The 121,954-nt window shown below is 39.8% G+C and overlaps 1 protein-coding gene across 5 annotated transcripts; it reads right to left on the minus strand.

Annotated features, from left to right (window-relative positions):
- Window positions 1-16,479: 16,479 nt before the first annotated feature.
- Window positions 16,480-116,661, minus strand: TBC1D1 (TBC1 domain family member 1). 5 transcript variants are annotated; one of them, XM_082281358.1, is made up of 22 exons: window positions 116,544-116,661; window positions 108,138-108,652; window positions 68,414-68,947; window positions 65,266-65,355; window positions 64,184-64,288; window positions 63,420-63,552; window positions 61,918-62,009; window positions 60,197-60,307; window positions 57,095-57,223; window positions 54,922-55,008; window positions 53,548-53,837; window positions 51,730-51,858; window positions 49,271-49,390; window positions 47,976-48,115; window positions 37,326-37,511; window positions 33,071-33,232; window positions 31,069-31,227; window positions 25,774-26,018; window positions 25,173-25,332; window positions 20,792-20,961; window positions 17,933-18,103; window positions 16,480-17,483 (listed from the first exon to the last, which is right to left on the minus strand). In XM_082281358.1, exons 2-22 carry the CDS (start codon window positions 108,552-108,554, stop codon window positions 17,283-17,285), a joined length of 3,831 nt encoding a protein of 1,276 aa, XP_082137484.1. In that variant the 5' UTR covers window positions 108,555-108,652; window positions 116,544-116,661; the 3' UTR covers window positions 16,480-17,282. The 5 variants fall into 5 exon arrangements, with proteins under 5 accessions (XP_082137484.1, XP_082137487.1, XP_082137483.1 ...); XM_082281361.1 differs by lacking the exon at window positions 116,544-116,661 and adding an exon at window positions 116,151-116,371 and having other exon boundaries at window positions 53,587-53,837; XM_082281357.1 differs by lacking the exon at window positions 116,544-116,661 and adding an exon at window positions 116,151-116,371.
- Between the last annotated feature and the right edge of the window lie 5,293 nt (window positions 116,662-121,954).

The following is a 121,954-nucleotide window of genomic DNA, read 5'->3' on the forward strand; positions in this document are numbered from 1 at the left end:
AAAATACTTCACAAAGTTCTTAACATACACTGTTAAGAACACAAGGTCCGCAATGTCATTTCCATCTACTTATCCTAATATCCACTCATCTTTAGTTGCCAGTGACTTCACTCATGGCTTATTAGCAGTTCCTGCTTCTAGAAGCTTTGCCAGTAAATTGGCAAAGAGTGGCAGTGGCACAAATATTTGTTCATGCAAACCTTTTTTCCTTTAAACACACTGTTACTAGAATGAGGTTCTATAAGGTGTACAGTTTTCTTACCTCAGAGCTGCTTACAGAGAGTTAAGCTCTCTTATCTCCTTGTCTGCTAAAATCATAGTCCAACCCAGTCCCAACCCAGTCTCAAAGAGAAATATCCTTCAGCTCAATTTTTGGAATCATGGCTTTTGGCTGAAAATGCTTTAGGGAGCTCTCACACTATTACAAACTCACACAGTGATGCAGGCAAAACATTAAAAGCCCTGAGGTGAAGTAGGCCCAACCATTCTTTGACCCCACTGAAAGTAAGCTTGCCACATGAGGACTTAGCTGTTCTGTCAGTTTCCTTGGCTTATTCCTAACATATTTTCTGAGGAATAGCATCTGATGGAAAATAGTTTCTTCCTCCCACAAAACTACAAGACTTTGAAATCTTTCCTATCCCGAGTTGGCCCAAACCCAAGACTTTCTGAAGCAGTTTGCAGAAACCAAGAGATGCCTCACCTGCCAGAAGCCTGGTCTGAGGTGTTCAGCACTGATTGTCCTTCTCCCTGGGCTAACAAGCCATTCGTTCCACCAGCCCCAAGGTGAAAGGAACCATTAATAAAGAAAAGAAACCATTATGTCTGCAAAATGAGCAATTTTCTATAACAAGCATAGGAGCTTTCACAGAAACCACCCAAAACACATTCCTAATCACTCCCCAACAGAGAAAACACTTGGGAAGGAAAACAGTGAATGCTGTTCCTTGGCCTGGAGCTGGCAGGGTATGTATCCAGCCTTGGGCTTTTTTCTCATCCCAGAGGAGGGCTCTAATCCCAACCAAACGGGATGTTATGACCAGATAGCCTGTTTTGTCTCTACAAACACGTCTCTTTCTCTCCCTTAAAATAAAAGTGAAGAAAAAGAAAGGGAGAAGAGAAGAGAAGAGAAGAGAAGAGAAGAGAAGAGAAGAGAAGAGAAGAGAAGAGAAGAGAGAAGAGAAGAGAAGAGAAGAGAAGAGAAGAGAAGAGAAGAGAAGAGAAGAAAAAAAAAGAAAAGAAAAGAAAAGAAAAGAAAAGAAAAGAAAAGAAAAGAAAAGAGAAAAGAAGAAAAGATTAAAAGGATTTGTTCGATACATACACGTCCTAGTGAAAGATTCTCAAGCCTGACCAGAGCAGGCAATATCTGATGAAAAGCATTTGGCTGCAGAATTCATGACCAACTCTGTTTGAAAACTGCTATTCAGAGGTAGCTTTAACCACTGCCACCGCTCTCTCTGGACTCCTCAGTGTTTGCTTTTCCATTGCCCCTGGTAAATTTGCACAAGGGTTCAAGGTCTGCAGCCGTGCGTGCACCCTTTGCCAGCCTTATTTCTGTGACGTGTGCAGGAAGCTCCAGGGTGACCTTTGCAGTCGATTTCGGTCCCCGCCGCCGCCCCTGCCCTCGGAGCGGCCTCCCTGCCGCAGCCCCGGCCGGAGGAGCGGAGCCGGGACGCGCCGCCGGGAGCGGGATGCGGGATGGTGCCAAGTGACTGCCAATCTCATGAAGCAATGCGGAGCTGCTGGGGCTGCCTGACCCTCCGGGACAGTTTCTGTCACTTGGCTCGCAGCACGCAGCTCTGGGCGGATATGATTTCTTGGCTTTGCCCCCAGCACAGCCTTCCTGCCAGTTTCTGTGCATTTGCATTCTGCCGGTGCTCCCAACAGAAAAGGCACTGCTCCCACCAACGCCAGCCACATCTGCTGGTGGGTCACAGTGGCCCAATTCACAGCACAAACCTTCCGAAACTTCAGCCTCCCCTACCGCACCTTCTGCATCTGCCTTGAGGCATCCCGTGTGGTGATCTCTCCCAGGATAAGCCCCTGTTCCCTTTGCCCCTCTCCCAATGGCACATTGCCCAAGCCATCATGTCTATAAAAACTTCAGAAAAATAATTTTATAGTCTGTGTTATTTGCTGTTCTAAAGGTAAGGGGAACAGCAAAGGAAAAAAAATTCTACTTGATTTTCAGATCCTTGATAACAAAAACTTTGTTGAGTCTACAACTAAAATATTAGGGAAAGACCATCAACAAAAGAGGTTTCTTTGGATGAACAGGAAAATCTGCAGGAAAAAAAAAAAGGAGAAAATTAGAGTGGGGTAAAATCAGACAACTAGAGCGAGATGAAATCCACAGTGGGATCAAGTGGTTGACAGTGGTTAAATTAAGAAGACATAGCTGAAGAAACACAGTGTTTTAGGCTTGATTTTAGTTAGTAGATGAAAGCAAGTATGCATGGAAAGTAATCCAAACTCATTGTGCACCAGCTGCTCTGAGCGAGTGCAGCAAGGACAGCCCAGGCACTGGTACAAGTTGTACACAGCCCTAGGGCACAGTCTATCCACGAGTCACTTCTGGCTGCACTTCTTCACACCACAAAGACAAGCAATTACATGTGCTCTTGCTGTTGCTCATATCTTTTTCGGTTTTCTGTCTCTTCTTTCTTTTCCTTAAATTCTCAGTCTGTAACTTAAAAAAAGGATGACATCACTTAGTAGAATGTAATTAGCCTAAACAAGGGAAATTGAATTTACCAGGAAATCCTGGTTTTGCTCTAATGCTTCCTGCCTGTTCTGGATATTAGGCTCAAAAAGATCAGAGGGAGAGTACCTGTTCCATCATCAGTATGTTTCTCCTAAAAATCACTGGACATAAAATGTATGCATTTATTTTCCTATCCAGCACAGGTATTAACTCATATTCTTACTGACTGGCATCTAATGGCATCAAAAAGTCAACTTATAAGCACATGACATACATGGTTTAGTCCCTTCCAGTTCTTCTGCAGGTGGTTTGCCCCAATGGCCTATACCAGTTTCAGTAGTACTGTCCTGCTTCCTTAGCCCACCCTTTTCCAGTCCTGCTCACATTTCAAAGCACACAGATGCTACAGGTGAGGCATTCAGCTCAGCTTCATCTCCTTTACCTACTGCATGGGGTTCACCTTGCTGAAGAGGCTTAAAATAGGTGAAGCAGGGATGCACTGGGGATAGGAAGTGAGGGAGTAGTTTCTTGGCATCTTTTGTAGAAAAGTGTTGCATTGGGGTGCAGCTTGCAGCTGGCCAGCTGTGCTGCTTCAGTGACCCATGGAGACTTGGAATGTACCTACCTATCTCACACACCAGCGATGGGAGTACAAGCAGGTTCCCCTGTGCTGGTTTATGTATGGGCAGCAATGCAGAGCAGGAGCAGAGAGCTCCACTCCAGCTGCAGAGTTGTCCAGAAACAGGTGTTTAGCCTGTAGAAAGCCAAGACATGAGGTTATGTTAGGCCATGTTTCCTTTTCCAATTCCATGAACAGCCCAAGAAATTTTGTTCATGTCACCCTCTCCCTGCACTCAGCATGGTTGCCTGTAGAGAGGCAGCACAGGATCTCATCACACTTGTTCTCAGGCAAAGTGATCTCAGCTCTATCAGTTTGCCTTTTCCAGAGGTGTTTCCTGCTTCACCTCACCATGTGTTTTGCTCTGCACAGACTATGGCAAGATGCATCCTCTCACCCACTCAGTCTGTCATGCTGTGCTCCAAGGTGGTGTCCCTCCAGGAAGAACAGGCAGTGACATGGGAGAGTAATCCAGGAGACCAGCCTGTTTCAATCAGTCTCAGTCATGCCCCAGTGGCTCTCACATGCTGATGCTTTTCTCAAGGTGCCCTCTGTTCTTAAGAGTTATTCTCCTCTGGATCTGCCACCCCTGCTCACACCAAAGACAAAGCTAGGGAATTTTGGAGGGCACTGCTCAACAAAGCTGGGCTCCTGCCATGCTGTGTTCCAGCCCTGCCCTGCTCACACATCCCTGGCCAGTCACGGTGTGCTCGCACCAGGCAAGGGGTGTTTGCTGTCCAGGGATGCCCTGCCCAGCCTCTCACTGCTCGCTGGTGCTGCATATATTTCTCTTGTTGCATGGGAAAAAGCATTAGTGTCCTTGGGTGTTTTTTTAATAGAAATACATTAATTTGGACAAAGGAAGTTAATCACCTTTCATTAAAAATAGGGATGACTGCTCTGCAGATCTAGCAGCAATATATATCTGTGGTGATTTAATGTTAGGGCCCACTCTTGGAAGAACAGCTCAATATTCCAGCTTTGTAAAGGTTAAGATACATGTCTGATCATGATCCATTTAGAGAATATAGTTCAGATGTCTAATACATAGCCAAAAGTGAAAGGTACTTCTTAAAGTCTTGGGTGGCAAGCACTGCTGCCTATCCCTGTATCCTAGCACTACCCACATTCCCCCCTGCCCAGCAAGAACTTTCAACATTTTCTGCTACTACAGGTCAGCTTCTTTGTCCTGGCTCTGCCACCACACTCTGCACTTTGACTAGTTTTCAGGGCTATTTCATGGTTGGAGTGTCTGAGTAGGGCTAAGAACTCTCCAGCACCTGTCTCCCTTCTGCCTCTGCTTTTGCAGAGCATGGTGAGCCCAAACAGAATCATTTAATCTCGTTATGTTTCCACTACTATGCTTATAAAGACAGAAAAAATGGGACATCCTCTTCAAAGCACTTGAAAAATCTGCAGATGGAAAGTTCTATAGAAGAACAGAGAAATGGAATAATGCTTTCTAACTAGCTCTTTCCTAACAGAGAGATGTAAAATTGCTGAATTCTAATTTGAAATGGTAAGTTGAAAACATGAATTTTTTTCTAGGTAAGATTTTTTTAGATTGTCAAATTGCAACACCCAGTATTAAATTTCAAAACATTGAAAGATTATGAGCATAACAAAATGCAATATGACACAAACACTCATGTCAAACAAAAAATTTGCATTTTCGATCTTTTTCTCTGCATGTGTCTACAAACTGAGCAGTGACCCAGCAGCTGTGCCATGTGTCAGTGATGTGAAATGGGTTCTGCCCCTCACACCTGCCTCAGAAGAAAATTGTGAGGTCAAGTATTGCCTCACCTCTGGGAGTCTGACATCCAAGACTTTCTGATGCCCCAGAATTAAATAGGACAGCAGATTCAAATTAGGAAAAAAGCCAGAAAAAAAAGATTTTCCAGCTCTTTTGTGTGTTTTCTCTGGAAAAAGCACATTTAGGTTGCTCTGCTAATGCTCAGGCATGTGCATTGTGTAAGGTTGAGTGGGCCTCGTGGGTTACTGAGCTGTCACCAAGTATGAACAGAAATTTGTATTGTGTATAGAAGATGGGCTGCCCAGAGATTTTCTTAAGGGCTTGTTCTGCAAAGTATGTCAGAAAGGCTGCTCTCTCTCAGTGTCCACATGATTGCAGCTTGAAGAAACTACTGCTCAGCACAGCTAGAGGCTCAAGAGGGTTGTAAAGGTCATAACAATATAATGTGAATCTTAAATTATCTTGTTAAGTTTCCTAGTAGCTGTTTGTGACAGAATATTGTGATAAAGTCAGCATATGTGCTGTGGTGTGGTGCAGACTGGGTAAGCAGGATGTACTCATCCTTCTTCTTGGTCTTTAGCCTTCAGCGGCAGTTTTGGCAGAGACCACACCATTTAGCATCTTTAGAAATAACACCATGTCTGCCTTTTCAAACTAAGGTCTTTGTGACTTGTATGATTGCCACTCGTTTGGGGACTGAAATAGACACAGCCACAAGAAGGTGTCTTTGGTAGGTAGGTCAGCAAAAGCAACCAGGGTAACCAGTGTGGAATGCATGGGATGCCTGGCCTTCCTTCAGTTCCAATTTTGCAGCTTCCTGCCTGCACAAATGAATATAATCTGAGCCCAGAAGGATATCAGATGTGTTAGTGTGAGCTCTGATTAAAACTATTACCTCTCATTATAAATGTTGCCTCTCTAGATAAGGCAGGGGCACAGAAACTGGCAATGGGACTGCCCTTAGAAGTGCCTGCAAAGGCTTCCCTGAGTGTGAGATTCATCTCATGTCTCTTCAGAGTGGGATAAACCTGTTTCTCTGATTTAAAGTAAAACTGACAGTTATCCATTATTCCATCCAGCAAAGAATAAGGAATATGAACCAAACTTGAAGCAGAGGCATTACATTTTTCTCTTCCAAACCAAATGGTGCCTTTCCATAACTGTATCAACAGCCATAACAATCTCTGTAGCCAAGGCTGGATTAATTCGTTAGCATCAATTAATGGAATCACAATGCAGAACTACCAAAATCAGGCATTACTACTTTAAATTGAACCACTGTTGAATTTTCCTGGGTGGTACATTTCTTAATCTCTTCTTACAAGTGAAAGGTGAAAAGTCTTTTTTTAAACTTCGCTTTATTACTAAAAATAAAACTAGCGTGGATGAACTTTGAAGTATATGTAGTAAGTCTCATGTGATCAGAGGATCCAGTGTTGACAGGGACTCTCTTACTTTATGTAAGTTAAATGATGATGTTCTCAGGCAGTGCTAGTGGAGAGCATGTTATTGTTTGCAAACAGCATAAATCTGCTTTTGGTTTGTAACATTGGTGGATCACCTCTAAGAAACAGACTGAGCTAATTTTAGGTTAGTATTTGTAATACATCAGTTCACATCTGTCAGCACATTAGTAAAATCTAATGTTAAGGATTCCACTGAATTTCATGACAAATCCTAATACAGAATCTGGAAACCTTGGGTTTCTAAGGTGGAAACTGTGTTTAGCTTTAACACTACATGCTATTTAAAGACTTATTAAAACATTTTCCAGAGCTGCACTGGCCTGAGATATTGCCTGGGAGTGAGCTTGCAGCTGTTTGCTTGCAGCACACACAGGAACTGTGTTTCTTCTTGTGGGGCAAGTTGGCGCCTTTTTGTTTCATAGTGGTTGTGTTTCGCTGAATGCAAAAGAATAAATCACGTTTGTGTGACAAGGGCGGCCCTTCGGTCCCGAGTGCAGCCCACGTTCTCTGTGAGCAGTCAGGAACTGTCTCCTGCTTTGTTGTTTACTGCAGTGGAGCAGCACTGCTGGAAGGTGCCTGGCAGTGCTGGCCTGCGCTCTCCTGTCACAGCAGCAGCACCTCGGTGCTGCAGGGAGCGGGGCTGTGCCGAGCTGCAGGGCCTGCCCACAGCCTCCACTGCAGGTACACCGCGGTTCCTTGGCTGGATGTGGCAGCCTGGCCAAACCCAGCCCCAGGGAGAAGGTGAAGAGCGGCACAGCTGCTGTTTCGCCCTACATCCCGATGGAGCCAGGGAGGTTTTCTAGTAGCATTGCAGAAGGGGTTTTTTACTCTTCTGTCTCCATTGCCATAAAAGGAGAAGAGCACTTATCTACTCCTCAGAAAAACTGTGGCTAAAAACAAATGAAGGATTTTGAGTCACTCAGTAACAACGATGGGTATCAGATAGCATAAAGAGAAGATCACTCCGCTTGTCTTGTGCATTCTCTGTCAATTGATTCATTGCTTTCAGACTTTTTCAAACTTGTTTCATGAACTAAGACTTCCATGATCCTAGTAATTACAGTACACACAAAGTTTTCATCAAAACATTTTCAAACCAAAAATTATTTATAATAAACAGAGACTTTTTTCTTCTCCAAATCATCCAAAGATAATTTCTTGGACAAATCTCATGGCTTCCGCTTTCTTTTGGAGTTGTTGGTAAGGAAGCGCCTTTAAACACAAACTGTTTGAAACAACATTACCATCTAGTGGAGAATATGATCCAGCACTGATGTGAATTCCTTAATGCAGAGATATATACACTGTGTGACTGTTTCACAAATGCTGAATAAGGAGGTCAATTAGATATTAATTTTGAAAATCAATGCTTGAAGTTACGTGACTGGTTTAACAGAGGAATAAAAGAGTCTTTGAGTCATACTGCAGGTCAGTAATACTAAAAATGCAGGAAATCAGTATAAGGATCTCTGGATTAGTTTTAGTTCCATAAGATTTTCAGAAGGACACTTTGATATTCATTCTGACAAAGCAGCTAAATCTATATCTGGAAAAGAGATAACAAAATGCAATTACTCTCTCTCTATAAATTATGTAAAATTAGAGCCTGAATTTAATCAATATAAATCAAACCCGAACTCTCATCTTTCAGGTTGGGGCAAACAGAAATCCTGAGACAGACTCAGCCACAAGGCTTGTTCTGGAAACTTCATTAGGCCTCACCAGCTGTCTTTTCCTGCATAGATGATGTTTCAGAAGACACAAGCTTAGGAAGGTTTCTGACTGATCTTGATTCTTATAATGGTGTTGTGTCCTGTGGAAACAAAAATGCCTTAATGCAGTGGAAGTTACGTAATTGGGAATGAATAATCTATGCCATAGGTACAGAATAAATCTTGGGATGATGAAAAATGACTGAGAAGGCCTTAGGAGCCATGGCCATTGCCAGCAAATTTAACATGAGTTCTCAGTGGGTGCTGGAACAAAAATGTTATCTACAAACATGGAAATGAAGGACTAACCATGGGCATGCAGAAGACCACCAATGGACCATCACATACAATTTCTGTGCCTGTCTTCCAATAATTATGAAAAATGGAAGGTGGTACAGAAACCTACAACATAAATTGTCAGGGACTGATAAAATGCTTCATATTGCCTGCATACTTGTACTTTAGTGAGGAGAAGTCTTGAAGTTGACCTGAAAACACTCAAAATATGTCAACATGGAATGGTGTAGGCTGACATGAGTGAGCTCTTTCTATACTCCAAGCTTGCTGTGCACAGGCTAACTCCCAACTGGGAATCATGTGACTGCCTGAGTTTGGGCCTGCACTGAGCTCAAACTAACACACTTGGCCAGGAAGCAGAGCAATAAGGTGTGGGTTCTGGGTAAAATGACCTACCTCTTTTGGAAGGCTTAGTATATCTCAGATCACAGCCAGCTTTTTGTAAATCTGCTTCTTGGGAGTTGTGGAGACATGCCTTGAAAAATAGCCAAGAATCAGGAATGGAAGGGAGGAGCTGAATTTGGAACTATTAATCGGAAATGGTACATGGCCTAACTTACATCCTTCTTTCCTGACTGAAAAAACAAGATCTTAATATGCATAAAAGCTTCCAGAGTGCCCATGCCCTTAATTTCCTTAGTGAAGAGTGTTGGCAGTGCCAACAACTTCTCGGCAGAAACTATGCTTGGTAATGAAGGAAATCTGGGAGAAAAAAAATCTTTTTTGGCTCTGAAGGGTCTTCAATGTTTTGTTCTTGTTTGGCCTCTTCTAGATCCAACTGTCATGGAAAGTGGAAGAGTCATCATCTCTTGACACTTGATGGCTCATATGCTGCTGGTTTTCCAGAAGAGATGCTTCACCAAAATGCACAGGATTGGAGTCAGTACAGAGCAGGTGACTCTCGTGGACCTCACAGCTTCCAGAAGAAAGTACCTTAGTCCCCAGTGATGTTTTTCCTCTTGACTGTTTGGCTTATCAGGACAGGGCATTCAAGTGACAGACAACAGAGCTTGCAGATGTTTGGCTTTTGTCTGTGTTGTGTGCATGTCCCACCTTTATGTTGCAAGATAGAGTAGCTGGTGGGAGGGGAATACAGAAGAGGGAAAGTATACCATAACCTTCTCTCTGAGAGAATTTTTAGTCACTGCAGTAACTAAAAATTCCTGAAATTTATAGCCCACAGCAGTGAGCTGTTGCATGTTTTTTGCTGGGATCTCTCTGGAGGTCATACAAAGGGTTTGGGTAAATCTCTGCTGTCAGCTCTTTACTTCTGACACTCTCATTTCCTCCTTCTCTCACATACACTTCTGTTCCTTTAATGATAGAACTTCCTACTTCTTTTTTAAGCAAAAGCTGACAATGGAAGTTTTTATCTTTTGTTAAGGCATGAAGTTTTTTAAAAGGGGAAACAAGAATTTACTGTACTTGCAACACAAACTCAGCACATAATAATTAGCACATATCCACTCAAATGTCCAAATATATATTCCTTAATTTGTCCACAATTTTAAGCAATTGTTGCCTTAATTTGTACCTATTTAGTCATATCTTTTAAACATTGGCCCCAGTTAAAATGGTATTGCTTTCTGGAATTGAGATGCCGGAACAGATTATGAGAGAATCTGAAATGTTGGCTTTCTTTTTTTTTCTTGTAGACAAATGCTAATAATTTTGGATGCCTTAAGATATTCTAAGGATAGAAGATATTGTTTATGCCTGCTTGATTTAGGCTAAAACTAACTTATTTTTCCTACCCTATATGGAACTTGGCAGCTACCAGAGTATGGGTAATGGCTTGCTCTGGCACCTTTCATGCCAGCCAGCATATCTAAACCAGCATGCAGTAACACTGAAGTCAGCAGTTATGTATGACTCCATCGCTCTGTCCCGTGAAATCCTGCAGCAGTTTACTGAGCCACTTGGAGTTTCTGCAGCTACAATTTCTGTTCAAGCACAGTAAAACACCTACATATGTTCTGTCTCACCATCCTTTTTCTTGTTTTTCTGCAAAGTCAGTGCATTAAAGAAATCTTTCTACTCCGTTGATGTAGTTTAGCAGTTTAATGCCAAACAATGAAGTTAAGGTCAGAAACACAACAGTCAAAAAATAAACCCCAAATTTGTCAGCAGTACCTTTCTCGTTAAACATAAGGTAAGGTGGCAGGTATCACCAAAAAAACAGTTCCAGCAGGGGCCGTATGATAATAGACCAGCATCATGGACTGCCTTCGTGTAAGCTCCAGCAAAGTGACATATTCTAAGTGTCTGTGGCTGAACTTGCTACTTAAACTGTTATTTGATTGATATTTCTAGGTACTATGGAAGCTTGTTCTCAGCATGATGAAGATGTCAGTGCATCCCAGAGATATGCCAGAAACTCTTGGAAGATATGGAAGATATTTTTGTGTTAACAAGTTTTCCTTTCTTTTCCATTCTAGCAGGAACTTTTCTGACCAGGTGACTGTGTTATGTAATCAGGTGTTACTTGACTTTCTCCACTGCTTGAAAAGAACAGCACATTTTCTTCATCAGAGAAACCCTGCTGACACTGAAGCCTGCCTTTATGAGCTCTATCAGGAACTTCTAAAAACCTGAAGGTTTTCTGAGGCTTACCCCAACTATTTCACTGTGCTCAGATTTGTACTGCCTCTCAGTTCAATGGATATTTGCACTCACACCTCCTTATGGTATGTCAGACATCCTACTGGAGGTCTTGAAAATGTCATGGCTGTATCCTATCTGGCCCTACATGCCATTCTTAACAGTCCATCTCTTTCCATTTTTAGTAAACATCTTGGTTTTTTCTTCTCTCAAAATGAGCATAATGTATATTAACAACGGGACAGGTTTACCATACAGAATGTGCTTCAAAGGCTGTAGAATTATTCCATATTTACATACTAATTACACTGCTATTTTGCCATTTGTGAGATTTACTGCTCCTCTGTATCTGACTGTTACCTCAGTCTCTAACCACTGAAACCACCACTTAAGATCCCTTACCAAAAAATACCAGAGACAATTGGTGTAACAGGCCATTAAACACTAAACAACAACCGCATTTCAGGTTTTGTTTGTTTTGCTATCAGATTTTTTTGTGATATGCCCTAAGAGAAAACTGCAAATAATGAGCTGTGAAGACATACATGTACCACTATTCCCCACCAAGAATCCATGGCTTAATGAGCTTAAAGTCCCAGCCAGCAGCTGACTCTTGAAGCTACTCAGCTCATCTTAACTAGTACATGGAACAAATGTTCGTTAAGTCATCCATTGCCTTGGCAATATCAAATCTTCAACATTACAAGAAATGTCATATCTACAGAGCCAACTATATCCTATGCATTAAATTCTGGAAAGATGGAAAAAAGAGACTGTATATAGCAGTGTTATTAGTATTCACTCATCCTGTAGAAGCTTATGAAAAAAAAACCTAGGAAAACTGAACTTGAAACTTCTTAATGCTGCTTAAACAGTCAACCCTTGCCCTCCTTCTCCCTCCCCCGCTTCCAAAAGAAATAGGACAATAGGATGGACCAAACTGTAGGAAGACTTTTCTTCCTGAGGACCATCTTGATTAGAATGACTTGCAAATAACTACTGAGAAATGGAAGCTCGCTGCCTCACTAGTAACAGAGGAGCGGACCCATACAAAAGATAACGATCATATTCTGCTTTTAGCTAGAAAATGAAAAATGTATTTCTACCTCCTTTGCAGACAAATAGTGTGAAAAGTTAACAAAAGGAAAGGTACTACAGAAAAGTGCTAGAGACCAACAGAAAGAAATAGGCATCTGGTTGAACCTAGGATCAATGGCTGTTGTCAGAACATTTTTGTCAGTTTTTCCTAATAAAAAAAGAAATGTAATGAAATTTTCCTAAAATCTCTTTGGTTCTGAAATGATGCATGAGAAAAGTCAGGGATGGGGAGCTAGTACAAGCTTCTCCAGAGCCCGTTTCAATCAATTCTGTTCTCTCTGCAAGAGGAGTTTCATCATCTTTCAGCATCTATAGCTCCAATGCTTTTCCAGCACCATGCAAATAAATATATGATACAATTAGACAGAAGGAAAATGGCATTTATACAAAAGAATAACTGGAGTCTTGTACATAATGAAGTCCTTATTGATTTGCTTTGGGTTATGCTGAAAAGGTCTACTTTGAGGCACGGAATTCTTGCAGCCTCAGGTTTGTCTAGATGAAAGGAACATTTCTGGAAGCTGCATGAGCAAATGAGTACCTAGTGATCCACCTGAATTTAGGTCACGTAAAACTTAGTGGGTGTAAGCCACACATGTGCCTTCTGAAGGCAATGCCTGGATTGCACTCCCAATGATGGTCTGGCGGCCAGCGCTCTTCTCCCGCCCACGCACCTGTTCTAGTAAAGTTCTGTTGAAGAAAAATTACTTCACATCACGGGGCGTGACACCATATAAACGCTGTGCAATGATCTAAGGTGCCTCAAGCAGCCCTGGCATTCATCCAGCTGTAGTCAAAATGTATTCTTTTCATTTCAGGCACTTTTTCTGGTGTCATCAAATTGTGTTTGCAAATATGGTGCACTGTTTGATGTGGAAAAGAATGTGAACGTAGAATTTTGAAACACATGGAAAACCAGTAAGGACCGCGTTACACAGAGCAACCATTGTGCTGGAGGTGCCTAAGCAGGCTCTAAGAGAACAGGCTGGCTTGTTCAGGGAAGAGCAGTGGCATGCACAGACACCTAAACAAGCCCTGACCAGCTCCTCCCCGGAACCAGCAGCAGTGTAGACATGAAACCTGATCTGTGTGTAGGGGAGCAGCCAGGGCAGGGCTGCTCTAAAGGGGACAGTGAGCCAGGAGCTGAGGGTGACAGGCAGGCAAAGGGGACAACTTACTGACAAGAGGCATGTCCCACAATACCCCCAAAACACAAGCAAGGCAGGTCAACAGTTCAGGTGACCAGACAAGGCTTAGCTCAAGCAGGAAAGCCAAGCCCATAGGTCAGGATCAACAAGGGTACGTAGCCAGATGCAGGTATAGCTGCAACATAGCTCAGGTGAGGACCAAGCACAAGAGACTCAGTTTAAATGCATCTCCTAAAAGATGGTGGCAGGGTGGGAAGCACCTGGCTTCTTCCAGCTTTCTGTTGAAGGGTTGCAAGGCCAGCAGGCATTGAGGCCCAGAGCTGCTGGAGGCCTGAAGTACCTCTAAGCCAGATGTCTGCATTATCTTATTAAGCAGCCACAGCTTCAGGAGAGAGGGGAATGTATTGAGGGCACTGGCAGTATCCCATCTGACTTGGCTAAGAAGTGGTATGCTCTGCTCTCTTGACATACCAGGCTGTTTTATTACAGTGGAATTGCAGCACCTATTGTAGTGGGCTTGAAGTAAAAAAAATTGATTCATCTCCTTGCTCCACTGAATGGTGGAGTAAGATCCCAAAGGAGAAAAAGCACCGGCTATGTTGTCTTTGCCATCCGTAAACTATTGTCCTTCATTCAGAGTCCTATTAGCTGCAGTTTTGTAACTTAGTCCTAAATAATGCAATTCTTATCAGATTATTATGTTTGAAAAAATCCCAAGAATAGTGATTGACTGCTATACTACAGTCCTTGCTGCTGAGGATTGCTGGCAGTGCTTCCATTCCAGCATGTGTCAAGCAAGAGCTGGCGGGTGCTGGGTACCTGCAGAGGAGGTACCTGGTAAGGACACAACATGTTTTGGTGGGACTGAGAGAGTTACTGTTGGGAGGGAGGAATAGCTTCCAGTAAAGGACAAGGTTCCAGTGGCTGTGTTTCCCATTTCACATTGTTTTTGCAGAGCATTGCCTGACATACCAAGTACACATTACAGACCTTTTGGAACAGTCTTTCAGAAAACCTGTAAGACAGTTTGGCACGACTTAGAACATCTGGATTGCACTGGATGTCAGCAACCAGTGAGAAACTGAAATATCTGGTGCAAATCATTGCACTTTTTTGTGACTCAATTCTCACTCTGAATAAGGGAATTTGTGCCTTTATGAAAGTGCTTTGATCTTCCCACGATAGGCACTGTATCATTTCTCAGATTCTGTATTAAATAATGATTTCTGGAAATAGACAACAGGGCAAAATATAGAAGTACATCAAACAGCCAGAAGCTCAGGGAGTCCCAGGTACCTACCACAAACTATCACTTGCACTAGTTGGAGGAATACCAGACCAGAAATGGGTGACCACAACACACCACAGCTGGTCCTCCACCCATGCAGCACTGTTCAGTGCAAAGTTTCAGAGAGCCTGCCTTTTTCTTGCTGCACATGCCAACATTCGTTTTTCCACATTTCAGGCTAACCTCTCTCTGGACTACTGCATCCATGGTAATTCACTAGCATGCTTACACTGTACCCCTTGCTGTCTTTGTCATGCACCTTTGGAAACCTAAGTTGCACATACTGATGAACTCCTTCCTTCCTTCCTTCACTGTTTTTTCTTTTCTTCAAAGATTAAGCATCACTGCTGGGGATTTTTATCTGTAGAAGTGATATGGAGAAAATGTTGATTGTTTCAACTTCGATTTTACGGGAGTGGTTCATTTGCTATTTCTGCTGAGGGATTCAATGTATGGATTTGCAGGTGGCTTTTTAAAAAAATATTCTCTGAATCAGAAATTACTATTCATATGGAAGACAGTATATGATGACAATTTCTGGTACTCAGAAAACAGGAGATCTAATTTTACACATTCTTAAGGATGCTCAGCTACAGCATACTCTGGGCTCTATTACTTCTTTCTCATACTTCTGGAAGGAAAAGCCCTGAGCTTTTACGAACTTGGGAACTTGTTAAGTGGTATTACTTCCCTCCAGCTTCTAGTCCAAAGCCTTTTACTGAGAATTTGTGTAAGTCCATTACTAAGTGCACTCAGATGAGAACTAGAGTCACTGTTCTCAGAAAGCATGACTGGTAAATAGATAACAAGCATCTTTACGCTTTTCTAACTATATAGAAGCAACTGTTTTATTGTACCAGGGAGCTGGATGGAAATTAACAAGCACTGTAGGTGGTACTGTACTTTTAGGGGAAGTCTCACACAGTCCTGAAATGGCACCCCACCAACTGTGGTTTTGTTTTTCAATGTCAAAAAATGTAACAACATAGATGTAGGCATAGATTATTATTATTTTTTTTATTGCTCCTGTTAAAAAGTCAGTGTTTGAACTATGACACTATGATGTAAAAATGCAACATTACTGAGTGCTCTAACAGTATGAGGTCCATTATGACAAGATTTTAAACATGAAGCGTAAGCTCCACTATGGATTTCCAAATTAAAAACAACAAGCTTAAGAGGTAAATGGATTAATAATAACTGATGTATGTGGAATTTCAATACTAAATGAATACAAAGTGGACTTGCAAGAACGAAAGATATAAAAATCACATCCTGGATGACTCTCCACTATAACAAAACACCAGTGCCTACTAACTCTGTGCTTGGGAACTGAACAAAAATATGGCAATATTCCTAATTCTGAAGCAAACCCGAACAACAGCTTATCCATGAGTATTATTGCACAGTGTTGCTTTGACTGGCTTGCAAACTACTTTTGCATTAAGGAAAGTGAAACTTACTTTTTTATTTACATAATCTTATTTGAAATATGCATTGCAAAAAGAATGGTGTCCTAATTAGAAATTCCATACCCTTTATGAAACAGTTTAAGCATATCTGGCACACCATGAAGCTCTTGAAATGACTCTACTTCTTCAGAAAAAGTCTCAACATTTCTCAGAGGATGGGTGGGCACAGAGTAGCAAATAAAGGGAAAAAAAATGATGGTAGACATTAGTTTCTCAGCAAGAAGATGTTTTACATCACACAGCAGATCAGAAATAAATAAGATGAAATTTGAGGAGTCTGAATATAAATCCTTGAATGATGCTGCAAGAGTCACAGGCTTCACCAAATTAATGTCAGTATATTTTGTTAAGAATAATGTAGTTACTATATACAGTATGTTTATCAGATAATGCCAACTAACAATACACTAGATTAATGGTTGTCAAACAAGAAATATACTAAACCAACATATTTAAAAAAAAGGAAGGCAATCCCCCAGTTATGCATAGCTCCATATGATAATGTCCGGCTCCCTGGAGTCCAATGAATTGACAGCTTCAAGCATCAGGAAGCAGTTTTCTGAAGCGTCAACAACATAATTAACAGAACCCAGCCAAGTTGTAGGGGAAATACACTGTCAAAAATCTCAAGTCCAATCACAAATCACCCTGTAAGTTACCACTGCATAGCTGCAATGGGGCAGTCATCCATTCAAAGGTTTTACACTGATGTATTTCTTCAAAAGACCTTCTAAAGGATGTGCTACTTAACATGGTGGTGATCCAGACAAAAAAAAAAATATGACAAACCCAAAGCACTTAGGTTTAGAAGCACTTATTGAGGAATCCATACCGTATTTACAGTGTATTGTGTATGACTGCACGCACTAGTAAGTTTCTCCTGTTTACTATTTCTTATGTGGCATCTTACTCTTCATAGTATTTCTACACACTAAGAAGTCTTTTCCCCAAGGAACCAGCTTCTCTGATATGGAAAGCCGCCATGCCCGTATCTTGCTTTGCTACAGTAAGGCATGTACAATGAACATAACAATGTCAAATCCCCATGGATCATGACAAAATGACTCAGTTCTTCCCTTTGTTTCTTGCTCAGCTTCTCTGCTCTGTTACAGCTGTACACGTCAGTCACCATCCATGTGTTCTTGTCTAGAAAGTAGAGGCTTCCCATCTGTATCACCCAGCTTTTTTTGCATCTCTTCCACAGCTTTCAGCAGAGTTGCTCGCTCCCGCTCGAGAGTGAGAATGGACTGCTTCAGTTTGCCTTCATTAGTCAATAAAAGCTCTACTGTAGCTTCAAGGTTTTGGATTTTTCCATTAGCCACCTATCAAAGTAAAAAGGATGGGAGAAAGGATGGGAAGGGAAAAAAAGGTAAATTCATTAATGACTGAAACCACCTTTAAATTATTTTTTGAGATACATGAATACATATAAAATACTTTAGAAATTATGGAAAATTAAACTCAGAATATAATGCAAGTAATGAAATTAGAAGGTTACCAAATCTGCAAATTTTATACCAAAGAACTGCAGGTTAATACAAGCTTCTGTATGGGTCAGTTGGGAGATATTTTTGCTCTAACCATTCCACTCTCAGAATTTCTTCTGCATATAAACTTTGAGGGCTAAACTAAATAAAACTTTTAAGTGGCTACATTTTAAATTCACTAGACCAAGCACCAATCCCTCCTGTGATGTGGTGTAGGACTCTTCTGAAAAGGTGTATAAATTAGAAAATTAGAATGTTAATCATATATGAAATATAAATTGTACCTGCAATTCTTCCAGGAGATCAAAGTTTTGTTTGCGCAAGCTACTGTTTGCCTTTTCTAATTTATCCAGTCTCTGATTGTCATTTAAAGATGAATCTATAAGCTCATCCTGAAGCACATGATATTCAACTTCATAAGCTTGCAACTGTTTGGCAATATCCATTTCAAACACCTGTTGTATATAAAAAATATTATTAGGTGCTGTGCAGATCAAAAACATTGCTCTTTCAATGATTTAAAACCTATTGATCTAGATCTAGACTTAGATATTTAATCAATGCATACAAAAAAAGGACTTAGTTTTTGGCATTTGCATTTCCTATTGTGGAAATGGCAAGATTGAGGCAGTAAAGTGCAATACATTGGCATTGGATCTACTTTGCTACTGATTTGCTGCCTGACTTCAGCAAAAACTACTTATACTAAAGGTTCCAAGGGTATGGACTTCATAGGGTATTCCCCTTTTCAAACTGAATACATCTCAGTTTAACATAAACCCTTCTAGACATACCCGGAATTAGCTGTCACTTCAGAAAAAGTGTGGTCCAAACCCACCTGCCACATGTACAAGTGGAAGGCTAAGTAAAATAAAAGCTTTAAATGAAAAACAGTAGACTTTGCTATCTTTATTTATGATTCTATAGTATTTTTACAGGCTGAAAGAAAATGAAATTATCTATACTTACACTAACACGCTTAACAAAAACATTACGTAACATCAGACTAGATTTCTATTATAGTTAACCACAAATCACTGAAATGAACGCTCAGTCTTACACATGAACATTACAAAAACCTTTTATTTTAAAAGCAGAGAAATAAACTGATGTGCAGAGTGACCCAAAGGAAAAAAACTACTATTTTCTTTTCTTTTTTCTAGGTTCTGGCAAGCATCTCCCTTCAAATTATTCTTAATTATGACTCCAATCTCCTCTAAAAGCATTGAAGAAGGCAGTATATAAAAGGACAAGTGTGCCAATCACAGAACATAGAAGAAATAAAAGTTGATTTTTAAATGTATTTGAAAAATAGCCCAACAAGAAAGTTCCAGTGTTATTCTTAATTTTTAAACCTCTTGTACTTTATTAATTTTGAAAATGAGTAAAATACCAAATCCCACCTTAAATACCTGTTAAAAGTAACAGGAACGATTGCCTGTTTTATTTATCTGCTCTGTCTACAAAACTTTAACTGTTGGTTAAAGAAAACATCAGTTTATGAAATGTTTCTGTCACATGTCACAATAAAAAATTATCTCATAAATAGCAGCAGAAACATATATACTGAGCATCTAAGCACAGACAGCCAAAATACAATTTTAATTTGAGTTTGATTACACATAGGGAATTTAAATTTTCTGTGAATCTGAGCATCTCTGGAAGAGACACCCTGTTGAAATTTCAATAAGACAAGCAGTGCAATTCAGCAGGGCAGAATGTTAGTTCCTCTCATGACTTCTACCACTTCTAGGCTCTGTACTCCTGAGGAGGGAGGGAAATCCCTGCTGTCATAACCAGACTATCAAAACTGAAAGGAGGGAAACATGAGGGAAATAAAATTTTGACTAGAAACCTAGAGAACTGAAGGCATGTTAAGGCAACCAAAGGCCATGCTGCAGAAGGACGAGGAGCATGGGGACTAACCCAGGACCTCTGTATGGACTGTGGGCTGGTCAAACAGCTGCTCTCTTCAAAGTCAGCCCTGATCAAAGTGGGGGAACTGCTCTTCCTTCAACTCACTTCTACCTACCCACTTTAAATTTAGAGCATTCAGAGCTGCCTAAACAGAGCATCCCTCCCTCCCTCCACTCAAAGCACATGGTTTTCTGCAGGTCACCTAAGCACTGCAAGTCTTTCAGCCTGGCAGGTAACATACAACCCACTTCACCCCCTGGAAATTCCTTGCTTTCCTTCCCCTTGCACAGACTTTCAGGTTCTCATCCCCTTCCTTTGACAGTAAGCACTAGGAGCAATTTTTCTGGCCCTAATGTGAGTGTGTGTCCCTGAAAGCTTTGCTGCCAGGGCTCGGAGGGAGCCCCTCGCCGGCCCTCTGCAGAGCATGTGCTGCTGCTTTCTTCATCAAGCCATGGGCTTGGATCTCCAGCAGCCCTTGGGGGGCTGTCAGCATCTGCAGTTCTGCACAGTACAGCCCCTATGTTCTGGACCACAAAGGGCCTTCAGAAAAACTGGCTAAAGCCCATCTTCTATTTGCCTGCTGCTGTTTAGATGTCAAGTGTAACAACATCTAGGGTTTTTAAACAGGCAAGCCTTAATTGAAATAATTTGTGATTTTTTTCAAATTCCATAGGTATCATCTGGACTATTCTGCTAACTTAGCAACATCGCACCATTTTCCTTGTCTGCTGTTTAAAAAAATTGTATCAAGGGTTCCAGGTTTTGCTGTCTAGACTCACCACTCACTGCAAGAGTCTACACTGCCCCATGTACTCCTGACAGAATGTAAGGTGCTGTTACATACTGGGCCAGCACCATAAAAGCCAGTAGAGACAGAGTCAATGTAGGCAGGCTTCTAATTTCATTAAGTAAGGTTAACATCTGTGAGGCTCTTGTAAGTCAATTCTTGCTTCTGAAATGAGACTTGGAGGGCAAGATTCTTTGGTGAAAAAAAAAATTAAAGTAATTTTCACTAAAGGCTTCATAAAGTGACAGTAACCAATGGTTACAATACCATACAAAGCTACTAAATCAGCTTACAAGTCATCTGCTTCCAAAAGTTTTCAACATCTTCCAAACTACAAGAGAGTTCTCAGCTTGAAGTAGCTGTTCTGGTTTTTCTGTCGAGAACTTGTTAATAAGAGCATTCCTTTGCACACCTCTCATGTGTTTGGTTTATTTCATACCTGACTAATGGTCTTTTCCATCTGTACCAAACCCAAGTTGGGGAGGGTGCTTTTAATAAAATCAACAATAGTTTCTAGATTCTCATGCTGCAGAATCAAGGGCTTGTGGCTTCCCAAAAGGCTTAAAGCCACTTTAAATATAGCTTCTGATCCTTGAAGAAAGAGCATATCTGTGAAAACAAGGAACAAACAGATTATATCAGGCAAACACATCTTTTGACAAGAATATTAAAACAATAAATTGTCCAAGGACAACAACTTCTCATAGGAGTGACCCAGAGGCTAGATACACTGTGCCGGACATGTGCTTTTGGCTATGGCTTTAAAAGTTTTATAGGATCAAGATTATTACTCTGAATAGCACACTTGACTAACACAATCACTTACCAATTTGTTTACTGAGTTTTCACAAAAAAAAAAAGCAATCCAAGTTTAAGCTAAGTCTCCAATGAACTAGGTGGTCAAGTTTATAAGTGTTGCCACTTTTTGAGCATGTAATAGTTTAGTGGGCTGTCTTGATGTTCATAGGAATATAAATTTGAATAGAAATCTAACCCCAATGCCCTATAAAAATCATAATACTACAGGGAGAAAAACCTACACCTGAAGACACAACTGAAGATCTGAAATTCTGTTCTTCTCTCATCTGGTGGAGAAAGCCACAAAACCACAATACAACACTGAGCACATGAGGCTAAATGCACACTTTCCAGTAGCCTCAAGTTTCAGGTGCATGTGTTTATTTTTAGTATGTGTCTCAACCACTTCTGTTAGTATGCTAATAACTATATTAATAAGTACCCTGAAATCTTAGTCACACGGCTTAAGTGTAAATATTGCAGGTGGCCCTGCAATGACAGCACCTGGCATGCCAAGCACACTGAAACCACAATATATAGTGACCTTTCAATGTAATGCCCTTTCTTTCTTTTCCTTTACAAAGTGCCTATGTATTTATAGAGTAAAGAAATATAAATCTGCAATAATCTGTATAAACAGCATTGCCCTGCATTTGACTTTTCTTCTACTAAAACTCAGAATCTGCTCCTGGTTTCACTGAGGGACTCGCGGTGCTACAGACAGAAACACCTAACAAATGAAACAATACTGATGGAGGTGAAAAAGGAACAGAAGATACTGCGGGGTTTTATCATATTTCCTAAATATAAATTTATTTTGAAAGGACTTCTCTCTTGTTCTTTCCCTGCTTTGGATTGTGAATGCAGCCACAAAAACAATCAATCACATATAAAGTAGCACAGTGACACCAAAAAAAAAAAAGTATGTCTTGATATTAAAAAAAAAAAAAGAAAAAACAAAAAAGAAAAAAAAAAAAGAAGAGTGAAGAAAAGAGATAGAAAAAACCAAACATGCTGTATGAGAAACAACTGCTAGCAAAACTGCAGGTAACTCTGATATAGTGAAGAACCTATGAAAACAGTTGTTAACAGCCTTTCTTAGTAAAACCAAACTCTTATTTCCAAATTTGTATCATAATGAAATTCCACTCTTGAACACTCTAGCTTGCAATGTTGAAGCCATAACTCATTTCACTCTCTCCAAGAAAGAAAAGTACAAGTAAAAACTAACCATAAACCTCACACTTTGTCACTGTTTGTCCCAAAAGAGTGTAACATTTTTCAGCTCTGTGTTGAGCTGAATGTGAACTCCAACGGCAGAAATGATTAAAAAGTGGTAACAGAGCAGGCATCTGCCTCAATTCTCTATTGAAACTCAAAACTATGGGAAAATGATTCATAGGGAAAGCTCTATATTAGGACAGGAAATACTGAAGATCAGCTAGGAAACAAAGTGAAAAAAGCAGAGCTAAAAAGAAAGAGTTTTTATGATTCAGCACCTGCCCCTTAATGACATGCAGATTAACTCAAGGTGACCTAAAAGTTGTGAATGAATGTCTGTATGACTGAGCTACTAAAACATGGCTGAAACCCCTCTCTCATGTAAAACAGCAAGTACTTAACAAAGACCTGTTTGTTATCCACTCCCCATGCTTCATGTTAAGTGGGATCCCAGCCAACAACAATACAGTGAAGGTACCCAAATTAATGTCAGCATGACTGGCAGCCTATAGGATTAAAAAAAATTAAGCTTTATCTACAATCTTGAAACAAAATAAACACTATTCTATCAATTCTCCTCTATTAATAAGTAAGCAGGGGTACTAAAGAACACATCTTTCTTAACCCCGTACTTTCATCAGTTCCTGCTCAGGAGAAGTGTTGAAAGTTTGGACAGATAAATAAAAACTTAAAAAGGAGTTTTGTTACTTGATTCATAAAACAGTCTAACCCACTTCTTCTACACATTGCCTGTCAGATGCCTGCAAAAAGCACACTCTATGGAAATCCAAAGGAATGGTCTGTAACAATTGTATCATTAAATAGGAGTGGGCTAGTTTCAAACACCAAGGGTTGAGAGATAATGTTAGAAAATGGCAGTGCAATCTCAGACTGTTAGTAACCTATACATCACCTACTTCAGCATCAACATTCTTTCCTCCCAAGGGTTCTTATAAGTGAGCAACGAAAATCTATATACGTATATTCTGCAAAAGTGTGTGAAGACATAGGTCAAAAATGACTGGATCCTAACTTGCCATGCTGCTAATGACAGCTGATGGCAGAGTAACAACTCAAGTATTTTTTGTTCAAAGTTGTGTTTCAGAGTCTTTAGTATGGGTGAGGATGAGATTTTACTTTCTAATTTAAAAAAATGTCCAGTGTTCTCATCCTACATAGCTCCAGTAAATTCTGTTTTAAGGAAATTACTAAATACTTTGAAAACATTAAAAACTGCAAGTGTTGGTCATGTTGAACTTTCTCTCTAAAAAACATCAGAGGTTTTTAAGAGGCAACAGTTTCTTTCACACGTGCTTTTCTCTTCTTGATGTAAAATCAGACGTGTGAAGACCACGTATCTATACCTTCTGTTCTAACGCAAAGCCTTTGTTTTCTAAAGCCCTACAATCCTCCAATGACAGATAAAGTACTAATCTGTCTATTAAGGCAGAAATCCAAACATACTGAATACACAAGGCACTTTTATAACCTCACTGCAGTCAATTGTCCCATTCAAAGACCCTTCTTACCATGTACAATACTATGAAAGATTAACAAAAAGATGAACTGATTATAAACTCAGAATATGACACTTGTATACAGCACTTCATTTGATTCCTACAGATTATTACTGTCAGCTACATACTTGTTGATGTACATTAACCTTCCAGGAAAAAAGCATGCTGTTTTTCCTAGAGTTTGGATGTTAATCATGGGACATATAGCTCCTACACACCATCCTTTTCACTGGAAATTCTTCTAGCTTTACTTTTAGCATGCCCTTAAACAGAAACCAGCCAGGATTCTTGTTGGTTCTTCTTGAGCTCTATATTCCTCTTTGTGGTAGACAGGACCATATTGTTTTTAAGTCAGGAAAGTGTCAATATTAATGCGCTAATAAATAATTTCTTCATTGCATCTCTTAAATGAGACTGACTAAAGAAAATGAAACTGGCTTCTCATTAGAAGAGAAGAACTGGGGAGAAAGCTCCAATCCACCCCGCTCATTATGGACAATCCAGTACCACATAATGAAGTTGAAAAACAAACAACTGAAAAGGAAACAAAGCATCTTCTCAAACACCAAACAATCTATGAAATATACATCCAGAAGATAGCATCAAGGTAAATTCTTAACTGGAATTTAATTTAAAAAGAGAGCTTCTGTAGATTCTAAAAATAGGCAACAGAAGTGACTTTAGAAACGAAATCCCCAATGATTCCAAACATTTTGGAACTAAAATTGTCAGGATAAGAAACACTAGTTTAAACATCTTATATTTCTGCAATTTGCATTTACACTGCAAAGGCCATCTCTGTGTGTGCTTTAAAACATACCCCTCAAGCTAATTTTCTGCTGACACTGCTAGAAATGATGATAATGACTGCTGGAAATTATGACAGTGGAGTAAATGGATATATTTCTCAGATGACGCCTTTGTTACATCTCTTTTCAGCTTGAAAGTAACTCATTGTTGGTGTTGGAGTGTCATTGTTATAACACAATGCCTGCCTTCATGGCATCAAATTTTACATCCTCTCTAAAAGTGGTTACAAGGTGGGGTAACAATAAGGATGAAAAGACATTAGGGACTGCTGTTTACTTTTCTCCTCTCTCTTCCAGTTTTCCTGAAATACTGCACACTCCATAGGATGATCTCTGTTGTTTTTCTTCTGCTCACAGTAAGCAAAATACTTCTCCTGGGTGTCTGAAACAGATTGGATAGTAATGCTGTTCCTAATAACAAGATTCCAAATATAAGACTTCAGAAAGAACAGAGACAAGTTTTATGAATAATTACCAAACACTCTGGATACAAATCCAAGGGGAAACTGGGAGGCAAACATGGTGAGAAACCAGGGAGCAGCATAGAGGCTGGGGCCAATTTCATGTTCCTCTAGGTGGTTATAGAGATCTCTATGGTAGTCATGAAGAAGTCGAGACAATTGGTACATCTGGATCTGCATGGAATAAGAGCAAGAGACTAAAGATCAACATGTTTTGACATTCATAATAGCAAAGTCCATGCTTCATACTTATCAGAAACAGAGAAAGATATTTGTCAATTGATGTTTGGATAAAATTGTGTGAAAACAAGAAATACTCGGAAGCCACCTAAAAGACACAGGATGGGTCACCTGTGAGCCTACAACAGGCTCATTTGCAGGATCATTTGAACCTCATTTGAACACAATAGAAGTCTTCTTATTTATGGTTTCTGTAGTTTCCCCAGAAGTATTTTGATTTGAAAATAGTGCATTTAAGATGATGTATTCTTTTCCTAGATTATCCTTCCCTATTTTTGAGAACTCAATTTAAGTTTAGGTTTTGACAATGCTAGCTGTATTGCATTATTATTATTTAGCAGCAGCATCCTTTACTTAAAAAAAATGAAATCATACCTGTAAAATTGTCATGTCAGGACGATATTGTTTTCTCAGGCCCATGTCAAACATGAGAAACTTCAGCATTTTAAAAGCATCTTCTTCACTCATGTGAAGTAGTAGAACTCCTGCTACAAAACTAAGGCCCTGGCAATATCCTACTTCCTGGTCCAGAAGTGAATAGGCTTTCAAAATATTGTAGAGTGACAGCTGCCCAGCTCCCAGCTGTGCTGAGAAGTATGGATGTGTCGGAAATGTACGCCCTGTGAAAATAGCTGAAGTTAGTGACCTAAACTAAAAAATAAACAACAAAACTCTCCAACCCTTGTCACACTGTCAAATTAAAGAGTCTTTCAAGAATGTGGATTCTTTTGAGAAGTAGATTTTGAGCCAACCCACAGGAAGACCATAAGAAAGTTAACAGTACAAAGCAATTGACTCTTCCACTCTACCACTGTGTTGTTACAGTCATTGTGAAGTTAATTTAGAAACTGTCAGGGGGTGGGGAAGACCTGTTGTTTGGAACAGTGAATACCTGGTTCTTAAGACTGGTCCCTGACCAGTTTATTAAAGCGCTTGTAGCACCTGGTCGTCTGTAATAGTGACAGACTTGATTCAGTGGCTTGAAGAGTCACCCAGTTCTTTCTTGATTAAAAAGTGTTAGCTTTTAAACAACTATTAGGATCCAGGCACAGACTTAGAACATCTGATCTACTTGGGTTGAGCCCCCTTCCCTTTACTTTTTCTTTTTGTCTTTTTCATGTAAATGTGTCTCTTGTCACATCTCTCCTTGCCTTGGTCCCTAGAAGTCTTACGGGTCCTTCCTCCTTTCCTGCACCATGAAGCTCAGACTTCTGCATGTGCTGATCCATTTCACCAACATGATAGAAAAATCCCCTTTTACATGGGGTTGGTTGTTCTGCCCATGAACACCAACACAAATGACAAGTGCTTGGAGAGTGGGACTCAGATGTCAGAGCAAAATTTTCTCTTGCTAGCAATGGGCTTTGTCTCTATTCTTCATGTCTCTATAAATCCCAGCCTAAGGTAAACTATACTAATTGTAGAGCTGTAAGAGCACAACAGAGCCATTTCTAGTCCTCCAGTTCTAGAACAAGATGATGGCTTTCACCCCAGACTGGCTTATCTGTAAACTTTCATACAGCATTTGGTGTCCTAAAAACAAACCAAACCAACCAGGTAACTTACACAATCAGTTTGACCCACAACATTTACTCAGTGAGTAAAAACTCAGTTTGCCTTTTTCTTTTTTTTCTGCAGCCTGTACCATACCAGGAATTGTGTAGCTATATATAAGCTACGATATATGCTATATACATATTATGTGAGAGCACAGCTAATGGAGGCAGCCAACAGACACAGCCCTTTGTACAGCCATTTCTGGGCTTTGTTTCCTTGAGCTATGAGCATATGGAGACTTTGTCCAGGATCAGCAGGGGACTCCTGCAAATGTGAGGGTACTGCTGCTGGCTGGTAAGGCTGATGCTAACCAACCTTTGTCAGTTGCCCTTGATGACAGGGTGCCTGGAGCCTTTGTTCCAGGTGATCCCTTATTAGGGAGGGTCACTAATGACCTGGGCAATGGGGCAGAGCACACCCTCAGCAAGTTTGAAGATGATAGAAAACTGGGAGTAGTGAGAGATACACTTGCTACCATTCAGAGGGACTTCAACAGGCTGGTGAAATAAGCTGCCAGGAACTTCATAAAGTTCAACAAAGTTAAGTGCAAAAATCCTGCACCTGGAGGGAACAAATGCATGCACCAGCATTTGCCACCCATCCAGAAAGCAGCTTTGCAGAAAAGGACCCGAGGGTCCTGGTGGTCAGCAGGTTGAACATGGGCCAGCAATTTGCCCTTGCAGAAAAGAAGGCTGATGGTATCCTGGGCTGCATTGGGAGTGCTGCCAGCATTTGGAGGCAGGTGATCCTTCCCCTCTACTCGGCACTGGTGAGGCCACATCTGGACTGCTGTGTCCAGTTCTCTGTTCCCACTACAAAAGTGATATGCCCATACTGGAGAGAGTCCAGCAAAGGGCCACTAGGATAATGGAGGGACTGGAGCATCCCTTCTATGAAGAGAGGTTGAGAGAACTGGGACTGTTCAGCCTGGAGAAGGAAAGGCTCAGGGGGATGCACAAATACCCAGTGGAAGGGAATGAAGAAGAAGGAACTAGGCTCTTCCCAGTAGTGCTCACTGACAACAAGAGGCAGTGGGCACAAATTGAAAAACAGTAAATTCCACCTTTTTTTTTTTTTTTTTTTTTTTTTTTTTTTTTTAATTGTAAAGGTGGATAGACATTGGCACAGGCTGCCCAAAGAGGTTGTGAAGTCTCCATCTATGGACATACTCAAAATCTGAGCAAACATGATCCTAGGCAGCCTGGGCAGATCTTGCTTTGAGCAAGGGGTATTTGGACTAGATGATCTCAAGAGCTCCTCTCCAATCTCAACCACTCTAATTCTGTGAACAAAGACATTAAAGACTTAACCTTTAACCTTTACAGATTTTTTAAAAAAATCTTCCAAAGGCAAATTTTTCACTTTTAGGAAAAAACCCTCCCCCTATCAAACTTCCTCTGAAATACCTCAACAGAGGTATTTTGAAATTTGAATACCTCTTTTGTTCTAGTATTAAGTAGAACTTGTTTTCTGGTTGCCCACTTGTTAAATACCACCCCACCCTTTAGCTTCTGGAATGCTGCTGTGCTGCCAGATAATATCAGAACTCCTGTTTCAAGACAAAGCCCGGGGTAGAGTCCTTCCGCCATCTGGTAGCTGCTGTAGCCTGTCACATGGGACATGGCATTCAGTCCTGAGTAGGTCTCCCTGGCCAGGGTGTCAGAGTTGAATGTTACAGAAGAAGTATTTCTAGCTTTCAAATGAGAAGCAGCTTGCATTCCTTTGCTTGAAGGACAAGTTTCTACAGCACAGTCTAAAGGCAGACCTGCACTGCCTCACTCAGCCAGCAAAGCTCATTTCACGTAAGTCATGAAAAAGAGTTACAAACTCAGCAAGAATAAAAATGCGAAGAAGTTCTAAAAAGCAGTAAATGGAGGAGGAGAAGAACTGCTAAACTCACAAGCTGATGTGTTTCTGGGTGCTCTGAGTTAACTAAGAATTTTAGCCTTTATTTTGGAGCAAAGGTCTCTGGCCCTGCTGAAACGAGACTCTAAATGAACTGTGATACCTCTAGAGGCCCAGAATGTGAGAGTAAGTACCTACTACTTTATTTTTTTTAGATGCAATAAAACAAAACATAATTTTATACCATGTTCAGCAAACACCCAGTGATGGATGGTTTCCTACACTGATAGCACTGTGACATGTAAACTGGGCCAGTAAAGCAGCTGCTATACCTTAGCCCTGCATCCACATGCACACTGCTGGCGTCAATCTCAGGAAGCACTATTTACATCTCAGGATGCATCAATTCAACGAAGTGCAAGCAATGCTATTACAGCTTTGGCTCATACTGTATCAACAAGACCTATTTAGCCTAATTTGGGAAAGGTTTTTAGGTATTACAACCACATGTTGCAAGAACATAGTTTTTTTCTTTCAAGGTATAAGTGCATGCTTTCAGAAGGATTCTTAAAGATTTTTAAGAAAATGCTTCTGATAGCCTGAAGGAATGCAAGGCAGAACATGCAAATTCCTTCTAGCTGCCTATCCAGTTATGCTGTCAGTTACCGTGCAGCACAGCTCTATTTCAATGTGAATCACTAGGAAGTCTTCAGCTTCCTAATTCATCTTATGGTTATGACAGGACCCAATCCCTCCCTCAGCTAATGGGCTGGCAAAGAGCACCCTGGCAAAAACAACACCTTGCATGAAAACCACCACGAAGTTACCAATTTGCCAACACATGCAGTCATTTGTTTCTACGAGAAGAGCACATGGCTAAGATGAGAAAGTATTTGTACGCAGAACCAGGCAGAAAACATAAACAGCTTGCCAAGCCAGTAAGCCCCAGTCTGCTATGTGAGACAACCAAGCTCAGACTGATAGTGCTCCCTACTGTCCAGGAGTCATCCCAGCACCATCCCTCTGCTGAAGGTGTTCAATTAATTGACCCAGCACAAAACTGTTTGCCTCTTACTGAACCACTTCAGTGTCCCACCCTTTACTGCCAGGGCTACCAATACCAGCTGTGGTGGACCAATAGGTATTTGCTAGCAAATGATCTCTGGCTGCATATAAATGTCTCTCTCAAACACAAAAGATTGTTGTCTGGCACTGCTCAGTCATGGGGAGTTCCTAGATCTGGTGTGAAAAGTGTGAAGGGAAACAATTTGCACACATCCACTGCCTATTCCCAGCTGGCATTAAGGCTCCTTGGCCTGTTACTTTCCCAGTGCCAAGCTGAAAGCAGGCAGGTCTGCCAAGTAGGGGAAAGTGAAGGTGACATCCACCACCACCCTTTCCCACCTCCGGTCACGCCACTTTCTGCAGGAACACACCTGTTCCTTCTCATTCCTATGTATTTTCTATGCACTGCTCTGGTATTTTGACTCACTTTACTAAGTGTTGCAGAAACAGAGAAAATACCCTCTTTGTCATCTAAAGCTTAAGTCACCATCTAAACTCGGCAAATCTCCTCACAGTTTAGTACCCACTGAAGACAGTCAGCACGTTGAGTCTTTAATAAATAATAAATGTGTGCTCCCAGACAGCCCTGGGTATAGGTAATCCTTCCTCATCAGGTAAGAAAGGGGGTACATTCATTAGCAGTGAAAAATGCTTAAATACTGTTTGAGTAGTTATAAAGAGCAGAATTATGATGGGATAATTCTGTACTACTGCTTTACAGAAAAGATGTAAGAGAAAATAATGCAAAGGGTAATAATCATTCAGATCAGACCAAGTACAACTTTTTCCATAAATTTTTAGCATTCCTTCATATGACATTTGGTTACTTGCAGTGCATAATTTCCTTTGATGGAGTTTTTCATTGCATTTTAATCAAATGTAGTGATAATGCACTTCTTAAATTGCCCCACACAGCTCCTCAGAACCAAACTGCCAGTGCTGTGCTCTGGAAGACATTGATTCTTTGCCTTTATTAGGAAAGAGCATAATGAATACTGAGTTCAGTGTGGGATTATCCCACACACAAGAGCTGTGATCCTCTTGGAAAAGCATCAGCTCCTGGTTTCTCACACCAGATTAAAAGCAGTTCTTACCAACAACCTATTATTAAACAGTGAAAGGCTTTTTGTGTGTTACCTTCTTTAGGTATCTTACAGAGATCATAAACCCCTTGTTTTAATTTCAGACCACTACTGTACTTACCTAGGTCAATAAGAATTGCATGCTGTTGGGAAGTTAGTTGTTTTAGGAGTTCTTTATAAGGTGTGTCCTTTGGTTGTTGTTTACTTGGAAACTGATGTTTCAGATGGTATTGCTCTGCTAGAAACTTCCATATCTCCCCACGGTGGTGACGTGGTACTCCTGAGTAGAGAAAGCAATTAAAACAGTAGTTTGTACTCCTACTGAGGATTCTGCTATAGTTGAGCTAACAGGACTAAGGAACTGAAGATCCCTATCTGCTACACAGGCAGGCAGATCCCTATTGGTTACCTCCAGTGGACTACAGAAGTAGATAAACTACAAGGCTTTTACTTCCTCAACCAATAAAAGACATCAGCACCATAACAGGAGAGATTTAAGGCAGAAAGAAACACCATGAGCTGCCTAAGATTAATGCTTACATCTAGTCTGAGAAGCACTAGAACAGGCATCAAGAATTGCAATACTTGTCTCTGAAAAGTTGTATGTTTATCTCCCATTTTTCCATGCAAAGTACACAATAAAGCACTGCAATAGAACTAATTGACAGTTTTCACTGTCAACATAGCATGGATTCTGTTGTTACGAGTATGTTTTAGGAAGGCGGGATGCACACGTACCAAAAATATAAATAGGTACAAATGAGATGTGATATAGAGACTACAACACGAAGCAGATAATCAGCGGGCAAGTATTGTATTTCTAGTTTTGCTATCAGCTTGCTTAATGACTGGTACACATAAAAATGTTTTAAAACTTGAATTTATTTCTCTGTAAAGAGGGAGGATGCTACTTAACTATTTCACATAAGTAATGATAGCTTTCATTTTTAAACTGTATGTAAAGCTCTGAGAGTATAATTAATTCAGCACAAGGCTCTCACTCACTTTTAAATCCTCTCCACAAGAAATCAATGCACTTTCACTTGGGAAAGTATTCTGTCTAATCCATAGTGCACTGGAACCAGATATTACAGTTTGAAGTAACTCACAGCTTGACGTTTTTAGGACTGTTTTTTTTCTTTTGGTATACATGTAACATACGGAGGACAATAACCACAGGAGAAATCAAGACTTGCTCAAGCATACAACTTACAAGGAAAGATAACAAAACATATTAGGATTTGATATTGTTAGAAATCTAGACTTATCCAGTCATTTAAAATGGGCACTTTGGTTTAACTTGCTGGTATAATTGCACATAGTCTGGTGCAATATTTAAAATATTGAACTTCTGACAGTGGTTAAATCTTGACAGTTTCTTTACATGTTGGAAAGCTTTGTATAAAACTATAAAAAGCTCCTTGGAGTAGCCATCTTCACCATCGGCTCTATACAGCACTCAGCCTAAGGCCTTTGGGTCCAATCATGGCAAATGTAATATTGAGTAATAGCCCCATTTCTTAGAACATTTAATAAACATCCTTAGGTTATATTACTTTTGGTGCAGTGGAGATAGGGATGGTAGCTCAGCCCTGCAGTTGCGAGGAAGACTGTAAGTGGTGTTTGCAGCGATAAAGTGTTCTTGAACTCAGAGAAAAGGCAGTTCTGCAGAGATACCCATGCCTACTGTTTGTGCACAGACACAGTACACAGGCTGGAACAGAGAATTTCCAGAAAACAATGCAGGGCTTCTTCAGTTATTCACACAGTCATTTATTGGCATTATCCAAGCTTTTTTTCTTTAATTGTAACTTTTAATTTATAAAATCAGATTGCAACAATTGTAATACACTGAGGTAGCGTACAACTCTCCTGTAAGGGCAGATGTTACTCAAAAATGTATGCTATAGCTCCAGTATACAACTGCAGCTACCACTGAAAGGGACTGGTACTTGCATTTGCATGACCATGATGGTACCAAAAGTTGTTACTTGTTTGGTCAGCAGCCTGAGAACAGCACTAGAGAGAATCTGGTTATAAGGAGTGATCAAGTGGCCACACTATTCCTTTTCTGATACTATTTACATGCATTTCGACAACTCAAAAAACCAAACTGTGTTTACCTTGCCCAACAGCAGAGTGTATTTTTTCCACATCAAATTTAATCTTTGACCTTCCAGGTGTACTCAACATTTTTTCCCAAATCAAAGTTACATCTTTTAAGCATGGTGTGATTTCTTCGTAGTCAAGTTTCAGACGTCTGTTCTGCAAATTGTTTTCAGATGCTAAAAAGTGATATGAATGTAGCAGTTAATATTGTTTACTATTTGTAAAATGGATTAATTTAACTTACAACCTCATCATGCAACCAACCTGAAACATTACATATTTAAACATTAGTGATTGTGGGGTTGGATTGGTTTGTTTGGTTTTTAAAGATATTACATGCAATATTAATTATGTTTGGCCAGGTAAATTAAATTCCCTACTGCTAGTCAACTCCTAAATATGAAGAAACATGAGAGATGATGACTAATGAAATAAACATAAGATTTTCATAACAGGAATTTTCATTTTCCCAGCCCTTCAGTGCAGAAGACCTTCAGCAAATAAAAACACAAACCCAATTTAGTCATCTAGTTGTTATGCATACATTTCCATAACAGTAATGACAAAGTAAAAAAATTACTTTAAAGGTGATCATTCACAGATTTACAGATTACATAAAAAGGAAAGTTCAAGTATAGAAAATTCCAGAGCCCTGGATGCAAATAGGGCTATAAGCACTACATATATGTGCGACTCTCCTGAAGTCCTCAATGAATAAATAGGAACAAAGGTCAATGCATAACTCAGTCTTAAATATGACAGTTTAGATCATCACAGCTCCTGGAGCAGAGATTCACTGTTGTACTGGTGGTTTTCCCACATTACAATTTATGAGAATATTGCACTGTATCTTCATGTGTTATCTATAAGGGATTAAAAAAAAAATTAAACAATAGCTGGGAAAGCATCAAAAAACCATGGCAGAAATGAAAACAATTCTGCAGCTGAGTGTAATTCCAAAGTTTAGAAGTGGAGTGACAACTTCAAAGGGAGTCTTGGTAAAGCTTTTAAGTTTTTTTTTCTGTGGGGGCATTTTAGTACTATAATGTGCCTGGAAAACAGGATTTATTAATGGTAATCATGTAAACTAAATAATAAAGCATGTTTTGTGCCAGTGGATGGATTTGTGCAGGTAACAAGACTGAAAAAATAGAAGAGGAGAAAAAGAGGTGTAGTTCAGATGAGACACAAATATGTCAGTCATTTAGTCCTAAAAGGATGAAATGATGAAAGAAAATGCTATAAGGAATCCAAGACTAAGCTAAAAAGAGAGCACTAAGGAGAGACATAAACAGTGGGAAATTTATGGAGAAATTAACAAAATAGGTTTCAATTTTTTAACTAGGCTGTAATGTGGCTGAGTACTCAATGCACCTAGTTCCAGGACAAGAGCAGCTCTCTACTTGCAAAAAATGAGCAGAGCAAAAGTTCAAAATATGTAGAAGTCTGGAAAGGTTCTACAGTATTAAACAAAAATTAAAAAATAATTCTCCTACAAATAACACAATTTTTGAAATAGTGTATCATAAAGTGATCATGTTTATTAATTAATTTGCCATTATGTCAGTACTTCTTTGTTGTGATGATGCATTACTGTAATGGTAACAAGATATTCATATTTTGAGGACATTCTGCCATATATCATAAGCCTGCTGCTACTTTGGAGGATTTCACTTATGAATTCACAGAATCATTCCTATCCATTTCAGTCTTGAGACAATCTATGTTAAAATGTTGTTATATTATCTTTTGATAATTTAACTCTCTATTATTTGTATTTTCAACTCCTTTATATAAATTTACTAAACAGTTAAAGATTGCCTGGAATTTACATTGCATAATGACACTATCAAGACACTAAACTCAACTTGTTCTGAGAGCTGTATCTGCAATTAAGGTTTTTTAGATTATTGAATTCTGGGAGTCACAAGGGGTTATCTTGTCCTGTACTCCCACTGACTACACAAGCTTCTAGATTTTAGAAACTGAGAAAGAAAAGAACTGTTTATATCTGGGAAGTATACCTCCTCATCCTGTAGTTGCTTTCATATGTGAATGACTTTATTCAATGAGGTTATTCATGTGAGTTATGAGATTACCTAAGTGTTTGCAAGATTCGGATCTCAGAGTACTTAATTTTTAATTCAGTGATTAACTACAGATCCATGAAATACAATTATAGCTGCCTATCCACACTGAAAGTGATTCAGTCTATCTAAACTATTTTTCAACTTCTCACATTTTTGTCAGGTCAAAACCAACATATTTATAAATCAGAATATTAAAAACCCACAAAACACAGATGGTATTGTATGAATATAACTTAAAAAAAGGGCATTTAAATTTCAGCCTAATTGAAAACGAACTCAGAAAAATCTTTTAATGTTTCATCTTCCACAAACAAATGTTTTCTGGTGCTTGGCAACTTCTCAGACTTTTCTGCTTTATATTCAGTCTTCGTATGCTATGTGCAAAAATGTGGTGTGTGAGGACTGAGGTGAGAATATACCTTTATCAACAAGCTTATTTAGATACTGACACTACCCAGTGTCAGTATCTACATAATTCTAAATAATTCCCAATATCACACATAAGCGCAACTAGTAAAGATGCTGTGCTCGCTGCAGCACAGTCATCTGTTGTTTTCAAGTATTGTCTCACCATCTGAGCTCTTCATGCAGCAGCTACCTAGGACAACTTCCTCACCCTTCACGGCGTACAGCACAGCTGGGCCTTCAGTTCTGCCAACACCCACCTCATTCATTCACTAACTGGCTTTTTAGATATGCTCATCTTAATGTATCTGTGATGGTTTTACAATTTTTTCTTTTGGGGAGACAAAATTGGAGCACCTAGGTAAACTTACTAAAATGTGTATGGATATTAATGACCTGCACTTGCCAAAAATTTGACTGCAGGCTGTAGATTCAGATAATTTGAATACAAGAGAAATTTTAAAAATATCAGGAGTGTAAATACACAACACAGAAAATTTATTTCTAAATGCCATTAAAATGTTACAGAAGCTCATTTATAACAGCACTGTTCTAAGCTTGAGGAGATTGTATAAATAATTTCTCTCAGTACCTCTTCTCCAGATGGTCTCAGCCTCTGGCCAAGGACTCTGTATATTTGGTATCCATAGCCATATTTTATTTTACTGGATTAGCTAGTACATTGCTGGGAACATGCTTGTCACCTGTGGGGTTCTTAGGACACTCGGGTGTCAGGTGTTCTTCAGATAGGGTTGAAACAGAAGAGCTATACTGCCAGGTGCAAACAGCCTACAGGTGGGCCAAGTGCTTTTGCAGGCCATATCCAATATTCAAGAGGTGTTTTGTCTTTCCAGCCGCATGTCTTAGCCTGAGTTTAAAGAAGGATTTCAAGTTTGGTGTACTGACCTTTTCACACAGCTGGGCCCTCTCTCTACACACTTCTTGGAAGTCAATCCTTCATCAAGTTTACACAAGAAAATGAAGAATTGCCATTTTCATGCCAGGTACCTCCCCTTTTGAGGGTTCAGGTGCCTACTCCCTTCCTGAACACCTAGAATCACCCAGATAAACATTTCTGTCCTCATCATTCATATCTTCAAAGGAGCAGCTCTCAAAGGCAATCACTTGTGATTCTGGGTAACAGCTGTTCTTTATATGTAAAAATTGCCACCAAAATGGATTTGTCACAGCTCAGTCATTCACAGAAAAATTGTGGTTAAGAATAATTGCAAATTACAATTTCTCGAGTTCCTTCTCATCACCCTTTGGACTGATCTAAGTCATTACTTCTCTATAGAAACCTTGCCTGCACAGTGTGGGTACTACTGCAGGCACCCATAGTTCCAAGTCCACAACCACCTCTTTCAGAACTTCCTTTAAGCCTCAAGACTGGCTAAACACAATGTTGTAATGACCAACACTTAGACAAGGACCTGCGGATGTGAATGTAGAAAAGAATTCAGTTTACGATACTGATCATGATGAATTCCTTGCAAGAGCTTCTTGGCACGAGCCTAATAAACCTCAGCCATGGTAAACCTAAGAGTGTCACTTCAGATCAAGTAAACAAATAATAAGGCGAAGTAATGAAAAAACTATCATCCATTGTCACCTACACTAATGAGTGCTGAGGGAGATGTTGCTAATTTGATTTACCTGTACGTTCCTAAAACATTTCATTACAGCTTGGTGCAGTCCACTGCCAAAGCCACAGAGAAAACCAAAAGGTGAACTTGTATTGCAGTAGGGTGTAGTACCCAAGAACTTCACCAACCTTGTAACTTCTGGTTTTCTTTCTCCATTCTGAGGAGCAGTATCTGCTGAATAATGGCTTTCTTCCACAGCTCACGAAGCTCATGGGGTGACCGTTTCCTTTCTTCTTTCACTGGCCCAAAGGGGCCATCTTCACACACTGGTTCCAATGGGGATCTGGGTGGAAGATCTCCCAGTTCACAGTAATCTTTAAAAAAGAGAGACTGCTGTTAACTACTTGGATATCATGAACAGGTGAATGAAGGGACACAATCTGAAAGACTGCACATATATACAAACACACACACATCTGCATATATACACTAACTCATATATCTATCTGTATCTAGATACACAGATAGATAGATAGATAGATAGATAGATAAGAAGTAGCAATACCAAGCAAGGTTTCCTAAGTGACAGTTTCAAGCAGACTTACAAGCTGCTTCACAATAAGAATCATACATGCTAAAGCCTAGAATAATTTTTTCTATAACCTGGTAAAAACATTGTACCACACACCAACACCACATCTTGCTAATTACAACTTGACATGTAGAGAGTTGAAAGGAAAAGGCAAGTCTGAGAAATTACAAAAACATAACCTACAGCTGAAATGTGGCATGACTCAAATAGCAGATAAAATCAAATATAGCACCCACATAATTTGAAGAGTAATCTCTAAAGTGTGTTTAACAAAGAGAATACACGCCCTTAGCTGCACAAACACACCACCACCTAAGGCCATACAATGGGATGATTACCATTTCTTAAAGTAAATAGGCGGAAAGAGAGAGAGGCACTTAAGACATGTTTGTTTTCACTTCTCATTTTTAACCATATCATAACCTTCTGAACTTTTTCTTTTGGCTTCAGCTGGCCTACCACAAAATATATCATTTTGTCAAGCATGCAAGGTAATTCTAAGACTGAAAACATTACAAAAGAAAGTGAACATTAAATAAATCTCAGGCAAATTGAAAAATCATTTATTTTTAGGGAAGGGTGTATAACATCACTTTAAATCAAACAATCAATGTAAGAAGCACAAGCTCTTATACTTTGTTTTCTTAGTACCTGCTGTAGTATCACTTAATTTTATTGTTTTATACAGCTTCTCTGGAGGCTCAGTAGTCTTTGACATAACCTGTATCTAGAAGAAAAGTTACTCAATTCACCAACTTTAAAAAATGGTCAAAACAACCAATCTCTTCCTACCAAATCCCACACAGAAGGCCATCGCAACAGCACTTCTTCACCCAACTGGAATGGCTATGAAATGGCTCCCTGACCTATACATGCAAGACAACGCTCTAAAGTTAGTGCAATGAAATCCATTCGCAGCCTCGCCAGCCAAGGACAAGTACATCTGTGTGTGCTATTTCAAACAGCTCCTGCAGAAGGAGCATTCCTGAAGCAATTATTCTGATGGCAGCTCAGGGGTCCCCTTCTTTATCATTGCCTAGCATGGTGGTGAAGATTTTTAATTAAATACACACAAATCATGTCATCTCGTCAAAACTAACAAAATAGGAAGGTTTTCACCCCTTCAAGTTCTGCTCAGACTGTCACTATACTTTGACTCACGCAGTTCGTATGCAGCTATTCTTTTCTTGTTTGTTCGAAGGCACTCGCACAACTGAGCTCAGATGACTAAGAATGGAAATGTTCACAGCTGTTCACTTCTGCTTTTCTAAGTCTTGCCACTGTCAATCTTCTCCTCTCAAAGAGTCAGAGAGAAGTAGAGTGGGTCCAAATACCACCCGCTTCCTTATACATTTATTTGCTTGCCACCACAGTTAAAGTCTAGGGCTAAAATATACATATAAAAATAAGTGTAACATATTCAGCTAGCAGAACAATTTAAACCTTTACAACCTTGCTCTCTGGATATAGGTGTGGATACCCATACTTCTGGTATCTGCAGCATTTGAAAAAACAATGAACATCATGGGAATGAGAATTAAGCAATGGTCAAATATTTGACACTTTAATGGCAACCACCATTTGTTGTAAAGAAAGTAAAAAAACCAACAGATGCACTCAGAAATACAGCTGGTTATGAAAAGTATCAATACAATGCAGAGACTGTATTGTATTCATTAAAAGAAACTGGGAAACATTAATTTTTTTTCTTTACAGGTAAACTGAAAGACTTCAATGGGCTAAGATCTGCAATTATAAAAGAGATACAGGCAAATGTCAGCAGGCAGAGAAGGCACACCCAGTCAATAATTCTCAACTTGTACTGACCATGAAAGGAAAATTATTTTTATTTGATTGCTGGTTTTGATGCAGTTGTTGGTTTGGATGCACATGCTATACTATCAACAATGTTCTGTACATTTTTGTGTAGAATTTCTAAATATAGTAGCTTTTATCACAATTTTCCTTAGTGCATATTAAGAAATATTTAAAGGGAAATGCTGTTAAGGATAATGCTGGTAGAATTCACTTCATTTGACTGAATAAAATAATAAAGAAATAAAAAGACAATATTCAAGGGAAGTTGTTAATTTCCTCTAAGGCTGCACACAATACTGACACCATAAGAAAGAGGAATCAACAGAAATGGTCACCATACACCAGTGCAAAAAAGTAAAAGTGATCCAGATAGGAAACCCCTTATCTACTGTATGCTGTCTGTGGTCTATTCACATCTTACATTCACGTTCCATTCTCACAGCATCCACTACAGAATGCAGGCACATCTTGGGGCAAACAAGTCTCTTCTCTACATCCTCCCAGTGGTTTATGTATCTCTTTTAGAGTCAGATGTGTATTCTGATTTTATGTATGTATATGTGCACTAGTGTGTTAGAAAATAATAGACTATGTCCAGATACAGTTTATGGCTACCTACTTGCAAAAAAAGCCCTAAAGCCAAAAAAACCCCAGGCTGGCAAAACACATGCACGAAAATGGATTAAACACGTTGCATTCCTAAAGCAAGAATGAACACATTCAGCATCTAGAATCTTCCTGTCTTTAGTGTACACATCCTGCTTCCTCAGGACAAATTTTAGGGATTGGTCTTCAAGTACCAAATTCACAAGTTTATCAGAGACATTACTCACTTGTCGTCCTCCAGTGATCAAACTGTGGCAACACCTGAACTGCTGCAAAGCATTAACTACTGAAGACCATGGTCCTGCTTCCATTTAGGCTGAAAATTTCCCATCTGTGGCTGATTAATCTGATAAAATCAGTATTCATTAAAAGAAATCATGCTTAAGGCTATAAAAGAGAACTGAAAGGTTACAAAATTATATAAGCTGAACAATTACGATTATCAACCCTACCTCTAATGCTTCTGTGAAGAGTCCTAGGATTGATTTTGCCTTCCAAATGGCAGCTCCTTTTCTATTTTTTCTTCTGCTTCTTATCATTTGTGGACATTTAACAGAAAGTCTAAAGTCCACTCTGATAAAGTGCAACACATTGACAAGCTGCCTTCCTTCCTGTCTGCACACTGGCATGAGGCAGGATTTGCAGAATGCAAAATGAACCTGTTTAACTGCTCAGGTGGCCTGTCGGAAGTCTGCAGAGTTGCATCAGCTGTTTGGCTGGTAAGGGAGGGAGGAAGGTGGAATGTGAAGGCAATCCCTCAAAGCAAAATAAAAAACTCAGACATTTGGTAAGTCAGCACTAACCCCTGTCCATGAACATACAAGGTGATGGAGAGACATGCCATCCAGCTTCCAGATCCAGAACAGACAAGAGCAAAAATACTGTAACAAGGAACTGAGTATTCCATTGTTATGCACCAGGGATCTGGAGGATAGCAGAGAAAGAGCAATTCAACTGCATGTAACTGGGAGCTCCCATTCCACTGAACCAAACTGCCATGTGTTAAAGTACGAACAATGTGCAGCCTTCAGAACTTTTATGAGATTAGTAAGTGCACTTAAACAGGATCTGAATGCTTCAGCACACACTGAAATACTGCTTCCCTGTTCACCTGCCAACTTAGTCAGCTTTTGTTGACTCCTATTCCAGGTTTGACCTGACCCCAACTCCTTTCAGATATATTGCTTCCTTTCCGGCAGCTTCCATATAGAATTCTACCTCCATACATGCTACTCATACAAGCCTACCGCACTTCTGTTCTCTAAGGTTCAGGATTTGGCAAGCTGACTCGATAAATATTAATATATTTGATCAATGGTAATTTTATGGTAGTTTTCCATTTGAGGTTCATTCTTGGACTACACTTCAGAACTATTCTTCTGCACAATGAAATTTTACAAGTCTGTGAGTCAAATCCAAGCATTCTCTGAGAAACTGCACTTCACTGGGAAAACCACCATCTTTCCTGGGCTTGTGAGAACTTTTGCAAAGTACTGAACTGTAGATGACACTGCTCATGAACCAGACAGAAATGTTGCTCAAATATTTTAGTGCATCCATATGTACCTCAAAAGCACTCCTCTTATGCTTCCACCACTTATAATACCCAACAAAGGACAAGGCCAGTAGGAACAATGGGCTGAGATGGAATTTGTACAGCTGATTTGTTCTTTTATACTCACTGTTGGCTTTACATGGCAGTGCTTCAACCTTAAGGTGCAGAGTATCCCTACACTCCAAAAGGATCAACAAATGAATTACACAAAACTCTTATGTGGAAAGATGACACAAAAAACAAAGTACAAAAGATTAGGAAGGATGTATCATGATATATTACTACCAGGGACCACACTAAGGAAAGTTTGTACATGGAAAGCTGGTGAATGACCGCAGTAGTAATTAAAACAGACAATATCTGACCAGAAGTGATATGAACAGGAATATTTCATTTGTAAATGAATAAGAAAAAATTAGTTTATCAAATCTTTTCCTAATCAATCCACCTCAGTATTAAACAAGGTTTAAATGATGAACCAACCTAAAAGCATAAATTTAAAAAACATTCTTTCAGAAGCACTTAGTCTAACCAACCTCAACTATCAAAACCAAGACAACAAGATTCATCTTTGACTAGAAACTCCAACACTTCAAGTAGAAAGGAAGGGCTGGTAGGGAGGAGGCTCAATAATAATGCATTAACACCATCCGCACTAAGGAATTGTTTACACATGGCTCTCTACATGCAGTGTTTACCAGTCACATCCATGCTCTGGGGTTAAAAAGTCAGACAAGATATGGTAAGAATGTGGACAGAAAATCCATTAAGCCTTTTATTTACTGCATTATGTTATTTTTCTTTGTTGCAATTTAAACTTTACAAAATTCAGCTCAGTAAACAAACAAGAGAATTTCGCAGTCACTTAAGATTCAATTGCCAAAAGAAAAGACATCAACAACATCCTTAGTTCTCTTCAGATTTTCCATTCAGGTAGTGCAACACCTTCTTTCACACAGAAATAAAGACGAATGCAAACTTCTATAACCAAAGATATAATATTCCTATTATTTTACATAGCTGCCTGGAATATTTAACTTCAAAACCAGATGTGGTAAAATGACCAGAAGCCTTCTGTAATCAGAAAGCTTTAGATACAGAATCACAAGAAGGAACAAGTTCTAATCTGACATACAACTTAAAGCAATGGCTGAACAAGGAATTCTTGAAAAATTGTGTATTTCAACACTGTTGATTACAATCAGCTCTGAAAGATGCTCTGGACTTTGCTTTTCTTGTAAAGCCAAGAACTTCTTAAAAAGCACTTACTACCACCAAATTAACCTCATTTGCTAATATTATCAATCCCCGAGAAAGGAATGCCCTGATATTTCAATGGGCACAGAAGCCATCAAACATTAATCGTGTACTTACTGGTTACTTACTAGCCAAACTCCTGTGCCAGAAATCAAGACCGAGAGCACATATTTGCTCTGAAAGGGGCAGAACTGAGTAATCAATTATAACCAACTGGCTTTAATTAATAATAATTTTGTCGCTAACCCAGTATTGGCAAACACATTACAAATAATTTACCCCATAAACATTCTAAGGACAGAATGCTAAAGCAACAGTTTATAGTATTTGCAATGCTACTACAAAATGATTTTTTTAAAAAATTGCTTAAATAATCAAGAGATATAGTCTACACCACAAAACATAAAGAGATGGGTAGGTGTTAACTACAGCTGATTTTAAGCAGAACAGCTCTTCAAATTCAAACTTTTCTTTAGCACTTAGGATTGAACAGTTTGCCCCAGACAGAGACCCAAATAATTTCAATTTATGAATCAAGTTCATTTTCCTGTACAGATACTTGCACTTTCTAAACCATTTTTTTTTCTGCAAGTCAAACTATAAAATAAAATGCAGTTGATTTTTAAATTTGGATTTATTTTCTGAGTACTTCTAAGTGATACCAAGCATTTCACTCCTCTGAATTTCAATTTCTTTCACTGCTCAACAGGTTACTTCATCACACACTGCCCACCTTAAAACAAATCACCCATTCTCCAATCTAAAACTGACACAGCTTTCACAAAAATCTTGTTGTCTACTTCCAACACACCTCCCTCACCAAGAAAGCTCCAACAAGCACCACTATTTTCCCATTACTTCCTTCAAAAACTATCCACATCCCCCTTAAATGCAGCATTTGACTTGACTGTGCTGGGAGTTTCTGACAATCTGCAAAACAGCTCTCCTACTATGACCAATTCTGAACAGTCAATATGTGAAAACTGTATGAAAATTGTCCACTGCATAGAGATTTATAGATGCTGAATACATGTACGTGAATATCTTGCTGCACTGCAGTGCAAGGTGAACTTTCATGATCAGTCTACACTGAGTCAAGGACGTTCTGCTTCTGAGCAGGTTAAGGGCACCCACCCTCACCTTCCAGACACTCTCCTCTGCCTGCTCTACTGCTTGTGTAATACTGTGAGTGGGACTAGAAAACTGATCCAACTGAAATTTAAGGCCTTTGAGTGTGTTCATACTTCACTGGTTTAAAATTATCACTGAGTTGATGTTCTCTTCACCTTTTTACCAGTGAAGAGAGAACTAAAGAGTCCTAGATCATTTACACAGCAAAAAAAAAGTGGCTCTTGAGTGATGCTACAGAAGTAGGAACATCTGCCTGCAAGTAGGATGGGGAGTTATAAAGGTAAAAATCAAATCACTGAGGAAACACATTTATTACTTAGAATGTTTAAGACAGTGAGTAGGAGAGAGAGCTTTAGAAAAAGAATAATGAAAACTATCTTTCAAAAAAATATTGTATTGTAACAGATCAAAGTGTGATCCATTTTGTTAGGAGATTCTGCTTCCCTTTTTCCATCTCTCCACTTTGCAGGATTCAACACTTATTACACTCCCACAAATAAACAGAAAAAATATCCGAGGATGAGACACTGTGTCTGAAGGTGCCAGTGAGAGAAACGCTGCCCCCTGGTGCTCCACACCACTTGCAGCATCACAACCATTCCAGGGGAAGCTGCTGACAGCAGGAGTTGGGGCTGGATAATTTGAACCGCAGCTTGCTACAGTGGAACTAGCATAATTCAACACTCCATCCTCCAGCTACCAGCTGTAAAGTATTAAAAGTCCCTACAGATCATTTCTGCATGGGTATGCAGAAAATCCTTTCTAGAACTACAAACTGGAGATCAGCCTCATCTTCAGGCTCACCAGGGATCACCTGGCTCTCCTGCCGGGCAGCAAACTGCGTAATAGTTCTCTGATGTGCTTCATGGTAAAGTTATGTACAGAAGCAGGGGAAAACAGTGTGGGAAAGGGAAAGTGGCAGGACCAACAAGCAGGAGGAGGTGGCTGGAAAAGGGCGTGTATGTGGGACATTGCTTCCACAACAACCAAAAGTAATGGTTTCTCTACAAGGCTTCGTGTTGTCTCAGCATGCTTGCCCTGCTGAGCATGGCTACATTAGTCCAATCATCAGGCAAGACAAGAATCTCAACTGGCAAGAAAAAATGTCTTTCCAGCATATCTATTTGCAGTATTTTTCTTCTACTGATTTAGGACTGAACACCCTCCTTCATGTATAATAAATCATTGCTTTTAAATAATAGTGTCTGCAAAACAAACTGCTCTCTGCCTGGTAATTCATGATGCAACTCCCAAGGCAGAGCCAGCACGCATTTTGCTCCACTTGAGTTACAGAAAATGAAGTTTAACTCAAACTATTTATGAGCACTTCCTAAAGAATTAAAGGATTCAGAAGTGCAAGACAGTGGGACTTCAGTGCTGTTCAAGCTGCTCAGGCTTCATGTGGAAGCTCAGGATAATAGACTTTTATGAAGTTCATTACCTCAAAAGAGTAAGATCAAAATTTCTGCAAAAGCTATGTACCAGTTGTCTGGAGTTTCTTTATTTTTTTAAAACTTTCAGTAAATGTGCCTTCATATCCTGCTGTGTTAACCACACAGAGAAGCAATGAACATGACTGATCTTGAGATTCAGCTCACCACCTGCCTATACAAATGTAATCACAAATGTCAGAGCCTAGGTTTTTCTGTGAATATAAAGCTTACAGTTGTCTCTGGTTCTTGTGATAGCTTGTACATTCTTCTGTGCAATTTACTCATTACAACACAAGAGAAATTACAGCCACAGAGCAGTTTCATTTTGTTGACAATGCCTGCCCACATGTGGTCAAAACAATGCACAGTTCAGGCACCCTGATGGATTTTACCTTTAATACAAAGTTTAGTAAAGCAGTCTAGGCTAAACTTAAAAAACTGTATCATCTCTAAGTCACAGAGATCTGGGTCTCTTGGCTGACTGACTTACTAGCTTTTAAACACACCTCTTCCCCAGCTTTTTCCTTACTCCTCCCCTGCAGAGTACCCTGGAGTAGGGCGCTGGCCACAACACCTGAAGGGAGAAATTGGTCAATGGAGTCTGAGTCTATAAAGGGAATCCAATAAATCACAGAAGTTCCCTTATTTCCCTCCCTTCATGCTTACTTTTGCAGAACATGACAAACCATGTTATCTTTAAAACCTTCCTTGCCCTCTGTCCAATTTGGCTGAAATTGATCTTTTGGTGATACATCAGCTGTTTGTACAAATTAGAGGAAATCAGTCTAAAAAGAGTGAAAAAGACTTAAAAAAAGACAGATCATGAAAGAAAAACAAGATGATGAATGATAGGTATTTACTTCTTTCACAATTAATTTGGAACTAGAGGGGTTACTTAGTTAACTGTGGCGGTGAGTCCAGTGTAAGACCAGCTGTACAGTAGCTCTCTTTAAGGCTACAGAGACTGGTAACAAGTGAGTATCCTTCACTGCCAGAGATGTTCCAGGAGATGCATAAAAGTCCAAACAGAAGAACCCAGTATTTGCTTTAAGTATTTAAAAAAACCACGCTGACTCTGAGTTTTCTTCTGTTCATAAATTATGTACAGTGAAACAAATACAAAAAAAGAAAATTAATGAAGAAAAAAGGCCAAATATTTTAAATTGCTGCTCCTATTAATAGCACATCCTGTTTTCCATTTTGGCTACTCTTGTTTCTCCGACTATTCTGCTTACCCAGCTGTAGGTTGTTAAGATTGTATCTTGCAGCTATTATGTCTCAGAGGAAATGCTTGGGTAGGCAATTTAGGTGGATTTCATTTAGGTGGATTTTAGTATGGGAAGGTTTTGTGGCTTTCAAAAACAAGTAAGACCATTTCCAGTCACAGAGAGATGCATCAAACCTGTAAAAACAGTAGTTTCTTAGAACAGCCCTTCACATGCCTTTAAGTACAACAGAGCATTTCACATGTATGTTTACACAACATGCTCCTGAGATCACTTCACTTTGAAGTACACTAAATTTGAGAGGCATCTGTGCCCATATGCAGCTTACCTCACTGTCAGTCAAATTGCATTGCAAGCAGTACATTAATGACACAAACACTTCTGTTTACGTGCCTACTCCAGTTAACCAAGGTCTCACTTCAAGATGCAAGAAAAGTATCTCTGACACTAGGATGGTTACTTTTTACTACATTTACTATAAGGTACTGTTCCTTTCTGTTTCCTTACACTTTCTCTTATTTCTGATACAATGGCCTTAGAGGTAAGTCAGAAGTTATAGCTTACAAAGCTCATGCTGTGAAATTCAAACTTTAGTGAGCCAGAGGATTTTCTCAGGCATTCTTGGCCCCAGCATGTTCTGTACAATCTGGCTTACATAAAGTGAATGCACAAAATGATGCACCTGCATGCTTATGTGCAGTGATTTTCTTCTAGTCTGTGGTTCTTCAGCTCTACAGAATTTCACAAAATAAGTGGCAAATGTTACACACTGGAGCAGCATACATGAGGACAAAGTATGCACTACAGAATTCAACTGAGATCATAAAAGAAACGTAATTCCTGCTGGTACACCTGGAGTTTTCTAGTCTGTAGTTCTATACTCCAACAAGGAAAGATGAAATAGAAGTGTCACCTTTTCTTCAATGCAATACGTGGTGATGCATTTTTTTTCCCCAGGACTCATTAAAATAGTACACATAAAAATAATTTCTTCTCTGGCTAGTTAACATGAGACAGCAGGAACAATGTTACATATGAAGCTGAAAAGTAAAAACTCAACAGCTAATGAGCTGGGTGTTACCAAAAAGTAGGTGGTAAACTGCAATGACAACACAAACAGAACACCAGGCAAATACGTCCCCTAGGCAGACACAATGATTCACACTTCACACACAACATGCACGAGTAAGCTCATGGAAGCAAACAAACCCAGGCTTTACCATCGTATCGGCTGGGAGAATCACACGCTTTCTGAGGGGTGGCCACTCGCAGGAATATCTGCTGCCTCCATGAATGCCTTCGAGTCCGTACAGGGCTGTCCGCATCAAGGGCCTGCTGGCCGTGCTTGGATTCGTAGTCGCTAAAAGGGCAGAACACAGAACAGTTTGCGAGTAGGTCACCTGGATCTGCCAGGAACAGTGACACAGCCTTCAGTGAACACATGAGCCACTGTCTTGGGAGTGCAGTGTGCTGTGCACATGCTGGGGCAAGCTCTCAGTGTTAAGAAGGTGAAACCTGCTTTGTGGCAGAGGCTTATACATGGCTACAAACAGCACTGAGGTTCACAAACAGGGCCTGGCAGCTCTGTACAGTCTACTCTTTCCAGTTTTAATTAATTTTCAGTTCTCTTTGCAGCAGTATATTAATCAGAACACATTAAAGATACATACACAATAATGTAGTTTTACCATTACACTATTTACACGCCATCCACAAAATCTAGCAATTATTCATAGAGACACAAAGACTTGCTGATGCCTCTTATCAGTACACATCAAGGAGCTTTGTAAACACCAACTAAACTTTCAACCTTCTGTGCACTGAGTATGCAATATATTCACTCCCAACACAGACTGGGAGAAAAACTTTTAACTTTTGTGTTAGCAAGTCTGCCTCTGAAATATGCAAGGAACGGCAAGAACCTTGGATATTACTCCTTTGATGTCATCCACACATACCATACAGAGGTTTTTATTCAGAATACAAAACGAAATAGTGAGGAACAATGCTGTTTTCGCATTAAAAATCCCACTAATAACTTTCATCTGTTAGAACTCTAAACTATTCATTGCTTTATTCTAGCCATTAGCTAAATGGTTACATGAGTGTTTGTAGAAGCTGAAAGGGATAAACGAAATCCAGATAGCTCTGGCAGCAACAGGGGGGAGCATATTACAGGTCATCCTTTCCTTCCAATTTGAGGACACTGACATTGCTTAGGATGAATCATATATTCTCTTAACTGAAAACTCCCCTTTGTCAGGAATAATCACAGAAGTACATAGACAGAAGCTGCATGAACATTGCAACATCAAAAATGCCTAAGATCTGCAATCTTAATGGGAGAGTAGTCTGGGATAGCTTCATCCTTTTGACAGCAATTACATGCAGAATACACACAAGTGAACCATTGCACAAATCAGGTTTTGCAAGTGCAAGAAGCATTTGAAGTACTTCAGACAAAGAAATCTTTGAAAACACAGTTTTACCTCCAGGCTTTAAGAGAGAACCCTACCTTGTTGTGCTCCTAAAGTCAGAGGTGTTATTTTCATCTACAGGAGCCAGAAATTTTAAGAAATTTGGCACAGAGGAGGAAGAATGAAGCTTTTTCCTTAAGGCAGTACGGTAGGAGATGCTGAGAGTGCAGTTGGGAAAAGTATAGTTTAGAACAAAGAAGTATAAATCCACAGAATAAAAATAATACACATTCCTAAGCTTCAAACAAAAGGCAGCTAAATCCTGAAGGTCTGAATATCAAGGAAATCAAAGTCAAAACTAAAACTGCTAACAAAGTCCTACTGTGAGATACGTATTTGTTTGGGCAAAGTAAAATGTTCCAATGTATATAAATGTACTTCCAGTAAAGTTATTATTCTTTGCTATATCCCAAGATTTTCAGTGCGTATTTCAAATAAATTCCTTTAATCTAGTAAGAACCAATTCCAACTTTATCACATTTTCTTAAATAGCAGTTTCAATGACTGACTAAGTCTGGGGGAAAAGATCAGGAACAGCTGACACTGATAATCATAGTGCTGGCAAATGAAAAATAAGACTTTGGCAAAAACCATTTTGTAAAGCATTAACAGGGTTTTATTCAGACAAACTTGGAACTTTTAACTTAAAAGCTAAGCCTTCTGACTGATCACCCAGGATTGTGGCTCTATTTATGCAACAGACAGGAGCACTAATGAAATTTCATCAACATTCTTCTGGCCAACATAATTCTGCTTGTCTTTTAAAATAACAAGTCTGAAACATACTCAGAGGAAGGTTAATAGAAGGAAGTAAGAACAACTCAGATAATGAAAAGGTTTTGCATGGAATGAAAATACAGAAAACTACTTGGCTGATGATACTAGAATACCTTCTCTCAGATGAGTACACAAAACCTCATGAGTAAGAGAATTAACTCCTGAAAAAGTAAGTTTAAGAAACAATTGTTTCTGATAAACCATAATGATATATCTGGATGGCATTTAGCACAGTTTCCTGAAAATGTGAATGGAATGGGGGGGGGGGGGGGGGGCAGAATACTCTGGGATGATCACTAGCATGGAGTGAAGCAGGTTCTTCAGTTGCTGGTACTGAGATAAAGAAGATAAGGCTGTAGCATGGTGTGCCCTGCAAACAGGGTTCACTTACAATCACATTATAAATCCATTACAATTACATGGTAATTCCACTTACAGAATTGGGAAGCTTGACTGTATTGATTTAAACTCATTAACCCATTTGACATCCCTATCAATTTCCATTTTCGGTCTTGTTGCTTAGATGTTCAATATGGTATATCCTTAAGAGACAGGGAAAGGAAGGGAGAAGTTGCAACTGTGTGTACAGAATCATTACCAAATCTACTTGGAAAAATCTGCTTTGAGAATTTAACCTTCAGAATTCAAGTAAGTCTTATTAAATTGAAGAGTGAAGAGGATACTGCAGACTCACATTTCCTGCCCTGAGCTATATCATACTTCTGAGGTAAAGCTGAATTAAGAGATGCTAGATGGTACTCAGCAAATACAACTGAAGAAACTGGTGAAACAGCATCCTTAGTTGAGTATTTTCTTAGGTTTAGAAAAATCAGCACCTTGGGGAAACAGGAAATGTCCACATGAGAGAACAAAAATGAACAATAAACAGCAACAGCAATAAAAATGGCCAGTGACTGTTGACAGTGCTTCCGAGGACATTTGGTCTCATTAGCCTTTTGAGCTAAAATAAGCAGTTTTAGTGCAAGGGGTTAAAAAAGGCTTTCACAGTTCATGATTTTTAGGGAGCTACTTAGTTTCAGGTTCTCAGGGAAACAAAGTGTTAATGTCCTTTTCTCAATGCTCTCTCTCTGTATTTTAATTCTAAGAAAGCAGGCATGGAAAAGTATAATCTGATACTGCTGCAAGCCACCAAGACAAATGATGGGTTGATGGGTTGGGGTCTTTGTTTATTTGTTCTTGGGTTTTTGTTTTATGAGAAGTGGGGATGGTGGTGGGGTTGTACGTGGTGGGTTTTTTTCCTATCGTATCTCCGTCCTCCTGCTACCTTCTTGCCCCATTTAGTTAACTGAGTCTTTAATGTCAGGCACAAAAGAATAGTAATATGCTTTTGTGTTACCATCAACAAAGGACAGAACCAAATGCTTCAGGAAGGACAGAGTGAGCTCACATGTTCTTGGCAACTCATCCCTCACACAATTTAAGGAGTGCTGCTGTCTGCTGCATAACAACAAATTGCTTTGGAACAACTGGCTCTAAAGAAAGAGCCAGTGTCTGAAAGAATTTTATTGATTAAAACAATAAATTATGTAAGTACTAGCTCTACATTCAGTAGTGGAGCAATTAAAGAGCTCCCTCTCCCATAAAAATTTACCACCTTTGGTCTGTATTAAATTATTTTAATTATTTACACTATAGAGATTCATATTAATGACATAGGAGAACAAACCCTACCCCAAACTATTTGCAGGTGCCAGCTCACCTTTTTTGTGCAAAATGCCCACTTTGTTCTCCACTTGAATTATGCCTTAGATATTTAAAAAAGTTGGGTGAAGAAGCCGAGGGATTAAGACGAGCAAGAGTAGGAGAACGAGCGAGTTGACCAGAAGAACTTTTAGATTCGCCGACAGATTCGTTCAAACCATATAGTGGGGATTCCAACCAGAGCGATGGAGTTGAGGTAGCACAGAGAACAAAACAGTAAGAAAGGAAAGGAGGAAAAAAAAAAATGAAATCCCTTCTCTTTGAAAGGGAGCTGGCATATGTAAATGAGACATTTCCTATGTTTTTCACAGTTAATGCCGTAACTGTAAGAATGCGCACATTTTTTTAACCCAATCAGCAGAGTCCCAAATACACATTTACAGGCTTCAGCAAGACATTTCAGACTAAATTAAAACTTACCAAAAAATGGCACTAACACCCCAATTTCTTTTTCCTTACGTGTGTTTCCCCTTGATTTCTATGATAAAGTCAGGCATATGATCAAGAGTTCCAATGAATGAAAAGTGAAATGCTACAGGATGAACTGAATTTAGTTCTACTTTGAAAACAATTTTTGAATTGAGGTAAACTACTCAAAAATACCCATAAAACAGGAATTGTTAAAAGTCTATAATTCCTGTGATTTTTGGGAATTTAAGTATACTTGTCTCGTAAGTTTTCAATTTCCTCTGTTTCTGTACATTTGCTATGAAATGGAAGCAATAGGGATTTCTTTTGGGTTTGAGTTATGTGAGGGAACAGGCACATTCAGGCCTTACTAAAAATTACATAACTAAACCCAAACAGATACAACCAAGGAAATAAAAAATATACTTAATTTCTAGCTGCATACCTATAGTAAGATAACAACTGATTGAACAAGAAGCTACAAGCTCCAGGTCAGCTCTTGTGACGATAACAGACCATCAACAAGTCCTAAATTGCACTACAAAAACATTCTAACATTTTAGAATTAAAAAGGTCTAAAAAGGGACAAAAAGGCAATCCAGGTTATGTTTCCTTTTGAATATTACAATTCTCTTTCTATTCACTGTCACCATCCATTTCAGGCATGTTCGTTTACTGCCTTGCCTCCTGCAGGAAAAAGTGACCTGGAACACATAGAGATTTCCTAATAATTTGTGTAAACGAGCAGTTTGGGCAGTAAAACAGAAGCCTATGGACAGAAGTGTTTCAACAGTAATTGGAAAAAGCCAGATAGAAGGACGGGAGAAAACTGCCATAAAGTTAAGAGGGGACTAGAGATGCAGAGGCAGGCCTTTGAAGCAGGACAGCTTGAAGAATATTCATATTAAGGCAAGTAGTAGTTTGTTTTTGTGAGTAAAATCTAGATAGGCTCATTGAGAAGCTAGAAAGGAGCCCCACATCTACCAATAACTAGGCACTTTATGTCACTTTTGTGGGCTATTTCAAAGTTACATATGAATTCACCAACTAGTAAGGTTTTCAGATCACAGAAGCTATTGGATTTTTCTCTGTAAATAGAAAACAAGAAGTAGCATTTACTTATACTGCTCACAGATCAAAATAACAAAAATGATTGCTTGGACAAATACAACCGAATCAAGTAGTTTTGTGCCGTGCACTGTGGAACTACACATTTCACGTCTTCTCTCCCCTCTGAAGCACACAGAGCTAAAGGTGTTTTTAAAGAGAATACCTACAAACCTCCAAGGAGTGACACGCTGCTGAGACACATCTCTTATCTGTTAAGAGGACATACCTGGTATGTAATTATCATCCCCAAATATGCCCTCAACAAACAAAATCATAGCCTGCTTTTAATAAGGCTTACTTTCTTTTGTGAGGAGTCTCTGTGCTCACTGAGTGATACCTCATAAGTTTCCTCTGAGAAACAGATGGTGATGTTTCAGCAGGTCCCAGAGATTCCTGGCTCTCTGTCGGTAAATGACTGAGTGTGTTTGCTCGCCTCCGAAAGCTCTGCTGAGGCAATGTAACAGACTGCTCAAGAGAGGAATCCTCTGAGTCACTGCAGAGATCACCCACTGATCCACTGGTCTTGACAGCGTTTTCTGCAGGAAGCGTAGGAAGTCTGTCTTTCTCCTTTTCACACAGTGGTGGTTCCTAGCAGTGCAAGAAATAAGGTTTTATCAATCTGTGGGCTTAGAATCCATCTTTGAGATTGTAGTACCATGTCATTGCTCACATCCCACAGAGACCCGTTCAAACATGCACATTTTTATCAAGCTAGCTCAAAGAAAGATGTTTGATGTTCTATGTCTTTGTTACTCATCACTTAGGCCAACAAAGCAGAGCCTTTATTTTGCAGAGAAAATTGTGAGTAATTTTGAGAGTAATTGTATTTGATAGCATGTTGAAAACAACACAGAAGAAATAGGGTCAGAACAAAAGGGTGAGTTTGGCTAACAGTGAAAAGGGTGGCATTGCTGAGTACTGTATCTTTAGCACCCCATCTAGCCACATAATATTCCTCTTGTCTACCTTCAGATTCACAAAAAGAACTTCAGCCTATGACTAGATGCCTGTTTCAATCCCAAGCCATGCATTTTTTTATTCCTCACCTTGTGTGTTTCCTGAAGGATCAGTCATTCTTTCAAAAACATAAGCAGAAAGAGCAGACCCTTGTTTACATGAAGTCAGGAGTCTGCAGGTGAGCAGGCATTGCAGCAGAATCAATAGCTGTATATCCAAGCCTGCAGAGTGTTATGCTGCCTCCAGGGAAGAAGACTGGCTTCCTCTATGCTGTCCATTTGTAGTGTTTTATACAGACTAAAAGCTTTCTAACCACACAAACAGGAAAGTTACTCTACTTCTTGTTTTAGTTTTATGTTTCTTATGAATACAGTCATGGTATGAACTTTCAGGGCTAAGACCAGTTGGATTAGGATCAGCAGCAGGGTCATTATAGCATTTGTTTTGCTGCACACTGTTGTAAAATTCAGATGATGTTATATAATATTTTATTTCGCATATACTCGCATATTCATACAAAATATATGTTATATACAGTACAAGGCATTTCTAATTCAATAGCACTTCTCTGGTTTACAACACAGGGAACAGAATGAAAAGCTTGAAAGTAACTTGAAACATTTCACATCTGACCATATTTCATACTTGATTAGTTGTTTCAGGGAATATTTTTTGAAGTGCCTAAATATGTACAATTATCCCAGGCTTTACTTACTTTATTTGTGCTGCTTAAGGTACTGGACACAGAGCTGTCCAAATCCACAGAACCAGAACTGTCCAGTGGACTTCTGGCTTTACTGCCCTGTAGAGATAAAGCACACCAGCAGTTAAGATGATGATATATGGGGCACACCCAAGAGATTTGGGTAGCACAGTTGGGATCTGTGATTTTCACAGACAGCATCAAATTTAATTTCCTGAAATGACTAAAAATGCCCTTTTCCTCAAAGGGAAACAGGAGCTTAATTCACATAGTCTCTGACAACTTGAAGGATCCTGTAGAATTAAGGAATTCTCATGGGCAATGATGTGCTTTCCATGATAGGTACATAATTACATATTTCACATGTACTGTAACTACTGTTAAAGTACCTTCTGTATTAGGTACTTACAAAGATACAGAGAAATGAAAAGGATGTCTATTACAAAAGACAAAACCCGTATAAATTTAATACACAGCAAACCATAATTTCTTGTATTATTATTTTAGTGCCTACAAATCAGAAAGCATAAATATTTCTGTATAATCTGTCAACAATATTTTTGTATCATTTGTTTGAGTAATGCTGCTGTGTAAACAAGAAAAATATCACAAAACCTAATGATGAATTCTTATGTGCTAACACAATTATGGAACTTGTATCTTCCTAACCTTAAATGGTATCATTTCTTAATGTTCTGAAGTTAAAGCTCATGTTCTCTTTGAAGTTTTATTCCAGGTAAAATATAAAATGTTGTCATTATTCACAACAGTGACTATCTCTCTTTGAAGTTCAGCCAAAACTTCTGGCTTCAGATCTGATCGAAATTAAGAATTTCCATCAAAACAGCAATGACAGTGAAAATGCAACCAATATACAGCTGGGCTTATGTGATGGCATCTTATACCAGTCAGGACAAACTGGAACAAATCAGAACAGTCCTACATTTAATGTAACAACACTGACATCATGTTTCATATCCTGAGCACAGCCACAGCAGGATTTTATAGGGGTGAATTCTAGAAATGCTGTCTGGCAAGTAACGAGGGGAGATATGAAACTAAAAATTATCTCTATATGTACAATTGTAACAGGAAAACCATGTTTTTGCTATTATTTGTCTTAAGAAAATGGGTTAGATATGATGTCTGAAACAAGCTTTGAAAACCTAGTTTTGTCACTACAAGTTGCTTCTCCATGAACTGATAAATTGTCCTAGGTATTGCTTCAATGTAACTTTTTGCTGACTACAAATGAGAATGTCCAATTTCTGTTCCTAAATATTTTTCATTTGGCATTCTGTCACAACCCTTTTGTTTTAAGGGAGAAGGTCTGATTTTTTAATCCTTTGTCAAGCAGAAGTCTTTCCAAGCCTTCTACTACTTTCCTCAAGACTTTTCTCATGAGGTGCAAAATGAAGTATATTTGAGTGAGAAGACACTCCGTAGGTTTAAACTGTGATTAAACTTGACATCTGATTTAATTACGAACTGCTGCTGTTTACTTTAAACAGCTAATTTCAGCAATCTGTTCATGATAAACATTTTCACAGAATCACAGAATTAACTAGGTTGGAAAAGAACCACTATCCCATAGAAGCTCAAGTTTTTTCCACTAATCAGTATTTCCAGACACTGTCTACAGAGAATTTTACCAGATGTAATATTGCATAAATGCCTTCATGTTCTTAGTGCCATTTTTTACATTCCTCACCTTCAAATAATCTACAGCATTTAAAAGTTCAAATATCTCACTATTCATCAGTTCTATGCCACTAATAAACACATCTCATTAGAAATGCTTAGTCAGTTCCTCAATACTTTCCTCCTACGTAAAGAGGAGTGAACAATTTTAATTACTGTTTTAGTTTTCTAAATCCAAAGAGAAATCAAACAATTGTTGCTTTTCGTAAGTCCTCATGTTCAATTTCATATTAATTTTTTGAAATGCCTACATACACACTTTTTTCATCTAGGAATCAGTTCACTTCATCCAGGACTTGGTATTCTCTCTACCAAAGCCCTGCTTTTTTTGTTTTCTAAAATGTACACTCAAATGTTTTTGTCACTGTGACTTTAATAACCTTTGGGCTACAGCCTGGAATGATAACAATTAAGACTTTTCTATCACTCAAATAAACAAAGCAATGACATTATGTTCAAAGACAATAAACATGAAGATACTTACACGTGATAAAATACTCTCAAAAGATTCCGTAAGAGATCTTTTTGCTTTGTTCTTTAACATATCTAATCTGAATCTCGGAGCACTGCTGGACACTTCATTTACAGCATTCTCAGCCAGAGGTTGTGAAGCCTGCAAGTTTTTAAAAACAGAAATGCAAAATACTCAACAGCATGGAGAAATCTCAGTGAACAGTCTGAAGACTTCTGTAACCTGAATCAGTACTTTTCCTGGTGTCCTCTGCTATTCATGCCTTTTTCTCTAGTGATACTGGTACTGAAGTTTAACAAACTATCCTAAAATAAGAACAGGAAATCTCTTAAAGGAAATGTGTTGAGTGAACTAGCATTCTTCAGAAGAACTGCCATTTTGATAGGGATTTATGGCTCTGTTGACAAATTTTCTTTAATGCCAATGTAGAATTGTACAAATTCTGAATGTTTAAGTGTAGCAGATTAGAGATTTCTGACGGATTCCCTTCTCTTCAACCAAGAAATTAATCAAAATCTCATCATTAACAGGAACTCTCAACTTTCTCCATTATGGTAAAATGGGTCATTCTAAGGGCCAGGAAAATGTGTAACAATCTAACTCTTCTATATATTTCACCAGTAGAAACATTTCCACCTTAAAGCTAACAGTTAATTGAGAATTTTGCTTCTTAAATAAATATTTCAGTCCATTTTTAGTGCTGGTGAAGACTAATGTAGCAAACAGGAAAATTATATTATGATGCAAACATTACCATCCAAGCCCAACACCTGCAGTAGAAACCAGAGCTCAGTTTTCAGTGCTATTTTGGGGGTTTCATCTTGAAGCTGACAGGCACCGTAGCCCTCTCTACTTGTCCCTAAATTCAGAGATCTGAATGATTGATCTGTGCAATTATTAGCACATGGGCAGCTGAATGACATATTATAACCACCACCAAATTGTCCTGTCTAGGTATAATTTTAAAGCATCCTATTTCCAGTATGCCAAGTTACAGGCTCATGTTCTTGCTTTTTGCCTTCTGTCATGGTTATGCCAGGACAAGGTTAATTTTTGCAGTAGCTGGGAGGGGGCATGGCCAGGACCTGAAGGGTATTTTATACCATCTGTCATTGCTGGAGGTAGGGGGAAAAGGTCCCTCTTCCAGGGAGAATGGGCCCCTTCCAGTTGGAAAAATGTTTCAGGAGGGAGCCTTCCAGTACTGTCTGTTATTGGGGGGGTGGATTCTGTGTGAATAATTTCTTTGCTTGTGCCCTCTGTGACTAGTATTGTTGCTGTTACTGGTCATTTTCTTACCTCACTGCTATTTCCAGTAAATTGTTCTTATCTCAACACGTGATCTTTGCCTTTTGTGCCTCCAATTGCCCTCTCCATCCCACCGCAGCAGGTGTCTGGATTGGAGAGTCTTGGTGGGGACACTGCATGGGGACTACTATTCCTAAACCCCGACACCCTCCCTCATTCTCCAAGTGTAAATCAGATACTGTTTGCTATTACATTCTTATGAAAAGACACTTATTTTGAAGTGTTTTTGTTAAACAAGATCCATGTACTAGTATCACATTTCATCTTTTTTTCTCCCCTGATTTAAATATATTAAAAAAAAAGGGTTCGAAAAGCATGAAAGTGAATATGCGGAACAGAAGGGAACATCAGGGTGCCACTGCTTAATGACTGCTGAGACAAATAACAGAGTATGTGTTCAAAGGTATCTGCTATTACACAGGTCTGGAGATAAATTATCAGAGTAAATACAAAATGTTATGCTGAGACAAATGATAGACTGAGGGGAAGTCAGCTCTCTTCTTAGAACACTGGCATCTTTGCAAGTGTCAGATTAACCAATTTGGTTTCAGGAACTGAGCAAACAGATTGCAGCAGGCCTTACAAATTTTCAAATCACTGAAGACATACTAAGATCTTATCTTGCTTTGTATATCCCTATTTCCAAGCTATTTGTGACTGACAACTATTTGATCATCAGCTAGCATTACACCAAATAAAAATATTTCAGGTATAATTATAGATGACCTCAAGCAATGTTTCTTCCTCTTATGCCAGAACAGAAATGCTTTTTTCTTAAAAGCATATTTCTGATGGGATGCCCAAGACAATAAATCAGAGAATGAAATATGCAATTTTCTTTCTGTTTACTCAGGGAAGTCAATAATTAGCTACTAAGCCATAAAAGGAGAAGAGATTAACAAAATGAAAATACAGTAAATGAAGATTTGCTGCTACTTTCCTTATTTCTTCATGGGTCTAATTACCCTCCATATATTCATTTGCTAGTTTATATCACAAACAGCTGACAGCAGTCATCACAACGGAATTACCAACCAAGAGTAGAGGGACAGTCAAGACTTTTAAAAGGGTCTAAATAATTGGAACTGAAAGTTTCCAGAGAATGGATGGACTCCTTTTTTAAATACTAACCTCCTTGACTTGTCTCAAGGTAGCTACTCACAAACGAAGGCATCCAAAATCACTAATCCCTTTGGAAAAACCTTAACTGTGTGGTATAGCCAGTTAAACAGCACTTATGGAATCTGATGGAGAATAAAAGGTAGCTCATCTCTTTGGACATGGATGAGAGTCTCTGCTGCTGTTTCTGCAGCAATCTTCCTCATCTTAAGGCCACTTCAAATGGTCGTTTGCACGTAAGAAGTAACTTTCAGTCTTGAGTAAATGGAACAGGCTTTATCAATGATCAAATCCAAAGTGTTGTCATTACACTGACTCAACACTGACAGTGGGATGGCGAATGCCACAGATCAGCTGAGAGCAATCACAAATTCATTATACATTCTCTCACAGGTATTGAATTTTCATTGCAGTGAGAACAAATAAACAAATTAGTAGTCTGCCTTGTTTGCACCTCTGTCTCCTAGGCCTGAAATCAGACTGTACCAGGGACCTCAAAATCTGAGATATCTGTTTTGGCGCATGACAATAGTCTACGAATCATAAAAAACCACAGTATTTACTATTGCTTACACACTGAAGTTTCAAATTGCCAGTGATGGAAATTTGCATTTGGAAAGATAAAAAAATCAAAAGGAAAATTTTTTCCTGGCTTCTCCTTACATGAACTAAAACTGAATGATTACTTACCTGTTTTGCTTCTCCAACATGAACATGGTCCTTCTGTTTTTCTTCATACATGTTTCTCAAAAGAGAGATAACCAGCTCATTCTCCTTTTGTTCATTTCTTGGTCTTAATTTCTGTCATTGAAAACACCACAAGCACAATAATTAGACATTTGAGTAACAGTTAGCAAATATTTACTCCTTTCATTTGTCACTGTAATAAATCATCAATGTAGGAACAAGTTTAGTTTGTTAATGCTACTACTCCGGTCCACCAGAGGACACCACTGTCCCAGGCAAAGCACCAATACAGCCAGAGAAACACTCGACCTCACTTCATACATGACGGAATTTACAAGAAAGACGAAGGACAACAGTACAGCTGTCAAACTGCCACAAGCAAATAAAAGCTTTAAAAATATTTTTGCCAATTTTCTTTTGATATAAAGAAAACTGAACCACTGTAGTTCTGAGTTTGTTGCACACACGGAGTACTGTCCTAGAGATAGGATTCACAACACTTCTAGAAATCCTTCATACTGGACATCTAGTTTTTAGGAATTGACATAGGTCTTTTATAAATTAGTGCAAAAGGTGAACATATGTGTCTGTGCTGCATTTTATTTAAATGTGAATTATTATGAGAGAAGATTTCAAAACAATTTATTAAAGAATTTAATCCCAGAAACCTAACTTTTGAAAAACATACACTGTTTTAAGCCTATTGATATAATGCAGAGGATACAGTATGAATTAGTTAATGTCAAGGTAGCACATTAGATTACTAAAAGTACCACAGGCTGATAGTTACCTAAAAATGCAAATCATGGTAACAATACATGGATCTGCAAGAATGCAACATTCCAGGCTGTCCAACTGAGAAAGTTTGCTGAGAAAGATGGGCAGGAGATCTGTACTTTACCCTTGGTTTTAGCTAGTTAATCGTTTGCAGACCCTCACCAGAAGCAATTAACAGTTTCCTGTGACTACTAGAAGCTTTAGATTGTGTGCAGAACACTAAAAGGCACCAGTGCTGCTAGCTGCTGTATGCTAAGAAATCACTTAGCTCATGGAATTGGTCCCACACAGTAACTTCCAAATTTGGTATTGTGTGATAAACTGCCACGTGGAAACACACAAAGAGACTGAAATGACTCAAGAGAGGAAGGAAACATTACTTTTTAAAAAGTCTGAAATTTCTTAGTCTTCAACAATGTGTCAATCCCAGTGACATTTCCTACAATGCACATCATCTGTTTTAAATCCAGCTAGGCTTTCCTCTGTTCTAAAATAGATTTAATCAAGAAGATAGAAAGTTTAACTTCTTTAGTTAGTTTGACAAGAATTAAAATCTAGGATAAATTTTAGGCAAGAAATTTTCTGATCTGGGAATGTTACAGTAATTTGTTTTAGTCAAAGTAACAGTCTGAATGCCCTCATAGTACAAGTTACTGCCTTCACCCACAAAAGATGTGTTCAGTTTTACTCAGTCAGAAGGCAACATCTTCATGGAAAGCAAGGAGTATCAGGGGAAGAAAAATGAGTAAAAGTCATTTTCATCAAAAGATAAGTTTTTAACAGCTCTAGAAAAACAATACTATTGAAATTAAAGCACAAGCTGGTTAACAGTCTACTAAACAAAAATAATGAATGATTCACAAAAAATGAAAATAACTTCTGTGCTTCGCAGAGATGTTAGCAAAAACCACCAATTGCTTTAAAATCTTGTAGGAAACAAAGCTTACCTGAACCTCTTCAAAAACAGAGGCCTGCTCCTGGTTATTTAGTGTGGTTAGATGCTTTTGTAGTTCTAGTTTAGTCTTAGAAGGGTGCAACCCTACCAAGAGGAACAAAAAAGAACAAATTACAGGGTCAAATTTTTCAGAATTAATCAATCACGTATATATGCTCACAATTTAAGCCAAAGCTTGTCAATTATTTGAGCTGACCCATTCCATGATTTCATAACAGGGCATTAGAGAGTACTCTACGTTAATTTAAAGCTACTACTAAACTCATGTCTTTAAAACATAGGGACATGAACTCTGCAATGAGGAGATTTACTGAGCACAGACCAGGATTATACTCTTAGCTGAAGATTCCATTATCACACAAGATAAAATAAACCCACAATCTACTGCATTTTAGCAGACTGTTTCAATGATGCTTTATGCAGTGCAGCTTGGATTTTGTTTATGGTATAAATATAATTCCCTTTCACTTTCTCCAGTTTCTATGCTGTGGTCCCTTCTGCAAATGAGTAAATTTATTGCATGTTAATGAAGTTCTTGCTTTGCCTCTTGGTGAAAACATTTTTTAACAGTCTAAAGCAGACTACCCTTTCATTCAGGTTATTTTTTCTGTTCTCATCCTGGATTAAATTCCTTTCCTCTATTTTCTGCAGAAAACCAGCCAACCATCAACAGTATTGTGCACTTCAGTTTCTGATCATGGAATATCTCCCTCAGAAGCAGACGACACGATTAATCACATGGCATGACTGAAGGCATTAAGGATCATTTGCCTTTAAGAAACTTCCCAAAAATCACAGCTAGATGAATACCAAAATAGAGTGAAAGTAGTTTTGGAAGTTCTCCAGTTTCATCAAATTAATACTAGACAGGTTTTAGTCCAACAAGCCACTGTCATGTGATCTGACAAGCTGCTGTTGCCCTTTATTCACCCCAAACATCACTTAAACGAACAAAATCTAACTGCAAAATTTGCTGAATGTAAAGAGGTTTTTTATGTCTTGAACTTCTGTTCTGGGTGACAACTACAATTCTAATTTCTGCATTTTCATGAAGGAGCATAGATCAACACCACAAACTGGCATACTGTTTAGTTCCTGCTTAGTGATAGCATAATGCCAGTTTCTGAGTGGATTCAATAGGACACAGCTATTGCAGCATCTATCCTTCAGAGGTTCCTCATCTACGATGTTCTGCATTCTATACAGCTAATAGAGCCAAACAAGCTGCAACCCACTAATGTTTATTCTTGCAAATAGTTACCAAAAGTTCAACTAAAACACAACAAAGGAGCTTCACTCTTCTTAGGAAATTCTTATTACTTTACGGAAAACCTGACACTACAGTCCTCTAAATAAAAGTACTGGCTTTCAACTTTCCACCCCAAGTCCCAAGCTCTTTTTAAGCATTAATTTCCTTAGGACTTTACATACAAGACTGTCCTCCAATGAAACTGTTGGAAAAAATATTCAACCAGAAAGTTCTTTAAATCTCACCTTCTATCTTTTCACAGAGTTTATGCAAACTTTGCATAGGACACCCTTCACAGAGCTGGGGCTGTGCCTTGGAAGTTTGTTGCACAGCAGCCACAGTGAAAGCCTGTTTCAATGTCATCATGATTTCATCAACCTGAAGAGAATGGCATGCAAAAGAACAGAATTTCACTCTTCCACTGAGCTTCTGTTTTCCTTAACACAAACACAACAGTCTTTTAGAATGATACTGCCCCTTGCCTGGCAATGTGCTTATGATTAAAAGGACAAGCTGTTCTCATGTCATTTCTGTGCACAAACACACAAGCAAGATAAAACTCATCATGAACTCATGTCTCTTCCAGGCCACCCAATTTTATTACTGTGGTCTAATAAAAGATCCTACCCTCTATCAAACCCTTTTTTGTCTATGATATAAAAGCTTACTGCAGTTGCGATGCACTGGTCTTACCTAGAGCACGGGACCATAGTCCTGATTTTCAGAACAGGTGCCCTATGAGAAAACACTCCCCAAAAAAGAGGCATAAGGTCTAACGTAGTTTGTGAAATGAAAGGAAGATGTATTTGATTTTAAAGAGGATTTTAACTTATAACCTCAAAACAAATGAAAAGGTCTTTTGCAGACTGCTATGTTAACTACATTTTTGAAATACTTGTATTTCCGAGTGGAATAGGATTTGAAGACATTCAGCAAAATACAGAGCATGGAGCAATAGAAGACTTTTAGTGCCTAATACTCTATTTGGCTATTCTTTTCTTTCACTTACCAGTGCTTCATCTGTACACTGAAACACATAGCAAACAAAGTGGAAGCCTCCATTTTCTGAAGACTCTCTGCAGATGAACCCAAAGTGATCCACATGTCTAATTCCCTAACAAAGAAAAAACAGCAATGAAGCAGTCATATCTACTTTCAGTGTTTTGTACCTGTATTTCTTTCAGGAAGAAAAGAACAAAACACCATTACATATAGGTCACTTATCTCTGTTACAGCTACATTAAAGACATCTGGCCATTAAAATTCCATCCTGTTATAGAACCTATTACCTCTGATCATGGAATATTATGAATCTTCTGAATTTCAATTAAGTCAGACATTGTTTGGTTTTTTGTTTTGTTTTTAATGGATGAAGTATAAAAGATCCATATATCAGACCCAGAGACTAATAAATTCTATTCAAAATGTATTTTACTCTGACATTTTCAGAATATGTGCCTGTATGTTTAGTGATGAAAGCTACTGTCATCAAAACCAAAGTAATTTATGCAAAACAAAACCCACAAAACAATCCAAAAAAAGCCAGAGGCAGAAGGACAGAGAAGCAAACTCTGGGGCACAAGGAACAAGGATTAATAGTGAATGAGGAGTCTCTGAAACATGCTTGGCCTTAGTGCATCACATATACCACCTCTACATGGCAGAAGACTGTACTGGTTTAAACGCATTCAACTTATATACTTCAAAATAACGTGTTTTTAAAGTATTTTTCAGATTACTCTTACACACAATTCTTCTCCTTTCATTCTCACTTCTTGAAAAATATGGCTCAGAGATCCCAAGATTTGAGTAATCGTGAATCATGCTCACTGCAATCTCAAACAAGAGTGTATTCCTGACCAGTGTGCTCCTTCTAGCTAATATTATTCATCCACTGCATAGAGAAATGAGTCTTTATCTCAGAAATCACAATGCAAAGCATGAAAGAAGAATGATGGTTTTATAAAATTACTGATTAATTAGCAACTTTTCAATAGCAATCACTGAAACTGCTGTTGAGAGCATGACCATTCACAAGTAGAGAATATTTAAACAATAAAAGAAGAGAAAAAGAATACACTACAATCTTACCTGAGAACAAAAGGATATTTCTTTAAAGCTTTTCTCAATTGCGACTTTTTTTGTGTCAGGACTGATTAGGTAAACTTCAGACTGGCCAATCTAAAAAGAGCAAAATAAATTGCAAGGTCTAACAAGTAACATTACACTTCCTTTTATCCCACTATAAAAATGTTTCCTGAATACAGACCTCAAATTTCTTTTCTACCTGTATATTTATACCAATTGGCATATTACTACCAGAAAGAATACTGAAGCAACACTGATTTGGCATTGAGAGCTCTGCACATTATGGCACTGAGGTTTAACGAGACAAGAGACTGAAAATAATGTTTCAATAGATGAGAGCAATGTTGTATCACAAATAACCTATTTTGCACTGAGAGAAATAAACTCACACTCCCTTTTCTTATTTTCTGCAGTCTTGGAATGTACCACACTCACAGAAGCTACTTAATGAGATTGTTCTAAAATTTAAATCCAAGTGTGTGCCTCTTCCCGTACTCCACCTAATCATTTTTTAGAGTTTTATTTATTTATTTAAGGCATATATAACATTTAATTTAAAGCCTGTAACTCAAAAACGACACAAATGAATTTACTGGAGTATATTTTCTAATGTAATTTAATCTGTAGGCCATTTGTACAGTCAAAAGATGATGCTAAGTATTGATGGGCAAACGGCATTTTTAAGGTGAAACTCTTGTTTTCATTTTTTCAGCTTCTGGCAACATCTTTGTAAGATAGTAACAGAAAAATTTAAATTCCTCATATTTTCTAGCATATCAGAGACTGCTAAAAACAAGTATCATATCAGATTTTAGGAAGGCAGGTGGAATTTGTATCCACTCATGAGCATGACTGAGAGAAACCTGCTTCAATCACTACCAACTCCCAAAAGATGCATATAAAAACATGAGCAGCACCCATGTAAGTGTACTTTCTTAAGAAAGGGGTAAGGGACAAATCTTGTGTGTGAACAGATCAAGTCAGATGTGCCACCTCTCTATGTCTAAAAATGGTCCTGTGCATTCACCTTCCACCTCTTCTTTCACTTCAACCAGTCACAATGGTTTTCCCCAGGTGCCTGCTGGTTTCCTTGTATTGTCCCTGGGGCTGTCTTTGCCTGTGTTCATGGGGCTATACTCAGCTGCCTCCTGATTGCTGCTGCCTTCCCCTCCCTGCAGCAAGAGGCTCCTTTTTATAGCTCAGTCCCACATAATTCTTTCACACTTGGTCCCTGGGCAGTAGCAATCATTCAAAGTCAACTGAACAAGGGGAAAAAATCCAAACCAATGAACCTCTTCCCCCTCCACCCCGACATACAGCTAGAAGAAAAACCTAAAAATATCTCCTCCTTCCTGCCAGATCCTAAGAAACTGGCTAGGAAAGCAGTTTTTCAGGAAAATGCATGAAAATCAGGACTGTTTGAATCAGGTGAGGAGAGCTGGCAGATAACTAATCTGAATATTTTTCACACCTCATCAACCAATCTTTGCTTCAGCCCTAGGGGAAATCCAAGTAGCTAAGAACATACCAACCATTTTTTTTCCCCTCTGGATATTAAGTTACTTGTAAGCGTTTCATATGTAGCCAGACACAAACTGATGAGACCTGAGCACGCTGCCCGCATTCCCTTACTCAGAACCTGCTGAACACCGGGGACAGGAAACCAACAAACTCAGCTCTGCCATGAGCTGCTGCTTGTGGACACCGAAGGCACAAACTAGAGTTACTTCACTTCCTTATATTCAGCTGAATTTAGGTTGGCTGAATAGGAAAAGAATACAGCTGTACATACTAAACTAAACAATATTTTTCCCAGGCAAAAAGCAACCCAAAACACAAAGCCAGATCAGCAAAGCCGCACAATTTGGAAATGTGCCTGCCAGGAGGTGACTGATGTTATATTCAGGCTGAAGCTGCAGGTGTCTTTGAGAACTGATACATCTATTTAATACAAATTAAAAATGCACTCACTGGAGTAAGAGGATCTGGACGTACCTAGCCCAACTATAATTTCTCCATTTCTAAAATATGTGCCATGAATTAATAATGGAGTCATGATTTATTTAAAATTAGGCATTATTATTACAAAGGGTACCTATATTTTCTATGTGAAATGCATGCTCAGGGGAAGAAGGTGGCTTTCTTTTTACTAGGGAAGAAACATCTCTCCATCTTCTTCCACTCTCTGTCTGATGTCAGTCTGCCACAACCAAACAGAAGCTTTAATTCAGGTATAGCTAACTACAACATTTACTGCATGCAATTTTTTACAAACATAACACAGTGGCAATCCTTCTTAAGGATTCTCTTTCCCCGCTTCAAAAAGCCTGCTGTAATTGCACACACTGCACTCCATTACTGGCCTAAGAATGTCCAACCCCAAGAGCAGCTGACATATCCAAGATGACCTTAGGAGAGTCAGCCTTTGCAGTATCAGCTCCAGGTTTGCATTATGCTCAGAAGACACAAGCTATGTAAAAGCTGTTACATAGCTTATCTATTATGAGGATTGCAAGAGGAACAAATACCACATTCCTTACTTGCTTCTCAGTTCTTGGAAAGTAGTTTTGCTGCTCACCTATTAAGACAAAGGCATTGCCAGCCACACCAAAGCAGGGCAGGAGTGGAGGCACGTGTGGAGTAGCGTAGGAAGCTATTATGCTACTACTCCATCATTACACAGACATGTTGGCAGCAGCAGCAGCACCTTCATCAATTACACTGCTAATCATGGGGCAAAGTCTACTAGCTCTCTGTCATGGTTTGGTCCTTCTGCTCTAGTTACAGGTAATTCATTCACCTGGAAATTTTTTTCTGCTGTTACTAGTTAGTGTAAGTATACATAACATTCTGCAATTGCACAATTACCCACTGACTTGCAGTAACTTTCTAAAAGCTTTCTTTAGAAGCCCAGTGTTTCAGGTAGTACTGTTTTAAACTATTTAATATAAACTTATTTTGAATATGGAAACCAATTTGCACTAACAAGTAATGCTCTCCAGAGAAATAGGTGAGTTTCAGTTAAGCTTTGGTAATTGCAATTAAGTTATCAAAGAAGTAACTGCCATCTGTCAGAACATCTGCTTTGGTGTTTTCCACTCCAAACTCCAAGATGTGAAAACGCCACCAGAAGCTGCAAATCTTGCTTTACCGTAAACAACATAGTCCGGTTTTCTGCAATGTCAGTTGGCTGCACAACACTGTGTCCATAGATGAGTTGACTTTTTAGGTTCAGTGAAATTGCATCTTCTTCAAAAGACCTGACAAAGCTGTTACTCCTAAGGCTTCCCTCTTGGAAATCCTTCTTAAAAGCAAAGGAACGAAGTCCAGGCTGAGAAAAAGATTTCCTAATTGGCCTTTTTTCCTCCTCTTCACTGACCAAGGGCTGGAATACAGACCGAAATTTGCTGCTGAAAGAGAAGCCTCCAAAGTTATTGGCAGTTTCATGTTGCTGGGATGATGAGTTGAAATCTGAATTTTTTGTACAACTTGCACGATTAAATTTCTCAATGCATTCATCTATGAGTGCTGGAGGTGCATTTTTATGTGCTACTGTTACCCGTCCACAGAACAGCACCTCAAACTTTTTGGCAAAAGGGTCTTCAACATCTGAGAGATTACTCTGAAACTCTTCTTGACGGGCAATTTTTCCAGCTTGTCGAATAGAGCTTATAATCTCAGGCACCTATAGGTGGGGAAAAAAATACACATTAGCATCCGGTGCTTTATGACAAACAAATAGCAAAATTAAGAGGCTCCCTTGTTGTGATTTTCCTGGAATGGACACTTTGATTCAGCTTCAAAAATAAAAGACCAGTTGAAGTGATCTTGTATTTATTCAAGAGACACATTATAGCAGTTAAATACTAAGAGGAATTTCTGATTTATCTCCTTGCCAGGAGTTCACCATCACCAACATTTTGTCAAAAGAGCTTTGTCCCTTGATACGCTCATCATCTTCAGTAAAACATTTGCCCCTGAAGCAACCAGTATAACATGACAAATTCCATCTCAAAATGAAAGACAGAAGTACTTCAGAAAGCATATGAGAAGCCATGGACTAATTAACTGGTAAAGTTATTTTTTAATCTCTGTTATTTTTCACTTCCTTCTCTTACTCAAACACTCACGTCATATAGGTTAACAAGTCTCTTTCAAATTTGCTTTCCACTTCATAATAGCATATTACATTGTTATGGCAGTTTGGTGGGTTTTTAAAAAAAATGTAAATAGCTGTATTTTTTAATAACTATATTCATTATTTTAAATGTTCATTTTTATTCTAAACGAGTGTCCTAAGTGACGCTCTTAAGTAATACTACCTCACATACAGTATGACTTGCAGGGCATCTCCATGAGACAGCAACCTGCTACAGGTCACAGATGTTGTAATTAGAACCCAAACTGCCATGTGACACAATTGTAGTGACAGTAAACAGCCTTAGTTGCTGATATGGTTAGAAGGTAGTGATATGCATATGCTGCCTGCTAAGCTGCTGCGAGGCCAAGGCCTGGTTACATCACACTGCTTTGCTAGAGCCAGGAGATTAAGGTTCTTCTGCAGTCTGTGCTGCTCCTGCTGTAACGAAGTATGTGAGGCCATCATCTATATCTATGATCACAACTGCTAATTCTGCCAGCTGTTTTATTTACCCAGGTTACTTTGAGAAAAATCCATTCAAAGTTTGCTAATTCCCTGACAAAACAAATTTCCCCTGTCAAGCATCAACTGGAACTTTCTTTACTTACAAGTATTTGATTGCAGATAGTACAGGATGAAGTCCAGGAGCAGCAGACTAAAATAGCAGCCCAGATGAACCATCTCCCTGATGAGAAAAGGCATCCCTAAACCTAGACAATATTTTGGAGACCTGGACTCTGGTTTTTCTCAGACATTTTTATGGTCATCTATTGCTTAATCATAATGCAGTAATGTCATAAACCAACTGACAAAACAACAAAGGACTTCAAGGGAAAAAAATTTGACCACTGAAAACTGAATTAATATTCTGGGTGCTCATAAAGACCTCAGGAGGATTCCTTTTATAGACAAGGAAACAAAGATAAAGATATGGATAGGTAGGTAGATAAGTAGATAGATAGATAGATAGATAGATAGGCACACACATATAACTAGTGGATTTAAAGCAGTAAGGTACATATTACAAAACAAACAAGGAACTCGGGAAGCATTACTTCACCCTTCAGTGCAAGGCATGAGTCATCAGCTAATCATTCAGCAAAGACAATAGGGAAGAATGGGCAAGACAAGCAGGGTCAGGAATTCATAAGTCCATTCTCTGATATGTCACAAACCAGTTGGGAAGCCTTGGGCTCAGGCAGCTTTGTGCCTAACTTCTTAATCGTATACAAGAAGAACATTAAGGATCTAACAAATCTTTAGTACCTCAAACAATATGCATTTGCTCTACAGTGAGCTTAAGGTCTACCTCAGTTTTATTTACCCAATAATCCTTCAAAGAAACAATTTTTAGTGGCATAACATATCAGAATGACAGTAAAACATAAAACTTAATTCTACCCATGTTTGAAGCTGCAACTGCTTTAGCAATTTTTAATAAACATGTTTTACTCTTGTGAGAGTGTCTGCACTCACCAGCCACAGGCAATTTTACTACTGAGTTGCCCAGGATACACGCAGAGACCAGCAATCCCAACTCAGCTTTTGCTGAGGCTGCAGAGGCAACAGCAAAGGACTGAGACATTTTCTGAACTCTGCTTACTTTGGTAAAGCTAGGAACATCAGCTCTCACCCAGGCAAAGAGGGCCACTGTCTCAACACAGTTAAGCTCCCCCAGCAACACACATGTCAATGCCTATAAGGACAGTTTCCAGTAGTGCAGGTGCTGCAAGGGTTGCATCTGAGCTAAAGCCCTGACAAGGCATTAGGGATCCAGCACATACATGCAGTTACTGAATTTAACTTCTTCAATGTTTTCTGTTATCAAACACCTTGGACATTGACAAAATAGCTATTCAACAGTGGCTATACTTTATATACAGGCAGTGGTTAGGGAAAGACACTACATCACACAGAAGGACTCTGCAGTAGTTAATAAACTTGTGTCTGAGGAGACCCAGCAGGCCTGTTGATGAAAAATCAAGAGGAGTATTTATTTATTTATTTTCACACATGCTAGGGTTTGAATCATGTCATTGATAAGTAACAGCTGGCTTCCGTGCTACACTTACTGAAAAACACTGACTCTTCTGTTCTCACTTACAGACCTAAAAAAATTTGCAGCCTGCTAATAAAATTTTATTACTTCTGATTAGGCAAATGATGCAGCACCAGAAGCAGCAAATCACCACCTCGCTTTCCTGTGATGCTTATGTATGTTAAACATTTATCTATTTTCATTAGTAAAGACAAGATCCATATTGAATGAAAAAAAACCCCAAAATACTTATTTCCCTGGAACTGCTCTTTGCCTGATCAAGATGTGTGCTCTTTTTATCTACCTGTACCACTCCAGACTTTTTATGCAAGTATTGAAAATGAACAATCCACTTGCCCTCTGTATCCGCTGACACTGGCTCTCCAAGTAAACAGACCTGGATGCTGAGTATATAAAAATGAAGTAAACAGTAGTTATAAATAAATATATTATAATTATTTCAGGTTATTAGAATGAAGATGAAGCCAGAAGTTTATTAACCACAGCTGGAACATTTCCAGATTAAGCAGCATGCCACTGGCTGATCAGTAACCACATCTCTTGCAAACTTCCCAAAATTAATTAAGATGTAAACAGAATCAGGTTTTATAGCTCTTCAATTTGTATCAAAAAGCAGCAAGGATGAAGTTGCTCCTGAATTAAGTTAATGTTGCTTGGAGTCTTTTAAAGCTTGTGGGCTCTTTCTGAACATAAGAAAGAAATCTTTTTTTTGTTACAAAGGTGGCCACAAGCTGCCATGGATTGCCCAGAGAGGTTGCAGAGTCTCCATCCTTGTAGATATGAAACTCCGACTGGACATGGGCTGAGCAGCCTGCTCTAGGTGATCCTGCTTTGAGCAGCAGGCTGAACAAGACAACCTCCTGAGGTGCCACCTTATGTCACCTTGGTGATACAGGTACCAACTGCTTTTATACATACCTATTGGTAATTGTGCCTACTGATCTGAACTTGCTAAGACAGTGGGGGAAGACTGTTGCACACAGGTATGATTTCTTCCTGCCATGCAAATTCTCTTTTCTAGCATACTTCTATTCTTAAGTGTTTTCTGACTTGTTTCTTAATATTAATATGTAATTAGTGGATAAAGATTGTTTCTGTAATCAGAAAAACCACTACTGCTGACCTAAAATTATTTCCCTAAACCCACAAAACTAAGTATAGAACATCAGTGTAAGCAACAACAAAACTTTACCAAACACAGAGCATTACCTTCTTATTACTTGAAGCCAAACAAGCCTGCTGAACAGAAGACACAACTGAAATGTACTAGGGAAAAGGTTTGTGTTTGGAGTGTCTGAATTAGATACAGAGAAAAGATCATGTATCTATAACCATTAAAAATAACACTGGACTTTTGGGTTTTTTTGAAGCATACCACATTATTTCTGCTATCATGAGAATGTTTACTTTGCAGAGACAAAGCAGGGAACTGAAATGTTGAGTATTCTTGTGGCCTGACTCATGGGTATTCAAGCAAAATACAAACCAACACCTAGGACTTCCTAGTGCATGTTACTCATTTACAAGACAAATAACTACAGCTTCTATGCCATGCACCAAATCATGACAAAAGGCAGTAATTTTTAAGCATGCATGGGTTTGCTGCATCTGAAGGGCAAAGAACAGCTCTTTCCCCTCACATAATTTGCAGTTGCATTTTTACCCCTTGCAACTAGCAGTCACCCTGTAAGTTTACATACAAGCATGTAAGAGGTCAAGGTCTTTATCCTGTCAGTAGATTTAAGAAAGAGTTAGAAATTATTTTAATGAAAAGAGCCCAGTAACAGCTGAATGCAACAGCTGACTTTTGGTAAGTAAGACCAGACTAAAAAAATATTCCTCTTTTCTTTTATACATAGTAGATAAGAAAACAAAATGTGCCACATAAAAAGAACTGCTAACACATCAGCTGGGAGGACTAGGTGAAAAAAGTGGAATGATTTATTATTCTAGATGTTACGCAGTGTTTATACCTGCAGTATAAATCTACCAGTTTACATCTACTGGTCTCTGCATTAAGGCTTCAGGTCAGTGAAGGGCTCAAGCACTGGCTTAACGATTTCAAGGACACAGGTAGTTTTGTTTAACCCAAGACAGACCTGTGCTAACAGGAATTGGTCTTATGCAACAGAGTCCAGAAATTTCTGGAGACTGAAAAACATTAGGGTCAGATTCTTAGGCTGAACCTCAGAAGGCCTCACATCACCCCAGTTAGAACAAAGCCTCAAAAATCTTTCACAAAGCTCTTGAAACAAGTAGATGTTTTGATTGAATTTTGCTAGCTTACTCAAGTGTGAGAGGACATTTGAATTATTTTAAAGTGCTTTTACTTGCTTTTTTTTTTCTGATCAATAGAGCAAGCTCAATAAAATATGTCAAGAAGTCTAATACTGTTTGCTGTTAGTATCTTTCCTTCTTTATTTTAGTAGAGAGTACTGCTACAGAAAAGACAGGGTACCCAGCTTTTTAATCATGGGAGAAGCTATACAGTTGTATCAGGACACATAGCAATATTTTTGTCACACAGAAGGTATTACAATCATGGAATATTTTGTAAGAGTAGTAGAATGAAGACATTAAAATAATTTTTTAAACATACACAACACTTATAAAGGTAATACAGCACAGTATTTACTTGCATTTTTAAAAAAGACTGCATAAAAGTTTTTAGTTCAGTAGTTTGATATGTAATAAAAAGCAGTTGGTCTGTTTCCAGCATGCTGGTAGCAAAATAGCGGCACAGAAATCAATGCAGATCAGCATTTCCTGTCCTTACCACTCCTTAACCCACAGTAGCGGTCAACTGACTTCTTGAACACTTTTTTCCACCCATAGGATTTAAAGTTTGGCATTTTTAAACCTAAAGCATTTTAATTAATATCTTTCACAGGTACTCTTTTTTCTTTTAAATTGCGGTACTGCACAATTTCTCCTTTCAAAATCACAGAATAATTTAATTTGGAAGTGATCTCTGACAGTGCAGTCTCCCACACAAAGCAAGGCAAAAACTTCAAACTTTGATGAGATGCTGGGGGTCACATCCAGCTAAGTTCCAAGTAGGAATACCAAGACAGAATTTCCTTACTTTCTGGCATTAGCAGAAATTCAAGGTAGACAAGAGTTATACACTTTTGCAGTTGATTTCTATTTCAGTGAAAGGCCTTTTGTATTCAGGTCTTATATCAAGTGTCTTCACAGGGCTTTTTTTCTTCCGTTGTCTTGCTTAGAGACTAGTCTGCAGTCTCTTACACCTCCCTGACTTTTTCCAGTCATTAACTTCAATTCTTGTTTTAAAACCTTTTACCCATTGACCCTTAATAAACGGTTCTATGGAATACTTTAATTATTACCTTTCTTCATTTGCTATTTGTTGATTTTTATTCCTCCCACAAAGCCACTTTCAAAACCAGATTTAATTCAGAGAACAATAAAGTTACAGCTCTTTCAGTCCTGTCAGTTTTTCTGTGCATAGTGAATGCACCAGGGGTAGAACCAAAGGGACATTCTTACCAACAGCTCCCTAAGTACAGTCTGGCAGGTGCACAGAGACAATTTACTTTTACTCCATGACTTCACTCCTCAACGTGTATGATCCAAAATTTTCCTGCTGTATCCTCACTGCTCATGAAACACCTATAAACTGTGCCACTCTCAGCAGCTTCACCAGCCACACATGCTGGTCTAGCACTTCTCTCTATAGCACATAAGATACACTGGGTGTCTCACTTAACCAGAGAACTCGTGAATGTCTTTTGAAAAGGAGAACAAGTTGGAGCACAACCAGAGGGCTGGGAGAGGTAGCCAGAGTAGCAGCCAGCAGGACTAACCACAGTGCACGTGTGCTGCTTAGGAAGGGCTGTGAAACCTGCAAAAGCAAGACAGAGGTGGTGTTTCAGCCTTAATAAGGAAGAGATCAACAGCTGAATATCACCACGGGCCCATGAAAGGAAGAACAATCATACACATGCCTACTTGTGGGCATGGTTTGCTCAGTAAGGCTCGAATTGGCATTACACAGAGAAAGCGGTAAGTGAGGGTGAGGAGACTAAGACTCAAATTTTGAAGGCATGCATGTAAGAAGCTGATGAATCTGCACTAAAATTCAAAGGATATTGTGTGGGGGGCAGAAGAGAGTAATCAGTTTAAATCTAGTTCTGTTTGACCTGGATGAGTGGACGAATGCCACTAGCATCATCTGAGATGACTCTGACACAGCACCAAGAGTGGAGCTCCATGTAGCCAACACATACTGTTACAGTTTATACATTATCATAGAAAGCTGTAAAGGGGACTAGACTTCCCACACACATCAAGTGCTACCTCCAGAAGACTGTTGAAGTACTGCAGACTGATGTTATGAGTACTGTATGCCACTTTCACAGTATCACATTCCTTTTAATATTACAGACAAATCTCAGCTCGAGAACATTCCCCATGATTCCTCAGCCAGACAGAGTACACTTGCAAAATCATGCGAGTTTAGGAGCACTTAATGTAATTTAAAGAGACACAAAAAGGTTTTCTTTCCTTTCAGAAAAAAAAAAACCCAAACCAATATTTGCAGAATCTGTTCACAGAGTACTGTAATCAAGCTCAGAAATAGAATTTAATTGTACTCAGTGTTCTAGTGAATTTGGGCTGTTCTGTTTTGTGGTGGTGCTTCCTCCCGAAGAGAGATGCATCATGTTGCTGACACACTTTAAGGATTTTTCTTACACATGTGTTCAAGACATACCTTATTTGAAACCTGAAATACAACAAAAGCTGGCTACTCTCCATAAATAAACTGCCATGTCCTAGATTGCTTCTTACTTTTGGACCCTTCCCCATGAAAATGCATGACCCAAAAGCAAACTGCAGTTGGGAAAGTCTCCATGTGCTTTTAGACTATCTCCAAATACAACAGCACCTGACTGGCTCTGAAGGGGGCATTCCTACAAAATCTGCTTCTGGAAGAATAGAAGTATACTCTGCCATATACCTGGTGGGCTTAGTGAATGGTGTTCACTAATTCATATTTGCCCAGCCTTTTCTGTCCTTAAAATTAAAACCACTTCTTTTCATTCTGTACTGCTTTATCAGCTCTTCCATTCAGTACCATAAACTTGCAAGGAACAACATCAAAAGATATTTCAAATAAGGCATTAACATCTTCACAGGGTTATCTTCTCCATATTTTGTTTCAAAGGTTTCTTTTCACACAACTTCACAAAAGAAAACAGCATTTTAAGACATAAAAGTAGTTGCTGGTCATACCTACAGGGTTCCTGGCTCACATTTTACAAGGTGAGTACTGAACAACGAGGCAATACCTGTTGTAAGCAATAACTAGAAATATCTGTGCTCATTCATTATCAACAGAGATTAAATCCTTTTTTTTTGGGAGAGGTGCAAGATGGAATTGCAAGCAGCTTCCTTCACAGGGTTGAGACAGGCCTGGGACTTTACTGGAGGCTATGGGGTGGGAAACAGAAGGAAGCCTATTCTTAGATAGCTATAAATGGAAAAAGAGCGCAACGGCATTTTAAAGCTTTCAGGACAAGAGTTCTTTTCTGTTTTGATTTTTTTTGAGGCGAGGGAGAGAATTTGTCTTTTATAACTGAAAGGCAATAACACGATTAAACAGGAAATGAGGTACTAAATTTTTTTTTGAAAAATTATTAATCAGATTAAATTTCATTTGTACAATAGGATACAGGCTCTCTCCCGGTCTCCTTTGCTCTTGGGCTTCTGGCAGTTATCAAAATGGTACAACTGGCAAAATAGGGGTTAACAAACAGACAGAAGTGAATACAATTTCTTTGCAATTAAAAAAAAGGCCTGAAATTCTTCTGTCCTTTTTATCAATATCCAACTCCAAACAAGAAGGGAGGAAAACTCCATTGCTGATGTGTCTCCTTATTACAACTACAGTTATTTCTGATACAACCTTCTTGATAGCTGACCCAAATGCATGTCAAAATCCCCCTCCCTTCAAAATTTATTTTGAGAGTCTCATGGAGGAGGGCAGAGCGAGGAAGTCAGCCTATGGATGCTTTTGATTGAGTGATGTGCAAGTTTTATCTGCAGCAGAGTGAAACACCATCCCTCTTACTCTGACAACAGAGCTGACAGACTTCCTGAGGAAACAGACAGCCACACAGACCTTCCTCCTAGGGCTGCTGGTGGGAGGCACAGTGACAGATGACATTTTTAATCAGAAGAATCTTACTGGAACATTAAACTTATAAAGGCTCCAAGGGAACCAGAGTGAAGAAGCTGATCAGCTTTTTCCACCATTCTGCCTGACTGGTAAAAAATCCTGGTGAACTAACTTCCTTGTGGATGAGCACACTTGCTGCTTTGTCATATAATAACAGATTTCATCTGTCTCAGGTCAACTCACAGGAGAATAGGATGGGAAAGTAATGACTAAACATCCCATGAAAACTACTCTTTCACTTAAAAGAGCAGTTAGTTCACCAGTTTTCGTCTTTCTCTGCTGTAAAACAGAAGAAAAAATGCTGACTGAATTATAACAACCTACAATAAATAATTTTTATATGACTCCATGCTTCATAAACAAAACCACATCAGCTGCATGAACTTTGTCCATATATAAAAAATATGCTTTAGTCTAAAAAAAAAAAAATCAGCCTTCAATGACTGTATGTCAAGCAGAAATGTTGCTCTCACAGAATGATAAATTCTGTAGGTTATATTCCAACGGGACATACCCAAATCTGAAATTCCAGCGCATATTACTGGTTCAGGTTCTGGGTACATAGCACCAGTTTTAAAGAGAGGCCCCTTGTACATGCATAATTGTCTAAAACTCCAAAGCACTTCTACAAATTTCCTTTTCCATTACTTGCATCTGAGGACATTGGAAGCTATAAAAAGTACCACAGAAACAAAACCAGCATGAAACATTTAGTGCCAACCATCCAAATTTCCATGACAACAGCTTCAGTGAGCTCACCTCATTGGTACTACAGCAGCAGACCAATAGTTCAGTAAATGTAGAGAGGCAACCGTTAAGATCGGGTAAAAGTAAGATATTTGGCTACAGAGCTCCTTGAAATAATCACATAAACCCCCCAAAATGTTTGATTGAAAAAGAAAGGAGCTGTTTAGTTAGCTCAGCTTTGCATTTTCAGAAGCAGGGAGTGCGCCTGTGCAACTATGCATAGGAAGCCTCTTTTCCCCAAACCTGCAATTTCACAGAATATCTGTACCTGAAAATCCTGTTTGGTAGCTGCATATCAAAGGTTTCCCCTGGAAAAAAAACCCCATGCTTTTGATTATAGTGATGGTGCTACAAGGATATAAAGGGAAACATTCACATGTCCAAAGCTAGCAACTTTTGAGTTGGGAAGAAACTTCCAGATACTCCAGCCATGAATAATTTTTGGTTTGGTTTTAAAATGTGATCATCGACACTTGTGCTTACACACACAGTGTCCTGAGAATGGAAGACAACAAACACTTTTATGCTCTCTTCACATTGCTTCAGTTAATAACAGACAGAAGGCACGGAAGTTCCAGATAACCTCTTCAGCCCCGAAATTTTCACTCATTTAAACAGAACTAAACCTCATTTTGTGATAAATTTCACTGCATGTGACTTCCAGTCAGAAGTGTTTGGATAACGCACATGATGTGTGACTCTTGCGGTGTCTTGTGCAGGGCCGAGACTTGGACTTCATCCTTGTGGGTCCCTTCCAATACAGCTTATTCTGTGATTCTGTGAAAACGCTACTATTGAATTTCTATATTTATGCATTAATGCATCTCATCATTAATTATTGTAACTTGGTTAAAAAGCAAGAATAACTGAAAACAATTCAGATACAATTCAGTACAGTTAACTCAGTGATAAAACCAATACACAGTAGCTAAAATCATTCCCTTGCCTCACCTTCTGCTCTCTGAGTTCTGGCTGCTCTTCCCAGCTCTATGGCCTCACCTCCCCATAGAAATTAGTAAGCATCTCTTGACATATTTTGTGTATCTTAACTGATACATAAAATACTACCAAAACAGAGGCTGAGAATTTTTTTCCTCTCAGTCATTGGCATCCGTAAGTATTTCAGCTTGAACAGTTGATCTGTAAAAGCTTCCAATGGAAAAAAAAAAAAAAAAAAGCCAAGATGTAATTCCTTTAATTGAATAATAATTGTATAATTCCATTGAGGATTTACTTGTTAAGTCATTAGTCAACCTCTGTACACCACACACAACCTCAGCTCCTTCAAATTCAAAATAAAATGGTTCAAAAGACTTCTTAAAGTACTTAAAGCCTTTATTAGATGGTACAGTAAGAAAGTTCCAACAACCCGTTAAAGCAGAGGTTTTCTCAGAAATGCTGCTGCTTCTACATTAAGGATGATGGGAAATTACAGACTGTAAAGAGGTTCTTTACCTGACTTTTCTCTAAGGATATTTATGAGATCCAGAGTGGAACTGCTGCTTTGGTGTTCTCAGAAATACCTCTAGTACACATAAAGACTGCTTCATTACAGTAGCCTTTCAAAAAAGTCTATGACATGAAACAGTATTTTAAATCATGAAATGTAAGGCAAATAAAGTTAAACTACAGTGCTGCAGACATACGTATATATGGCAAAAAATCCAAACAAACCCTTAGTTGTATTATGCATCTTTGATAGGACCTGGGGTTTTCCCTGATCCTGCAGAATTTACTAGCAGTTTTGCTAGTGGTTGGCTCAGAACATGTTAACCACATGAAGACAGCAAGCACCAACTTCCAGAGTGCTTTTCAGCAAAGAAAAGCAAACAGCATTTGACTAGAAGCTAAAAGTTCTGTTTTGAATTGCAGAGGACAGAACTTGTACAAAAGAGCAAGCTCAGCTACCTTGTCGGGCTTGGCTTGTTAAATCTGAAGGTCAACATGAACCTGAAAGAAGATACTCATGAGAAATATTTCAGAAAGGCATAAATGATTCAAGAGAAAAGCCTTGCTAAACTGCAATCTACATGGCCAGGAATTTCTCTGTGGAAAGCTCTACTCCTTACTAAGCACCCCTAATGTACCTGACAAATGCAGAGGACACTGCCCTACTACACCTGCGCAGCCACATAAAAGCCATGTGAGTGACTATATTCCAGCCCTCTCCCACCAAACGGGGAACATCTAAGCAGAGCAGGTGCAATTCGAGCCTGGCATGCAGAAAAAGAAATGGAAGGATGAAGAATAAAAGAAAACCTTTCCAAAGGGAACTTAACTGCTGAGTAACTGAGGGGTTTCACCACTGGACTGACTTCATTTCAAATGCTGAGCGCATATTCCTCAGTCATCACCCAGGCCCCTGCAGGGAAAGGCGGGGAGTGACTGGCATACAGAAAACAGTGCATTTTAACTGCTTGGTATTTTGTGATAATCTGCATTTATCTGAAAGCTGTCAATTGGTAGCAACATTTTACCCCAACATAAACTGACCTGGAGAATCACACTGAGCAGAAACAAAGTGTTCTCTGACAAGGGCATTGTGCAAACTTGGGCACCAAAACACAGCTCTGGCAGAAATCTGCACTTTCTCTTTGCTACATTGCTGGCATCCAGCCTGGGAGACAAGCGAGGGTCTGTCCTTTCAGCCCTACCCACAGCATCAATGGCTTCAAGGAGATTCTTCCACAAGGAAAACTATGGCTTTTGAGCCTTCCCTCCTCAGTGATTCCCAATTCTCTATTAACTACTTGATTCTTGATACAGTATGCAAGTATTCAAATTCATTTACCAAAAGGGTTATGAGGGGTAAATGCACTAGCACAAACAAGAGTTGCACTCCATAGAATACCACCACCACTTACTCACCTACCCAATCCTAAGTAAGATGGGCTTAAAAGTAAGACAGGTTTAACAAATGTGTAAGATTTTTTGCTTTAGACAGTGTTAAAATGCCTGGTTATGATGGCTCCTGAAGAGACCAAAACCTGATTTGTTTGACTAAAATGTAAGTCATGCACTGAGGGATTAAAGATGCCCAAAGGTGCTCAACTTTGCTGGAAGCTGTTGGGAATAAAAGAAAGAGGCATGTCAGTTAAACTGGAGCAAAACAACCTCATAAATGAGTGAGATATACCCTAGAACAGACCAGCAAAAAAGCCAAGATCATCCTTTCAGAACACTCTTAGAAAGGAAAAAAAAAGCAGGAGGGGATTTCTTGGCCATCCTGATTTTCAGTCTCTCATTCCTCTTCATTCCTTTGCAGAAGGCAAATTAATTTCATTTGTAGCTTCTGACCTAAACTAAGAAGTATATTATTATTCCCATGCATGCTCCTCCAGAGGTCTACTAGGCACTGTTTATAGAAAATAGTAGGAATGATGGCAAAACACCAGCAAGATCAATTCTAACACAGCATATAAAGCTAAATTAGGATTACAAGAAATATAAGTGAAATTTCCAATATTATTATGACTACTTCTTCAGTAATGTTTCATGGCACATGCCAAGTAGCCATGGCTTGTTGCACTGAATAGGATAGAAACTTTGATGGCTTGAGAGCTTCCCAAACTGAGGAAAGCTCATAGGCCATTCTGACTGAGAAATCCTTGAAGAAAACCCAAGCCAAACTAAAACTTACTTCTTGTTTTGTTATTGGGAATTTCAGAGCATCTACTGTAAATACACCCTAAAATCTGATTTTCACAGGAGAAGGAATCCAAACAATCAGCCGCTCAACTCAAGGTCCAAGATCAGCCAACCCAGCTCGGGACAGCTACACTGTAACCCCATCCTTTTCTGCCAGTGCTGGTGGCACGTAGTTGGAGGTTCCTCCGGCTTCAGCAACACACTCTCTTGCTCTCAGTTCCCCTTAGGAGGGAACTGGGAACAGGCCTTTCCCTAGCTGAGAATCTGAGGACGCATTTGCTCAAAATTCTCTATTTATACAATTTCTTGCATTAAGAACTGTTTCTATTTCTTCAGCAATCAGTTCTCTAATTCTGGTTGCTGTCAAGCTGCTTTGGAGCAGAAACTCGCATTATAAAATTCAGCAATTTGTAAGGAAGTAAGACTAATTTTTTTTTTTAACTAAAGCTGTATTAAATATAGGAACAGAAAGAAAATCACTTTTAACACTTATCACTGTATTAGTATCTCCTACTAATTAATTAATAACATTCAAGTTTACCACTAAAAATCTGCATGTCTTTTTGCCTTTTTTTTTTGAGACTGAAAGCTCTGACATTTTTCAACCCCACAATGATTACTTTTCATAGCAGTTACTTCAGTGATCTAAACTGAATATGAACAGTCTTTGTGTATCTACAAAAGCAACTGCATTTTCTACTCAGAACAGTGCAAACAGCTTACACTTTCAAGAGACTATGCTTTTAGGTGCTTAGTCAAAGGTTTCCCTTAAGTCAGTTGTCTAACTTTGTACCAAGCCATGCAGGAAAAACAGGTATAACTATTCTTTTTTATTTAAATAATTTTAGGAGACCAAAACAAGTCAGTACTTTAGAATTCATTATCCACAGAGACATCATTCAGGGGTTTAGCCAGCATCCATATGGCCAGTGGGGGCAACATCAATCTACGTAAGACTCAAGTAGAGCTTTATCCTCCAGCCCAGAATGGGCCCTATGGCTGAGCCTGGCAGTACTGCAAAACTCAGCCCTGAAGAGCCTGTGTGTAGGTAAGAGACAAGCTGGGTAAAGCTGCATGTAAAATGTGTAAAGAAGATATATTAAAAGGTAATGTTTATACAAACACCAGGAAAACCGATTTTATAGCACATGGGAGTAAATTGCTTCACATGTTGCTTCATCTGCAGGCCTGGCGACTTGCATGGTGAGTCTAAACACTTACGTTGCTCAAGTGAGGGGGTCACTCATTTTTAAGTAATAGATACAAGGGGACAGCTTTGCTTCGAGGAGGGCAGTTTCCTTCTCCCCGCCTCCCCTGTCGTCCCCCCCCCTCCTCCATCCCACAGTCTTTCCCTGTTCTGGAATGGGCCACCATCTTATAAAAACTGGAAAGGCTTGCATTTGTGTTGAAATCCCACAGCAACAGCTCCTACATTTTTACTGATCAGATTTTGGCAGGCAGGAAAGCTTTCTCTATTCACAAGCCTCATTTGATATTTCTAAGTACACTGCTTTGCTTTCCCTCCCAAATTAGTGCTGACAATTAATGGCCATCAAAAGAATAAAACTAAGTAGTTGTGAGGAACCAGCATTGAAATAATTAGTTTTGAAAGCCCAGAAAGCACTCCTAAAAGCAGTGAGAAGTGTGTTTGTGCAAGAGCTTGTTTCTCTAAAAACACAGTGAGCTCCGTGCGCTACAAGTTCTGACCTCTTCCAAGACCAACTCCTCTCCGACCAGCTGCCTTGCCCAGCTGACAAGTGAACAACGAAGGAAGGAAATGGGGCATCCCTTGGGGGCATCCTTGAAGTATGTACTCAGTGGCACCGCTCATCTTTAAGAGCAGCCATCTGTATAGGAGACCGGCACATTTACAGGAGTCGGCACGGACATCAGCCGGTATCGTTCCCTCACATAACACGGCAAACCGGGCCTTATGTTATGCCTGAGAAAGAGCCTGAGACATGACAGCAGAGGCAACTACACGTGCTCCACATAACAGGTCTTCACCCAGAGAAAAAAAGGCAAGTGGAAAGAGAGAAGGATACATTTCGATTTTTCAGGGTGTGTCTAAAATTCAGCAGTCTCCTTTCAAGACAGAATAGAGCAAATCCTTCTATCTGAGAATTTGAACAAAGGCAACAGTCACATATCAAGCAATTCCCTCTTACCATCTTCCCAGGGTTGGTATTTCACCTGTTAAATATTCAGGAACAGGGAAATAGAAGTAATTAAGCAACTGACCATTTACACCTGACAACAGAGAAGAGCGAACCAGGTTTTATGTGGTCTGCCTAGCAGCCTACGCTGTCTGTTAAATTTCAAGATAAAGTCGTTTTCCCCAGCTAATTCATTCAAGGAACCTACAATTCTTGCCTGTCATACAGCTGTTTCACACACTTGTCCTCTTCTACACGTTAAACTGTGCCTCGAGACAGAATATCATTTGCAGCTCATTTTAAATACAGAATGACTGTTCCATTGGAATTTTTTTTAAACAGCAGCTCAAAAATATATTCTAGAGATCTTTAACCATCTTTACTGCTTTGCATCCACATGTAATTTCAGTTACAGGGGAAAATCCTACTGAAGCCCTAGATACACAGACGAAGAAGCCAGCATAACACATGCTTTACCACAGTGAAACATGTAAGTGTCCCACTAAAATCCAACTTATTGTTCTTCATAAATTAAGAGCATGACAAAAAACAGGGAAAAAACGAGTCCAAAACAAACAGTGGGAGCGCTGTTACACATTCCTCAGAGTACACAAGTAGCGTTAGACTCCAACAGGCACTAAGATCAGGCCTTCTGAGCAGTTTTAATTACAGCTCTCCCCTTTTGCAGATCCGCAGCAATGCTGAACAAGTCAGCAAGACCTCCAGCTTCGCTTTTAGCCCCTAAACCCAAGCCACGTCTGACAGCAGGTTACCTTTACTGGTCACTTGGAGTGCTCCTCCTTCTCCCTGGCTGAACAATACAGCAGGGCTCTGCTCCCTTCCCAGAGATGACTGACTTGCCTTGAAATTACACGCGAATATCTGCAAGCCCTACGGCTGGACTTTGCTGCCAGAGCGCGGAGGGCGGCGGGCGCCGCGCCGCCTACCTTGGCCACCCAGCTGAACAATGGTGACATCCTAGGGGCTCCGGCGCGGCGATCCCTGGCTCCGGTCGCTCCTCTCCGCCTCTCCCGCCCGGCGCTGCCGCCGCCTCATGCGCCGGGAGGGGACCGGCCCGCCCGGCCTCCCGAGCTGTGCCGGCCGGCGGCACCGCGAGCGCTCCGCGCGGGAACGCTGCCCGTGGCGGCGCCGGCTGCAGCCGCGGGCTGCGGGGCGGGAAGGGAAGGGAAGGGAAAGGAAGGGCCGCGGCCGCGTCCCGCCCCCGCCGCGCTCCGCCTCCGGCGGGGCTCCCCGCGCCCGGGCTGCGGGCCCCGTTCCCGGCGGGCGGGAAGGGAGCGGGCTCGGGAGGGGAGGGGGCTCGCCCTCCGGCAGCGCGCCCGGCAACGCAGACAACCGCCGGCGGCCGCCAAGCGCTGCCCGGCTACGTAATTCAGCGCTGACGACGGGATTCGTAACTAAAACTTTCTGCGAACATCCCGGCATCGAAGTCATTCCTCACATTAAAGGATCGAGGGAAAATATCTGTTTGAAACCACTGTGAAATGTTACACTTCCAGTCTGTCTTGCCATTCGTGTTAGCTAATGCCATTTGACATCACACGCTAGCAGCTCAACTTCCAGAAATCAGACTGTCGTAGAAGACCAGACAGTAGTGTACTTGTTTCCGGCAGGTCCTGGGATGTTACTTGCCACTCAACCAGGAATGCTGCTCATTCCTGTCGTTGCTCCGGCTGAGCCGGCTGTGAACATCCCCCTCCTCTTCTCAGTGGCCGTAGGGCTGCCCGAAACAACTAAGTTTCCTGAGTTTGGAGGAAGGTCACAGAACTAGGAAAAGAAAAAAGGCTTGGAGTTCACAGGAAATAATCCACTGGGTCCTAAACAAAAAGCCCTTTATTTTCCACCACCTCACAGAAACAACATGAAGAACTAGATTTGTGCACTTGTAACAGGAAAGCATAGGGGTCTGTTCTGCACTTCTCAATAAAATCCAACTGGTCAAAGTCAGATGATGAAGTGCCAAATTCAGCTCTTCGTTTTGCCCAAAGACACTCTGACCAAGACAGCCTACTCCACTGGGATAATGCCCTTCATATGCTTGCACTTGCACACTTACGGCCAATGGAATGATCTCTGGGTTAGAGCTGACACTGCTCCAGTTGTTTGAGTTATTAAATGAAAACAGGAGGGAAAGAGTGACATCCACGCACATGGGCTGGGGAGAAGTAAAGCCAATCTCACAGGTCACCAAGGCAGAAAAGAGGTTGTTTTGGCCCTTGCCCTAGACTGCATGATACTGCAGCCCTGGGTTTGGTTCATGCAAAGCAAGCAAGGCAGTGAGCTGCCAGAGAGCTCTATCACCTCCTAATGCTGTGCTGGTGAGCGCCCTAGCACTGGTGTATGTCTGTAATGGGCCGCAGAGAGATGAGAGGGCAACACAAAAACAGCTCTTCTCAGGCTGTACCTAAGCTACAGTTTCTGAAATTAAAACCTTAACAAATACATTTCAGATTTTCATAAAAGGACAATAGAGTTCAATTTTCTCATAGTTCTATGGATAGAGACAAGTCACAAGGATGGCCAATGGCTCTCTCTGTCATTATGGACATTTTGATTGTACAGATGTTCTTAGCCATAAGCCCAATAAGTGACTAAATTTGACTGACACCCATTCTGGTAGCAGTCTCTAAAGGCTTTACTGGTATGATAGAGAAATTTTCACTGCTGCTGCTGTTTATGATGTACAGAGCACATACATGAAAAAATTACATCTGTTCTCAGGGCCTTAAACTCAGAACCTGACAAGTACTATCATCTGAAGTACAGAACCAGGTCTGCTTTTATTTCATAAAGCAACTGAGGGCAAGAGCAAGGCAGAATGCTCCTCATTATGTGCTGCTCAGAGTTGTACAGTGTAACCACTATATTTGATGGTAGCCTAAGTGTCTCAAGAGTCTCATTTCTCTAACGCTGAGTGTGAACAATATTACTTCTAAATAATTATTTCTTCCCCTTTCTCTGAGGAGCTACTGCCAGCTTGGGAGTTTTTCCAGCTCCCCCTCCCTGACTGGCATCTTTGCACAATTTTAAACTAACAATACACACATCTCCCCCTGAGTCCACATTCAACACTGTCAGTCAGGATATCTGGCTTCTTGCCCTGTCTGCAACTGGCTCAAACAGCCATCTCCAGTGTGTAACTTCACACTACTTAACTTCCTACTGTTACATGTAGGTGTTACAGTGACATTTGTATGATTTCAAATGCACTCTGAAAACTTCTACATGCTTCTATAGGATTGGGAAGAAGCGTGGTCTTGTGGTGAAGACTCTGAATTAGGAGAGTAACAATGAATGAATTCTAGCTTCTGCTGTTAACATGACTTTCAGGTATGCTACATAACTGCTCTCTCTGCTTTAGTTCATCTGTTAAACAGAGATGACAGATGCCAGCCTTGAAGGAAGGAGGAGTGGGCACACTTTGGCATTTGGGAAACAGCTGGAAGTGAGGCTTAAGTGTTCAGCTATAAAAACAGTTAGGAATGCATGAAATTCTTCAGTGTAAATGAAAAGGTCACTGTGTTGCTTACCTTCCAAAAAAGATGCATTTAGAAATGTAGTAGGAACAATAACTGCATTCATTTTTCAGGATGTTCAAATTTCTAAAAACAAAACCTCTGTATTTCAGTATTTGAAGTTTGGCTTGTAACTGTATCTCCAAGAATACTACATACCCATTTTGGGAAAATGGAAAAATTCAGGGCCAGGGAATAATATCTGTATTGCATAAACAGTAAGTAGCACTTGACACCATCTTATCCAAGTGTATGATCTCTTAAAATCAAAATAAACCTCTCAGTCCTATAAGCTGTTCCATGTTATCATGGAAAGTATTAGCAAAATATTTGTGGCTGTTTTTAATACAGCAACAATTACAATATGTCAAAGCCACAACTTAAAGCTTACATCATCAGAAAGGTGATCTTTCTGTTTTACAGATTTATGTTTCCTACATAAATTTACACATACACAAATACCCTCATCATTTTTTCTCCAACAAAGTTTTCTCCATTAAAAGAAGCCATCTGGAGAACGAAAGAGAGATGAAAAGAGAAAGGAGACATAAGGAAATATTAGGAAGAAAGGAGAGTGCAGTTGACCTTTTAACTCAAAAGAGGAGTATTTCTGACTCATTGTCCTCTGATTTCAGCTTTCTCTAGGATTAATTAATGTAATAAATATTTTTGTGACTCTTCACAGTGTGTCATCACTGAATAATGTCTCACAAGAACTTGCATTAAGGGTATAGCCACAACTGTGGTACCTGAGAACTGGCCTCTCCTGTTGCCTTTGTGTTAACACTAGTGGTGGTTTTAAAGCAGACACCATTCCCATTTAAAGCTTTTTCTTCTGAATTGTACTTAAACATGTTTCGGCAGTTATTCTTCTCATGAATTATCCCCTCTGTCCACATTCACTTACAAGTTTCACTTGTCTCCTTCCTCCCTGTACTCAAGAAGGTCTTGATAAATTCAGGTGAAAAAAATGCAAGAAAAAAATATGCCTGCCATTTAATTATCACTTTCCAATATTTGGTCTTTGTTTAAAAACACCCACAATTTTTATCCTTTATCACTTATTTCTCACCATTCTTTAGGATTTCCCTCAGTATTGTCTCATCCTTTCTCATTCCAGGTGTGATAGTTTCTACTTCATCAGAGAAAAAAGAGAGGAACAAAGTAAGTACTGTGAGAGTATTGTTTGTGATGCAAATTCAAAATGTAATAATGTTTTGGTTCTTAGATGCAGCTGTAATAAAACACACCAAAACAAAGATGTCTAAGTAAGCACCAGACTTTTATGGCACCTTCATATGATGCAAGATGCAAAAAATCATTCAACTGAATCCAGCAAAGGAAAAGAATAATGAATCCTCTGCATTTCCTCCTATCCAAAGACTCAACCAAGCCTAACTCAGTGGCTTCTGAATAGATACTGTGGTGAAGAAAAGAATAAGCTTTGTTACTTCTTTTGTCTAAATTATAAGCAAACATTTTTCTCAATACAAAATAAAACACTAATCATAAAACCAAATTACTTCACCAAACCAGATCTGTGCCAGTCCCCTGATGAAAGACAACAGCAAGACCTGACACCTAACCACAGACTGGCAGTGGCTGTTCCTTTAATTCAAAGTGCATAAGGAGCCATGCTAAAGATGAAATCCAGCTTTCACCAAAGCACCTGGGATGTCTTTCTTAGTGGTTTCTAGTCACTCGGTGGAAACAGAAATGACAATGATTTGTATAATCTTCTTAGTACTGTGAGTGAAATGTTCTGGCTATTTGCTAACCAGTAGCAAACACGAAAAATGCTGACATTGGGCCAGTGCCCAAAGATAACTTGCAATTCACTCCCTGTGTGGCAGACAGAAGAGAAGAGTTCCTCACCAGAGTGTTGGGCACTGATTCAGCAGCAGAGTACTTTCCAACCTCTCCTGTAGGTTTAGCTTACTTTTCCACTGTGGTCTTTTCCACCACAAAATTTGTAATTGCTAAAATGCTTTGATTTAAGTGCTATTAGGATTTCTTGCTCAGGAATGAAAAGTTGTGTTGGTGATGGGCTATCTGTCCTCTTCCCTACCACCACTATCCCTTCTCTATCCAACAGTGTCAGAGCATAAAAGGTTACCATGTGCTGAGACTCATTTGGGATCCTGTACCTCAGCAGGAGGACTGAGGGAAAGCAAGATGTGAAGGGAAAGGTGATTCTACACCTGTAGGAGAGAAGCGTAAGAGCACATGGGCCACGTTGCTCACTCAGCAGACAGTGGAATTGAAGTCCTCCTTGGACAAGTAATATCCTAGAGGCAGGGTTAGATCAACTGGAGAGAGGTCATGAGAGTATTAGATGATAAAACACCTTATAAGGTTGAAGTAGCTTTCCTGGTTGGCTACCATTATCTCCAGATTCTTCCCCATGGGTCTGTTTTGGACAAAGAAGTATTTAGGTGTTCTTCTTTTCATTTGAAAAGTTGTATCTAGAGAAAATGGTTTTGCTCTTCTTATGCCCTGTTAGAAGGCAGTTGTAGGTGATAGCAGATACTGGGATGATCAGTCAGTTATCTTGAATAGAATGGATAATTTCTTACTTGCTCCAGAAAGTTCAGAGTGGAAGGGTTTTGGTGAAATTCTTAGTCAAACAAGGGGCATGTGGAACCCATCATCCTGTAAAGGTAACCAAGGCTATACAAAATCAGCATAACAGTAACACAATCTAGCTTTAGGGTCCATTAGTGTCCATTCATAAACATTAGGGTCATCTGATGCAAAATGCTCATCTGGACTGAAATCATAGTGCCACTTCAAACACTTCAAAAAACATTGATGAGCAAACTTTGGATTGGCAAGCTTTATGCTGGATTGAGTATTTTTTGTCTTCCCACAGACAGAAAATAAAGCTTAAAGCTGCCAAGAACTTTGCCATGGGTTCTGACTAATTCCACTCAAGCATAATCATATGTCTGCATTTGACCAAGATGAAATGTGCACTGCTGAGCAATCTAATTGTAATCAAATGATCAGATCTTTATAAATGAGTGAAAAAACACAGCCTGAATCTACAGATAAGTCCAAGTAAGACTTATGAAGATTTCCTGTGAAGAGATCACTTTGATCTGAATAGTTGGATGCAAAAAACCCACAAGGATGATGTGGCAAATGTGCAACAGGGAAAACTCAGAGCACAGCAGGGAATTGCCAAAAAGAGACATCAGAGGTTCCATGCATTTATTCTGTCTAGTAATGAGGGTTTTGTGGAAGCTGTGAAACTAGCAGGAAAAGCAGAAAACAGGCAGAGCAAACTAGGAAACTGCAGAAGCAAATCACAGAGCTCAAAGTAAATGGGGATGCTCCCAGTGTGCAATGACAAACATACAGGTCAAGCCCTTGAGATCATCAGCTAAGTCTTGACTGTAGCTAAAACAGCTGGAAATCTCCTGTTTTTCCTCCGTGTAGGGCAGTAACTTTTGGTCTTCTCAGTGTCACCAAATTGAGGGATAACTTAGCTGAGCTCTCCAGAATGCTGAGGTGGCTCTGGGGAGAGAGCAGCAAATGCCACAGGGATGACACACACCTGCATGCACACCTAGACACAACTGGATAAACTATAAAATACTAATTATGCAAGAGTGCTTATTTTAAAAATCATGCAGCACTGGGATGCAAAAGATGTGAAAATCAAATTGCCATTAATGTCCCCTGGCACTAGATACATGGCCCTGAAAGGACTTTGCACCCTTTTCCATCAGCTTCCTGCTGCTTCCTTGTGACAAGCACTCACAGGTCTCAGGAGAAAAAAAAAAACCTCTTAAAGTTTTAAAAACATTTTCAAAATGCAATTAATTAAAAGTTATACTTAGAGTGTTTGTTGATCTTAAAGCTTATATGATTAACTCAAGTCAGATGGGAAAAAAACCCAATTCATTTGAAGGTAGGTCTCATTTCCTTTGCAAAGAAGTACTACCTCACAGTGGGAAAAAACCCCCAAACTACTAAGCACTTCTACTTTCAATAATGGATAAGTTATAGAGTAAAAAATGTCTAGAAAGTATTGAGGAAAACCTATGAACAGAACATGACATGTCTCATTTGACTGGTTAAAACCCAAACATAATTTTAATTTTATCAATTCCCCATATGCTATGGGAGACATGTCTATTATGAATGCCTATTTCCATTACATGGGACTTCATGTTAGTTTAGTTAGTCCACATTTACTGTAGCCTACTAGAACACTCTAGTGATGAGCAATTGTATGCATTGTTTTACAGAGTTATAGCCTAGCTTTTTGTTCACATAATTAACTATAGATTCATAATTAACTATAGACAAAAAAATAGTCCCATTGCCCTAGGCATATTATTTTGTGAACTTCAGTTGCAACAGTAGGAGACGAGGGAAGTATATTGAGTTCCACAGTATGGAGAGCCATGAAAAATAGCCAGTCTTCTCAGTTCTCCACAATTAACAACTTAATGAAATCTATTTCTAACAGCATTGATTTCTCATCATTCAATTCAGCCACAATCCCCATAGACAGTGCACAGATTCTAATGGGCTTATACTGTAGTTCACATACTCTAAACCCCCATTTCAGTGAACTGAAAAAACTCCAACAGTTAAAATAAAACTTTAAGTGTTAACTATTCTACCCCCAAACCAAAATATTCTAGGTTTTCCTGGGAATTGCTTAACAATAAGAGCTATCAGTTCAGGCTTATCTCTCAGTAGGTGTAGGGTCCAGAACTTACCTCCAGTCAATGGAACTATATTGCAGTTCACATATGATGAGAATCTGAGTGCAAAAGCTATTCATTTGAGAATTGCTCCCACCAAAATCACAGACCGAGTTGTTACTATATCCTTATGGATCTCAAGCATAGATAAAAAGAGGAAAAAAATACCATATTGTCCTGTTCTTTTCCAGAATCAAGCTGAAGAAATTTTAATTTCTGTAATGTTGCCCTCATATCATAAGCCTCCCTGCTCCGGTGCTCTTGGACAAAACCCTGGTGGGAGAACTGCAGCAGCCAGATGAGAACTACAGCAGCCCCTTGCAGTTGATTAAGAAGTGCATTCAGCTGCCTGCCCAACCCTTGCTCTGCATCACTTCTCATCACCAGCCTTCCATTTGATTGCAAGCTGCAGCACAGTCCTTCCCTAGATATTTCCAGTGTAATGTGAAGTTGAGAATACCACTGGAATCTACAAGCATAATAATTTGCATGTACAGTAATTTTGTATGGAGCATATAAATCTACCTTTTTGTTAAATTATCTGTGATTTTTATTTTGCTATGTTGTACTGTTGATTATATTCCTTCTCAGCTGTGTTGCAAGTGGAAAACTTTATCAGCAATGTTCCCTTGCACACATTTTTAACTTACTGTTTCTAATCTCTCCCCTTCCTACCCTCTTCTGCAGGCTTATTAACCCATTGAGTGTATCTTTGACAGTGATGTGGACTCCTTGCCTTTGTATTTTTGGCTAAGTCATACTGTCTTTCAATTACAGTGAAAGCCACAAAATGGCAATAAACCATCTTTAAAACCAAGATTCAAACACTGTCTTTACCAATCTGAAAAACCACTTTCCCCATGATTCAGCTGGCTTTCCATTCAGAAATCTGCAGTTCCAGGTTTCATTACAAACAACATTGCACATTTAGTTATTTTAAGACAATTCTGTTTTAACTCCTAAAAAACACACTGGAAAACATTTGTGAAATACAACACACAATAGAGAGGCTTTTAAAATACAGCAACAGGATTTATCCTTATGGCTCTTTTGTTGTTTTGATAAAGCTGCATTGCTTTAAAGGGCTCAGGATATACTACTGTAAGTCACCATTGCACATTTCAGCCACATGTGCTGACTGCGCTTCCGCTCCTCTGCCACAACAATGGAAGACTTTGCATGCTGAGTCAGCCATCCACAAACACGGATCCACACAGACCAAACGCAGTCCCTCACCACAGGTTGTGTTAACCATGTCTTACCACCAAGAAGGTGAGATAGCTGCATCATTTCATAGAAGACTCATGGAGTTGATAAAATTTGGAAATGTGTACGTATTTTCAGAAATAAAGTCTAAAATATTGTTTGACATGCAGTACACTACTGAAATACATAAATAATCACGGGTCAGTTCTGCCATTTCCTCCTTTCTGGGTATTCTTAGGACCAATAGGGAACTCTGCCATTCCAGGAGAAACCTGCACAAAGCTGGATGGATGGGCTGGACAGCTGAATTCTTCACTGAAGTGATCTAGCAAGTTCAGATACCACTGCAACTTGCAAGTCTGAGCTCACATATTTGAATAGCTTGCAAGACTTAACTCACATACTTGAATGTGTCCACAGGTGCAAAGAATGAATAAGTGAACCTCAGAAGTCATCTGAGCAGGTCTTTTAGAAACATAGAATCAATTTAGGTTGGAAAAGACCTGTAAGATCATCAAGTCCAACCACTAACACAGCACTGCCATGTTCACCACTAAACCATGTCCCCAAGCGTCACATGCACATGTTTTTTGGATGGTGATTTTACCACTTCCCTGAGCAGCCTGGTCCAATACCTGACAACCCTATTACTGAGGAATTTTTTCCTAATATCCTATTTAAACCTTCCTGGGTGCAATTGAAGCCCTCTCCTCTCCTCCTGTCACTTGTTATGTGGGAAAAATGGCCAATCCCCGCCTCACTACAACCTCCTTTCAGGTAGTTGCAAAGAGCGATAAGGTCTCCCCTGAGCCTTCTCCAGGCCAAACACCCCCAGCTCCCTCAGCTGCTCCTCATAAGCCTTGTGCTCCAGACCCTTCACCAGATCTGTTGCCCTTCTCCGGCCCAGCCCCTCAATGTCTTTCCTGTTCTGAGGGGCCCAGAACTGGACACAGGATTTGAGGTGTGGCCCCACCAGTGCTGGGTACAGGGGGACAGTCACTGCCCTGGTCCTGCTGGCCACACTATTGCTGACACAGGCCAGGATGCCACTGGCCTTCTTGGCCACCTGGGCACAGCTGGCTCACGTTCAGCAGCTCTTCACCAGCCCCCCCAGGTCCTTTTCTGCTGAGCAGCTTTCCAGCCACTCTGCCCCAGCCTATAGCACTGCCTGGTCTTGTTGTGACCCAAGTGCAGGATCCAGTACTTTGCCATACAGTTGGCCTTGGCCCATCAGTCTGTCCTGTCCAGATCCCTCTGCAGAGCCTTCCTGCCCTCCAGCAGATCAACATTCCCACTCAATTTCGTGTCACCTGTGAATTTAATGAGGGTGCACTCAATCCCCTTCTCCAGATCATTGATAAAGATATTACACAGGACATTTCATCCAGGGTATATTAAATTCTCAAGTGTGCCATTGCTTGCAATTATAATTTATGAATAGAATGTAGGCCAGCTTTAGTCAATTTTCCCAGGTTTTTCTCTTAGCATGCAAAAAGCTGTAATATACAGTCAAATAACAAGAACTTAGTAAGAATCAAGTATTACTTCTCTCATTGTAGATCCAGAATATCATCCCCATACAAATGCTTTGATTTCACTCACAACTCCAGTTAAGACAAAAACCTGGAAGTCTAAGTCAACTGATGTTTCAAGCTGGCATCAAGACTTCCAGAACAGGCTGACATGCCCTGTGCAAACATATGCACTTAAAGTCAGGTCACTGAGGGTTATCTGGCTAAGGAAAATTTGTCATGTATCTAGGTTTTATATGGCTTGTTGGAAGTACATTGTCTCAACATGTGCAAAGGGATTTATCCTGAGACCTTGACAGTTTCTGTTCTGTAACTAACAAGAAATGTAATTGGAAATCTGTGTTTTGTTTGTTTCAGGTTCCTGGGAACTCTTCTGCCTTTTACAAACCTAGCATGCATATGGATGGTCTATTAAACACAAAAACTGAAACAGAAGGAAAAAAAAGACAACTCTGTTCAAAAAAAAAAAAAACCTTGAAGCATGCCTTCTGCAGTACACGAACTCCCTGCAGAAAGCCCACTGAAAACCTAGTAAAGAGGAAGCCTGCATACACACAATACATGTACTCTGAGATGTAAAAGCTATTCATTTGAGAATTGCCCCCACTAAAATCACAGGCCAAGCTGGTACTACATCCTTATGCGTCTTACGGATGTATCTAGTCCAGTACACACATAATAACGTCCATGTAAAGAATATTGAGAAGTCCTGCAAGTTTCTAGAAGATAAACTTCTGTCCTTACACACATAAAGATGTATTATAGCAAGCTCCTAACATGACTGAGAGATAATGTTTTCATACCTATCAGTTATTCTGCTGAGGGGAGCTGAAACATCCCAGAACAGTGGCTGATGTCAAACACTAACCAGTGTTAAGTATCTGTGATTTTTATTTTGCTATGTTGTACTGTTGATTATATTCCTTCTCAGCTGTGTTGCAAGTGGAAAACTTTATCAGCAATAGGTATCTCCACGGTAAGGTGAGCAATTCTCCTGCTGGCGGAAAGCAGCAGCAGCAGAGGTGTAAACTGTCACAGCAATCGCAGTATCTTACATTTGCTCCAGACAGCCACTAAGTGGCACTTGAACACCTCATCTTGGAGCCTGGTGAATCTGCGAGCGTGTGAAGGGACTGGGGGGACAAAAGAGTTATGCACTCTGGGGACTAATCCCTTTTAAGAACAATGAAGTCCTCTTCCTGCAATTAGCAAAGCTTCCTAACGGCCTGGCCACGAACGCTGCTGTCAGGAATGCTGTACAGTGCAGAGAGCTCCGCAGAAGCAACTGCTTTCTCTCCTAAATCCCAGTCCTGATTCGGGAATGAGAGTGCCTTGTTCCAGTGTGTCAGTACCCACTATTGTATCACTTTGAAATATGCACTTAAATTAACACGGTAACAGCTTCTAGAAATGCCTCTGAATTCGGCTTCAGTGAGAGACCTCTGAAGGTACCAACGCGATTTGTACTTGGAGATGCACATTAGAACACAGTTTTCATAGTCCTCAGAGAATTAAAAGTGATGAATGGGGCTTTGCTCTTATTAAGACTTAAGTACATTATTGCTTCATAGACATATGGCATACTTCTATTTGCATTTTTAAACAAGGAAAGAAACCTAATTTTTGTAATAGTGGTGTTGAATCAACCATGTTAATCATCCTGAATATATTATTGTATTTGAATTATAATTTTTCTTGTTGGTTTTAAAAGTGCTTCTGTTTCATTAAAAATCTTTCTAAATGAATTAATTACAGGTCTTGGAAACCATTTTTTCCTACATGAATAACGTAACTGTCATTGAAAAAATCTAAGGATAAAACCAAGCAGAATAATATATCAGGTATTATAGGTGCTAACCGAGCAAGTATCTACAAGCATGTTTAAAGTCATTATTGCAAGTATGCCTGTTGTCTTCAAAGGAACCAGCCTGAACTTAAAGTGCAGACAGATTTTCAGCATCAAAGACTCAGAAATAAGATTTATGTATAATTTGCTTTCTGACTCTCAAAAAACACCTCCATTTCAGTTAGCCATAGGTTTAGATGGAAATACACCAACAGATACTCACTGCAAGCTGTATTTTACACCTTTGTGTTGAACATGGCCTCCAAAAAGCTCAAATTAGGAGTTATAAAATTCAGCTTTTATTCCCTCTTCCTGTGCAAGTTCTTTACATTGTAAGTAGAAACACAGCATATAAGCAAAAAAGCAACTCAACAAACCACATCATGATTACCAAAAATACAATTTTGAAGCACATACTGCCTGTGTGAAGCCAGTTTTGTGGGATTCTTTTAAAGGCTGAAACAAGAAGCTTGCAAATGTAAAGTATTCGATCGGTTATGCAGGACTAAACCCAATGCAAGAGGAATCATCATCAGTGAAGCTGTTTGTACGACTAGCAATAGATCTCAATTACTGGCCCTCTGGGAAAAGTGGGGGGGAGGGTGGGAAAGAAAGGAGAAGTCCACATCAACCAGCAGTTTCATACAAAGGACAAACCAAGTATAAACTGGCATTATCCACTCAATCCTTGTATCAGATCCTCGATGATCAACCTTTAGGGCAGACACACATATCCATTTAAGCCTGTATTTGTCCAGTCACACAAATCATTCTTTAGGAGAATATTTCCCACAGCCCTTCCCATAACTTGACGTCCACAGAGAGGGTAAAAAAAACAGAAATACTGAACAACTGTGTCTACAGCAGGCAAGGGAAAGCACTGATTTTATGACAAGGATTTTCTACCATTATTCACTTTGACATATAACAGGATGGGAGATTGTGCTGCTAAAGTAAATACAGCAGTTATATATGCCTCCTCTGCTTTGGTTTTCTGCTCCACTACAGCCAAAGAGCCCCCATCTGATGACCTTGGGGGCACAGCATAAATGTCAGCCCAGGAAAGGCAAAACTCTAAATGAAAAGCCAACTGCATGGAAACATAAGGAGCTATTTCAGGAAGGTGATTACTCAGTACCATAATTTATGAATTGGCATCTTCATATTTTAATGGGGATGGCTTGCATTTGTCTTTTAGGGCCATTTTAAAATCTGAAAAGAAGAAAATACAGCTGCCTGAATGTGAACGTCCATGTTTAAGTAGCTCCAAGCGAGCTAAAGCCCAAGCTAAGTGAAACTTGGAAAGCACAGAAAACATAGAAGGTTTTGGTTTTACTAGTCTTGAGGAAAGATGACTGGTGTCAATCAGACATGAGCCAGAACCACTCCTGAGTCTGTCTGTAGAGATCGTACACCTACATGACAGATACCGGCCTTTGTTTGTTCATGTATGTGACAAAGACTATCTTCTCACATTTGCTAACTAAATTACACTGCCCTCAATATGCTATTGTACTGTGTGCCACAAAAACTAACACTGTTTTAGGTAAGACTGATTTTTTAATAAAACCTGTTCTTTTCAAAGCAGGCTCCCCCCCCTCGCCTAGACACTTTCTGGCTTCAAATTGTGTACAATTACCATTGTACCAAGTATCCACAAAATTAATTTTAAAACTTCACAACTGTGCATACTTTGTGTTACTTAAGAGTGTTAAGTAATTAAACAAAAAATTAAAACCATCTATTGAGTCTAGATTAGACTTCCTGACTTGAGTTTGGAGATCAATAAGGCAGCATTCAAACTTCAAAACTTCCTCTAGTCTTAAATCAACTTCAGCAGGCCACAGCAGAGGATAATTGCATAAAATATATTGGAGTTCCTTCATCATTAAGTATTTCTTTGTATAGTAGTGAGCATGAAGCTTATACTCAATGTTGCTATAAATCAAACAGTATTTTCTGAACTCTGTACACACAAGTTGTATTTCCACACTCACTCTATTTCTCACTCAGAACTTTTCCATGGGCACAAGTCTTTCAGTTTGGTTTGGGTTTTTTTATTTGCCCACCCCTGTCTGCTGGCTGTGTGTGTGTTTGAAGCTGTAGGACTGATGAGGCTGCAAGGTGATGAGGACACCCATTCACTTAGTTTGTGTCTTGCATCCAACACCTTTGCAGAAATCAGACTTTACCACAAGACAGTAAGGTGAGCTGGATAACTTTGTTGCTATATATTTTGTTATTGTTACAAGTTATGAAGCTGGGGAATTTAATATGATTAGTGCTCCGGTAACGTGGATAAACAGTCTCTCAATTGAAGACCCACACTGCACTTTGAGAACTGTGTGGATTCTCCAAATTCTCAAATTTTGACACTCATCTTTCACACTAAGTTATTTTCAAGCTTTTAAATGAAATTTGAAGAATACAGCAGCACCAAACTCCTCCAAAGTTTAAGCTGGTCACAGAGGGTTAATCTACTTTTTGGTGAGGGTATTTGGTGGGGTTCACACCCCAGGGCTTAGGTGGTCTGCATCATATTTTACATTAGCTTGGCATACAGACCAAATAAGGGGGGGGGTGTGGGGAAGACAGGATGAAGAGGGTACTCAGAGCAGAAAGAAGTTATTCCAGCTAAAAAAAGTAAAATAAATACAGCACAGGATGAGTATCAGAGACTTAGTGCCAGAGTGAGGTTGAAGACATAAAAATTAAGAAACTGTCATGTGACAATGTTTCACAACACATTCAACCCCTCAGGGGCAGGTTCACCAGTATTTTAAAGACAATTAGGTGCAAATCATGGAAATGTACTAAAAGCCTTCCAATCCCATCACTGTGACAGCAGCAGACACAAGACTGTAAGAGGATGTTTACCAGCCCACAGGTTGTTTCCATGAGGTTTATGCCTTTTTAGAGCAAGGCTACTTTGGACTCACTGGGCATGTATGTAGTGATTTCTTCTCACAGATTACTAGCAGAAAAGATTTTAAAGTTGGTGACACTTTCACAGAATATTCTGAGTTGGGAGGGAACCAGAAGGATCACCAAGTCCAACTTTTCAGTGAATGGCCCATATGGGGATTGAATCCACAACCTTGGTGTTATGAGCACCACGCTCCACACAAGGTGGCTCTGTGTACAGAGGCCAAGGAAGCCTGCAAGTCTCCCTGTGCACCTCCATCCTCCATCCCACTACTAAAAGTAGTCCTACTTTTAAGATCTGTGTCATCCTACAGAGAAAGAACAACAGGTTTCCTGCTGCACAGCCCAATCCCTTTGGAGTACTCCTGGTGTGGCACTCTATTTCCCTCACCTCCTTATGAAAGCACCAGGAAAAATTTGTCCCAAATTACTTTTTGTTCACTTTAGTTTCCAAATTTATGTCAACTTGAAATTTGACAAAAAAGGTCTATGGTGATCTAGCAAGGTGCACCAACTTGGTTTTGCAGCAGAATGAAATTGGTTTCTTTTACCTTAGCCCCTAAAGCAGCTCAACACACAGCTGGACAAACATCGCCACCAGCACAAGGGGAAACACCAAGAAAGGACATCAAGGGATGGATCATAAGAGAAAACAATAACAGAGCTGCCTCTTTTGACAGAGGACAGCTATAAAATCTCCTCAGTGTACCATCATAGATTACACTTGAACTAAAACACCACAGCAGTTTAAGACTGAATGAATTGGGGATCTGAGGCCCGGCCTTCTCTCTGCTCTAGGTGGTGTTGCTCTGACTCTCACAAAGGTGCACATTAAACTGTTCCGTGATCATGTTAAGATGCTGATTTCATTGAAACTTTATCACTTTTCCTTTGAAATATTCAAATTGCTCTGAAACACCTCAGTGAGTGATACCACAGTATAAAGAGCAGGGGGAAAGGTAGGAATGTGCAAATCAGCAAACAAGGGAATAAAAGGCCACTGAAAGCTGACTCAAAATAGGTTAAGATGTTAAGAGTGAGCTTCTCTTTGGAGATATGTAAAGGCGCTCTTCTGTGTCAACAGGAGCTTTTTGAAGAAAACTCTACTATAGCTCTGGAGGATGCCTAGATATTCACAGTTCCAACTACCTGTGCTGGACATCACAGGCCACAAGTATCAGACCTTGTAAGACAAAAGGAATGGTTAGTAATCAGATGAGAAACCATCACAAATCCACTAATTACGTGTTAGCCTCAGTTCTACTGTTTTGTATTTCTGCTACAATCCCCAATAGAAAAAGTGAAGGAACAATAAATAGCCTTCAACAACAAATAGCCTTGGCATGATCTCTGACCCTAAAATAAAGTGCATGTAACATCACAAGTAACACACAGCTACTTTCAGTATTATTTAAGTTGAAAAATATATGAAAAATATAATCTGATACAGTTTACTATACAGTTAACTATTACAGTAAGATAAGAAATCACAAGAATGTATAATTTTTATGTTGTCACTGCTGCTGTAAGAGTGAGAATAGGTAACTCTTTTTACCAACCCTGTGATTAATTTAATCTTCCTTGGTCAGACATTATCTCTGTAAGTCAGAAAACAGCACTGGTATTACACAAACTACTTCCTCCATGTGGCAATCACACAAGGTTTAGGGAAGTCCCATAATATTTTTTATGAAATGAGAGTGAACACACAAGCACTTAGCTGATGCAGGATGCCACAAAGTTACTCTAGGGTTTGACAAGAGCCCCATAAAGGCTTGGACTAATACTACTAGGGACAGGGTCACTGGCCACTAAAGTTCCCTGACAGAAGAGCTCACATACATGAATTGTTTGAACAGATCCCAGGATAGAATGGGTGTCATCACACTCACACTCAAGAAGCCCATAAAGCTTGATTAATTGTGAGAGTATTGAAAGCACAGCTGGTTGTTTGCATTATACAGGATACTCTGTTAGGATTTACACAGCTAAACTTTGACCTACTTTATGTACTGGACTGTGTATGCGCACAGCACAAATGTGTATTTGATTTTTCATTTGTTCTGTTGCATTTTTTTTTCTTCTTTATTTTACATTCATTTCTTCAGTTAGTATTTGGGAGACAGGAGAGATGTCCTAAACCAAAAAGCAATGCTAGCAGTTTGCAATTACACAGATTCAATAAAAAAAACCCAAAGGTGCATAAGGAGGCAGAAAAAAAGCCAAATTAAGTTCTTACTTGCACTGACATTAGTCCAGTTACTTAATTTTGTTTCAGTGTTTTATGACTTTTGCAAAAGAAGAACCATGTTTTTCTCCCATCAGGCAGTAAAATACAGAAGAAAAAGGTCACTTCTATCTTTAAAATTATCTTCCCTGAATTCTTTTAAGAAAGGGAAATGGTGCTATTAAAAAATAGATACTTATGAGGCCACATCTTAGAGTCTAAAGTAAAAACAAGTTGTGTAAGAATCTACAGTCATGAAGCCAAGCTTCACAACAACTTCTTCGGAGTTCACTGGGCCTCCGCCATTCCTTTTATAGATGAATAATGTGAAGTTCACTCACAAGATCAGCTCTGTGCAGCCTCACAGCGAGCTAAGTGTTGATTATCTGAAACCAGCTTCTTCAGCACATAATCAGATCATAAACAACATGTAACAGAGTGCTGCATTCCAGGTAAGACAGTGTGATCTACTTAAGTGCATAAGCTATTTTAACTCATGAAAGTAGGTGAAGGTTGTTTAAAAGCATAGTAACTGTTAAAGCAATTGGTGGACAAAAAAACCTGAAGGCCTCTGACGACAGAAGACACCACAGTTGTAAACAGAAAGCTCAAGAACAGGGCAAATGCTACATTTCAAGAAGTGCCTCAGCGTAAGGAAATGGGTCTTATCTGTGTCTGCTACGGGCCGGATTTGGCACAGGTGAAGTCAATCAGCAGGCTCAGGTTTCGAGCAGGTGTCCCAGTCTGCTGCAACCATACAGACACTGCAACTCTCCTGGTAACACTCCTGCAGTTGCCTAGACCAAAAGCTGTTCCTGATGACACTACAGAGAGAAGATTCAGAACCACCACACAGACTTGTGCATATCTTGTGCAGCTGTGATCCTGTTTAAATCAAAGGCAATATTTTTCTATTAAGCAGAAAAGAACAGTTCTACCCAGAGTTTTGCCATTAACTGCTCTGGTAAACACAAGCATATATTACAGACTGTTATGACAGCTTGTGTCCAGAGTCTTGGGGACAAAAAAAAACCCCAAAACAACCCACACAAAAATGTAACCCTTTAAAAATGTGAGCCAAGCTTTTTACATTTCTTCATAGTCTGGTTCTGCATTGGTAATGTCACAGAAATATTTTCCTTGCAAGACATCAGGCTCAAGTTTCTAGGCTCAAATTCTCTAAACCTCCAGTTCATATCACAGAATAAAAAAGGGGAAACTTTCAAGCATTCTGAGCATCTCCTTCACTAAAAAAAAGTTTTAAAATGACAGTGCTGTCTGCCAACCTCTACTGTGCATACTGTGCATCCTGTGATCAGGAAGAACAGGTGGATGATGCACTCTACAGACAGCTCAGAGTATCTTCACATTAGCAAACCCTGGTCCTGATGAGGGACTTCAACCACTCAGATACCTGCTGTAGGAAAAACACAGCAGAGCATAGTCAACCCAGCAAGCTTCCAGAGAGCCTCGATAAGAACTTGCCAATCCAAGATAGAGACATGATTAAGAATGCCAAAGTCCTCCTGGAACTGAACGTAGCAAGGGTTGTCAAAGGCAACAAAAAAGTCTTTATAGCTACCTAGGTGACAGAAGACAGACTTGGGAAAATGTGAGCCTGCTGCTGAATGGAGCACAGGACATGGAAAAGGCTGAGATACTAAATGTCCTTTTTCACTCAGACCTCTGTGAAACCATTACATTTAGAACTGTTATTCTTCATTTACAATAAATATAAAAGTATAATAAAGGACAGCACAACCTTAACTTGCCTTCAAGCTAAAGTAGCTCAGGGCATGAGTCAGATAAACTAGTGACCTGTGTTCCATTTGCCATCCCAAACATCAAGTAAGATTAAACATACCTAAGTAAAACAAATCATTCAGTACACCAAAGAAGGATCAACATAATGACATCTGGAATTAGTTTTCCAAACCAAAATAAGAACAGAAATTACTCTTCCTCCGTAATGTTTTGGCTACTTTGCATCTCTGGAGGGGGATACCCTGCTACAGTATGCCATTAGCCTCATGTTATTTATCTCTTTCATTTCTTGGAGTGAATGATGTGCTAAAGCAAGGCATGGTACAGAAGATAAGCTGTTTGGGGAAGAATGAGCTCTGGAAGGAAACAGCACACCTCACCTGCAGTTCCAGTTTAGAACTACCACATCTCAAATGTAGGACTAAAATGCCAATAATTTTTAAAGTATATAGTTTTCAACAACAACAGCGATGTCAACAGGATCACAATTCTGTAGTACATAAGCAAATGTCAGACCAGAGGCCACTGGGGAGATAGGGAGGCTGGAGCATGTATGTTTTAATTTCCATCGTGCTCCTAACAGTATCCAAGCACTCTCACCAAGGTGTTCAGCAAGGCTGAAGTTCTTATGCTGACTATTCTGCAATAGATTTCGTGGAGACTTAATTTTTCCCCATCTTCCCCCACCATTACTTACCACAATACATATTAGACCCATCTATGGCCTATAAGTAGCCTTCGTAAGCTCTCTGTGGGCAATATAATTGAATCCAGCTCCATTCTAGAGCGCCTACAAAGAATATTCATTAATGATTCAGCCCTACCCTCAGGCAGAAATTACTCAATCATGAGGCCACATCAGAAACTCTGCAGATGAGGGTGTAGGGATAAGAAACTCCACTATCTGTAACAAGTGGAAACTTACTGAGGTTATAGATGAAGGAAGGAATGCTCCAGATCCCATGTCTGCTTGGAAAGAAGACTCTAATCCATAAGAGAAGCTCTCTCTAGGCAGTGTAAACCCATCCTTTAAGCACAAAGAAGAGTGTAATGATCTCCATATTCACATGCTAGTTTTCAAGTAATGTCATCTCACCCTTCCCTACTTACTGCTATCCAGCAGGGAAAGTGAGTCACACATTGCCATGATGGTACAATGGAAATAATTATAGAAGATCCTACAGGAGAAAGACAAAGATCACAATGGGGCACGGCCTTTTCTTTCACTGCTAAAGTGCAGCATAGTAAAGAATTCCTTGCAAAGAATCCTGACATTACTTAGTATTAATTATCTAAGGATTTCTTCTCTAAAGTGGAGATGTTAGTAATGCAGCAACAATGAACCCAAGAGCCTCATACTCATATGCAGGGAAAACATTGCATGCATTCCCACACCTCCATCAACTCTAGAGCTGAGCTATTACCCAGCAAAAAATCATCTCCCATTAACAAAACTCTCATATTAAACAGTAAAATAGTCCCTCACTAATCAGATGTATGTTCTTGCTCAATTTGTAAATAAAATTGTAAATAAAGGAGTACAACTACAGTTAATGGACTGCAGTCTATCTGCAGTGCTGATGCTAAAAGCCTTACCATTCCTGATTTCTGTACTTTCTACCACCTCCAGTGGTATGCCTCTGTCTGCATGTCTTTCAAGTTTCTTGTCCACCTCTTAAAGGCCTTAATTGTTTAGTCTTCTACTCACCTGCCTCTGTCTTAACATCCTAATCTTCCTACTGTACTTCTTCCACAGACATACTTCTGCCTCCTTTTATTCTACTCATCTTAAGGTGAGGATGTGCCCAGAACTTAATTACAAAGCCACAAAGTACCTTCTACTTCAAATCCTCAGTCAGACCTGACTTAATCCAAGAACTCTTTGTCAAATACAACCCTACTACAGATTTATATATGTAGACAAAAAGAATTGTGGCTCTTGTGGTTTACAATATCCTTGTAATTAGTAATTATCACTAAGAAGTCTGGATGTCCAGGATTGCTGGGTAAAGATTGTTATGAATATGCAAATTCTGTGACTAAACATATCTGGACTGCTGCGATTCTTTTACAGACCTGAAGCAAATAGGAAAAAAAAAGGCCTCACAAACAAGAGCGCCAGCACAGGAGTCTGCTGAGTCACACAGACTGCAAAAGTCCCATTTCTAAAATTTGTTTCTTCTGAAATTGAACATAAACTGCAGTAACAGTGCTAAATTCTTCATCCCAACTCACTGCCTTTTAACAAACAGCTCCTTAGTTTGTAACAAAGGTATATGTGCACTCTCTATCCTTTCAAGTTGGGTATCTGCAAAACAGGTAACAGTTCACTCCTGCTGATAAATATATAAACATCACTGAAAAAGGCATTATATGACAATATTCAGAGCAAAGTAACAACACCCTATAAAGCACAAGGAACTTACTTAATATGTGGAAATTGCACAAAATTTAAGTAAAAGAGTGTAGTGGTTTGGTAAACCACGACAAAGAGGCAGGGCCACACTTCAGATGGGAAGAACACTGGTATTTCCATTACCCTTTTATTAAAACATAGGTCCAACAAATGCTGATTGGATGTCTACCTAGACTGCAAAGAAGTCAAGGGAAACAACTCATGCATTCATGGCAAGTTAAGAGACCAGGTGGAAGGTCGTTTTTGAAAGAATAGATATCTGTGTGAATCTAGAGCTAAGTAGTTAAAACAGGCATCCAAAAATTTGGGGTGTTGTCTCCAAAGACATATAAGCACAGCTGCAAATTTAATTAGAGACTTACTTTGTTCTTGATCATTTCAAACATGTCCATGAATTTGATCAAACACGAAGAAAAAGTATCTGAATCTTTTGCTGGAAAAGAAAATGCCTCAGAAAATGTACTGGGGGTGATCAGTGCTGTGTTCTCACCATAATCCTGGAAAATCACAAGCGCAACTGAACGCATAAGCAAACTGAAAAATGCATTCACCAGCTGCTATCCAATGCCAAGTTTTGAAACGTCTATTCCTTATTTCTGCTCTTACATACATAAACTTGGTATTCTGCATTTAAGTTGACAGGATTTCTCACTTGAATGCTTATGATTTACAACGTATTTTCCTTTTAATTTACTGGAACTGCTGTTTTATCTGGGGGGATTTAACTAAAGCTGTTTCCATATGTTTTGAGATGAAAGCTTGAGACCACAGATTTGGAACTGTACAATGTTTTGCTCTTGGGCAGGTTGGCATAACTCCCGTGCGTGGTGTATATTCACATTAATACCTTCAGGGTTCTTCACCAGGACATCTCCTGTGAGTCAAGTGAGCATGCTGCTTTCCAACATTATAACTAGAGTCAACACTCAAGAGGTGAAGGATACATCACCAGTTTGTCCCCAGTAGCTCACAATAACTTTGTGTTAAATCCTACTCATTTCACTCATTCATGAGAGTTAGTTACTCTCAAACAGAAGAGATCGACAATTTTAATGCTTCCACTTTTTCAGCAAAGACACAAATGGTTAGGAAATGCAAACTTAGCCAAATCTCACCCACTGCCAGACATGCACACCCAATTCCTGTCTCACACCATGCAGCAGCAAGCCTCCATGTCACAGAGGTGCAGAGACTGTGCTTTTCTCCCAGTCTCCAACCCTGCCTGCCAGGCTCTGTGAATTACAGAGCTAGGAAAAGGTTTCCACAGGGTCATATGATACATATGGAGGTTCCACACTACCCTCTCCTCTTTCTGAGAAAGGAGGTATCCCTGTTTCCCAGTCACATAGGTCTCAACTCAGGAAAACAGAAATTTGAGAGGTCTGAGTGCGGGATTAGATAAAGTTCACAGTGACTCGAGAGTGAAATCCTAGCCCTAGTGACATCAACAGAAAAGCTCTCACTGACTTGAGGGCCAAGATTTCAGCCCATATCCCAAACTGAAGTGTTTTTTAAGCTGATGAAATTCAGGCCCTGATCCTCTAGGAGATGTATACACCTTTCATTTCACATATTGAGCAGTTCAAATTCAACTGAACAATTAACATCAAATAAAGTCAGTCAGTAAGTTTTAGTGAGATCTAATCTCTAATTGTTAGTACAACATTAAGGTCTTACAGTGTAGTGAAAGGATTCAAACAGCACAAAAGCAACTCCAGGGATGCTTGCTTTGGTTCTTTTCTTTTTACTTACTTTTGTCTGATCATCAGCTTTAAATACATAGCAGATACTTTGCTGATTTGCTGCTTCATCCTTTATCAGACAAGCAAAGTAGCTCGGATCATGGCTGTTGTGAATCAGTTTGTGGACCTGCTGTGGCTTGTATTCAAACACACTTGAACAAATTAGAGGGTCCCACTGCTGGGTTTTCCCTGTGTCTCGTTCACATCGCAAACTGGCTGGTGAAACACAAAGTCGGATTTGGCTGATGCTGGGTTCTTCTTTGGAAGACTTTGCACTGAGCAACCGGATCTCGGCCACAATCCAAGGCAGCATTGACATAGTGGTTAGGGAATGCACTGGGAGAGAACCCACGAGCTGGAGACTGAAACTTGCTGAGAAATCACTAGGTGTTTGATACTTTTTAACTTTGAATGTTATTGGCTCCATTCTACAGTCTTTTGGAAACCTGGACTAATTCACCAATATTTCAGTTCCATGGAATGACATTATCTGGATGGCTCCTTTGATTAGGGAACAGAAGAGTTCTGAAAGGAAAAGAAACAGTTATGTAGGTGCTGGAACTCTATTAAAAACGAACTCCCAATTACACAAATAATTAGCAACTTAACATCAGAAGAGATCTACCACGGCCTAACTAGCAAGTTCCACCTCTCTGCATTGGCCCTTACTGCTTCAGGTCCAACAGACATAACTGTAATAAATACATTGCTCAGAAGAGAGGCAGTCGTGATTTAAAAGTTGCTTTATGACCTTAGCTCAACTATCTAATGACTAACTAAATTACAGTGCACATTCTTTCTAGCCTGCGTCTGTTTCATGGGCAGGTACCTGTAGATCACACTGGCCTATTTCAATCCTATTATCACAGGAAGAACCCAGCTGAGCTATTCTGACCTTCATGACAGTTGAGGTCACTGTTTGCTAAGACACCTTTACATATGGAAAAAAAAAAGTCAACTTGTCAGCTTTCTTGTCCATAGGTGGATGACACTGAATTTAGCTACTAACATGGAGCTGTTTCCTTAGGTATAGCTTGCTAAGTGATTATTGGTTGTAACCAAACAGATTTTTTCAATAAATAACACCCTAGAAATCACTGTCATCTACAAATGCTAGCAGCAGTCAACTGAGAGATCTCTGAAAAACCTGTCAGATAGCAGTCATGAGCAACAGTCCTTACAACATTCTGGGAAGAACCAGATGACAATCACCATTCATGGCTGCATTTTAACGCTGGTCAGCCAGACGGGAATACTTAATGTTAGCCAGACTGACACTGTATCATTTTTCTTCCTTAAAATACCAAATGGAATATACCAAGTGACACACAACTCTGTTGTAATCCTGTTATACCCAGCATCTACTTCCACTACTGTTACTATGTATTGGTACTTTTAGTAATGAAATCCAATAATTGCATTTATTTACAAATTCCATTTCGCAAAATGCAGTCTATGAAAACACATAGATTGGCATTTGATATACTACCCTGTTTTAACTCCTCTTTAATTGACCTAGTTTCAGCTGTTACATTATATTGTGTGAGACTGACACGAGGCTGACAGGCCTGTAATTGCCTGTGGCTGAATACCAGGACACGAGTTTACCATCAGTCTTACGAGAGTTTCCCATGATAAGACCTATTAAAGCCAACATAAATAGTACCAAGATATCCTTACAGAACATTTTAATTACATTTGAACAAGTACTGAATAAGTGGCATCTGTTTACTGTGACAAGAGTACTTATCTTTGTTCATCTACAAATATGATCAAAACCAGCACTATTTTTCTCATGAGTTTCCATTAAACTTTGTCCTTCATTTGCTCTTGCAATAATATTTTCAGACTGAGTTTCTAGCAGTCTTTCGCCTTGTTGAAAATGAAAGGAAATTTTAGGATTAAAAAAAATCCCAAAACTTTTTTTAAAATTTCAAGATGGAAATTAATTTTGAGCTGTTTAAAATGCAACCAATCTATAAATGTCCCAGGGGGAAAAAAAGTTTCTGCAGTAACCGGAAAACTGTAAAAACAAGAGAACTTCAGAAATCATCTTTGGGTATATTTACTTTTTTGAAGCTTTTTCATCTTTTGACAAATGAGCACTGTGGCAACATTATCAGTTCCAAGGATAGCAAATTTAGCAAGAGCGCAAATTTTCAAGATACTATTCAATGAATTAATAATAAACAGCATTCTAGATGTGTAGATCATTTTTTTTAAAGTCTTTTCATAAACCTCTGGGTGTTTATCTGCGCATGCGAGGTGTGGGAATAAGGGCCATGAAAATCCAGAATTTGTACATCTCATTTCAAGTATACTACAGCTGGGTTGTTTTTTTTTTATTTCACAAACGAGCAAGAAAATAAGCATCTTTTAGATTAATATAAATGCATTACATCAGAAATGAAATGGCACCAATCTATGGCAGGGGAGGTTCAGGTCGGACATCAGGAAGAATTTCTTTACTGAAAGGGTGGTAAAGATTGGAACAGGCTGCCCAGGGATATGGTGGAGTCACTGTCCCTGGAAGTGTTCAAGAAACAACAGGATGTGGTACTTGGTGCTGTGACCTAGTTCACATGGTGGCATTCAGTCAAATGTTGGACATGATGACCTTGGAGGTCTTTTCCCACATCAGTGATTCTGTGATTCTAAATGAGATAGCAGCTTCATGAAGCATTTTTACACCTTATCAACACAGACTGCTAAGCACAATTACCATGATAGTTTTCCATCTCACAGGAATCAAAATGGTCTCTTCTTTGACAAACTATTACAAATTTTTTCTCCTTAACAGCAACAATGAAAAATAGTTTAGCAACTGCAGGGAAGATTGGATTCATTCATAACTACCATGGTGTGTAGTCTAAACTACATAAAAATCTAGGTTTTAGCTTTCAGTGCTCTTGTCACTTAGTGGCATAGATAATAATCTTGGGATAAGAAAGCCTAAGAAAACTTCGTTCTTAGTTGAAAACAGGAGAACTGAGCTGCCACACAGATGATGATGTATCCAGCCACATACTATTTGTAGCAAATTTCTTATTTGTGTTTTCTGAGAACCCTTCTCAAAAAAATATAATTAAAGGCATGTAAAAATATAACAAAGTCACCCTCGTTTTAATCAACTTTTCAAGAAAGAGAAGTTTCTTTTTGATTACCACCATCTACCACGCTCTTTTACCCCAGATCTACGAGGCAATGCAGCCTCAAATGGAAACGAATATCACAATATAATACATTATTTTGCATGCCAACTCTAAGGACTGAACAGTATATTAAAAAACCCAAGGTTGATACTTTGTCATACTTAAACAAATATTGTACTGCTGGAATGTATTTAATATAAATGCAAAGCTTCTTGGCATTCATCTGTTTTTTAAAAAAATAAACACCTTGCAAAGTCAACAGCATAAATAGTGTCTGCATTTGTTATTTCCAAAGAAAAACACTACTAAATCAAACCAAATAAGTAGAAGTCAAAATGCTAGGTTTTTTCCCTTATGTTAGGAGGGGCAGAAAGTGCAGTTTCTCAGACCACAAATTTAGCAGCATCAGAAAGTCTCCTTATCCAACCTGTATTGTTCTGTATGTTACTGTTCTGCATGTTCCATCTCCCTTTCCCAGCCATTCTTTCTTTGTTTCCTCCTCCTGTCACTTACCATAAGCAAATCCCACCAGAAATTATGCCAATTTCATGCTGCTGGTATTAATGTCCCTTAAGTTTACACCAAGGACTAGGTTTTCCTTCAAGACTAGGTTTTACTTCAAGACCACAAAGTGTTTATGTACGTGCTTAATTTAAACCTAAAAATAGTTTTGTTCTTCTCAACAGGCCTATTCCCAGCCATAAAATTAAGCACACATTACAGACAAAGTGTAGCCATGGTCTCAGCCCATCCATGTCTGCCCTGACTCCACTGCTTGGAATTTTAGTGCCCTTACCCATCTCTGGTTGCCACCACTCAGTTCATCCCTTCTGAAAGTTGGCTCTTCAGGTGCCATAGGAGTTTACAATACATACTAGTACAGTAGGATCAAACAAGTTTCCTCTTCCTCCCAAGTGTCTGACCAACTCTTGCTTTTTAAATGCTTATTTCACCTCTAATCCAAGAGAGAATAGGAAAGATATAAAAATAAAGCTGTCCACTAGTTTCCTTCCACCTCAACTTTGATGTTCCTTTGGCAGCTCTAAATGCCATTCAGCTTCATTACTCTGGGCTTTGCTCAGCACACTGGAGGTCTCCAGTTGTTCTCCCAGTGCTCACAGACATAACTGGGACAGCTCCTCTTTCTCCCCTCCACCAGCATCTTTTGAAGGATCTTGGTTGCCCTTGCACTCAAAACTGAGAACAGCTTGAGTGGCACTCCTCAGCTGAAGCTTTGCTGCTGAGAAAGATATAGTTTAGAGAATATGAACCTTAATGTTGCTACTGTTTAGCCTGCTTTGATTCAGCTGTATTTGCTCCATCAGCAGAAAAACAGCCAGTCAAACTGTAATACATAAGATATTTACACAAACCGCATTAATACATCAAACCCTGCCTTCTATACTGGGGGACACCAGACTGACTCATTAATGTGGAACATACACATGGGAACGAACATATGTGTGCCCTTTGTTCTCAACTTCTCTTTTGCTCTGATCAACCCAGCCACTTCTCACAAGTGGGGAGCAGGCTTAGAAAGCATGCAACACTACACGGATAGTCCTGTTCTAGCAAAATCTGATACTCTGCTTTTTAAAACCCTAACCTAATTAAAAAAAAAAAAACCAACATATATTAGACTATTGCTCTCCAAAATCAAGTTGCATTCTCACCGTGTTGTGGCACAACACGGTGAGAGAGACCTTCAGAGAGAAGTCAGGGTGATGGCAAGACAGCATGAAGGGCACAGCTATACAAATTATTACTTCTGCCATTCTGGACCCCAAGTTTTCCCCATGTGAAGGTACATGTCTAAGCAGCATTGCATCATGCAGGACAGCATTCCTCAAAATTCACCTTCTCTCAAGAGAGCAAAGACTATATCACAAGAAGAAAGTATTGGCTCCAGGTGCCAGTTGGTTAGATGGGGTCAGGTAAGCTTTGAAGTTAGGAAGAAGAATGACGTGGGGTTATTGTGTTAGTAACCTAGGAAGGTGAGGCACTGAAAATCAGGTTTGTGCAACCGGGGGAACACCAGGCAGATTTGGGATAAACTCAAACTAATACAGAAAAAAGGCAAAGAGAGGAGACAGAATGTTCTAAACCAAAACACACACACACACACAAAAAGCAGAACCTTTGACAGTGGTGAAATGTTATCATTCTTTTGTCCTTTCCTCTCAACCAGACTAAATTCAATACAGACATGCAGCCAAAAGTTTTAAACTATTGTTCAGTACATTGGTAACTACAGACCTAAGCAACCCTTCACTCTCCTCCAGCTCCTTCCCTGCTTTGGTAGCAGCTGGAGTGCTGGGACTCACAGCAGAACTGGTGAGTTTAGAAGTGTCAAGCTTTCACACAGCAGTGAATAAATGAGGAGTTTGACCTGGGAGCTGAACAGAAAGATGCCATCTTCCTCAATCTTTGCAGTTCTTCTGAGAGACAACTGTGCAGTTACTCCACATCAGGCTTGGGACATGGCAGCAGCTTTAGTTTATGTAAGTTTCTCTAAGTCAGTTTTTCTCCTCAAGAAGTTAAGCAAAAATTCCAACCATTCTGCAAGGTCTTATGAAAAACAGCTGGTCTTAAAGAGCACAAATTTGTTCAGCTCTTCTCTGCATGGCATTAGCACTGAACCCTGTTGACAAATGGAGCCAGAGGCACTGGTACTGACTGCACTTCACCACTGATTATTTTAGCAGAAATATCATACTACTTAAGGATTATGAGGAGCCCTGGCCTGCAGCCAGAACTCTGGTACACTAACCAGAACGAAATACCACTTGTCTCCCTCTCTTTCTGATCCCTAACTGAAATTTACATTGTCTTTGCTCAAGCTGACAGATTTCTCTATCCAGCTGGCAGGATATATACACAAACACGAATATATATAAAGTATGTCATGACACGGTCACTGCTAAGAACAGTTTTCAAATAGTTTTTATTTAATTCAAACTGGCACTTGGAACCATGACACACCCTTCTCGTTGCAAGGATGTTCTTTCTATCTCATAGCTACTTACTATCTGCTGTTTCCTTCTGAAGTTATGGTCTGCTGTGGGCAACAGCATGTGCAAGTCCAGAAACCATTCTGCCTCAGAAATCAGTTTTCATTTCCATTATTTTTTCATTAAATGCTGACTTTTAAAAGACTTAATGCTTAAATACTGTTAGCACCTAAAGACTGGGTGCTGAATAACATTCAACCATACACTCTGGTACTGGTTCCAGTAATAAACACACCTAAAATATTTACCAGTACAACCAGCATTTTTATCACTCCTCAAATAAGTTTAAAAAATAGACTGTTAATTTAAAAATTGCAACAAAATGGTAGTATGATCTTGATTACAAACATACACATTTATAATCAACTATCTAGTGAAGAAAATAGCTGACTGCTCCTGCTCTTAACACCTGTTGCTATTTCCTTAATCAAGTCCATGGAAATTAATATGCTGATGATTGAAGTCTTCTGACTCAGCCTCATACAGACCTGAACAAAATACTGAACTGTTCTACGACTTCAATGCACTAAAAGAAAACCCCAACCTTTGTAAAAGGAAGCTTGCTAGGTAAATTACATTAGGAATACTATTCCTTTTTATTCAATTGCATATCCACAGCCAAAATGCCTGCATTCAACTTTGCAGTTAACCAAATTACAGTGAAAAAAGTGTCAAGTCATCCACATATCACTGAATATGTTTCACATTCCTTCCATCCTGTCGTTTTTCTCACCTGCACGCATTTCTACTTTTGTGTATTACCTATGATTTTCAGCATTCCTATATAACAACCCGTGACAAATTTCTATTTCAGCACTTAAAAGTGTTAAAAGTATAGACATACGCATCAGCTCAGAGTTATTCGCTATTCAGAAAATGTATAATTTATTAATTTTGACCCACGATGTTCCACTCAATCTCTGGGCTTAACGCAGGCACAAATCCCACCATCTGCACTACTAAAGGTTCCTACAGCAGATCTGCCATGTTAGCCACTCTCCCAAATAAAACACAGCACACAAAGGCCTCAATCTTTTCAAACTGCGCTATAAATAACCACATTCGTTTCATATCTCTCGTGAACGCAGTTTCAAGAGATCGTTCCCCTGTTGACTTAGTTCGTGAATTTAAAGGGCCATAAGAACGCCGCGCCGCTGTGGGGCGATTGAAAGTTACATTCGGCTGCGCTGCGGTAGGTTCTTCCCCAGGGAAGAGCCGCTTTGGTGCTCTGAGACGGAGCGGGGTCTGGGAGGAGTTATACCCACCGATTTTGCATTGATGGGCGAGGAAACAGCAGACAAGAGAGAAGAACTAAAGGCACCTTAGGTCACTGACAGATTAAATTCAAGCAGATCTTTTGGTTATTGTGACGAGGAGCCAGCTCTCCCAGAACCCCGCCAGCCGAGAACAGCGGCACCGGCGCCCCCGTCCCCGCTGCGCTCCCGCCCGGCCGCCCCGTCCCGCAGCAACGCTGCTCCCACAGCCAGAGCTGCGGCTTCGCCGGGAGCCCCATTAGGACCGACGGCGCGACCCTGCCGCGGGCGCCGGGAGGGCGCAGCCGGCCCTTCCTCGCCGCGGGCACGGAGCGGGGCCCGGCCGGACCGCCCGGCGCCGGAGGCTGTCCCCCCTCGGAGCGCGGGTGCAGGCACGGGCCGCCCCGCGGCGGGTGCCGCACTCCTCGCCACAGCTCTTCACTTCCTCCGCGCCGAGAGCCGCTCTTCCTCCTTCCCCCCACCCTCCCAAAACGCTGCTCGGCCCCGCCAGCGCCGCTGCCCCGGGCCGGCCCGCAGCGGGGGCACGGCGCTCCCCACGGCCGCCCCCTGCCAGGCCTGCGGCTGGGGCTGCGCGGGCGCCGCTTACCGCCGCAGGATGTGCTTCCCGCAGGGAAGTGCCCTCGGCGGGCAGCGGCCGCGGGCTGCCAGGCGCGTTCGGGCACCGCCCGCGCGGGGAGGCGGGCGGGGCCGGTAACGGGCGCCGGGCCGGGCGAGGGGCTCCCGCTGCCTCCCGCCGCTGCCCGCCCGCCCAGCCCCTACCTGCCGGCCGGCCGGGACGAGGAGGGACCCGCGCCGCACACCCGGCCGGGCCGCTCGCCGCCTCTGTGCCCGCCCCGCCAGCGCAGGCGAAAATAGCAACAGGCGGCGGGTCTCGGCCCGGGGGGCGGACGGCACGGGCGCTCGGCAGAGACGGCGGGCAGCCGGCGACAGGGGGGCGCCCATGTCGCGACAGCGGGCAGCTGAAGTCCCCTCCCCATACCCGTTAAGTTCCTCTCGAAGAGCATTTCGGTGACCCTGCCCCGTGTGTCTGGCACAGCCTTTGATCTCCCGCGGAAAACATGTTGTCGCCTTGCGGTGGTGAGCCCGGGCGGACGGCAGGGTCAGCTGAAGTGGCGAGCGAAGTTTTCTCACAAAACTGGAACTAGCCCAGCTCGTGAGCTCTGAAGCGGCCAAGTCCCACTCGGGTGTGGGCCCAGCCCTGGCTGCAGGGCAGGCTTTTACGAGCTCACCTGAGTCACCTTGACGGCTTCCTCAAAGAAACCACTCTTGCATATGTATAAGATCATCGTAAGAGTTGGTATTAGTTGGTCTTCCAGTTGCCAGAAAGCATAAGGCATGAATGGATCCGGCGACTTAATTATACTCCTCTGCAAGTGGAGATTAAGGCACCCTACATCCCCGTTGTGCAAACCACTTTTGCACTCAATTAATTTCAAGCCTTCTTAGCAGTAAGAGCACTGATTTACTTACTTTTAAGCCTGTGCACATTTGTAGACTAAAGGAAATCTGCTCGTTGCTGTGAGGGAAAACAGTCAAGCTGTTAAATGCAAGCACAATGTTGCCCCATATTATGAAAAACAGGTCGAATTTCGGTATCCAAGCACATCCCCTACTTCCAAAGTGTAGATACACATGAAGATACAAACTGCATTATGTGTTCATGGCCTTTGGCATCTAGGTGTACTTCCACAGGATCACTGGTAAGTGAATTGAGCTTGCAAGTAGCAGTTCGCTCAGAGAGCATGTCCCCAGTCTGTGCTCAGGTCATGATTTGCTGCTTCTACTTCGGACATGGGAATAGGTACGAGTGCTTCTTGTTTTTCAGTGACATCTCTATGGTCCTTGGAAAGAGGAATGCCATCTTCTTGCAAACAGTGCCTGTCTTAGTTTTTAAACCATCACACCTAAGGACATAGCTCTTACTCCAGTTATCACCCAGTATCAGTACCTGAGTTAAGTTTACGTCCTTTTGCTCATTTTAAGCCTGACTGAGCATTGCATGCCTCTGGTAACCATGCTCCAGCAGAAGGTGAACTGCAATTCCCACCCAGACAGCTCTGGCACTTCAGCTGAGGCTCACGCATTCCCAAATTACCAACTGATCATCTCAGCAAGACTTTTTTTTACTGCTCCAGTGTTGCCTTTCAGAAAAATGCAATGAAACAGATAAGGATCCTCCTACAAGACTATTTCTTGCTCCTTGGAAAATCCTTGAACAACAACAGAAGTCAGTACTAGAGCATCACATTTAGAAATACTTTCTTTTCCTCTTTGATACTGGGAAAGAAATCAGCCTCAGAATGTTCAGCCTGCCTGCAATGAAAGTTACCTAATAATCAGCTTTCAGGCTACATTAGACAGCATTCCTTCTTTGCTTCCTGATGAAACTGTTACTTAAGTAGGGGCAAAAAAAAGAGAACCACAATGAGGGTTTTATGTTTCAGTCCCTAAAAATTAAACGCTTTTATGTGTTCAAAGACTGGGATCCCAGTATACATGTAAAAGCCATGAGCACCAGACTTCCTAATAATTTTCTGTTTTCTGAAAGAGTAGGTCTCTGGTTTTTTTTCCTTCACAGGTTAGATTTTCTTTACAGTAGCCTATTAACTAAAACATATACCATCACATTAATTTCCTAAGACTGAGGAGGAAAATGAAGCTGCGCTTTCCATATCCTGTGAATATGATGTAAAAATAACACCAGTTTAACCTTTTTCTCTTTGCCCAGTTGCGTTCTAAAAAAAATGCAAAGAAAACCCCACCACTGCCTTTTGTACAGAACCAGAGTATACAGGCTTGTATGAGGCCCTCTGTGAGAACATGTGGGTTCTTTTGTAGGTTAAGGAGCAGAAGTATCTACTCACCAGTTGGGGTAAGATTGTTGATCAATATAAATTTAGGCTGAATGTGCCAGGCAATGAGGGCAGAACTTGCTGCTGTACCCTTTGAAGTACCATGAGGCAAACAGGAAGTTTCTACCAAAGATGCTTTCAGAGTCCAAGTTGCTCCATAGTTGGGCAGCAGCTGAGCAATAATGTTCTTGGATTGTGAATTTGAATGCAGGCACCTATATTGTGTTTCAGTTGCATTGCAAGTCTCTGTGCTTTTCCCTCTGTATTACACATAATGATGATTTTCTACTGTTATTATAGAAAACAGTTCTTTTTTTTTGTGACTTCTTTCATGTACATTTGTTTAGTACATTATTAAGGGATGTTACAGTTTTGCAGTGCTTTACTTAGTGAGCTCTGGATGAAGCACTACATTCTTATCCAATGACATTGTATCTCCAGATGCTATTTATATATTGTCTCAATTCATAAACAACATTTGCATAACTGTTATTATAGCACATTTGCCTACTGCATATGCTGTAGGAATACATGCCCGTGACATTAATTACTGATTATCTTTGTAGACAAGAGGCTTTCTATTATAACTGATGAGTAGTCAGGAAAGAGTTGAGCTACTGTTACAGATCCTGCCTGCTGCTGTCTCTGTATTTTTGAGCATTTCAGATGGCATGATTAATCCCCTCTCTCCTTCGTTCTATAAATACATTTGAAAACAACTTACCAGGGATTGTATTTTAAGATTTTCCTTTTGTTTGGAAGGTGCTGTTTCTATGCCATCATCTATACTACAGTTTATTTAGGTGGGTGTTAGGATATAATTGGAGAGTTTAATAGGCTCATCCCATTATGCACAATGTTCTGATGGTGCATGACCTCATTTCAGTTACCTGGCAATTGCTATACAAAAGAGTGATGTTGGCTTCTACTTGGAAGTTGATCAGAAGTACTAACCTTGATGAACATGTATCTTACATAGTGCAAAAATGTACTGGGAAGGAAAGCAATTCAGCTTAATTACCTTTGATTAGTTTTGTACTTAGAGACAGAAAACAGTTTTATTGGTGATTATTTTTATTTACAATTAATTAGATTTACATATGGCATCCAGATGCCTTCAGCCTCAGAATCCTAAAAATCCCCAAACTCGTGCTGGTGGTTAACAAATGTTAGTTTAATATAATGTTGCTATTCACAGTGACTGTTAATCAAGGATGTAAGATTTGCTTGTTGGTGGTACATGAAAATAAAACCCATGACCACTGGAATTTTTTTAAGGATTCACAAGGAGAAAAACTTTATTTACAGAAACTGTGTAGGTGAATCAGTCACATATTTAAGCACAATACATATTTAAGTACAATATGAAAATTGCTTATATATTAAATCTTCTTTTAGAGTGAACTCCAATTATCCTTGTATGATTTGTTGTATATAGCAAAATTATAAAATAAATCCTTCTGCAACTCAAGTACAATACTTGAGTATCGTAACAATACTTTTACATAATATGCTGGAGACTAAGTTCATAGCCTATAAGGAAGATGAAATGTATGTACTTCCTTCCAGCCAAACTGTTTCAATCCATTCCTGAATTTTAATTTATTCAGTAAATTTTATGAAACTGGGACTTGTAAAAAAACGAATAACCTTCAAGTGGAGTCCATCGGTCTACCCTTAAAGCATTACTGTTTTGGGGTTTTATTTTGGCAGAGTTTTGAGTACTACACTAATTCTTCTCAGTCTTTCCCTCTAGCTCCATAGGCCTGACCCACTATAGGAGCAATGTTTACAACTGTCACTGGAATTGTGTTTTCATCTGTTATAAAAAACAGGCTCATTTTACATGTTTTTGGAAACATAGGGATGTGTCTTTCTCTAGAAATAGGCAGGGATTACCTTACACCGGAGTTCAGTCCGGGCTGCAAGCATTCATTCACATTCTGCCATTCCAGTCATGGCAATTCCCATTTCTGGAAAAAATACTAGTGGCCCTGCTCCCAGTTCAAGGCTGCTTTTTCACTAATTACGTTTGTTTGGTTTTTTAATATCTAACTTGGGACTAATAATGTCTAAGTAGGCTTCATTATCTTACACAACACTTCGGTGGAAGAACTAGACAAGCTCTGAAGAAACTGTAGCTTAACACCCATTCTAACTTGCAATACTAACTTCTCTCTTTGCTATACTCTTGCTGCCTTCGTTTCAATTCTTTTTTTCGGTTCTAGATCCTCTTTCTCTGATGCAAGACAAGGTTAGTAAGGACTCTAGCAATAACAAGTTTTATCTTGTAATTCTGGGTTTGTTGTACTTGCTCAAGCAGCTTGATAAACTGCTGTGGGTTTGGCTATTTTTTTTTGTCACCTCTCCCCCTGCCCTGAAGTTGTGAACTTCTATCTGGAATAGAGAAGGAAATGGAGCACATAAATTCCTTGACCTTAGGAAGACAGAACGATAAAGATTGGGTCTGTACTGTTTCTGAGGATGCTCTAAAGCCATCCTAAGGATATCTCAGTATACATGAGTGCATTGCAGGTCTCACTTCCAGACTTCTAACATTAGCAAAATCCAAATCCAGGTTTGGCATGTAAAGGTACATGTAAAATATGCCTCTCTAGCCTGTGGAGATGTTAAGATAAATACATAAAAAAAATTCAGGACCTGTAATCCTCTGTCTTCAGGCCTTCCCATGAATTCAGTAAAGTATCCTTTATCATATTCTGTACCAAAAGAAATGCAAACCCTCCCAATAAAAATGAAAGTAAAAGGAATGATGGAATGGTTTTGGTCTGAAGGTCCATTTTAAACATCACTGAGTTCAACTTCCCTACATGAAGCAGGAAGGAACACCTTCCACTAGATCAGATTGCTCAAAGCCACATCCAACCTGGCCTTGAACACTTTCAGGCATCCAACAGCTTTGCTGGGCAACTTGTTCCATGTCTCACCACCCTCAGTATAAAAAAATATTTCCTTGTATCCAATCTAAATCTATCCTCTTTCACTTTAAAACTGTTACCCCTTGTCCTGTCACTACAGTCCCTGGTAAAAAGTATGTTTCTTATAAGCCTCCTTTATATATTAAAAGATCTCATAGCCTCTTCTACAGGCTGAGCAACCCCAGCACTCTCAGGCTTTTTTCCCAGCACAGGTATTCCAACCCTCTGGCTGTTTTCATGGCCTTCCTCTGGACCTATTCTAACTGGATCACGTAGTTCTTATGCTGGGATGCAGTACTCCAAGGGGGGGTTTCACAAGAGCGGAGTGCAGGGAGAGAATCACCTCTCCTGTCGAAGCCCAAGGCTGCAGACAAAGCTTCTCCAGCCCTGGGTATAGCTCATCAATGCCCAAAGTGAAGGAACTGCCCCAGCCTGCCTCCTGAAGAACCATTCCCCTGTCTATGTCCTCAAGCAAGGGCCAGTATGCCTTCAAGCCAGTAAGAAGCAGATCCTGCGAGGCGGGGTAGTGCTTTTTATCATGTTCCTTACTTGCTCAACTGGCTCAGGCATGAAAACTCCCCTCAGAAAAGTGGACATTC

The sequence above is a fragment of the Coloeus monedula genome (genome assembly GCF_965178545.1).
Source record: "Coloeus monedula genome assembly, chromosome: 5".
Taxonomy (NCBI): Eukaryota; Metazoa; Chordata; class Aves; order Passeriformes; family Corvidae; genus Coloeus; species Coloeus monedula.

Bases quoted from the DNA above. Each gene is read 5' to 3' on its own strand.
- TBC1D1 (XM_082281358.1), bottom strand. From the start codon at position 108,554: ATGGAGCCAATAACATTCAAAGTTAAAAAGTATCAAACACCTAGTGAT. The intron at 33,233-37,325 runs GTTGGTGAAGTT...ATCACTTTTTAG, and splicing joins AGAAAACCAGAAGTTACAAG to CATCTGAAAACAATTTGCAG. The intron at 17,484-17,932 runs GTACAATTTATA...TTACTTTGATAG, and splicing joins ATCTCCTGGAAGAATTGCAG to GTGGCTAATGGAAAAATCCA.